We start from the raw sequence: 144,179 nt of genomic DNA on the forward strand, positions 1-144,179 counted from the left end.
TACAACACGATTGGCTTGCCAAGGTAAGACCTGAAAGATGCTTACCTCACGGTGCCTATGCATCCTCTATCCCAGCCTTACCTTCAATTCATATGGGAAGGTCAGAAATTGCAATTCTCAAGTCTACCATTTGGTCTCTCTTCAGCCTCCTGGTGCTTTACAAAGCAATTAAAACCAGTGGTCGCCATGCTCAGATCCCGAGGTGTTCATCTAATTATTTACCTAGAAGACATTCTCATCATGGCTCAGTCTCGGTCATTAATTCTACTCCATATTCAATGGACTCTATCTCTCCTGACGAACCTGGGTTTTCTTATAAATTACGAAAAATCTATTTTGAATCTCTCAAAAGAGATAGAATTTTTGGGTTTCCTGATCGACACTCAATCAACTATCCTAAGCCTTCCATCCAGGAAGTTGAAGATCATCAGGAGAGAAATCCGATCTCTACTCAACACAAAACTAGTATCTCTGCGAGCTATCGCTTGGGTAGTGGGCCTGTTGTCAGCTTCAATCCAAGCCATATTTCCTGCACCACTACACTACAGGACTCTTCAACGTCTGAAGACTCGCCACTTACAAGAAGGTTTAATGTTTTCGGACGAGATAACCTTAACCCCAGACACCAAGGAAGAACTCCTGTGGTGGTTACAACATATTCAGGCCTGGAATGGGAAGGCTATCTTCAATTCCATCCCGGACAGGATAATAGAGCCAGACGCCAGTCTCCAGGGCTGGGGGTCTCGTTGCGGCTCACTTTCCACAGGAGGGAAGTGGTCCGCAGAAGAGGCCTGTCTTCATATAAATTGTCTCGAACTTCTGGCCGGATCCTTTGCCCTCAAGAGTTTCATGAGGGACAAGTCACACTGTTGCATTCTCCTGAGGATGGACAACATCTCAGCAGTGCAATATGTCAATCGCCTTGGGGGCACCAGATCAGAGCACCTGGCCAACATTGCCAAGGAATTCTGGCACTTTTGCCTAGACAAGAACATCATTCTTAAGGCAGAATATATTCCGGGCCTTTCCAATTCTATTGCAGACTGGAATTCCTGCTTCCTGGTCGACAACAGCGACTGAAGACTGGATCCTCTCCTCTTCAAACATCTTGAATCTCTTTGGGGTCCTTCTCAGATGGACTTTTTTGCGTCCCGTCTGAATCGTCAACTCCCTCAATTCTTCAGCTGATGCCCAGATTCAGAAGCTCTAGGCACCGATGCTCTCCTCCAAATTTGGCCCTCGGGGACTCTGTATGCATTCCCTCCATTTGCCCTAATCCCACGAGTCATTCTTCTGACAAAAATGTAAAAGGCAACCCTGATGTTGATCACTCCTTTATGGCCGACCCAGACCTGGTTTCCCCAGATCTTGGAGATGGTGGTAGACTTTCCCCGCATCCTTCCATCTCATCCTTCCATTCTCATGGACCCCTTTGGGAATCCACACCCCCTGATTCTAGCAGAGACCTTGTCCCTTGTAGCCTGGCTTATCTCGGGCCAACAAACTCTGATTTTGAATTTTCCCACGTTACTCAGAGCATCCTCTCTGATGCCTGGGCTCCAAGTACCCAATCTTTTTATGGATCAGCCTGGAAAATTTGGTCTGATTGGTGCAATCAACGGGATCTGGATCCCGTGCATGCACCTCTAAACCAAATACCAAAACCTTCTTTTGAAGCAGGGAAAGCCTACCGAATGATTAACGTCTATCGATCGGCTATCTCTTTCTATCATTCTCCCATTCAATCTGTACCTGTGGGCAAACACTCCTTGGTCTGTAAACTGATGAAAGGAATTCGATTCCATAGACCTCTTTTTCCTAGATATCAATCTACATGGGATGTCAGTCTTGTGCTAAGTCTATTTAATTCCTGAGAGAATGATTTCAAATGTCATTCAAACTCGCTATGCCTTTATGTCTAATTTCTCTTAAGCGAGTTTCAGATGTTCGTGCCCTAGATATTGCTCACAGACAATACTTACCTCAGAGAGTAAAGTTCTATATCGTCCGTTGTACTAAGACCAATATTTCTTCAGTGTTCTACCCGATGTTTCCCCAACGAGAAAAATTGTGTGTAGTCTGCTGCTTACAATCCTACGAAGAGAGATCTCTTCCTCTTAGGAATCCTTCATGCTCACAACTCTTTATTTCCTACTGCAAGCCCCATGCTCTGGTTTCTGCTTCTACTTTATCCCGATGGATATCTCAGGCTATGTCCCTAGCTGGGATTGATACTTCCATCTTTAAAGCCCACTCCACCAGGGGCGCTATGTCCACTAAAGTCAGGCAAGCAGGAGGCTCTCTTGCTGATATTCTAAAAGCAGCCAACTGGGCTTCTGAATCTGTCTTCAGAACCTTTTATTTCCGCCCAGAGCCTCATGTGTCTATGGTGTTATTTGACTGATACTAGTCTTATGTTATCTTACTTAAACTGTTATTGTTGATTGCATATTTTAGAAGTATAAGCTTTAAACATGCATAATGGAGTCTACTGCCTTGAAATAAAATTGAAGATTTTCCTAGCTTTCAGTGAAGGAAAATATAGATTTTATGAAAGACAGGAGACAAACATTATCCCTCCCTAATAACCCACCCATGTATTGCGTATTCTCTTTCAGTCTAATCTACTTCCATATGTTTGGAGGAGTTTCCAATTTCATCTTCACGTTCTGAAAATTCATCTTCATTGAGTTTATTCCTTGGCTACCTTCAGTTCATTTTGGATCTACCTTATTTGTCTCCAGAAAAAAGGGAGTCACATGATTGCAGAGGCCATTTATCACCTGAGATACCTTGCTATTGGCAACTTTATGTAATTTTTTTTTTTCTGTAACACGTTTAACTATTCAGCTGCTGGGAGTAAAATAAAGATTTATTCGTCTCCTGTCTTTCATAAAATCTATATTTTCCTTCACTGAAAGCTAGGAAAATCTTAAATTATTTGTAAACCAACACCAACGCATTCATTTAGCACTTTACTTGGCTGGTCTTTTATGGATATGTATTATGGATCTATGTTGACCTGTAAAAGGGATTGGTATTATACTGTGAAAGACTTATACTAAGGCTTTGTTCCTTCATCAATTTTGGTGGAGTGTAAGGTATCCATATGACTAGCGGTTCAGTCATTCAGGATCTGCTCCATTTACGTTAGCACTTGAGGTATAGCCCTATTTCTTTTTTTCCTGTGTACATTTGCCACCAAGATGCTATTTTGAACACTTTTATATGTTATGCAATAAACAAATTATTTATTATATATTTTGCTGTGCGTTCTTATTTGGGGTTGTGATATAATTATTTGTGTTGTTTAGTGTATTTTCAAATATCTTCACTCACACTAAACTTCAAAGGGTCCCTACATTTTATGTTCCGAGTCTTTATTGTCCAGCTTTTAGAAGAGAGATACAGAAAATCCTATCGTCCGGTCTCTGCACTTACTGACACATCTCTGCATTAAAAGATTTTTTTGCAGGTCTTTCATCCTGTAGTGGCATTCTGTTTCATAATCCTCTAATGCTAGATCTTTTTCAGCAATTTGTAAAAGTTGTCAGCTACTTCTAAGTATTATCCATTTCCTGATATTAAACTTAAAACAAAAATATTAAAAATGTATTTTCCCATCTATTATGCTTTTCCATTTTTAGAACTTCAGGATATAAGATTGGAGATCTTTGAATGCTATGGTATTTTACTATTAAGTACTGCTAAGTTTACAGAAACTATGGTTTAGTATAAGAACTAGTGTTTATGGCGGTCATTTATTTAGACCGGCAGTGGATGCACCGAAGTTATGTAGAGGTCGGTGCCTCTACATAACTTCAGCAGATCCACCACTGGCACCGGCCTCTACATAACTTGTATATATGAGGGTGGCCATGCTTGTGCTCTCTTTCACTTTGGGGGCCCCGTTCTGGGGAAAGGTGTGGGTCCCACCTCTGGGACCCACTCCTATCTGACCTCAATTGCATATATAATTCAACATAAGCATTCTGACTGGTCCGCAGCTACACAGCTCTAATCATCATGTGTTCGACACTTTCTCTTATAGCCAAAATTAACTTTTTCAGCATTTCATAGTTCAGTAACTCTTCTGTGGGATTAGACTTGGTGGACTGGCTTTCACTCCCCCTGCACATCAATGAACCTTGGGCGCCCATGACCCTTTCGCTGGTTGACTGGTTGTCTTTTACTGGACAATTGTTGGTAGGTGCTGATCCCTGTATACCTGGAACACCCCACAAGATCTCCTGTTTTGAAGATGCTCTGACTAAATTGCCTAGCCATCAAATTTTGCGTTCTCAAAGTCGCTCAAATTCTCACGCAGATCGACTTAAAGAACTGACTATTCACTTGCTGCCTAATAAATACTTCCCATCCACAGGTGCCATTGTCACAAGATATTCCCTTTAGCTGTCAGCATATACAGGGTTTATACAGCTGTATATGATTTATATGAACATTTTTTTAAAAGTAGTTTTTTTTCAATGTCATTATCTATATTAACTAAACACCCCCAAATCTTGCAGTTTTCAAACTGATCACCAAGCCTCACGATAGACTGGCAATTCTTGTTCTGTAGAGATGCTATGTCTTAAAGTGCCTATAGGCCATATGTTATATGTGGCTAGGAAATTAATAGCTCTACACTGGATACAAGCTGATCCTTCCACAATTGGGAAGTTTAAGAGCAAGATCAATAACATGTTGGCGTATGAAAAAGCAGTCTTGCAGAAAAGGGGTTGACCCCTTAAGTGTGGGAAATTATGGGACTCTTGGCTGTCATATACAGTTGCAAGAAAAAGTATGTGAACCCTTTGGAATGATATGGATTTCTGCACAAATTAGTCATAAAATGTGATCTGATCTTCATTTAAGTCACAACAATAGACAATCATAGTCTGCTTAAACTAATAACACACAAATAATTAAATGTTACCATGTTTTTATTGAACACACCATGTAAACATTCACAGTGCAGGTGGAAAAAGTATGTGAACCCCTAGACTAATGACATCTCCAAGAACTAATTGGAGTGAGGTTACAGCCACTGGGGTACCAATCAATGAGATTGAGATTGGAGGTGATGGTTACAGCTGCCCTGCCCTATAAAAAACACCACACCAGTTCTGGGTTAGCTTTTACAAGAAGCCAATGACTGATGTGAATGGCTGCCCTAGCACCAAAGAGCTCTCCGAAGGACCTACAAATAAGCCAATAGTAGACTAGCATAAAGCTTGGCAAGGGTTATAAAAAGTATAGCCAAAAGCCTAGCAGTTCTTCAGTCCACGGTAAGGTCACATTGTCCTATAAATGGAGGGAAAGTTCAGCACAGCTGCTACTCTCCCTAGAAGATGGCCATCCAGTAAAGAGGACTGAAGAGTACAGAGCAGGACTGCTCAATGAGGTGAAGAAGAATCCTAGAGTGTCAGCTAAAGACTTACAACAGTCTCTGGCATATGCTAACATCACCTGTTAGTGAAATCTACGATACGTAAAACACTAAACAAGAATGGATTTCATGGGAGGATACCACAGAGGAAGCCACTGCTGTCCAAAAAAAACCCATTGCTGCACGTTTATAGTTTGCACAAGAGCACCTGGATGTTCCACAGCAGTGCTGGCAAAATATTATGTGGACAGATGAAACCAAAGTTGAGTTGTTTGGAAGAAACACACAACACTATGTGTGAGAAAAAGAGAGCACAGCACACCAACATCAAAACCTCATCCCAACTGTGAAGTATGGTGGTGGGGCATCATGGTTTGGGGCTGCTTTACTGCGTCAGGGCCTGGACAGATTGCTATCATCAAAGGAAAAATGAATTCCCAAGTTTATCAAGACATTTTGCAGAAGAACTTAAGGCCATCTGTCCACCAGCTGAAGCTCAACAGAAGATGGGTGTTGCAAACAGGACAACGACCCAAAGCATAGAAGTAAATCAATCAGAATGGCTTAAACAGAAGAAAATATGCCTTCTGGAGTGGCCCAGTCAGAGTCCTGACCTCAACCCGCTTGAGAAATGCTTGGCATGACCTCAAGAAAGCGATTCACACCAGACATCCCAAGAATATTGTTGAACTTAAACAGTTCTGTAAAGGAGGAATGGTCAAGAATTACTCCTGACCGTTGTGCACGTCTGATTCTGCAACTACAGGAAACGTTTGGTTGAAGTTATTGCTGCAAAAGGAAGTTCAACCAGTATTTAATCCTAAGGGTTCACATACTTTTTCCCACCTGCACTGTAAATGTTTACATGTGTGTGCTCAATAGAAACATGTAACATTTAATTCATTTGTGTGTTATTAGATTTTTAAGCAGACTGTGATTGTCTAATTGCTGTGACTTAGATGAACATCAAATCACATTTATATGAGCAATTTGTGCAGAAATCCATATCATTCCAAAGGGTTCACATACTTTTTCTTGCAACTGTAGGAGGACTGGCAATAGTTTGACGTGAGTGTACAGCTGATACCGGAATGGGGAGATGTGGGAAAAGGGAAGGGGGGTGTACATTATGTACACCAGTCTTATTGCTTATGTTAATACCTGATTCTTGCTGTAGCCTTAATGTAAGATGTTTATATTTTATTATATATATATATATATATTATATATATATACACACACTGCTCAAAAAAATAAAGGGAACACTTAAACAACACAATGTAACTCAAGTCATCACACTTCTGTGAAATCAAACTGTCCACTTAGGAAGCAAACAGAGTGGACAATCAATTTCACATGCTGTTGTGCAATTGGGATAGACAACAGGTGGAAATTATAGGCAATTAGAAAAGACACCCCCAATAAAGGAGTGGTTCTGCAGGTGGTGACCACAGACCACTTCTCATTTCCTATGCTTCCTGGCTGATGTTTTGGTCACTTTTGAATGCTGGCGGTGCTTTCATTCTAGTGGTAGCATGAAACGGAGTCTACAACCCACACAAGTGTCTCAGGTAGTGCAGCTTATCCAGGATGGCACATCCATAGCGAGCTGTGTGCAAGAAGGTTTGCTGTGTCTGTCAGTGTAGTGTCCAGAGCATGGAGGCGCTACCAGGAGACAGGCCAGTACATCAGGAGACGTGGAGGAGGCCGTAGGAGGCAACAACCCAGCAGCAGGACCGCTACCTCCGCCTTTGTGCAAGGAGGAACAGGAGCACTGCAAAATGACCTCCAGCAGGCCACAAATGTGCATGTGTCTGCTCAAACGGTCAGAAACAGAACTCCATGAGGGCCCGACGTCCACAGGTGGGGGTTGTGCTTACAGCCCAACACCGTGCAGGACGTTTGGCATTTGCCAGAGAACACCAAGATGGCAAATTCGCCAGTGGCGCCCTGTGCTCTTCACAGATGAAAAGCAGGTTCACACTGAGCACATGTGACAGGCGTGACAGAGTCTGGAGACGCCGTGGAGAACGTTCTGCTGCCTGCAACATCCTCCAGCATGACGGTTTGGCATTGGGTCGAGTATGGTGTGGGGTGGCATTTCTTTGGAGGGCCGCACAGCCCTCTATGTGCTCGCCAGAGGTAGCCTGACTGCCATTAGGTACCGAGATGAGATCCAGACCCCTTGTGAGACCATATGCTGGTGCGGTTGGCCCTGGGTTCCTCCTAATGCCAGACAATGCTAGACCTCATGTGGCTGGAGTGTGTCAGCAGTTCCTGCAAGACGAAGGCATTGATGCTATGGACTGGCCCGCCCGTTCCCCAGACCTGAATCCAATTGAGCACATCTGGGACAATGATGTCTCGCCTCTATCCACCGTCGTCACGTTGCAACCACAGACTGTCCAGGAGTTGGCAGATGCTTTAGGTCCAGGTCTGGGAGGAGATCCCTCAGGAGACCGTCCCGCCACCTCATCAGGAGCATGCACAGGCGTTGTAGGGAGGTCATACAGGCACGTGAGGCCACACACACTACTGAGCCTCATTTTGACTTGTTTGAGGACATTACATCAAAGTTGGATCAGCCTGTAGTGTGTTTTACCACTTTAAATTTTGAGTGTGACTCCAAATCCAGAACTCCATGGGTTGAAATATTGATTTCATTTTTAATTTTTGTGTGATTTGTTGTCAGCACAATTCAACAATGTAAAGAACAAAGCATTTCAGAAGAATATTTAATTAACTCAGATCTAGATGTGTATTTTTGTGTTCCATTTATTTTTTTGAGCAGTGTGTATATATATATATATATATATATATATATATATATATATATATAAATATATAGTACAGACCAAAAGTTTGGACACACCTTCTCATTCAAAGAGTTTTCTTTATTTTCATGACTATGAAGGCATCAAAACAATGAATTAACACGTGGAATTATATACATAACAAACAAGTGTGAAACAACTGAAAATATGTCATATTCTAGGTTCTTCAAAGTAGCCACCTTTTGCTTTGATTACTGCTTTGCACACTCTTGGCATTCTCTTGATGAGCTTCAAGAGGTAGTCCCCTGAATGGTCTTCCAACAGTCCTTGAAGGAGTTTCCCAGAGATGCTTAGCACTTGTTGGCCCTTTTGTCTTCACTCTGCGGTCCAGCTCACCCCAAACCATCTCGATTGGGTTCAGGTCCGTGACTGTGATGCCAGGATCATCTGGCGCAGCACCCCATCACTATCCTTCATGGTCAAATAGCCCTTACTTTCAAAGTTTCCTATTTTTTGGCTGACTGACTGACCTTAATTTCTTAAAGTAATGATGGCCACTCGTTTTTCTTTACTTAGCTGCTTTTTTCTTGCCATAATACAAATTCTAACAGTCTATTCAGTAGACTATCAGCTGTGTATCCACCTGACTTCTCCTCAACGCAACTGATGGTCCCAACCCCCATTTATAAGGCAAGAAATCCCACTTATTAAACCTGACAGGGCCACACCTGTGAAGTGAAAACCATTTCAGGGGACTACCTCTTGAAGCTCATCAAGAGAATGCCAAGAGTGTGGCAAAGCATGTTAATCAAAGCAAAAGGTGGCTACTTTGAAGAACCTAGAATATGACATTTTCAGTTTCACACTTGTTTTTATGTATATAATTCCACATGTGTTAATTATAGTTTGATGCCTTCAGTGTGAATCTACAATTTCATAGTCATGAAAATAAAGAAAACTCTTTGAATGAGAAGGTGTGTCCAAACTTTTGGTCTGTACTGTACACATCTACTCTAATAAAAATGATTAAAAAACGCTACATGGAGGTGTTATCATTGATTTAAAGCATTTCTCCGTGTACGTTTTTATACAGAGCTGTTATTCACTGATAACTGTACATAGGGGAGGTTTATAGGTGATTGATAGCATTGTGTGTAAACAGAGAGAACTGTCAGTCACTGAAAAGAAGCATCCCATGTACAACTGGGCTCAGAAAAGAGTGGAGACATAACTATATAAATTATAAGTTTGTGGAATCTTTTCCCAAAAACAGTAGATCACAATCTGCTCAGCTTCTTTTGCTCTTAACAACATGCTGCCTGCAGAGTGCATTGTATTTTATAGAGGACAATTTCCCTTTAACTTAGTTAAAAAATAAGTGATAAATTACCTTTAAATTATGAGACTTACTTAAAGCAAAATAAGCAAATTATAACGTAAATAAAATTCCCGATATAATACAGTTTAGGAACCATCACTGCATCTATAGAAAATAGGAGACTGTTCGTAATGAGCACAAACCTTGTGAACCATGCAGAACAGGCTAATTAACATGACATAGGAAACCATGATGTAGTTATATTAAAATCAACATGACCTTTTTAGTTAAAAACTGTGTACCGGAAAAAGGATTAACAAAAAAAAAAAAAAGTATAAAACGAATATAATTCTGTAATGTCAAATGAGAACTAAATGTCATCCTAATAACTAAATGAATTGATGCTAAGTACTTTATTACAGTATTTTCTAATTCTTCTTTACAGTCATCATGGGGTTCACTTTAATTATTCTTGTAATCAGAGCTCAAATATGAAGAAAATTCAAGTGTATGGTTAATTTGCAAGTCAAAATAGTCATTAAGTATACGTTATATGTTATAGCATTCTGCTGCTCCAATCCCACCTAGGCTGTACTGATGATATCACAGGCCTCGGCGGTTATATGTGCATGAACAGCACATGACAACTGAGGTCAGTGATTGGCTGCATCAATCAGGGGAATGATGATGGGAATGATGATTGGCATGTAAGCACTGCAGACCAAGCGAGGATCAGAGTATTGGGGACCAGAGCAGCAGGATATTTTAAAAGGTGAGTAAAGTTTCTTTTTTTTTATTCTACACTGTCACCTTCTCCTTGCCAAATTTTACAAATTCTCGGAGAAGATAGTGGCATGGAACAGGAGTGAGGTACAGTATTTTTTTTTTTTTTTGCATTTTTATTTTCCAAAAGGTAGAAATCCACAATCTTCCAATTTGCTATTGCAAAGCAGTATAATAGTACATCATCTCATCTTATACTGAATTTCCCTCTTATTTTTAACCCTCCCTTCCTCCAACCCCCTTTTTTCCGCGGAGCGACCGTCATTGCACCCAGTGTCATCATTTCCATTTACCCCATATCCGCAACCAGGCTGCCTTTTTCCCCGCTGTTTGGGCGAGAATGTATTCATATTGCTTAACCCTGTTCATCCACTCCATCCATTCCTGAAAATTAGGATATTTCGTGGAGCCCCAGTGTTTAACAATTGTTATTTTGGCCATGGCGATGCCCCGGAGCCAAAATAATCTGCTCAGTTTTGTTTTTTATCTGTCTCTGGGAGAGTACCCAGGATCACAAAATCAATACATGCTTCGTATTTCATGGGGGGAACTGTCCTGCAGTTTCCAAAATATTTTGATCCAGTAATCTTTTATCCCCGGGCATTCCCCACAGCAAATGTTTATAGTCTCCTCTATTTTGGTTACATTTATAACAGTTCTGTTTTCTATCTTTGTAAATGGTATGCAATAATGCTGGTGTGTAGTAGAGACGGTGTATGATTTTCAGAAGAATCCATGTATGGGCGGGGGAGACCGACGATCTTTTAATATTTCTGTAAACAATATTCCACAAAATGGGTTCCCCATTTTGCAGATCTTTTTCCCATTTTGCCTCACCTCTAAATGTGATCATTTTTGTGTATTCATATTTTAACTTTGCATAGATGTGAGATATAGAAGTGTTAAATGTCATGTCTTGACAAGAATCTAAAAAAGTGTTCCGTACAATATTTAGATAATTTTTGTTTTCCGTATAGTGTATAGCGTGTCGTAGTTGTTCATATCGGAATTTATCAATAAATCCTAATGTGGTGTCGGGTAAGATTTCGTTTAAGGGCTTAATCTGTCCTCCATGAAACACCTGTGCAATTAAGTGTATCCCATATTTTTCCCAGTATTCAACATCACCCAGTTGCATAACTTGTGGTAAGTGTGCATTCCCCCACAATGGGGTATACTGAACTGCTTGGGATACTCCAACCATATGTCTAACTTGTTGCCAAATATACCCAAGCATTCTGCTAAATGGATTTAATATTGTTTTCTTCTAAAAAAAAAACGGATTCGAGAATGTGGAAAAGATTCTCCCAGGGTCTACAGTACTCCCCAAAAATAGGCCGAATACATTTGTTCCTTCGATTCCTCACACACCATCTCACTTGTGCAGCTACATAATATCCTTTTAGAAAAGGGACGGAGATTCCGCCCTCTTCTTTATACAAATATTGTATCTTAATTCTAACTCGTTTGCGCCCCCATATTAGTTCATTAAAGAGGGTCTCTAGATTATTAAAAAACTTATCTTCTATCGTTATTGGGCTAGCATTAAGTACATATAGTAACATTGGTAATAACGTCATTTTTATAAGAGCTATGCGGTTGATTTGTGACAGGGGAAGTTTTAGCCATGTTCTGATTTTCCCCTTAACTTTATCTATTATTGGGAGTATATTTAATTTCGTGTAGTGTTCCAGTTTGGTCCCAATCTGGATGCCCAGATATGTTAAGGAGTCTGCTGGGGTCAGTATGCTAACCCGAAAATTATGACCGGGCGGAACCGGACGTCTTAATGGGAGAAATTTCGATTTTTCCCAATTTATCTCATATCCAGATAGGCGTCCAAATTCGTCCAAGCTTTCCATAATGCTGGGCAAATTCTTATACCCTCTCCCCAAAAAAAAGTAACGTATCGTCCGCATAGAGACTTATTTTTTTCAGCTTCTCCCTGACACCCAAAACTCGGTATTTCCCCATCTGCTCTGATTTTGCATGCCATTGGCTCCAAAAACAGAGAAGAGCAGGGGGGAGAGGGGGCATCCTTGACGCGTTCCCCTGGTCAAGGGGAAAGGAACAGAATATTCACCATTGACTCGGACCCTGGATACCGGGTTTTGATATAGAATGCGAACCCATCTGGAGAAGTATTCGCCTATTTTCACCCGTGACATCACTCTCCAGAGGAAAGGCCACTCCACCCTGTCGAAGGCCTTAGCCGCGTCCAGGGACAGGATGGAGCAGTCCTCCCCATCCCCCATCTGGACGTTCAGGAAGGCCCTCCTTACGTTGTCCTGTATATTCCTTTTGGGGATAAACCCGGTTTGGTCCGCATGAACAACTTTGTGAATAACTGATTTTAATCTGTTGGCTAACAGTTTGGCAAGGATTTTATAATCTGTGTTCAACAGAGAGATGGGACGATAAGATGTAACTGACAACGGGTCTTTCCCTTTTTTGGGGATTAATGTGATGGTTGCTTCCATCCATGAGGGGGGTAGGGAGCCCATTATCCATGATTCGTTTAATACCTCCAACATTTGGGGAAGGATGATTCCTTCATGTTTTCGGTATACTTCAAATGGAAAACCGTCCAACCCTGGGGACGTATTACCCCTAATGGATTGCAACGTAGTTTGTAGCTCGGTCAGTTGGATAGGTCTATTCAACCAATCAATATCTTGTTGGTCAAATTCAGGAATCTTAATGTTGTCTAGGTATTGATCTATTTTTCCTCCCAGATTTTTAGACCCGGCTTGGTATAGCATCGAGAAATATTGGGTAAATTCCCTTAGGATATCGTCAGGGTCTCGTAAAATGTTTCCTGACTCTGTCCTAATTCCCGTAATGTTGTTGCTTCCCCTTTGATTTTTTACTATTATGGATAACAGTCTACTTGGTTTGCCGGACTCGCTGAAGGTTCTCAACCCCGAAAAAAACATTTTATTCTGTGCTTTTTTATATAGATATTGTTTATATTCATCTTGCACTTTTTTTAATTGGAGTTGTTTTTCTAGGGTGTTTACATGGGTAATCTCGTTCATTAACTGATCGAGCGTACCTTCTAGTTCTTTTTGACTTTGGGCGAAGACGTTTTTCTGTTTCCTAATTTGGTGTGAATATATACCCCGGAGGTATGCCTTCAGCGAGTCCCAAACCATGTGAATGTGTGTTGAATTAACGTTATCACTCCAAAAGAGCTTTATTTCTTCGTCAATCTTATCCACATCCCTTATTAATGTCATCAGTGGGGGGTTGAGTTTAAAAATTCTGTTTTTGTTTAACTTATTATGGCTATCCAATGTTACCATAACCGGGCAATGGTCAGGGACACCGTGACGTTCATAATTAATTTTTTTAACCCTATTAATGAGCCCGGGGCTGGCGAGGGCCAGATCAACTCGCGACATGGACCTATATGTCTTGCTAAAGCAGGAGAATACTTGCTTATTTCCATAGAGAGATCGCCATATATCTACCAATGCCATTTCTTTACACATTCTGAATAGTAGAGTGCTTGAGCCAGGATTTGGTTCATAATTGGTTATAGTAGATATCCTATCTATTTTAATGTCCATGACCGAGTTGAAGTCGCCCACCACCAGCACCGGGCACTCCTCTCGTGCTGAAATATAATCCATCAGTTTACATAACACAGTTGTTGTAAAAGGGGGTGGAATGTATATAAAGGCAATAATTCTCCTCTGCCCCTGCCAATGACAATGAAGAAAAATATACCGGCCCTCTTGATCAATTAGTTGTTCTATTGGGACATAATCTACCTGTCTGTGAACATAAACGCTAATTCCATGGGAATATGTGGAGTAGCAAGAGTGATATTCGTGAGAGGCCCATCTCCTTCCGCCGAGCGCTGTCACTTTTTCAGCTGTAAGGTGTGTTTCTAACAAGGCCACTATTGCTGGTAAATGTCTAGAGACTAAATCAAACACTGCACATCTCTTAAATTTTATCCACAAAGCCGCAAATGTTCCATGTAAGTATTCTTGACATTTTTATTTTAGTCCCCCCTATCTTTAGGACAGCACTGGGCAGAAGGGCAGGGGCACCCCCAACGATGCTCCCTCAATACCTTGACGGTTACCCGCGGAAAAAAGTCCCCCCTCCCCCCCCCAAACCCCGCTTCCATGCTGACCTGCGGGTCGCAAAGTGTGACTCATAGGTCTCTGACTATAGGCTATCCCCCCCCTTCCCTCCGCCGTCAACCTCCCCAGCTCCCCCCCCCCCCCACGACACCACAAGCAAATTATTTTATGCCCTTAGAGTCCATCCAATCAACTGCATCCCTTGGGTTGGAGAAGAATTGAACTGTTTCTTTGTAGATAACCCGTAATTTCGCGGGATACATCATGGAGTATTTTAGTTGAGCTTGTATCAATCTCTTTTTAACATCCTTGTATTCTCTTCTTTTATCTTGCGTAACTTTGGAAAAGTCTGGGTATATTTCTATATTAGCATCATTGTATTTCGCCGTTTGTATCTCTCTTTTCCACCGAAGGATATAGTCCCGATCTCTTGAGGAAGCCATTTTAATTAACAATGGCCTTGGTGCTGACCCTGGTGGGGGTTTTCTTATTGGGATGTGATGTGCTCTCTCCACTATAAGTGTTACAGCTGCTTCTGTGGCTGTTACATGGTCTAACAACCATTTTTGAATGAAACCTGTGGGGTCGTCTCTCTCTGCTCCTTCCGGGAAACCCACTAGTTTGAGATTATCTCTCCGAGATCTGTCCTCCAAATCCGCCATTTTTTCTTTCAGTGCCTTATTATTGTTTTCTACTGTTTCTATCCTTTTTTTTATCTGACTGGATTCTTTTTGCAGTTCTGTAGTCAACGTTTCGTACTCTTTTATACGTTGCCTCATTTTGTTTAAGTCGTCTCGGATTACTGAGATGTCACTCTGCACTGCTGCCATCGTCGTTGTCAGGGTACTTAATGATTGATTAGTTGTTTTGACTGCCTCCAGTATACCCGCTAATTTAAGATCAATATTGCTCATCTGGCTATCTGCTTCTAATGTCCTGTTTTCTCCTGCCCTGTTTAGTGGATTTTCATTCTCTTCATGATCCTCCATCTGCAGTGTTTGTTTCTGATTACTCCTTGTCTTAGTTAATGCGGGTGGGAATTTGAGATATTTGTCTAACTGCGTCCTTACTGCGCCCCCTTTTGGTGAGGATGTTCCCGTGGACTTTCTGTTAGGTAGTTTAGGAGCCATTTTGTTATTTTAAATTTTTTTTTTTTTTAACCTCCCCCCTTCCTCCTCTTGCACGATTGCTTTCAGGGTTTAGATTACGCAAATCTCTGTATTTCTAAACAAACAGTCATGAATGTCTTATGGCACAGGGAAATAAAACAGAGGGTCTTACGTATCCTTGACCTCCCTGTTTCTTGATTTCCTAGTTTCCTGGATCATGGATGACTTCTGAGTCAGATTCTCCAGGTGTCTTCGGCGCGGTCCGCCTACGTTACTCAGCGGCCTTCACTTACTCACTACATGTTAGACCGACATGGCCACCTGGAGCTCGTAGATTCAGGGGTCATAGAGGTAACAAAGCAGTATCAAAGCATGACAGTATGGTGTCCAGCAATAAAACAGAGGCTGCGCTGGTACGGCACCCAGGGCAGAACCCCACAACTGTACGACCCCCACAACTTTTCAGGGTGACTAGATGTTAGACCGACATGGCCACCTGGAGCTCGTAGATTCAGGGGTTCAGAGGGGTGACAGAGCAATATCAGAACATGACAGTATGGTGTCCGGCAATAAAACAGAGGCTGCGCTGGTACTGGAACGGCACCCAGGGCAGAACCCCACAACTGTACCCCCAACTTTTCAGGGTGACTCCACTGGTGGATCAAATAGAACAACTAGCAGATGAAGCAGCGTGGGGTGAAACAGCAGGCAAATAGAACAGCAGCAACAGTGGGGGAAGGAAGCGACCTTTCCAGATCAAACAGCCCCCTGCATCTTCAGAACAGCTCAGCAGACAAGGCAGGTGAGACAGATAGGGCGGTGAACAGACACCCGTTCTCGGTATACATCTCAGTATACAGCTCAAAGCCGACAGGGCTCTCAAGAATAGAGGGATGGAAAGGACGTCCACTCACAGTACGATTTTTATACTCTGAACGAGCGGGACCTCAAGAGACTGCTCAACATAGAGTGACAAGCCAGCAGGGGCAGCCGTTCTCAATACAACCTGGATCAGCCTGGAGCAGATGTGAACCACGGACTTCCGACGCCAACTCGGCGAACAAGGCGGCAGCGTCCAGCACGGCAAGGAGTCGGTCCGGCAAGCCCGGCAAGTGCGTCGGTGTCTCAGCAGGGGGTTGGGCAGCTCAGCAGCAGCATTGCCCGTGCTGCATCAGGGGCCGGAGCCGGCGTTGGAGGCGGGGGGGGGGGACCGCTGCACGCCCGTTTGCTTACGTCATGCCGCAGCGCCTCCCCATCAGTGAGGTACAGTATTTGATTTGTTTTTCCTTTGCCACTTTAGGGGAGCATATTAAAAGAGAAAAATGTGGCATTATTGCTTCTGGGGGGCACTATGGTGGGCTTTATTACTACTGAGGGACCCAATTGTGGGTTTCTTACTACTGAAGTCATAATAGTAGGCTTTACTACCACTGGGGGGAATTATTATTACTGTGGGTACTATAGGGGGGAATTATTACTGAGGGAGGAATATAGGGGGGCATAATATTGGTGGGAGCTTTGGAAGCACTATTACTATGGGGAATATCCTTGGCACAATTATTTTTTTGGGGGACACTATGTTCGTGGCACTGTTACTGTTAGGATCATTATTTGCTGGGCACAATTATAGTCACAAAATGGGATGTCATACCACAAGGTACACCTGACCACATAAAAAATACACAATACGTGAATTACAAAGTGTAAACGAAATAATACATGCAATATAGGATAAATACATGGAGAATCAAAGATAAAATAGATAAATAAACGGCCAAGAGTCCATTGTATTAAGACAGGCTCCAACATCCAAAAATAAGGAATCTATATATGAACTCCAATGCTGCTCAAAATCTCTAAGTAGGGATATCCCCAAATTAAATCAGAATGAAGTTCCAAAGGCACAGACAAAGTCCTCACAAGAGCTGGTCTTAAAGGTGAAGTCAGGGAACAAAGCTTCAACCAGCTTAATAGTTATAAGGGAGCAAACGTTAAAAAGATAGAATACAAGTTAGTTAGTCAAGTAAATGCAGGGTATGATGCCATGGTCTAAATATGCAAAAAAAAAATAAATTGTGGTGAAAAAAGATGAACCATGCTATGCATTCAATGTTCCCTGGGAGTGTTTGAGACATGTATAAATCGGAAACTAGGTGGGGCATCATAATAAGTTTTGCTGTAAAGCTGTACGAGATCTAGGTACACCCTTGGTGGAGCTTAACCCGTAGAAAACTGGGACAGAAATCCCAGCGCCGTACAGCAACGGCGCTCTGATCGGGCGGGCGCAGGAGCTGCGCCTGCCCAATCAGCTGCAGGGGTCCGGCAGTCACTGAAAGCCGGACCCCTGCTGTATGCAGCCCCCTGGATCTCACAGGCAGGAAGCTGTAAATGTATTACAGTGAGTAATACACTTACAGCCAATGCATTACAATACAGAAGTATTGTAATGCATTGTAAAGGGGATCAGCCCCCCAAAAGTTGAAGTCCTGGAGTGGGACAAAAAATAAAGTGAAAAAAGAAGTAAAAAAAAAAGTTTTACAAAAAAATTAAAAGTTTCAAGTAACAAAAAAGCATTCTTTTCTCAAAATAAAAGTAAGAATTTTTTTTTTGCAAAAAATAGGGAAAAAAATGAAAACCTATTAGGTATTGCCGCATCCGTATCGACCCACTCTATAAAAATATCACATGATCCACCCAGTCAGGTGAACGCCGTAAAATAAAAAAAAAGTGTCAAAACAGCCATTTTTTTTTTCAGTTTGCCTCACAAAAAGTGTAATACCAAGTGATCAAAAAGTCTTATGTACCCCAAAATAGTACCAGTCATCTCATCCCGCAAAAAATGAGCCCCTTCCTAAGGCAATCGCCCAAAAAATAAAAAAAATAGGGCTCTCAGAAAATGGCAGCACAAAAACAAGATTTTATTCTGTTCAAAAATGATGAAAAAATTTAAAACTTAACAAAAATAAAAATGATAAACATATAAGGTATCGCCGCATCCATAACAACCTGCTCTATAATAATATCACATTATATGCCCCCTCAGGTGAATGCTGTAAAAAAAAATTTTTTAACTATGCCAAGAGCCATTTTTTTTCACCTTGCCTCACAAAAAGTTTAATACCAAGCGATCAAAAAGTTTTATGTACCCCAAAATGGTACCAGTCACCTCATCCCGCAAAAAATTTGCCCCCACATACAATCTACCATCAAATAAACCTATCCATCAAAATCTGCGCTGCAAAAGCCATATGGCGCTTCTTCTGTTCTGAGCCCTGCCATGTGCCCCCACAGCAGTTTACCACCACATATGGGGTGTTGCCATATTCAGGAGAAAATGGCTAACAGATTATGGGGTAATTTTTCTCCTGTTACCCCTTGTGAAAATAAAAAAAATTTGGGGCTAAAGCAATATTTTATTGGAAGAAACAAAACTTTTCATTTTTACAGACAAGGGGGTCAAAGCGTAAAACGCTTAGGGGGTCAAAGTTCTCAGTACCCCCCTTAATATATTCTTTAAGGGGTGTAATTTCCAAAATGGAGTCACTTTTTGACGGTTTCCACTGTAGGGATACGTCAGGGTCTCTTCAAATACAAAATTGTGCCTAAACAAACACCATTCTAGCAAAATCTGCCTCCAAATTCTATATGGCGGTCCTTTCTTTCTGACCACTGCCACATGCCCATAGAGCAGTTTACAGCCACATATGGGGTATTTTTGTAAACTGCAGAATCAGAGTAATATATATTGAGTTTTATTTTGCTGTTAACACAGCAAGTGTTGCAAGAAAAAAATTGATTAACATAACAAAATCTACCAAATTTCACCTCCATTTTCTTTTAATTCTTGTGGAACACCTCAAGGGTTAAAAACGTTTGTAACATCAGTTTGGAAAAATTTGAGGGTTGTAGTTTCTAAAATAGGGTCATTTATGGGTGGTTTACATTACGTAAGCCCCACAAAATCACTTTATAACTGAATTGGTGCTTAAAAAAATGGTTTTGGAAATTTTGTTGAAAATTTGAAAAAAAAAGCTTCTAAACTTCTAAGCCTTCTAACATCCTAAAAAAATAAAATGACATTTACAAAATTATGCCAACATAAAGCAGACATATGGGGAATGTTGATTGATAACCATTTTATAAGGTATTACTATCTGTCTTAGGCCTCTTGCACACGAACGTGTGCGCCCGGTTTCCGTATTGCGGACCCGCAATACACGGGTGCCATTCCGTTGGCATCCCACATCACGGATGCGGACCTATTCACTTCAATGGGTCCGGAGATGCGGAACGGAACCCTACGTCAGCACTACGGAGTGCTTCCGTGGGGTTTCGTCCCGTACTTCCGTTCCGCAAAAAGATAGAACATGTCCTATCTTTTTGCGGAACGGCCGGATCACGGACCCATTAAAGTGAATGGGTCCGCGATCCACTGTGGCTGCCCCACGGACTGTGCTCGTGCATTGTGGCCCGCATTTTGCACGACCACGTGTGCAAGAGGCCTTAAAAGTAGAGAAATTCAAATTTAGAAAATTATGAATTTTTCCAAATTCTTGGTAAATTTGGGATTATTTTATAAATAAAGGTGAAGTAGATCGACTCAAATTTACGACTGTCATGAAGTACCATGTGTCACGAGAAAATAATCTCAAATGGCTTGGATAAGTAAAAGCGTTCCAAAGTTATTACCACATAAAGTGACATGTCAGATTTGCAAAAATCGGCCTGGGATTTAAAAGGGTATTCCCATCTTACACAATGGGGGCATATCGCTAGGATATGCCCCCATTGTCTGATAGGTGCGGGTCCCACCGCTGCGACCCGCACCTATATCGAGAACGGAGCATGGAGCGCTGTGGCTGGAGGACCCCAGATTTCCCGGGGTCCGTCCACCACCAAGTGCTAATCCCCGCCTCTCCCATAGAAGTGAATGGAAGCGTGCTGCGCATGCGTGGCCCATGCTCCCATTCATTTCTATAGGGCAGATGGCAATAGCCGAGCCAGCGCTCGGCTATTTTCAGCGGCCCCATAGAAATGAATAGAGGGTGGCTGCGCATGTGCTCTCCTTTACTTTCGGGGCTCCGTTCTCAATATAGGTGTGGGTCCCAGCGGTGGGACCCGCACCTATAAGACAATGAGGGCATATCCTAGCGATATACCCCCATTGTCTGAGATGAGAAAACCCCTTTAAGTTGAAAAGTGGCCCGGTACAGAAAGGGTTAATGAAATGGGTTTTTGTGGTTCAGTGATTGAACACAAGATCACTGTGCGCAATGTGAGCAGTGCAAACATGTTCTGCAAAAACACTTGCCTAATATAGCGTAGGTCCGCTTCATGCTGCCAAAACAGCTCTGACCAATCGAGACATGGACTCCACAAATTATTTAAAGTTGTTCTGTGGTATCTGGCACCAAGAGGTCAGCAAATCCTTTGAATCCTGTAAAATATGAGTTGGGACCTCCATGGATTGGTTTTGTTTTTCCAGCACATGTATGTTCCAGAGATGTTCGATTTTAATTAAGGTGGGGAATTCAGAGGCCAAGTCAACACCTTGAACTCTTCACCATAATAACATAGTTTGTAAGGCTCAAAAAATACATACGTCCAATCCAGTTCAGCCTACTATCCTGCAAAGTCCATCCAGAGGAATAAAAAACCTCTATGATGTAGAGGCCAATTTTCCTTATGTTAGGGGGGGGGGGGGGGGGAGAACTTCCTTCCTGATGAGAATAACTCTGGATCAAAAACATTTCTCTAAAAATCTAATAACTATTACAGTCAAGAAATGCAACCAGGTCCCTCTTGACCTCTTTCAGGGAGTTCACCATCACAATCTTCTTTAGCTGAGAGTTGCATAGTCTCACTACAACCCCTTTCTATGTTCCTCTAGATGTAGAGGATGTCCCCTTGTCATGGTCACCGTTCTGGGTAAAACTAGATCATGGGAGAGATCTTTTTAATGGCGTTAACATATTCATACACAGTTATTAGGTCATCCCTCAGCCATGCTTTTTCGAAACTAGATAATTATATATATTTTTTTATAATAATTGCACAATATGGCACACTGCATGGGTGCAACATAATTTGCAACTTTTTGAGCTTCTCTGCACCTCAGAAGTGCAGAGAAAACGGCTTAGCAGAAGGGGTGTGGCATTACACCACATTTACGATATCATTCGCCAGAAAGTGGCGGAAGTTATAGCTGAAGTCTACAAATAGTGAATAGCTGGCATAGACCAGTTTCTGGCACACGTCAGGGCAGAGATGCGCCTGATTTAAGAGGCTTCTGCCTCTTGATCTCACGCCAAACCAGGGAGATCAAGAGTGGCAGATGGATCTATAGGTAGGTAGGTTGTCTATATGTATGTTGCGCCTCTCAAAGTAATATCCACATAAATTCCAGGACCCCAGATTTCCCAGCAGAACATTGATCAGAGCATCTTACTGTCTGTGCAAGATTGCCTTTTTCTTACACCACTTGGGGGACTTCTGGAGGAGGACCTGTGGGTTGAACAAGAGATGGTTTAGTGGGGGTTAAAGACATCTTTGGCAGTGATGGCCAGTTTGCAGTGTTCGCCAACGAACACAGGCGTGCTGCCATCTTAACTCCCAAGTCCGACGATGCACAGGTAAGCCCTTACCTGTGCCGCGAGCCGGTCTGAAACAAATGCGGTCACCGGGAGCAGGCAGTTCCGAGAACAGGCCGATGAAGGCCCCCGGCGGCTGCTCTCAGAACTGCCTGCTCCCGGTGACCACATTTGTTTCAGACCGGCTCGCGGCGCAGGCACAGGTAAGGGCTTACCTGTGCGTTGCCGGACTTGTGAGTTAAGATGGCAGCCCGCATGTGTTCGTTGGCGAACACTGCGAACTGGCCATCACTGATCTTTGACTCTAGTAACTCTACTGTGTGCCTGTACAGTATGTTGTCTCTGTGTTCAGTTGGAGCAGTCAATTACTGGTTAGGCTGGTAGTGTTGTTACATCATAAGAAATACATATCTATTTCCTATTGTCCTAATTATACAATAATACAGTTGTTTTGGAATTACACTTTTAGTTTAAGGGTTTCCACAAATGTGACGTAATAGTATGTCACATGTCGGGTCTTTAAAGATGGCGTCTGTGCCAGTGTGGGCACCAGGTGCGGAAATGCTGATCGCAGACGTTTAACCCCTCAGATGCCATGGTCAAATGTGAACACTGCATCTGAAGGGATAAAATGCCAGATCCGTGCACTTTCTTGCTTGTAGTAGCCTCCCCTCGCTGAGATCGGCGAAGCTGTTACGCTGTAGTAATAGGGCAGAGCCCGCTTCAGGCTCCAATGCCGATGACTGGTATATCTCAGTACAGGTCTGCAGGTGGCAGCACTGCATTGGAATATATTGAAATCTGCCTTCTGTAATGAATGCAAATTTATTGCAGAAGACAAATCGCATTCCACTGATTGCATGCTAAAAATAGTGACTTAAAAAAGGGTAAAAAAAAAAGTTTTAAAAAAATAGAAAAATATCATCCCCTTTCCCTGAAATGAAAACAAAAACAAACAAAAAAAAAAATCACTGTCTGAAAATTCCCATAACATGAAAATATTTATCCCCATACACTGAGCAGCATAGTGGAAAAAATAAAAATAAATGATCAATTCATCACTTCACATTTGCAAAAAAAAAATGTAATAATAAGTGATCAAAAAGTCAAACACACACAAAAATAGTAGCACTGAAAAGTACTGATCGCCCCAGAAAAATGAGCCCTCATACAGTGGTGTAGACAGAGCCATAAGAAAAAAAGTTACGGGCGCCCATTGGTGCCAGTGACATCACTGGGCTCACTGCTGGGTGGCAGCCTCCGGCTTGCTTTCACCATGGACAGCCCAGTATGTCACCGGATCTCAAAAGGATGCCTTTGCCCTGCGCGGTTCAGAGCATCAGAGATGCTCATGTCAGGGGGGCTGCCTGGGTGAAAATAATTCCAAAAAATGGCTGTCGCCAGCCAAAATGTGCACCGCACGGCCACAAATTCACAAACTCCTATAGATGCACAGCACGCCAGCGGTGATGTTCATACAAAAATATTTTATTAAACATATATGCAAAAAAATACAATACACAATTTAAAACCCAGAAGGGAAATACAGACAAGTGTGGATGAAAATTACCCCCTATGGCCGGTTTATATATCAATGCATGATCGTAACAAGTTGTACAGAGCCAAACGGTCGTCGGGTTGCTCCCCCTAGCCAGGTTGGTTACTGCATTGTTATGTACTTCACATGCCTCTAATGCTGCTTGTGTGATCGCCGGTGCCTTAACTCTGCTGCACACTATTTATACTCCAGGGTCCCCTCAGTTTCCCAGATTGGCAGTTCTTACCTGGGATGAGATAATGTCTCCACTGAGGTGACCCAATTTGGATTTTTTTTTTTTTTTACATAGATATGTTCACCGACATATTCACTGATACATTAATCATCATTTTTTGATTTGTTTGATTACAATCTGCAGTATGTTTGTTACGGTTTCCGGTGCACCACACGGGCAGTGCAACTTGTTACAATCATGCATTGATATATAAACCGGCCATAGGGGGTAATTTTCATCCACACTTGTCTGTATTTCCCTTCTGGGTTTTAAATTGTGTATTGTATTTTTATGAATATATGTTTAATAAAATATTTTTGTATGAACATCACCGCTGGCGTGCTGTGCATCTATAGGAGTTTTTTGGGTGAAAATAGTAACAAAAAATAAGTAAAAAAAAAAAAAATGAAATATTTCTTTATCATGGCTCTACGGGTTTAGATTCTTTCATAGAAATCAACGTAAGTAGCTTAATTTTATTTATTTTTTATCAGTTTTACGCCTGTCTAAGCACTGCACTCAGGTCTAAGTTTTGGCAAAGTCCATATCAGGAAGTTTTAGCACTAAAAGTTCCAATTTGTAACTAATAAACTCATTTATTTAGAGCTCTGTCCTGACTAGTTTCTGTTAACTATTTAAATCAACTGAGCCAAGTTGAGTCAATATTTGTCAAATACCAGTTTAAAAAAAAAAAAAAAAAAGTTATAGGGGTCATGATACGGCGATAAAAAGAAAAAGTAATTTTTTCCAGTTTTTTTTCAGTATTAAAACACAAGAAAAACTATACATATGTGGTATAGTTGTAATCATATTTACATTTTTATCACATAGTGAATGCCATGAAAACAAAACCCATAAAACTGTGGTAGAATATTTTTTCCCCCCTAAGGCTAGTTGCAGACTAGCGTCACAGATACAGCAGAGAACAACCTTCCGTACCTCTGCGCACTCTGGCATTGCTGGAGGTTTGTAAGGCTCCGTCCGGCCTCATTCAGTATAACAGGGATCGGCAGAGATCCGGCTGCATTTCAGTGAATATGCCAAGAATTGGCCGGAAAAACACTGCTGCATGCAACAGTATTCTACTTTGAGCTTTTTGCGTTTTCATTCTTTTCTCCCTGCCTTCTTTGAGCCATGGCTTTTTTAATTTTCCGTTCACATGGCCGCATGAGGGCTTGTTTTTTCCGAGAAAAGTTGTACTTTCTAATGACGCCATTTAATATTGCATATGATATCGTGGGAAGATGAAAAAAAATTCAAATGGGGTGGTATTAGGCTAGTTGCACACTACCAGAGATCCGTCAGGGAACAACCTGCCAGACCTCTGCGTACACCGGCCCCGTTCAGTATAATAGGGTTCAGCGGAGATCCAGCCTCATTCTGGCAAATATGCCTAGAATCGGCCGGAAGAAAGGGTTATTATCAACATAGGTTTTAAAAATCTGTAATTCCCTCCTTTATGTTTGGCAGTTCTTTTTGAGTTAGTCTCACTCTCTCCATATTTGTATGGATGTACTGTCAGGTCCATAAATATTGGGACATAGACACAATTCTAACATTTTTGGCTCTATACACCACCACAATGGATTTGAAATTAAACAAACATGATGTGCTTTAACTGCAGACTGTCCGCTTTAATTTGAGGGTATTTACATCCAAATCAGGTGAACGGTGTAGGAATTACAACAGTTTGCATATGTGCCTCCCACTTGTTAAGGGACCAAAAGTAATGGGACAGAATCATCATCATAAATCAAACTTTCACTTTTTAATACTTGGTTGCAAATCCTTTGCAGTCAATTACAGCCTGAAGTCTGGAACGCATAGACATCACCAGACGCTGGGTTTCATCCCTGGTGATGCTCTGCCAGGCCTCTACTGCAACTGTCTTCAGTTCCTGCTTGTTCTTGGGGCATTTTCCCTTCAGTTTTGTCTTCAGCAAGTCAAATGCATGCTCAATCGGATTCAGGTCAGGTGATTGACTTGGCCATTGCATAACATTCCACTTCTTTTCCTTAAAAACACTCTTTGGTTGCTTTTGCAGTATGCTTTGGGTCATTGTCCATCTGCACTGTGAAGCGCCGTCCAATGAGTTCTGAAGCATTTGGCTGAATATGAGCAGATAATATTGCCCGAAACACTTCAGAATTCATCCTGCTGCTTTTGTCAGCAGTAACATCAATAAATACAAGAGAACCAGTTCCATTGGCAGCCATACATGCCCACGCCATGACACTACCACCACCATGCTTCACTGATGAGGTGGTATGCTTAGGATCATGAGCAGTTCCTTTCCTTCTCCATACTCTTCTCTTCCCATCACTCTGGTACAAGTTGATCTTGGTCTCATCTGTCCATAGGATGTTGTTCCAGAACTGTGAAGGCTTTTTTAGATGTCGTTTGGCAAACTCTAATCTGGCCTTCCTGTTTTTGAGGCTCACCCAATGGTTTACATCTTGTGGTGAACCCTCTGTATTCACTCTGGTTAAGTCTTCTCTTGATTGTTGACTGACACACATACACCTACCTCCTGGAGTGTGTTCTTGATCTGGCCAACTGTTGTGAAGGGTGTTTTCTTCACCAGGGAAAGAATTCTTCGGTCATCCACCACAGTTGTTTTCCGTAGTCTTTCGGGTCTGTGTTCTGAGCTCACCAGTGCGTTCCTTCTTTTTAAGAATGTTCCAAACAGTTGTTTTGGCCACGCCTAATGTTTTTGATAGCTCTCTGATGGGTTTTTTGTGTTTTTTCAGCCCAATGATGGCTTGCTTCACTGATGGTGACAGCTCTTTGGATCTCATCTTGAGAGTGACAGCAACAGATTCCAAATACAAATAGCACACTTGAAATGAACTCTGGACTTTTTATCTGCTCATTGTAATTGGGATAATGAGGGAATAACACACACCTGGCCATGGAACAGCTGAGAAGCTAATTGTCCCATTACTTTTGATACCTTATCAAGTGGGAGGCACATATGCAAACTGTTCTAATTCCTACACCGTTCACCTGATTTGGATGTAAATACCCTCAAATTAAAGCTGACAGTCTGCAGTTAAAGCACATCTTGTTTGTTTCATTTCAAATCCATTGTGGTGGTGTATAGAGCCAAAAATATTAGAATTGTGTCGATGTCCCAATATTTATGGACCTGACTGTATGTTCTTATATAACATCTCTGCAGGAGGTTTACCCTGAGAGACATTATAGTTGGACTTATACATGACTCAAAAAAAATCATAATCCTACTGAGCTGACAAGCAAGGATGACTGGTGGCTTTTCTCTATTATATCCTGACATCCAGAGTACCACTGGCCACTGGATCATCTCAGTGATGCACAAGAGATGCCTGCCGTCTGGCACCCTGTTGGATATTTTACATGCTGATACAATTGACTGGGACTAATCACAACAGTAGAATGCGAGTACTTTTCTTTCTAAAACCCGATTTGCCCAGCATCTATACAGTATTACCCTATGTGGTGCTTTGGTCTTGATCAGCAGGTGACAATTTGAAGTTTGTCTTCAAATTTGTCAGTTTGTGTGAATGGTCTGTGCACCAAATTTATGAAAGTGGCACACAACAGGTCAGGAGAGGGGGCAGATGAGACATTTATTTTAGACTTTATGATAAATAAGGACAAATACAAACGTGCTCCATAGGAACGCTCACAGCTGGATTTCTGAAGCTGACTTAGCAGGAGCAAAAAATAACTTTGGCTTGTTGCAGACTATTGAGAAATGCTTTTTACTATGAAAGAAAAAGAAAAGTTGCATTTTCCTCCAAAATTAGGAAAGACAGTTTGATAAATCAGGGCCTTTGTATTTTCCTTCTGAATCTAAATGATTGTTTTGGCTGGAATAAAATGACTCACTTCACTGAGGTGGAGGTCTATGGGATAAACTCAAGACACCCAAATAGACACTACCTCCCACGCCAGGATTGCTCGTGCTAGTGTGACAGGAAAGAACACGGCAGTATCCAAGATGTACTTCAGGTGGTTCCTTTAATAGAATCTCCGGTGGGCTCAATGCGTTTCGGTGGCTTCAAAGTGCCCTCTTCTTCAGGAGTCAAGTGTAAAATAGCATAACAAAAATGCTAACTCCTGAAGGGGGCACTTTGAAGCACCCGAAACGGGTTGAGCCCACCTGAGATTCTATTAAAGGAAACCACCTTTAGTACATCTTGGATACTGCAGTGTTCTTTCCTGTCACACTACGAGCGATTCTGGTGGGGGAGGTAGTATCTATTTGGGTGTCTTGAGTTTATCCCATAGACCTCCTCCTCAGTGAAGTGAGTAATTTTATTCTACTTGGTTTTATTGCATTAATCCTCATTTATTTTAACTGATCTGACTACGACGTCTGAAATATTACCCTACGAGCAACCCAGGCAGGTGAGGTTGCGTCTATTGGGTGTCTTTACCTATCCCTTTGACCTCCTCCTCAGTAAAGTGGTTCATAGGTTCTGTTTTTTAATCCATCTTTTATATTCTATTGTATTGAGATAATTGTTCCCACTAAGACACACTCTACAATAGATTCCCTTTACCATCACCATTACTCTTTTTCGATTGGATTAAATTTCAAGCACCTATTAATTTGTAAGGGATTTTGGCTCCGTTTTTGTATGCAAGAAATATTTCAAACATCGCAGTGGGGAAAAAAATAATCTTCATGAAGTAATGGAAAAACATTTTTTCCAGTCAATGTAAAATACTGACGGAAGAAACCTCCACTGGCATTTTTGTAAAGATGTTTACAAGGTACTACACTTACTTTTTTACTTGGTTCTATGACCTTTATCTTTCTACCCTGTTTAAATGAAGATTAAATATGTCATTGAGGGTATACAAGGGGTGTCTTTACTTTCCACATAACGGAACACTGAGAAGTACAAACTACTGCTTTTCATGACTACATTCTGCGTCTGGTGAACAGCATTTATTACTACGACGCACAAGTCATCTACCTGCACAGACCGTCTGCTCCATTTAGACACTAAGAATGTTCTCTTAGAATTTCAATAATTAATGTAAAAATGTCCCATAACCCAACAAGATTGGAATGATTATCTTAAAAGCATGATGTTCCTTTACTGTACTTTAATTCAGTTCAGACTGTAGAGCATGAAAAGTCATTCTCATTGAATGTGTATACAGCTTTTTTTCTTTTTTTTTTTTAAACAAACCTGCTTTTATTTCAATGTTTCTCACCCCCACATTTCCTTTCTCCACACACTGATAGTAAAACATAAATTACTGAACTACAGGAATACGATAAGACATAAAATACCTGAAACGGTCAATTGGAGGAACTGGAAAATCGTATTAGCGAGCGGACTAAAATGCAGTTTGTTACCAAAAAAATAAATTCTTTGAAAAGCAGGATCTTTGACATTCTTTAAGAAGCAAAGTTCAGCATTACATATAAAAGAAGATTAATCAAACTATTCATATATAACGGATTAGGACCTTCCACAGGCATGAAACATGCATACACCAATAGTTCACATCAACCCCTTAATGGCTGTAGTTTATCCAGCAGTTTCATGTGCTGATCCAAAAAAATCCATTTTCATGCTTAAAGTAACAATGGAAAGTTTGCAAATTGTCTTTAATTGCACAGTAGCGAGAGGTCATCTCGTAACTGATCTGAATCAGGACGTTCCTTGGCGTTTCTGTTGCTGGCTTCTGATAACATCCAACTGTTTCTTGCATTGCTGATAATACGTTGAAAGGCTTTTGTTTTCATCTAAAAGCTTTTTGTGCTCCTGTACCAGACGAGATGTATTTTGTTGGTCTTTTTCATCCTGGTCAAGTTCTGCTACTACTTCTTGACTACAAACATGAAGGCAAGAATAAATATATTTTGCACAGTAAACCAAAAATGCAATATATGCAAAACTAAAAACCCTGGCACTAAGTTGGCAAGCACATTTATCCTCTTGCCGACTGATTTCTCATCAATGACCTGGATGACATGCCTGGATGCAGAACGAGGAAAAAAAGAATAAACTCACTAAATAAAACTTTCTAGTAATCTAAGAAATGTCCCTAACTGTGGTGGGGGTTAATATTTTATTCCATAGTATTCAGAGCTGCGGTGTGGTCAAACCAGTGGTCCACAGTGTTTTGGGAGGGTTAATATATGGTGGTGGTCTAGTGTGAACGAGTGGTTTATACATGAGGATCTAGGAGGGTATATTAAAGGGATTAACATTATCTGGTGGTCTAGTGTAAATAGGGGATATATTCTTGGTGATACATGGAGTCCTTTGGAGGCCATCACTATGTTTACTAGGGTGCTGGAGGACAACATAGCGTTGACGGTCTGAAAAAAAAGCAAGACAACCGTCTAAGACATGCAGAAATAAAAGCTTCTAGCTAACATTGTGGTGTAAGTGGAGAATTCCCTGCTGTCATCTGCCTGAATTAATGGACAGGCCCCAACATATTACTGTCAAGTTAGGTGGTGCCTTACATTTTCCCCTGCCATCACCTATGACCTATTTATTGAGCTGAGAATCATCAGGATGTACAGGAGATAGTAGTGGCATCTTGTTAATTTGCACTGTTTTGGTATGCGCCTCTACTGCATTCTCTGGGACCTTTTAGTAAGATTCTTTGGTTGCATAAAAGTGCACTCGATAGTCCAAAAAATATGGCAATTATAGTTAATGTCCCATCAACAAGGAGAGGTTCTGGTTCTATATACACTGTAAATAAAGCCTAACCAATATATAATGGGAAAATATACAACTTCCTGATCGATTTTGTTTTAAATCCTCATTAGATAAAAGTTTTTTTTGCTGTCAGTGAACGAAAACATTCTCCTTTACATTTAACTGCCAGCAAAGCAGAACCTGCCTAGTTTAGCTGAGAAGTCAACATAGTTGATTCTAGTCTAGCCTGAGATTTGAGCAGCTGCGGATGATGTAATAAAGGGGTATTCCGACCAAATAAAAAGGTTGCAGCTGTTTTCAGATGGTGCAAATTTTAAAAAAAAAAAATAATAATAATAATAATAATAACAACAACAGAGCTTACGCTCACCCTACCGCTGCTAATCCATGCTCGGGTCCCCACTGTTCTCCACTTCCCGCTAAGGTTCCGACACGGGACAGGAGCAAAAAGTGGAATGAAGCAGAGACCCGGGGACTGTCAGAATGGCAAAAGATAAGTGAAGTGGGTATAAGCCCCTTTTTTTTTTTCTAACACCACTTCTATCCAACTGGAAACCTTTTATTATTTGGCTGAAATACCCTCTAAGCTCAGAGTATTGCTTATACTGAATATAATAGTAATTACTTCAGCTGAGAGTTGGGGGACTTGTTTTCTGCCCATGAATGAAAACATTCATTTATATTCTTGAAAATGGTGAGGAATTAAAACCCAAAGTATGGTATAAAGTTTGAGAACTTTTCATTTATACAGTGATGATAAAGTTTTATATAAACCCCTTTTGAGGTTACTGATAGTGGTGGGCATAATATCCTAAATTTACACATCATCTAATATAAACGTACAATAACTTACACCGCCATAGACTAGTGGCACAAGCACTTACTTTCGTTGAAGTAATAATGCAATTTCTGTCTGAACTTTCATGTATTCCTGTGCCATTTTGCAGTGATGTTCAAACACAGCCATAGATTCTTTGGAGTTTGGACATGGAGCTAGAGGCTGAAAATCAAAATCAAAGATTACATCAACTACTCACAAGTGGCACGTCACATGTCAAATGAGAAAACTATAAAAAAGCAAAAGCATTAACAGTTTGCTTATAAAGACTAATGAAGATTAAATCCTTATACTAACTTGTAGCTGATGATCCAGAGTAAGGTAAGCCATTGGGATTGAGTTATCTGACCCATTGGTATCTGTAACATAAATGTGGATAAATGGCTTATGTCTATGTAAAAAGGACACAATACACCTCAATACAAACATCTTAACAAAAGTGACCCAAGTGTGACTGACCACACAATTCTATACTGTACATACACTGCATTTTCCAAAGGATAAAGCATGTGATTTTTACAATTACAGAGGAGAAGCAGCCATTCTAAGGCTAGGTTCATATGTATCAGTTGTTCCTGGCCACTTGTTTTATGCTGGAGCCGGACTCAAATGATACATGTACACTGCACAGATCAGCGTCTAACCACTGATGGTGCTGGACAGAACTGAGCATGCAGCTTTTTCTGTCCGGCGATGTTTGGCATCTGGCATCACAACTGATGCTCTGGATGTATGTGCTGGATCCCATACAAAACTATGGGATCAGTTCTGGCACAATTCACCTTAGACATTTTCTGCCTAACAACGGAGGAAAACTCAGCCAGATAGCTGGATATCTGTGTAGGGGCCTAACTGTAACCAGGCAGAAATAATTTTATATCATTATGCACTTTAAAGGGCTTTTCCAAAAGTTGAATATGGATGACCTATTCTTAGGATAGTTCATCAATATCAGATCGGCAAGAGTCGGAGTCCTGGTACCCAGGCCCATCAGCTGTTTTAGGGGCTGCTGCAGCGGGACATCACAGCTCCATAGTGTAGCGACCATGTCTAGTTCAGTGCTGCTGCCGTTCACTTTTACACACATAAGTGACAATAACTGCAAAACACAGGAAGCAAAAATCCTGAAGAAATTCTATTCTTTCTGAGAGGTAGACCATAGTACCGGGCACCAGAAATGTACAGATGTAGCAGCGCTAGCGATCATAGTGGAATCGCATAAGCGCAGAGCGATATCCTGTTTCATCTGTTTGGCTACCAAGCACGTAAAAAAGAATAGTAAAAAAATTCAGTATGCAATTTGGTTTTGTAACCAGCAGATGGCGCATAGACTAATGAAGTGATGAATGAATGACACCTTGCGACTGTCATTTAAAGCTACAGGTATTGCGATCCTGAAAGAAAACACCAATACTCCAGACTCTTTTTTTATAATTATTCTATTAGTATACTTTTTTATAGTTATTATTTTATCTATTAATGAACATTTTTATAGTTATTATTTTACCTATCATTTATAATATTTTTTTTATAGATGCTATATTATTTTTAAAATAAATCATTATCTATGACATACAATAGACAACATAGAACAGATAATCACACAAAGGCTGTATGCTAAAAGCCAGGTATGTGCAAGCCAACAACCGATCCAGGAGAAAGGTGCTGTCAGCATACCTTACAATGGCAGTCGTGTGTGCAATGAGACATTCAAGCCCATCTCTCATCTGACTGAGAGCTGGTAAGCCTCAAAGTTGCTTAAATCCTGTTGGATGGCTTGGGGAACCAGCGCACTTAGATCATTATCATTAAGGTGACAAAAATTGTAAATTATTTTTTTGGCTGCCAGATAACTTCTCTCGCTACTTAGGAGGGCTGCATAAAAATTTGCAGTTTTTTAATTGTTTTAACATTAATTTAATAAACTTTCTATACAGTTTTGTCATGTAAACCCATTTGCATAAACATGGGCGTATGGGAAAGAAATACAAAATTAGTAGTTAGCAGAATCTGCCTTGTTTTTCAGCTGAAACACCATTTGCATGTATTTCCCATATGCCCATGTTTATGCAAATGAGTTTACATGACAAAACAGTATGGAAAGGTTATTGAATACAAATGTTAGGACAATTAGAAAACGGAAAATTTTTATGCAGCCCTAGCGATATGCCCCCATTGTCTGAGATGGGAAAACCCCTTTAATAGGTAAAATAATAAAAAAAAAAAAGGTTATGGATGACAGATAGCATAATAAGGATAAGAATAAAATACGATCTTCATGAATTCTCAAAGTGCCACGCTCAACACAATTGATCAACATAAAAATGAAAAATAGAAATATATAAAAAGGAGCCATGAAAATTAAAAAAATAAGAAAATAGTAACAATATGGCATTATTCCGTGGCAATAAATAAAATATCTAACAGCTACAGTATAACATATCTATACTAAACAGATCGCCAGTCCCAGGCCAGCAATCACTCTGATTGGCTAGTCTGTAAAGACTAGCCAATCACAGGATCCTAATGCCGGCTGAAAGGTTCTAATCTCCACAGTCATTGACTGTGGGGGATCAGAACCTTCTAAAATGTTTACAGTATATATAATATACCCCCTCCCTGTAGGCTCTTGCTCTCATTGTGCCCCCCTAATTTCAAGATGGATGGCCACAGCGCTGCTGATTGCCCTTCCGCCCGATCTGTTTCAGCATGGCTGAGTGTTTGAAATGGCCAACATCGGTCAGCCGTTTAACCCCTTGCACGCATGTATGGGAAGGGTTAACAGGAAGGGAGCTCCCTCCCTCTCCCATCCGACTGCTACTGTGCAGTTGCAGCGACCCCCATGCTTGACCAGTTCACAGAGAAAGGGGGCTCCCTCCCCCATTGGGCTACTGCCATGCTGTGGCAGCGTCCCAGTGGTTACCATGGTAAACGGAAAAAATATGGCTTTCAGAAAATGGAGACACAAAAACATGTTTTGTTTTTTCTAAATTGCTTTTATTGTGTTAAAGTAAAATAAATAAAAGTAGACATATTGGGTATTGTGTCCGTAACAACCAGCTCTATAAAAATATCACATGACATAACCCCTCAGATGAACACCATAAAAAATGAACTCAAAAAAGCCATTTTTTTGTCGTCACCTTACATTGCAAGAAGTAGAATACCAAGCGATCACAAAGTCATATGTACTCCAAAATAGTACCAATAAGTCACCTCATCTCGCAAAAATGAGCTCCTACCTAAGACAATCGCCCAAAAAATAAAAAAAACTATGGCTCTCAGACTATGGAGACACTAAAACATGATTTTTTTTGTTTCTAAAATGCTGTTATTGTGTAAAACTTAAATAAATAAAAAAGTATACATATTCAGTATCGCCACATCCGTAAGGACCTGCTGTATAAAAATATCAGACGACCTAACCCCTCAGGTGAACACCATAAAAAAAAAGTGTGTGTCAAAAAGCCATTTTTTGTCACCTTACATCACAAAATATAGAGCAACCAAAAATCATATGTACCCTAAAATAGTACCAACAAAACTGCCACCTTATCCCGTAGTTTCCAAAATGGGGTCAAAAAATTACTTCAGACCTTAACTAGTCCTTAAACGTCGTCCTAACGTCAGAAAAAAATAAAATATAATTTTCAAAATGATCCAATCATGAAGTAGACATATGGGAAATGTAAAGTAATAAACTATTTTAGGAGGTATTACCATCTCAGAATGGCCTGGATAAGTAAAAGCGTTTTAAAGTTATTACCACAAAGTGACATGTCAGATTTGCTAAAAATGGCCTGGTCCTTAAGGTGAAAAATGGCAGGGTCCTGAATTTCAAGATGGCCGAGCGGTAGCGCGATCCCCCGCCCCCACTTCCTTCCCCTATTTTCAGGATGGCCTGCTTCATAGATCTTTCAATTTGATACGGTGTATCTTACCAGCACTCGGAAGTCTTCATATGGTATGACCAATGATGATTTATACATACGTGGTCTTCCCTCTCCAAAGTAGTCTGCACACAACATATATCGCTACTAGTTATACCAGTCTACACAACACATAATGTCGCCACTAGAAATATGAGTCTGTACATAACATAACAGTAATATAAATAAATACAACATATCTGTATCCACTAATCTATTATATATCTGTATACAACGCTCTATTTTATATCTGTATATACCGCTTCATTATACACTGCCATTTCTGTCCACATGCCCTCTACCATGTGTGTGTAATAGGCTTGTTAATTCGCTCATTAACAACCCAATACACCTTTCAGCAACATGTTACAGTACCTACATAAAGAGCAGCAGGAACATGAGAAGTGAGCAGAAAGGAGAGGATCGCTGCCTCATTAACTACATTATATTCATGCTCTATTAGCTATATTCTTCTTGCCACCTGTAGCCTGAAAAATAGTTTACTCCATGACGGATATTAAACTGATGTGCACAAAGGTTTTTAAAAAAAAAGGCACATTCCAAAAGAAAATGTATTATGGAGGTATTCACCCCTTGAAGCATTACTTCTAGTCAATAATGGGGGCGCACAATGAGCCCTGATATAGGACAGTAGAGGCTCCATGTGCTGAGTGTGCCATGTTCAAGATCACACTGGCATGACAGCACAGTATCATTGCCTCGCTAGTCAGCTTTGCCATGGAGGACTCTAAAAACCAGTTGCAAGGAACATTTTCACCAACTTATTAGAAGAGGACAACTCAAGGACTTCTGCATAACATTTTGGGTATTTGCACCCAGTCTAACAGGAATTCAGCATCCAATGACAGGATCTGCGGGATTACTCCTGCAGGATTAGCGCAGAAGTACTGTAAAAGTGGATACCACTAAAATACAATGTAGCCATGCGCTGCTTTTCTGCTTCATTAAGTATATTTATGCTCGGTTAGCTATATTATTCTTGCCACCTGTAGCCTGCAAAATAGTCTCAAAGTTGTGTTTTATTATGTCAAAGGGAATGGCACATGTAAAGAACAGGTCATCTTGTGTCCTGACTTTGTTCCCTAGAGTGAGGTTATTCATATCTTGCGGCTTTCTTTGGTTATATTTGTTTTGGGGACCACTAATAGGACCATTACAGCTCCCATAAAGAGCCTTAGAGATCCATACAGTGCTGGCGTTAGCACCCGGCATACCCGGGCCCACTGGGGAGGAAGGGGGGCTGGGCCCACTGCGCTGCTATGAGCGCTTCTATCAATACAGATGGAAGCGCTCATCCCTGGAGCGCTGGGAGCTTAGTCACAGGAAAGCCTTTTTTCGGCAGAATGCAGAGTCTGACTGCCGCTGTCCCCCTTACAAGCTACTGTGCTTTGGAGCTTCAGACATGCCCGCTCTTCACTGCAGCAGAGCAGCACCTTACCAGCTTCAGACACGCCCGCTCTTCACTCCAGCAGAGCAGCACCTTACCTTACGCCAGTGCTTCTCAAATAGTGGGGCGCGCCCCCCAGGGGTGGCGCCAGGCTCCGTAAAGGGGCGCCATAGCAACAGGGGCGCCGGGCGGCCGACAGCTCGCAGTGTAATATGCGGCAGGGAGATGAGCGCTTCCATTGTGGAAGCGCTCATCTTCCGTCTGATCAGAGGCCAGCGCAGGCGCTGGACGCGTCGTAAGAAGCGGGGGCCGGGGGAGGGACTGGGAGGAGGAGCTGGGGGCCGGCAATAGCAGTGGGGCGGTGCGGTCACTGTACTATAGCCCAGCCCCACTGCTCCCTCCGGTATACTAATATAAAATGTATTCTTGAATTAAAAGTTATTAAACATGCCCCCCCTCACTCCTAATAGTACCGTATATCCGAATTTCTTCTGTATAATGCCGGCAGGCAGGCCGGGCGGCCAGCGCGTCCCTCAGTGATGTCACGTGCCTGCGCCGCCTGCTTTATGAATGAAGCAGGCGGCGCAGACAAGTGACGTCACTGAGGGACGCGCCGGCCGCCCGGCCCCGCCTGCCGGCATTATACAGAAGAAATTCGGATATACGGTACTATTAGGAGTGAGGGGGGCATGTTTAATAACTTTAAACGGCGGCGGGCACACGGAATCTGTGGATGGCACAGTTTAGGGGTGGGGGTCTGTGGATGGCACTGTTATGGGCTGGGGGGGGGGGGGGGCACTGTGGATGGCACTGTTATGGGGAGGGGGGTCTGTGGATGGCACATATATAACAGTGCCAGCCACAGATCCCCCCCATAAGTGTCCGTCATCCACAGATCCCCCCATAAGTGTGTGTCCGATCCACATTTTTCTTTTTTTATTCTCTTATACGTTAATAAGGATACAGTGTTATGCAGAGGTGTACTTATAAAAATGTTATAGACAAATGATACTATTTACAGTCGCGCGGGGGGCGCGAAATGTTTTCTTCTTCCTAGGGGGGGCATGACAGAAAATAATTGAGAAGCACTGCCTTACGCGGTTCCGACGTGCCCGCTCTACACAGGAAGTGCTGGCTGAGGAGGAGAGATACCCCAGCAGAGCAGAACTGTGAAGAGGAGCAGACAGTCTGAGTGAGTGTGCCCCCCATAGCCTGTCCTTCTCTCATCTCACTCCTCATGTGGCCCCTTCTGTCTCCTTTCCTCCCTCATGTATCCAGAGCTCCTGTTCCACCCTCCTATCTCCTATTGCTCCCGTGCACAGACCTCCTGCCACTACTTGTATAAATCCTCCTCAGAGCCCTTTCCACCTACTTGCTGTGTCCACCTCTCCTGTCCACACAGTGTCCCGGTCACCTGTCTCAGTCCTCTGACTCTCATTATGGCGGTGTCTAAACTGCATGCACTATAAGGACCTTCTAACGTCACAGGGTCATGTGACCGTGCCGCCCACCCCGTACTGTGCCTCTTTTTACCCTGTATTGTACACTCTTACCATACCATGTACAGTGCCCCTTGTCATTCTATGTACTGTGCCCTCCTATACCCTTTTATCCGGTCACTGTATGGTGGTGCTATCCAATAACTGTATGGAAATAACTGTATCCCCTTGCCTGCCCACACCACCTTTTTTAGACCTGGCATGAGTAGGGAGAAGTTGCAGATTGCGGATTGCAGAGCGAGTACATGGCAGCCACCCCTCTCTGTTCCGCTGTGTACAGTCGTGGCCAACAGTTTTGAGAATGACACAAATATTAGTTTTCACAAAGTTTGCTGCTAAACTGCTTTTAGATCTTTGTTTCAGTTGTTTCTGTGATGTAGTGAAATATAATTACACCAGGGCTGTGGAGTCGGAGTCGAGGGCAATTTTGGGTACCTGGAGTCGGAGTCGGCAAACAATGCACCGACTCCGACTCCTACTAAATTTAGATTGGAATAAAAAAAAAAAAAGCAAGTTTAAATGTCCCAATTCACAAAAAGTTATAATTAATGACTTCTCTACTGTAAGAATAAAGACCAATGCATGCAGTGCCTCACGTAACCGCAAAACGAACACGTTAAGTGACCGTGAAGAAGCATGCTTTTCATGTGCTTCACTATATGGCACGCAACGCACAATTAGGAGCTGCAATACTTATACTTTCCATAGTGTTGTGTTCCGCCTTTACAGGGAACACAGCGTCCATGTGTAACCTCGCCTCTCACTGATAAGGGATTAAATAAATATGTTTTTTGCAGGACTAGAGAATGAGACACTTGTATAAGTGAAGGGAATGGAGGGCCAATAGTTCAAGACTGAAGCTGTAAACCATTGGAAAAACTGCTGTCATTTAGCTAAGGCTATAAAAACTTGTAAACTCTGATTGTTAGCTTAAACTTTAAACATGACTATGGGATTCTCCTAGGAAAATCATGTTTTAGAATAAATGCCCCTTCCTGGATCCTCCCACTGCCCTATCTTCAGCAGCAGATAAGCACAAAGGAGAAATGCCTGCTGCTACTATCCAGCCACTTGATTGATTAATAAAAAAAAAAATTAATAAAACTTTGTTTTCATTGTGTTTGTCTTTTGCTTAAACTGTGCAATACAGTAGACTGTTGGCTTCCCAGCCAGTAGTCCTGTGGTAGGTTTCGTTTCTTTCCCTCAAGGAATGTATAAAATACATTTGCATATTAATACAGAGGAGTCGGAGAGTCGGAAGTACATAAAACTGAGGAGTCGGAACATTTATCTACCGACTCCACAGCCCTGAATTACACGCACTTCATATGTTTCAAAGGCTTTTATCGACAATTACATGACACTTAGGCCTATTGCACACGACCGTATGGCTTTTTCAGTGTTTTGCGGTCCGTTTTTCATGGATCCGTTGTTCCGTTTTTTGTTTCCGTTTCTGTTCCGTTTTTCCGTCTTCTTTGCTGCCCTTCTTGACACCAGGCCATCTTCCAAAAGTCTTCGCCTCACTGTGCGTGCAGATGCGCTCACACCTGCCTGCTGCCATTCCTGAGCAAGCTCTGCACTGGTGGCACTCCGATCCCGCAGCTGAATCCTCTTTAGCAGACGATCCTGGCGCTTGCTGGACTTTCTTGGACGCCCTGAAGCCTTCTTAACAAGAATTGAACCTCTTTCCTTGAAGATCCTATAAATTGTTGATTGAGGTGCAATCTTAGTAGCCACAATATCCTTGCCTGTGAAGCCATTTTTATGCAACGCAATGATGGCTGCATGCGTTTCTTTGCAGGTCACCATGGTTAACAATGGAAGAACAATGATTTCAAGCATCACCCTCCTTTTAACATGTCAAGTCTGCCATTTTAACCCAATCAGCCTGACATAATGATCTCCAGCCTTGTGCTCGTCAACATTCTCACCTGAGTTAACAAGACGATTACTGAAATGATCTCAGCAGGTCCTTTAATGACAGCAATGAAATGCAGTGGAAAGTTTTTTTGGGGATTAAGTTAATTTTCATGGCAAAGAAGGACTATGCAATTCATCTGATCACTCTTCATAACATTCTGGAGTATATGCAAATTGCTATTATAAAAACTTAAGCAGCAACTTTTCCAATATTTATGTAATTCTCAAAACATTTGGCCACGACTGTACTATTGCTTATTCTGACTCTATGGCCTCTTTCACACGAGTGTCGCTGGTGAGGCCCGGGTGCATTGCGGGAAACCTACGTGAGTGCGCATGCAATTTCAGTCAGTTTTGTCTGCGATTGCGTTGTTCAGTTTTTTTTCCATGAGAGTGCAAAGCGTTTTACTGTGTTTTGCACGCGTGTGATAAAAAAAACTGAATGTGGTACCCAGACACGAACCCGGACTTCTTCACTGAAGTTCGGGTTTGGGTTAGATGTTCTGTTGATTTTATTATTTTCCCTTCTAACATGGTTATAAGGAAAAGTAATAGCAATCTTAATACCAAATGCTAACCAAAATGTCCATTGAGGGGAAAAAATATATAAACTCACCTCATCCACTTGATCGCGCAGCCGGTATAGCCTTCTTTCTGCTTCCTGCGCTGACGTCATCGCGCTCACCACGTGTTGAACGCGATGACTTCAGGGCAGGTCCTTCAAGAAGAAGAAAGAAGACGGCTGCGTGACCAAGTGGATGAGGTAAGTAATTATTTTAACCCTTAATGGACATTTTACTTAGCATTCTGTATTAAAGAATGCTATTATTTTCCATTATAACCACGTACAAAAATTTGCTGTGGGGCCCAGTCAGCTCTAGCTAGTGGGGGCCCCTTACACAGTTTAATGAGCCCCATACAGTATGACACCTAGTGCCCCCCTCATACAGGGGCCACTGGGTGCTATTATTCTGAATGGGGGGTGACTGGGGGTGATTATTCTGAATGGAGGGCCACTGCGGGGTCATTATACTGTGTGGGGGGCCCACTGAGATTTATCGCCCCAGGGTTCATATGAACCTGGAGACAACCCGGGATCTATATTGTATGTGACCCTAATAAAGTGCTTTTAGACACAGGCACAAAATATACCTCTCTATGACGGATATTAAACAGAGGTGCACAAAGGTTTCAAAAAATGAGCTAATTAACAAGCCTATTGTAATATAACCAAAGAAAGCTGCAAGATATGAATATAAACACTCTAGGGAACAAAAAGAGCCAGGACACAAGATAACATGTTCTTTATATGTGCCATTCCCTTTGACATAATAAAACACAATTTTATGAGACTATTTTTCAGGCTACAGGTGGCAAGAAGAATATAGCTAATAGAGCATGAATATAATGTAGTTAATGAGGCAGCGATCCTCTCCTTTCTGCTCACTTCTCATGTTCCTGCTGCTCTTTATGTAGGTACTGTAACATGTTGCTGAAAGATGAGCGAATTAACCACTTAAGGACCACAGGTTTATACCCCCCTAAAGACCAGGCCCTTTTTTACAAATCGGCACTCCACAACTTTAGCGGTTTATTGCTCGGTCATGCAACTTACCACCCAAATGAATTTTACCTCCTTTTCTTCTCACTAATAGAGCTTTCATTTGGTGGTATTTCATTGCTGCTGACATTTTTACTTTTTTTGTTATTAATCGAAATTTAACGATTTTTTGGCAAAAAAATGACATTTTTCACTTTCAGTTGTAAAATTTTGCAAAAAAAACGAGATCCATATATAAATTTTGCTCTAAATTTATTGTTCTACATGTCTTTGATAAAAAAAATATGTTTGGGTAAAAAAAAAATGGTTTGGGTAAAAGTTATAGCGTTTACAAACTATGGTACAAAAATGTGAATTTCCGCTTTTTGAAGCAGCTCTGACTTTGTGAGCACCTGTCATGTTTCCTGAGGTTCTACAATGGCCAGACAGTACAAACACCCCACAAATGACCCCATTTTGGAAAGAAGAGACCCCAAGGTATTCGCTGATGGGCATAGTGAGTTCATGGAAGTTTTTATTTTTTGTCACAAGTTAGTGGAATATGAGACTTTGTATGGAAAAAAAAATAATAAAAAAAAAATCATAATTTTCCACTAACTTGACAAAAAATAAAAAATTCTAGGAACTCGCCATGCCCCTCACGGAATACCTTGGGGTGTCTTCTTTCCAAAATGGGGTCACTTGTGGGGTAGTTATACTGCCCTGGCATTTTCCAGGGGCCCTAATGTGTGGTAAGTAGGTAAATGACCTGTGAAATCCGAAAGGTGCTTTTTGGAATATGGGCCCCTTTGCCCACCTAGGCTGCAAAAAAGTGTCACACATCTGGTATCTCCGTACTCAGGAGAAGTTGGGGAATGTGTTTTGGGGTGTCATTTTACATATACCCATGCTGGGTGAGAGAAATATCTTGGCAAAAGACAACTTTTCCCATTTTTTTATACAAAGTTGGCATTTGACCAAGATATTTATCTCACCCAGCATGGGTATATGTAAAAAGACACCCCAAAACACATTCCTCAACTTCTCCTGAATACAGAGATACCAGATGTGTGACACTTTTTTGCAGCCTAGATGCGCAAAGGTGCCCAAATTCCTTTTAGGAGGGCATTTTTAGACATTTGGATACCAGACTACTCAAAAAATAAAATCTCACATGAACTCACCATACCCCTCACGGAATCCAAATGCGTAAATTTTTTTAGACATTTATATTCCAGACTTCTTCTCACGCTTTGGGGCCCCTAGAATGCCAGGGCAGTATAAATACCCCACATGTGACCCCATTTTGGAAAGAAGACACCCCAAGGTATTCAATGAGGGGCATGGCGAGTTCATAGAAATTTTGTTTTTTGGCACAAGTTTTGTATTTTTTATTTTTTTCTCACAAAGTCTCCCTTTCCGCTAACTTGGGACAAAAATTTCAATCTTTCATGGACTCAATATGCCCCTCACGGAATACCTGGGGGTGTCTTTCCGAAATGGGGTCACATGTGGGGTATTTATACTGCCCTGGCATTCTAGGGGCCCTAAAGCGTGAGAAGAAGTCTGGAATATAAATGTCTAAAAAAATTTACGCATTTGGATTCCGTGAGGGGTATGGTGAGTTCATGTGAGATTTTATTTTTTGACACAAGTTAGTGGAATATGAGACTTTGTAAGAAAAAAAAAAATAATAATTCCGCTAACTAGGGCCAAAAAAATGTCTGAATGGAGCCTTACAGGGGGGTGATCAATGACAGGGGGGTAATCAGGGAGTCTATATGGGGTGATCACCCCCCTGTCATTGATCACCCCCCTATAAGGCTCTATTTAGATGTCCGTATGTGTTTTGCGGATCCGATCCATGTATCCGTGGATCCGTAAAAATCATACAGACATCTGAATGCAGCCTGACAGGGGGGGTGATCAATGACAGGGGGGTGATCAGGGAGTCTATATGGGGTGATCACCCCCCCTGGAAGGCTCCAGGGAGACGCCTGTATGTGTTTTGCGGATCCATCTATCAGTGGATCCGTAAAAATCATGCGGACGTCTGAATGGAGCTTTACAGGGGGGTGATCAATGACAGGGGTGTAATCAATGACAGGGGGTGATCAGGGAGTCTATATGGGGTGATCACCACAGTCATTGATCACGCCCCTGTAAGGCTCCATTCAGACGTCCGTGTGCGTTTTGCGGATCCGATCCATCTATCAGTGGATCCGTAAAAATCATGCGGACATCTGAATGGAGCTTTACAGGGGTGTGATCAATGACAGGGGGGTAATCAATGACAGGGGAGTGATCAGGGAGTCTATATGGGGTGATCAGGGGCTAATAAGGGGTTAATAAGTGACGGGGGGGGGGGGGGGGGTGTAGTGTAGTGTAGTGGTGCTACTTTACTGAGCTACCTGTGTCATCTGGTGGTCGATCCAAACAAAGGGGACCACCAGAGGACCAGGTAGCAGGTATATTAGACGCTGTTATCAAAACAGCGTCTAATATACCTGTTAGGGGTTAAAAAAAAATCACATCTCCAGCCTGCCAGCGAACGATCGCCGCTGGCAGGCTGGAGATCAACTCTTACCTTCCGTTCCTGTGAGCGCGCGCGCCTGTGTGCGCGCGTTCACAGGAAATCTCGGCTCACGCGAGATGACGCCAATCGGCGTTAGTGTGACCTGGGAGCGCCGCAGAAATGACGCCTTTCGGCGTTAGCGTGACGGTAAGTGGTTAACAAGCCTATTACACACATGGTAGAGGGCATGTGGACAGAAATGGCAGGAATACTGTATACTGAAGAATTTATTTAGCTCTTTCAGGGTTTAGAGGGGGAAAAAGCTTTTATTTATTATTTTATAATAAGAAACATACAAAATAAAACAGAAAAATTATAAAAAGTAACCAAAGGAAAGTAAAATAAGACTGTCTGAAACTAAATCCAATGAAAAAAAAAAAGAGTAATGTATTTAAATCTGTGTACTATGTAGAAAGTGTCGAAAACACAGATATACACAAATATATAATGGAGCGGTGTATACAGATACATAACAGCAGTGGATACAGATATAAACAGAGAGCGGTATTCAGATATATAATGAAGCGGTGTATACAGATATAAAATAGAGCGTTGTATACAGATATATAATAGATTGGTGGATACAGATATATTGTATTTATTTATATTACTGTTATGTTATGTACAGACTCATATTCCTAGTGGCGACATTACAGGTTCTTTTAAAAAAATTAGCATATTGTGATAAAGTTCATTATTTTCTGTAATGTACTGATAAACATTAGACTTTCATATATTTTAGATTCATTACACACAACTGAAGTAGTTCAAGCCTTTTCTTGTTTTAATATTGATGATTTTGGCATACAGCTCATGAAAACCCAAAGTTCCTATCTCAAAAAAGTTGCATATCATGAAAAGGTACTCTAAACGAGCTATTAACCTAATCATCTGAATCAACTAATTAACTCTAAACACCTGCAAAAGATTCCTGAGGCTTTTAAAAACTCCCAGCCTGGTTCATTACTCAAAACCGTAATCATGGGTAAGACTGCCGACCTGACTGCTGTCCAGAAGGCCATCATTGACACCCTCAAGCAAGAGGGTAAGACACAGAAAGAAATTTCTGAACGAATAGGCTGTTCCCAGAGTGCTGTATCAAGGCACCTCAGTGGGAAGTCTGTGGGAAGGAAAAAGTGTGGCAGAAAACGCTGCACAACGAGAAGAGGTGACCGGACCCTGAGGAAGATTGTGGAGAAGGACCGATTCCAGACCTTGGGGGACCTGCGGAAGCAGTGGACTGAGTCTGGAGTACAAACATCCAGAGGCACCGTGTACAGGCGTGTGCAGGAAATGGGCTACAGGTGCCGCATTCCCCAGGTCAAGCCACTTTTGAACCAGAAACAGCGGCAGAAGCGCCTGACCTGGGCTACAGAGAAGCAGCACTGGACTGTTGCTCAGTGGTCCAAAGTACTTTTTCCGGATGAAAGCTAATTTTGCATGTCATTCGGAAATCAAGGTGCCAGAGTCTGGAGGAAGACTGGGGAGAGGGAAATGCCAAAATGCCTGAAGTCCAGTGTCAAGTACCCACAGTCAGTGATGGTCTGGGGTGCCATGTCAGCTGCTGGTGTTGGTCCACTGTGTTTTATCAAGGGCAGGGTCAATGCAGCTAGCCATCAGGAGATTTTGGAGCACTGCATGCTTCCATCTGCTGAAAAGCTTTATGGAGATGAAGATTTCATTTTTCAGCACGACCTGGCACCTGCTCACAGTGCCAAAACCACTGGTAAATGGTTTACTGACCATGGTATTACTGTGCTCAATTGGCCTGCCAACTCTCCTGACCTGAACCCCATAGAGAATCTGTGGGATATTGGGAAGAGAAAGTTGAGAGACGCAAGACCCAACACTCTGGATGAGCTTAAGGCCGCTATCGAAGCATCCTGGGCCTCAGCAGTGCCACAGGCTGATTGCCTCCATGCCACGCCGCATTGAAGCAGTCATTTCTGCAAAAGGATTCCCGACCAAGTATTAAGTGCATAACTACCTTTTTTTTTTGTATTAAAAACACTTTTCTTTTATTGGTAGGATGAAATATGCTAATTTTTTGAGATAGGAATTTTGGGTTTTCATGAGCTGTATGCCAAAATCATCAATATTAAAACAAGAAAAGGCTTGAACTACTTCAGTTGTGTGTAATGAATCTAAAATATATGAAAGTCTAATGTTTATCAGTACATTACAAAAAATAATGAACTTTATCACAATATGCTAATTTTTTTTAAAAGAACCTGTATATGTTATGTGTAGACTGGTATAACTAGTAGCGATATGTGTTATGTGCAGACTACTTTGGAGAGGGAAGACCACGTATGTATAAATCATCATTGGTATATATACACACACACACACACACACACACACACACATTTAACCCTTTCAGGACCCTGCCACTTTTTCACCTTAAGGACCAGGCCATTTTTAGCAAATCTGACGTGTCACTTTATGTGGTAATAACTTTAAAATGCTTTTACTTATCTGGGCCATTCTGAGATTGTTTACTCGTCACATATTGTACTTCACGACAGTGGTAAAATAGAATCAAAATATTTCAATTTTTATTTATAAAAAAAAAATACCAAATTTACAAAAAATTTGGAAAAAAATTAGGAAATTTCAATTTCTCTACTTTTATAATAGAAAGTAATACCTCCAAAAATAGTTATTACTTTACATTTCCCATGTCTACTTCATGACTGGATCATTTTGAAAGTGACAAATCCACTTTTTAAGGACCAGTTAAGGTCTGAAGTCACTTTGTGAAACTTGACCTCATTTTGGAAACTATGGGATAAGGTGGCAGTTTTATTGGTACATATGATTTTTGGTTGCTCTATATCTTGTGATGTAAGGTGAAAAAAAAAAATGGCTTTTTTGACACTTTTTTTACGGTGTACAGTAGGTTCTTACGGACACGGTGATACCTAATATGCATACTTTTTTTTTATTTAAGTTTTACACAATAACAGTATTTTTGAAACAAAAAAAAAAAAAAAAAAATCATGTTTTAGTGTCGCCATAGTCTGAGACCCATTGTTTGTTTTTTGTTCTTTTTTGGCCGATTGTCTTGGGTAGGGGCAAATTTTTTTCGGGATGAGGTGATTGGTACTATTTTGGAGTACATATGACTTTGATTGCTTGGTATTACACAGTTTTTATTTTATTTTTTATGGTGTTCACCTGAGGGGTTAGGTCATACGATATTTTTTATAGAGCTGGTTGTTACGGACGCGGCAATACCTAATATGTATACTATTTAAAATTTATTTCACTTTAACACAATAAAAGCATTTAAAAAAAAAAACATGTTTGTGTCTCCATTTTCTGAAAGCCATATTTTTTTTTTCCATTTTTTGGGCGATTGTCTCATGTAGGGGCTCATTTTTAATACCTTTTTGGGGAAGTGAGGTGGGCAAAATTTCAATTCCATCATAGTTTTTTTTTTTTTATGGCGTTCACCGTGTGGGGAAAGTAACATGACCCTTTTATAGATCAGGTCGTTACGGATGCGGTAATATCAAACATGTGTAGTGTATTTTCTTTTTTTAATCAATTATAAATGTGCGGCTATAAGAAGAAATTTGATTATTTTTTTTTTTTACCCAGACCCACTTTGTTCTTGAAGATCCAGTGGGTCTGATGCCTCTATAATACACTGCAGTACACTATACAGTGTACTGCAGTGTATTGTGAGTACACTAAGCAGGTTTAGCTATACCATGGCAAGCAGGAAGCCTGTGAAGGCATCTGGTTGCCATGGTAACCATTGGGACGCTGCCACAGCATGGCAGTGGCCCAATGGGGGAGGGAACCCCCTCCCTCCCTCTGTGAGCTGGTCAAGCATTGGGTGGGGGGGCACTGCAAATGTACAGCAGCAGCCGGATGGGAGAGGGAGCTCCCTTCCTGTTAACTCTTTACATACAGCGGTCACTATTGATCGCCGCATGGAAGGGGTTAAACAGCTGACATTGGTGCCAGCACCGATGTTGGCCGTTTAAAACAGAGTGTTAGCTTTATGCCGACACTCTGCTAACCGCTCGGCCATCCTGAAACAGATCGGGGTGTAAGGGGGATCGACGGCTGCCGCCGGCCACCTTGAAATTAGGGGGGCACAATGAGAGCAAGAGTCTACAGTGAGGTGGGATATATACTATAAACGTTTTAGAATGTTCTGATCCCCACAGTCAATTAGGATCCTGTGATTGGCTAGTCTGTACAGACTAGCCAATCAGAGCGATTGCTGGCCTGGGACTGGCGATCTGTTTAGTATAGATATGTTATACTGTAGCTGTTGCCACGGAATAACAGCATATATTTACATATTTACTATTTAAATTTTCATGGCTCCTTTTAGATTTCCATTTTTCATTTTTTTTTTATCAATCGTGTTGAGCATGAATATTCTGAATGAAATTTTTTATTGTGACTATCGGCACTTCAAAAATTCGTGAAGATCTTTTTTTATTTTTATTCTCATTATGCCATCTGTCATGCATAACCTTTTTTCATAGTTATTATTTTACCTATCATTTATAATTTCTTTTGATAGATGCTATATTATTTTTAAAATAAATTATCTATAAAACACAATAGACAACATAGAACAGATAATCACACAAAGGCTGTATGCAAAAAGCCAGGTATGTGCAAGCCAACAACCTATCCAGTAGGCATACATTACAATGGCAGCCTTGTGTGCAATGAGACATTCAAGCCCATCTCTCATTTGACTAAGAGCAGGTAAACCTCAAAAGTTGCTTGAATCCTGTTGGATTGCTTGGGGGACCTGCGCACCTAGATCATTATCATTAGGGTGACAAATTGTAAATTTTTTTGGGATGCCAATTCAGTGTTTTAATTGTCGTAACATTAATTTAATAACCTTTCTATACTGTTTTGTCATGTAAATTCGTTTGCATAAACATGGGCATATGGGAAAGACATGCAAATAGTGTTTCAGCTGAAAACCAAGGCAGATTCTGCTAATTGCTAATTTGCATTTCTTTCCCATACGCCCATGTTTATGCAAATGAGTTTACATGACAAAACAATATAGAAAGGTTATTAATGTTAGGACAATTAAAAAATGTAACATTTTTATGCAGCCCTCCTAATCAGTGAGAGAAGAGTTAACTGGCATAATAAAAAAGTTAAAATTTTTGTCACCCTAATCATAATGATCTAGGTGCGCAGGTCCCCCAAGCCATCCAACAGGATTCAAGCAACTTTGAAGCTTACCAGCTCTTAGTCAAATTAGAGATAGGCTTGAAAAGGCTGCCATTGTAAGATATGCTGACTGTACCTGTCTCATGGATAGGTTGTTGGCTTGCACATAACCGGCTTTTGGCATATATATTTTGTGTGATTATATGTCGTCTATTGTAGGTAATAGATAATGATTTATTTTAAAAATATAGCATCCATAAAAACAACATTAATGATAGGTAAAAAAAAATTTATAATGAAAATGTTTTAATGATAAATTAAGAAAAAAAAAATTATAAATGGTAGATTGCATAATAAGGTTATAAAAACATTATGGATGATAGGTAGTACAGTAATAAGAAAAAAGTTTAAAATGTTCCAGATAGATATTTTATTTATTGCTATAGAATAAAGTTATATTTTTTAATTTGCATTTGTGTATACTAGTCATGGAGCAAAGGAAGATAGAGTGTAGTGTCGTTAGGTACTTTAGGCTAACACTGCCATCTACTGGCCTAGGTGTCTATTGCTGTTACAGTTCGGAGGGAAGGAGGAAAAGTCGCTATTGGTTAGTAACGCTATGCGAAAACTGTGATCGCTAGCGATACTACATCTGTAAAGCTCCAAAGGAATTGCATATATAACAAATTCCTAAACATATTATTGCAGGAATCATGTCACTTAGAAATGGACATTACCCAAAATACTGCTGCAGAGCTGCTGGCAATAAGAATCTGGCCCTGGTCACCTCAATGAATTATTAGGAAATGACTATGCATGCAGTTCTGTAATATCATTTTGCCTTCATTACTGCAGAAATCAGCAATGGGTGTTCTCACTTTACTTGGACCACAGACGTAGTTACTATGAACGGCAAAATGTGAAATCTGTATGCTACCTGAATCATCAGGAACCCAAGGAATACCACGTGCCGGCTTGTCAGGGGTTGGTCCTGAGGTAGTAATCATCCTTACACTAGGACTTGAGGATCTGCTGCTACTTCTGCTCTCCTGAACAATACAGGAAGCACAAGAACAAAGTCAAGAAATGATTTTGTCAAGCATAAGAGGCAAGAACCGTTATCAAGCCTTAGTTATCAATCTACTTTTGGTGTAAAGTGATGTCCCCTTTTTTAGAACTTTTTTTATTTAGGTGCAAAATATGTTGGATTATAAAATATATATATATTTACACACACACACACACACAAATATACAGTGGATATAAAAAGTCTACATACCCCTGTTAAAATGTCAGGTTTCTGTGATTTAAAAAAAATGAGAAAAATTATTTCAGAACTTTTTCCACCTTTAATGTAACCTATAAACTGTACAAATCAATTGAAAAACAAACTGAAATCTTTTAGGTAGAGGAAAGAATTAAAAAATAAAATAAAATGGTTGCATAAGTGTGCACACCCTTAAACCTAATACTTTGCTGAAGCACCTTTTGATTTTATTACAGCACTCAGTCTTTTTGGGTATGAGTCTATCAGCATGGCACATTTTGCCCACTCTTTGCAAAAACACTCCAAATCTGTCAGATTGCGAGGGCATCTCCTATGCACAGCCCTCTTCAGATCACCCCACAGATTTTCAATCAGATTTAGGTCTGGGCTCTGGCTGGGCCATTCCAAAACTTTATTCTTCTAGTGAAGCCATTCCTTTGTTGATTTGGATGTATGCTTTGGGTCGTTGTCATGCTGAAAGATGAAGTTCCTCTTCATGTTCAGCTTTCTAGCAGAAGCCTGAATGTTTTGTGCCAATATTGACTGGTATTTGGAACTGTTCATAATTCCCTCTAGCTTAACTAAGGCCCCAGTTCCAGCTGAAGAAAAAACAGCCCCAAAGCATGATGCTGCCACCACCATGTTTTACTGTGGGTATGGTGTTGATGTGCAGTGTTGTTTTTGCGCCAAACATATAATTTGGAATTATGGCCAAAAAGTTCAACCTTTGTTTCATCAGACCATAACACCTTTTCCCACATGCTTTTGGGAGACTTCAGATGTGTTTTTTGAAAAATGTAGCCTGGCTTGGATGTTTTTCTTCGTAAGAAAAGGCTTTCTTCTCGCCACTCTACCCCATAGCCCAGACATATGAAGAATACAGGAGATTGTTGGCACATGTACCACACAGCCAATACTTGCCAGATATTTCTGCAGCTCCTTCAATGTTGCTGTAGGCCTCTTGGTAGCCTCCCAGATGAGTTTTCTTCTCGTCTTTTCAATTTTGGAGGGATGTCCAGTTCTTGGTAATGTCACTGTTATGCCATATTTTCTCCACTTGATGACAACTGTCTTCACTGTGTTCCATGGTATATCTAATGCCTTGGAAATTCTTTTGTACCTTTCTCCTGACTGATACCTTTTAGAAATGAGATCCCTCAGATGCTTTGGAAGCTCTCTGTGGACCATGGCTTTTGCTGTGGGATGCGACTAAGAAAATTTCAGGAAAGACCAACTAGAGCAGCTGAACTTTATTTGGGGTTAATCAGAGGCACTTTAAATGATGGCAGGTGTATGCTGACTCCTATTTAACATGATTTTAAATGTTATTGCTTAATTCTGAACACAGCTACATCCCCAGTAATAAGAGGGTGTGTACACTTATGCAACCACATTATTTTTGTTTTTTTGTTTTCTTCCCTCCACCTAAAAGATTTCAGTTTTTCAATAGAGTGGTACAGTTTATAGGTCACATTAAAGGTGGAAAACATTCTGAATTGATTTATCTTTGTCTCATTTTTTTACATCACAGAAACCTGACATTTTAACAGGGTTGTGTAGACTTTTTATATCCACTGTATATACACCGTATTTTTCGCCCTATAAGACGCACCTACGTCAGGTCAGACCACCAATCAGACCCACCATGTTAATAAGACCCCAATAAGACCTCAGCTCAGACCCCAATGTGAATGACCCCCAATCAGACCTCCGATAAGAGCCCCAATCTAAATAACAGCCCCATTCAGACCTCAGATCAGCCCCCATGCCACGGCACGTACACAGGAGCAGGCATGTGTGGCAGGAAAGCCTGCTCCGCCCCTCATCTGTCTGCTCGCACGCTCCTATCAACTTCCCCCTGCAAATCCCTGCCAACCTCCACCAGACGGGGCCAGACGTTCTCTATTACACTGCACTAGCCACACCACCTGACCCTACCACCCAGCGACCATCCCGATAAACAAGCACGTGCTGCGGCCGCCGGGCTCTCCCTTATCCAGGTACACGGATGTCTGGTCCATTGCAGGCTGCTGTTTCTATACAGCGCAGCCTGCGATGTACCTCGCAACGCGCCGCACATTTTATTTTTTTTGCCATGTTTTCCCCCCATTTTAGGGGGGAAAAGTGCGTCTTATGGGGCGAAAAATACGGTATATATTTTTTTTCTCTTCATCTGGATTTGAGCTTCAGATCCTCTGCTTCCTTTCATAAAGCGTTAAATTATAAAATACTATCCGATTGCATAGATTTATTATTGACGTTAATGGGAGATAAATCTGCATGCAGTAAGGTCCCCGTGGCAGTGGCCGCAGGCAGACATAAATCTTATAACTGAATGGTTGAGTGAGACATATTTTTCATAAAGGGGTTGTCTCACATTATATATATATATATATATATATATAATATTAACCCCCTTAAGGACCCTACCATTGTTCACCATAAGGACCAGGCCATTTTTTGCAAATCTGACATGTGTCACTTTATGTGGTAATAACTTTAAAATGCTTTTACTTATCCAAGCCATTTTGAGATGGTTTTCTTGTCACATATTGTACTTCATGACAGTGATAAATGAGTTGAGTCAAAATATTAAATTTTTAATTTATACAAAATACCAAATTTACCAAAAATGTGGAAAAATTTGCAATTTTCAAAATTTCAATTTCTCTGCTTTTAAAACAGATAGTGATACCTCCTAACATAGTTATTACCTTAGGAACGCCATATGTTTTTTGGAGGGCAGATTTCACTGGGATAATTTTAAGTTGCCATGTCACATTTGAAGACCCCCTGATGCACCCCTAGAGTAGAAACTCCAGAAAAAAGACCCCATTTTGGAAACTATGGGATAGGGTGGCAGTTTTGTTGGTACTATTTTAGGGTACATATGATTCTTGGTTGCTCTATATTACACTTTTTGTGAGGCAAGATAACAAGAAAATAGCTGTTTTGGCACAGTTTTTATTTTTTTGCTATTTACAATGTTCATCTGACAGGTTAGATCATGTGGTATTTTTATAGAGCAGGTTGTTATGGACGCGACAATACCAAATATGACTGCTTTTTTGGTTGTTTGTTTCAGTTTTAAAGGGATTCTGTCATGGGATTTTAGCCCTATAACCTAAACATATGCCCATGTCCGTACTAATAACATGAATCCTAAACTGCCCTTATTAAACCTGCCTGTGGCTCTATTAGCCCAAAAAACAGTTTTTTATAACCTGTCAATCACATACCTAAGGTGCCCAAGGGGACGTCCGTTAATACAGGGTGCCCGGCCGCACCCATCGCCGCCTGGTGCCCAGCGCCGCCCTCCCAGTCTTAATAGCCGCCCTCCCTGTCTACAGTGCCGCCTTCCTCACCTCAGCGATCCTCCCGTCCCTCTGCCAGATCCCACGCGTGCGCACTAGGCTCAACCTGATGTGCCCGTGCGGACTCCTGGCTGCGGTTCCATTGAGTGAAGTGCGCATGCCCCGGCCTGATGCCGGGCACCCTGCATTAACGGAACGTCCCCTTGGGCACCTTAGGTATGTGATTGACAGGTTATAAAAAACTGTTTTTTGGGCTAATAGAGCCACAGTAAGGTTTAAAAAGGCCAGTTTAGGATTCATGTTATTAGTACGTCTCCATATTCTGAAAGCCATATATTTTTTTTTTTTTTGGGGGACTGTCTTATGTAGAGGCCAATTTTTTCGCTATGAGATGACTGATTGGTAGTATTTTAGGGTGCATATGACTTTCTGATCGCTTGAAATTACACTTTTTGTGATGTAGAGTGACAAAAAAAATGTCTTTTTTGACACTATTTTACGGTGTTCACCTGAAGGTTTAGGTCATGTGATATTTTTATACAGCAGGTTCTTATGGACGTGGCAATACCGAATATGTATACTTTATTTATTTAAGTTTTACACAATAATATTTTTGAAACAAAAAAAATATAATAATCACGTTTTACTGTCACCATAGTCTGAGAGACATAGTTTTTATTATTGTTTGGGCGACTGTTTTAGGCAGGGGCTCATTTATTTGCAGGATGAGGTGATGGTTAGATTGGTACTATTTTGGGGGGCATATGCCTTTTTAATCGTTTGGTGTTGCACTTTTAGAAATTTAAGGTGACAAAAAAAAAAAAAAAAAGTTTTTTTAGCACAGTTTTTATTTTATTTTTTTGACGGTGCTCATCTGAGGGGTTAGGTCATGTGATTTTTTAGAGCCGGTAGATACGGATGCGGCGATACCCAATATGTCTACTTTTCTTCATTTTTTTTTTTACTTTGTTTTGGGAAAAGGACGCTGTTTTTTGTAAAACTACTGTATTTTTTTTTTCACTTAATTTTTTGTCCCACTCTGGGACTTTAACTTTTGGGGGTCTGTTCCCCTTTACAATGCATTACAATACTTCTGTATTGTAATGCATTGGCTGTAAGTGTATTACACACTGTAATACACTTCAGCCTGCTTGCCTGTGAGATCCAGGGGGCTGGATCTCACAGGTTGTCACGGAAGGCAGCCACGATGCCTAAGGAAGGCATCGGGTTGCGTTCCCTGCCATCGGGTCCCCGTTACAGCAGCGCGGGGACCCGATGGCCACCCCGCAATATCCCGCACGTGCCATGGTCAGCGCTGACCGCTGCAGTTCGAGGGTTAATGTGCCTACAGCAGGGGTCCGGCTATCAGTGACCCCTGCCGCTGATCGGGCGGGCGCAGCTCCTGCACCCGCCCGATCAGCTCGCCGTACATGTACGGCGCTGGTCCTTAAGGGGTTGTCTCACTTCAGAAAATGGCATTTATCATGTAGAGGAATTTAATACAAAGCACTTACTAATGTATTGTTATTATCCATATTGCTTCCTTTGCTGGCTGGATAAATTTTTCCATCACCTTATGCACGGCTCGTTTCCATGGTTTACGACTAGAGATGAACGAATTTCCGCTTATGAAATTCGTTCACACTTCATTTGGTGGTAAAAAGTGAATTGCTTTATGGATTCCGTTAGCACGGACTATAACGCAATTCTATGACGGAATGCCTTTTAGAGGCATTTCGTTATTTATTCCGTCATAATCGAAGTCTATGGGCTGCAAAACAGATCCGTCCCATTTCCGTTATGCAGGGGAGTCCTCCCCGGGACGGATTCGTTTAGCAGCCCATAGACTTCTATTATGACGGAATGAATAACGGAATGCCTCTAAAGGCATTCAGTCATAGAATTGCGTTATGGTCCGTGGTAACAGAATCCATAAAGCAATTCACCCTTTACCATCAAACGGAGTGTGAACGAATTTCAAAATACTAAATTTGCTCATCTCTAGTTATGACCACCCAGCAATCCATAAGTGGTGGTCGTGATTGAACTCAACAGGTAAAAAAAAACCCTGGCCTCTCTGGTAACCTGGACTGTGGGAGCGAACATAGGCTGGTGCTTTTTCCTATAGTGTGCAAGCATGGACACTGCTGCTGGATTGCAGGGTGGTCGTAACCATGGAAACAAGCAATGTATAAAGTGATGGAAAAATAAATCCAGCCAGCAAAGGAGGCAATATGGACAATCACAACACATTAGTAAGTTGGCTGTATTAGCATTTATTATTAAGTTTAGGGGTGCACCGAAATTCCGGCGGCCGAAAATATCGGCCGTAAAAGGGCCTAATCCATTTCGGCCGATATTGGTACATATCGGCAGAAAATATGGGGTTTGGGATTTGTGCGGGCGGGCGGTTTATTTTAAGTCACTGCATCTTTATTTTACCTTACAATCGTGACGCTCCAGTAACAACTCTGCAGGCAGAGCGGAGGGCGGCGTAACGTCACTTACTCACGTGACGCGCCTGCTCCGCCTCCTTCATTCATAAAGTAGGCGGAGCAGGTGCGTCACGTGAGTAAGTGACGTTACGCCGCCCTCCGCTCTGCCTGCAGAGTTGTTACTGGAGCGTCACGATTGTAAGGTAAAATAAAGATGCAGTGAGTGATTAGTCTGCTGTGAGCAGCAGGGCCGGGGCTGTTATGGGTAGGGGGATCGGTCTATGGCACTGCTATGGGGAGGGGGGATCTGTGCACTGTTATGCCCATAACAGTGCACATATCCCCCCCTCCATAACAGCGCCACCCACAGATCCCCCTCTCCATAACAGAGCCACCCACAGATCCCCCTCTCCATAACAGAGCCACCCACAGATCCCCCTCTCCATAACAGAGCCACCCACAGATCCCCCTCTCCATAACAGAGCCACCCACAGATCCCCCTCTCCATAACAGAGCCACCCACAGATCCCCCTCTCCATAACAGAGCCACCCACAGATCCCCCTCCATAACAGAGCCACCCACAGATCCCCCTCTCCATAACAGAGCCACCCACAGATCCCCCTCTCCATACAGATCCCCCTCTCCCAGCAAAAATTTGTTCTTGACCTGAGGCTACGTCTGTTTACAGTTTGAGGTTGGTTTTTCAACTGTTTCTTGCACTGTTGTTTTGTACAATCACTTGTACATGATGTTTTGTACAATCACTTGTGTATGAGGAAGCACCATGTTATATAATATGATTTATTAAATTCATGAAAAAGAATTATTAATAAAATCATTAAAAAAAAAAGTATTTTAAAAGTATTTGGGCAAAAAGGCAGTTTCGGTTTTCGGTCAAGGGCATCCTGAATTTTCGGTTTCGGACCAGAATTTTCATTTCGGTGCACCCCTAATTAAGTTATTTGCTGAAGTGAGACAACTCCTTTAAGTAGAACGCTATAATATAGAACTTTAAATATACTTCTTTATACAGTATTGCCTCCTCTCCTTGCAAAGGGCCATTGTGAGGGGTTATGGCCACTGCTGCAATCTAGCAGCGGTGGCTGCGTCTGCTCAGTTGGTAGTAAAGCACCGGCCTCTGTGGTGGCCGGGATCGCAGGAGCGAGTTTAACTACCCACAATATTTTTTCCAATAAATATTTGTCGTTTTTACAAAGACGCAAACATCAAAAACAGGTTCAGTGCAGTAGAAGTCATGTTCCCTAGCAGCGATATTCAACCATGCACAGTCCAAGACACACATTCTCCTGACAAGGGCTCCTTACCTGATTGGATTCTGTCCCGATAATAGTGAGGTCCTGAACAGATCTGCGCCTTGGCTGCCCGTTGCCTGCTGAAGATCAGACAAGAGTGAATTTACCAAACTCTGCTCCCATGTATAACTGAAGGGATACAACTGTGGACGCCTGGTATTTGTGTAAGTCCATAGGCAGAAAGGATGAAATCCGCACAGGGAATGAGAGACAGCTGCAATATTTTAACTCGAGAAGCACTGGCCAGCAGAAAGTGTATACCAAGACAATGACCACTCCTGTCACACAAATAGCACTTCTATCCTCCACCATCTTCTGCCCTGTGTTTTAATGGGTAGAATGTTTGCCGTCCAGGGCTGATGACGGCATCTATTTTCAGGGCCTTACATGATACTGCTTTACAGCATGGACGCTGACCTAATCCATCAGCAACTCTGTTCTGCTTTACAATGCCCACCTTAGTGGGTACTCGACAAACACATGTCTCACTTCTTGAGATATCCAGAATAAAACCCAGGCACTTATTCAGCGGTAAAAAAATTACTTTTAATCCTATGTTCTCCGCTCCCACCCTTAATTCCACATACTCCCTCTAGCTAGCAATATAATACAGAGAACGTCGTAATTATTCTCCCGTCTGACAATTTCTATCTATGGCCGTACAAAAGAAATGGTCCAGAACAAGAACATGTTTACAGGGTCACTTGCAAGTACATCTTAAATGAGGATGCGTAATGCTTGTATTGTGCCTTAACACAAGAGATCAGTTGACCAGAAGGAAACCCTGAGATTGCCCGGAGCGACAGCTGAGAAAATGCTTGACATTCCCAGTTCATCATACTGACTTACATAACATCTCATAGTGGCAATTCATTACCGAGGGCGCACAAACAGTTGCTGGAAGGTCTAACCCACTGTACTAATGCAGCTCGTAAACAGCCACACTTGTCTCGTCTAGATGTAGGCTTGCTAATAAACAGGGAATCCATTAAACCAAACCTGAGAGGCTACATACACGTCATGAACAGCATACACATTTAGTAGAACCAGACGTGCTGGCACTCATTTCTACACCATCAAACACCAACATGTAGGGGCATCTTTATCAAACATGGGCCAACCATGAACTTGGTGCCTTGGTTTCAGACTGGAGTCTAAAACATAAAGCAATCGGCTTTAGCTTGGAAAGAAAATCTTCGAAATCCACCACCACAAGTGTCACAAAGCCCAGGTGTTCACGACCCACCACCCATCATGCTGCATTATAAATTTAAGGATAAATATAGTACAAATAGTTAATCATTAGGATTTTTGCCTCTGCGCTATGAAACGTCCGAATTATTGGTTAAAAACGGATTGTTATGCCCAGTTCACATCACAAGTGTCCATTTTTATAAGGATGCTTTGGATTTGGACATGGACAATCTGCAGCTTATTAAAATGCCGCCTACGTAGGTAAGACTTTCCACATGGAAATTGACTAGTGGTGTGGATTTAAACATTCGTAGCATGGATTTTATCCACGGTTTTAACTCCCTTTAATGTACAGTGGTGAAATCTGCAGCAAATTCCATGTTATACAAGCGGCTTTTTGCCGTGAAATCCTCAGTCAGATTTGCAATGGCATAAAACTGGTCCTGGGTTCAGCTAGCCTTAAAGGGGTATTCCCACCCAGGATATTTATTTGTGGCCTATTGCAAGGATATGGCATAAATATCTGATAGGAGTGGATCTCAGCGGTGGGACCTCCACCTGTCTCCAGAACAGGGCCCTGAAATGAAGGGAGGGCAAGCCGCGCATTTGTGGCCATCCTCTATAGCAGTGAATGGAGAGGAAACTGTCCATCTATTCGCTTTGAGGCCCAGTTGGGAGGTGGGACCCATACCTATCAGATATTTATGCCATTTCCTAAAATGTCCCAGATGAGACAACCAGTTTAAAAATATTTTTTGTCACCCTGGTATCAACTGTCAAGTAAATAAGTAATTAATTGTGGCAGGCAACATTTTTGTGTCCCGTTATGATGTGAACTGGGCCTTAATATTACTGGGATTTCCTGGAATGCCGAGTGACAAAGTGCACGAATTTGACACTAGACTGATTTAACTTCCACCTGCACATTTCATTGGGATTCTAACTAATCGCAGCAATTAACACATCATGGCAACTACTTGTTTAGCAAATGTATCTCATTCAGCCACAAGATTAGCAAGAATTAATATGTGGTGGCAGAAAGATTTATCATTCTTGGTTCGATACAGCAGCACTTGTGCACATGCTGGAAAGGCATGAGAAATGGAGTCATAATTATTGGGGAGGGAGCAAAGTGAAAACAAGAGACAACACGAAGAGCGGACCATGAAGAGAAGGCGAGGGCCATTAATTAGCATGGTTAGTGGAGGCCGTTTATTTTAGAAGAGGCATGCGGGTTATTTTAAACACTCCTAAATTCCACTAATAGTAGAAGCTTAAAGAATCAACATCAAATGCTTGTCGCTCCAATTAGGTTTCCGTCATAGGAGTAATAACCTGGAGTCATAGCCATAAACACATTACTTCATTTCAAGGTTATTCAACTACTGAACATTTGACTCAAATTTCTGAGAAGACTATACAAAGTCATCCAAATGGAATGGACCTTGCTGTGTGGTCGTACAAAAACACATACAAGGCACATGTATGTGCAAGTGGTTTGTCATAGTGACCTATGATGGCACTAAGCTACTACTGTAGTATGTCAAGGAGATGGATCTTCTGAATATTCACCAATTTGTTGGTTATGAGGAGGAGACACTGGATAGGTTTCACCTGCATATTATTAACATGTCGGTGCTTTATTCTGCTTTGTCTTGACAGTGTAATAATTTAAAGTATTTGCAGGAAATAAAAATAATAGAGTAACAAACCAACCATCACGGGGACCACAAAAATCCCCCCCCCCCCCCGAAGATTTTGCAAAAAAAAAAAATCTGCGAAATAAAATGGGCCAAAAAGTGGAGTTAAAAAAAAAAAAATAACCCTCATTGTGTATATACAATGACACACAAGCTCTGTAGACAAACTAATCGGAGCAAGAAGCATTTGTTTGAATTTCCTTCATTAATCTTTGCCTCACAAGGTTATTACCATCCTGTAGTACCTGTTATGATGATCTCAGGGACATCCAGAATATTGCCAAATGAAGCAGTTTTACGGTGGCCTCGCTTAGGCTTGGTATAGGCTGCAAAAACACATACACAATACACATGCAAACGACTACAAGTGGTACAGGGCACAATTCACAAAAGCATGGAAGTGTACAGCACAATGTTACACAATGGAAGGGCATGCAGAAAAACAACCATGCAAATGAGAAGGGAAGCATGAATGAACATGCAGAAAAAAAAAAAAAGACCATGACATAAGAACTTACAGAAGAGTAACAAAGTTTTTTTGAACCACTGTCTACTTGAAAGGGGTTAATTGGTTACTCACTACATGCTAGTTACTGAAAAAGTATTGAACTCTGTAGGGTTACAACTGGATTGTCTCGAATTACTACAACAATCCTTATAAAGAAAATATGGTAGGAAAACATTTTTTGGTGTGGAAGTTGATTATAAAGTTCCATAAATGCCTGTTGAGACTCATGATGGAGGATGATATATCTACCAGTTTTTAATGACCCAGTATTAACTGAGAAGTTAGGAATGAAGAATGGACACGTGAAAAAGACCAGGCAACTCCACCATGTCTGTTCTAGTAAATACTCCCATTAATTATCAATTTTGGGGCAACTTTCTTAGTCCCCTATCAGATGGATGATGGGAAACTTGTCTGCGCTCCAAAGCGCACATGGTGGACACCAATGGGTAGTCCATTTTTCTCACAGACTCACTCAGTGAATGAGTCATGCAGAAAAATTGTATTGGGATGGTGCATGCTGCTCTCTTCTCGGCACAGACAGACCAATGGTCAGTGCAGAAAACGGCTCATGTGAGGATACCCAATTCCAAATTTAGACAGACACATCATCTGTCTGATAGGGGCCTAAAAACTGAGCATTGTGCTGTTATTTCTTAAAAAATAAAATAAAAATTAAAAAAAAACATTCAAAAACAGACCTGATAGGAGTACTGACAGGTTTACATTTACTTAAAGAGGACCTTTCACTAGTTTAAAAACTAAAAACTAACTATATCAGTGGGCAGAGCGGCGCCCAGTAGTCCCACTGCACTTACTAGTATGTCTGGGCGCCGCTCCGTTCGCCCGGTATAGGCTCCGGTGTCTGCAGCTCCCTCTGTTGTACTGGGCGGAGTTTTTATATTAGGATTGTCCCTTGATGGGACTCCCAGGCTATGAGCTGTGCGCTACGATTGGCTAATGCTGCAGCAAGGGACACGCCTCATACAAAAACTGTGCCCAGTACAACAAAGGGAGCTGCACACACCGGAGCCTATACCGGGCGAATGGAGCGGCGCCCAGACATACTAGTAAGTGCAGAGGGACCCCTGGGCGCCGCTCTGCCCACTGATATAGTTAGTTTTTAAACTAGTGAAAGGTCCTCTTTAAAGGAGTTGTCCCATGACAACTTATCCCATATCCACAGGAGATAAGTGATTGATCATCATCCCAGGGGTCCTACAGCTAGAGGCCCCACCATGGAGCAACGACAGGCATGCATGTCTGCCGCTCAATTCAAATCTATGGGACTGCCGGAGATAGATTACAAGTACACTGCTATATATGGCAGTCCTATATAGCTGAATGGAGTGGTGAACACGCATAGACGTGTCTATAGCTCCAAACAGGTGAATATGGGCCACCCCAGCGGGCTAATCCCCACTGACCAGACACTCATCACCTAACCTGTGGATAGTGAAGTTGTTCTCATGAGACAACCACTTTAAAGGCTATGACACCTCTGCATATATATATTTTTTAAATTACTGAATGACACACAATCCAAAAACATTTTTCTAATTGGGCTTGATTAAAAATGTTGCTTTGTTTGGATTCTACAGCTGCCATGTATATATACACTACACAACTAGCTACAGAAAACTACCATACGGAAAATCCATCAGACTGACTGCCTGACAGCATGGGCCTCCAGCACCTCTATAAACTCCTGCGAACAATCGAAGAAACTCTTTTTACACATAGGCCCACAACTACTATGGTGGCTGTGCCTCAATGTTTGGCATAGCTTGGGCCAGAATCTGGCACATTTGCAGGGTAATTTCCCACCTCTCTCCGACTCTCTGAGGCTACATGCACACGAATGTATTTTGTTTCCGTGTCCGTTCTGTTTTTTTTTTTTTGCGGATAGGATGCGGACCCATTCATTTCAATGGATCCGCCAAAAATGTGTGCTGTCCGCATCAGTATGTCCGTTTCGTAGCCCGGCAAAAAAATAGAACATGTCCTATTCTTGTCCGTTTTGCAGACAAGGATAGGCATTGTTACAATGGATCCGCAAAAAAAAAAAAAAAAACACGGATGACATATGGACGTCAGTTTTTTTTTGGCGGACCGCAAAACACATACGGTCGTGTGCATGTAGCCTTATATAAAAGGGAGCATGGCTTAGGTTGCAACATGTTGCCTCAAAGTAAGCTAACCACTAGGTGGTGCAAAGTTAGACAGCAGATTCTAATCATGCATAAAAATCATCATCCAGCCTGTTATTGGGTGGCATTTCCCATAGACTACTGTATAGAACAAAAATCCTCTTAAAAACAAACTCATATCAAAATGTGTGACCAAAAAAGCCACCAAAAGAAAGCTTGTAAAAAAAACAGAATTTTTTTTTTTTTACTTTGACTTGGTTTGAACTTAGCGTAAGGATGGTTTCACACGCACCTTTTTCTGGCAGTTTCTAAGGAAAAGCCAAATGTGCATCCAGCAGGAAGGAAGGAGAAGTCCTTCCGTTATATTTTGCATTCCCTTCCCACCCACTTTTGACTTTGGCTGCTGGAAAGGGTGCGACACCATCATAATAGATCATTCACTAGAATTCAGAGAGGATCTGAAGACACCAGCCATCGGGCCAGTTTCACAGATTTTGTACTAAAAACGGCTTTCTGTACTAGGCTTTGTAGTCTATACACAGTAGATGCCAGCTGTAGAAGCCAAAACAAAGCAACAATTTTCAACAAAAGTTAATTACAAAAATGTTTTCAATAAAAACATACAATATTCTAATAATAAAAAGGGTGTCCATAGGCTTTAAAGGGTTTCTGTCACCCTACAAAACTCATTATTATTTTTTTTGGATAGTTATATTCCTTATAGCGCGATATAGGAGAATATAATAGTCTTACTTACTTTCATGCGGCCGATTCTTTAGAAAACGAAGTTTTATAATATGCAAATCAGGGCTCTACCAGCAAGTAGGGCGTCTACTTGCTGGTAGCCGCAGCAGAAATCCGCCCCCTCCTCTTGTTGATTGACAGGGCCAGCCGTGATCTCCTCCTCCGCCGGCCCTGTCAGTATTTCAAAAATCGCGCGCCTCTGGTCATTCGGCGCAGGCGCTCTGAGATGAGGAGGCTCGTCTCCTCAGCACTCCCTCAGTGCGCCTGCGCCGATGACATCACCGAAAGAGAAGACGTCATCGGCACAGGCGCACTGAGCCTCCTCATCTCAGAGCGCCTGCGCCGAATGACCAGAGGCGCGCGATTTTTGAAATACTGACAGGGCCGGCCGGAGGAGGAGATCACGGCTGGCCCTGTCAATCAACAAGAGGAGGGGGCGGATTTCTGCTGCGGCTACCAGCAAGTAGACGCCCTACTTGCTGGTAGAGCCCTGATTTGCATATTATAAAACTTCGTTTTCTAAAGAATCGGCCGCATGAAAGTAAGTGATAAGATTATATTCTCCTATATCGCGCTATAAGGAATATAACTATCCAAAAAAAAAAAAAGGAGTTTTGTGGGGTGACAGAAACCCTTTAAAGGGAGTCTATCAAGAGTACTTTGTATTGGCTAGGGAGAGCAGTACAAACATACTTTCTGCTGAGCTTTTATTAGGAGTAGTGAGAATATGAACTTTTATTCTGCTCCACTGTGAACTGCTCTCTGCAATGAGCTTCTTCACAGGCCATCCCCTCTGAGTGACAGCTGTAGTGTCTCCTGGTTAGATGACACAGCTGTCAGTTAGTGTAGAGGGTACTTCACAGTAAAATCCACTTGCAAAAAATAGCGTCTGGCAGAATACAAATTCATAGTCACACTACTCCTGATGAGAGAAGCTGAAGAAAAGGTATGTTTGTACTGCTCTTCCTACCTATCTGGTGCTGTCAGCAGTTTAGCATTGTCAAAACTGCTGACAGACCCCCTTTAACTGCAGTGCAAGTGTGTCACACAAATCTGAACAGCAGGGTCTTGTGTCAAAATAGATTCAGTCAATGTAAAACGTATTTCGCACCCACCAGGAGTGCATATACATAATTTCACTATTTCTGTACAGATTACCCAAACAGTATTAGATTCTTGGGTAGAAATATAAGAACTAATCATTTATATATAGCACAATGCTGCAAAATGCTTTAAAAGCATCAAATGTAATAAAATGCTTGTAAAAATAATACAATGGATCCTCTTTAAATAGACTGGGGAGCAACATTTCTTTTGAAGGGTGAATAAAGTGCGCCACGTACTATACTCTAGAAAACACTGTCAGCTGCTTCCTATTTTAAGCATTACACTGTTGCCTTTTTCACCTTTCATTGAACTTTGCAAAATTTATATGATAATATCATGCTGCTATTACGCTCAATGCTTCTCTCTGTGGGTTTCTCTTTTATGGCAAATTAATGGCACTAAAGTGGTAGTTGGTTGCCATAACAGCTCTTCTGGGTTTTAGACATGCGTTTTGTATTCTTCTGTTATGGGATCTATATGTTTTTTTTCATTAGATGTGTGCGCGCTACACTTTATTTAGTTCTACCCCACCCTCCTGCCTCGAATGCAGACAGTGCCAATGGGTACATAACACTTAAATGTCCTTGGCATGTGAAGCAAATCGTGAATGATAAAAATTAATAGCTCGGTAAAGTTAACTACCAGTAATAAAATAACAGGCATTAAAGGGGAACCAAACTTCACCAGCTTAAAACCTCTTGAGCAAAAAAAAACGTATTTTGAGAATATCGTAATCTTAATTTTACTTATCGACCATGGATATAAATGCATCCCCAATAATGGTGCAAGCAAAGTCATCACCTGTTTGAACATTTGCTTGGACCTGTACAATTATTTGGATGTTTTGTCCCCTTTACCTGTACTTGCGGAAATCCTTGCCTCCAGTTCAGACATGTCTGCACTCATTCGTTTGTTCTCAGATGTGCCCAGTATTGAAGAGGGCTTCCCTCGTGTATCCGACAGGCTTTCTACGCTGCTACCTCGAGAAGGTGGCAAACTCAAACGGCCTGCTTCGCCCTGCACGAAAAGAGGAGATAAAATAGACTGCAGTGCAACCAATTTAATACGACCTCAAGGGGAGGAAGACAGACCTGGGAGGGTTAATGATTCGAATTGTAAAATATGTTATAGGGGTGTAACACCAAGAAAGACCCAGCTGGTACACCCCTATAGGACTGCATTAGACAAGGCTTAAAGGGATTCTGTCAGCAGGTTTCACCCCTGTCAGCTAAACATATGCTGATGTTCAGGGCCTTATCAGGATTCCTAATGTGGACTTCTAAATGTGATCCGTAGCCTTATTTTGCTAAAAAACTGGTTTTACTAACCTGTCACTCAAAGAAATAAGGTGCCCAAGGGGATGTCAAGGGATGCAAGGTGCCCGCCACAACCACCGCCGTTCGTGCCCAGCGCCGCCTTCCCAGACTTCTGCACCGCCTCCTAATCCTCTGTGCCGCCTCTCGCTCTCCCTCCTTCTGCTGCTGTAAGATCTTGCGCGTGCGCACAGGGCTCTGCCTGATGCGCCCGTGCGGACTTCTCGATTTGGCTTCTTGAAGCGAAGTGCGCATGCGCCGGCACTTCGCTCAACCCAGGTATGACCTGCACTCTGGCGCCAGCCTCTCAGAGCCCTGTGCGCACGCGCGATATCTTACAGCAGCAGGAGGAGGAGGGAGAGCGAGAGGCGGCACAGAGGATTAGGATTTTAGATCCATACAAACTTTAATTTTGCTTTTTGGGAAGCAGGGTTTCTGCCATCGTTTTTTTGGGTACACCATGTAGGAAAAACATGTTAACTTTATTCTGCTGGTCAATAATATTACAAAGATACCAATTTATTATTTTTTTTAGTCTTGCTACTTTTACACAAAAGCATTTTTGATAACAAAAATAAAAAGTTTTTGTGTCACCATTTTACTATTCTGGCGATGGCCTTGTTTTTTGCAGGAAGAGTTGACGTTTTCATTGCTACCATTTTGTGGTACATAAAACAGTTTTTGGTAAGTCGATGTGACCAAAAACTGCTGTTTTGGCATAGTTTAAAATTTTTTATGGTGATATTTTTATAAAGCCTGTAGATACAGAAGTGGGAATAGCAATTACATTAGTTCTTTAAAATGTTTCTAATAAATTTTGGAAAAAAGTATCTCAATTTGCCGAGACATTTTTATTTACTTTTTATGGCAATGGTCTTAGGTGGGGACTCTTTTTGGGAAGAGGTGACGTTTTCATTGGTATCATTTTAACTTTTTGATCGCTTGATATGTTTTTTTGAGAAGCAAGGCTGTTCTGGTATGGTTTTTATTTTTACAGCGCTCACCTGACATGGTGGATCATGTGATATTTTTATAGGACCAGTTGTTACAGATATACCAAATACATATAATTGTTTTTGCAATAATAAATGGCATGATGAGTGGAAAGAGGCTTTTAATACACTTGAAACTTTTTTTTTCCTCTTACACTTAGGGGCATACAAGACCTCCTGTAATCAGGGATGACAGTCACAGGATGAATACAGCCCTCAGACAGGTTGTACAACCTCTCTGCAGAGCTGATCTGGGCCTAAGACCCAGAAGCTTGCGCAGACTCCTGGCCGGCGGCCTTTTGCTTCTTCATCACCATACACAATGCTTCTTGAGAGAAAGCGAAGGCACAGAAGAAATATGAAAAACCATCCCTGCGATCACGGACCGTGGGCTCCCCGCTCCAGCAGCTTCACAATTAGCTTTTTGCTTTGATCTCTGCCAGGACACCTATGTCACGAAACACGCAGTCTATGGGCAGTTGGGAACTGGTTAAATGGCCAATAGTTTATATAATAGGATAGGCGCACAATTAGACTTCCTACCAGTATGTGTTCATTAGCCAAAATCCACCAACATTCTGCATCCAATGCAAGTGAACAAGGTATTTTATACCCCTTTCCCTTGAGATGGAGAACACATGCACACATTATTGTCCGCGCCCTGGGAAAAAAAGTCATCTGCAAAAAGAATGAACCTAGTATAGAATAACTGGAGGATGCATTACATCTACTTACTCCCTGCTTGGGCTGATTTTTCAAATGTGCCAATTTGGACTCTATTCGTTTAATGGTATCATCTGCACTGGCCTGGATCTCATCACTCTTATTGCTGGTATTTGTAGAAGTAATGTCAATGCAAGATCCTGCAGGACAAAACACACAGAGGGCATGCTTTAATTTGCTTTGTATAACAGTTCATTTCTATCACCGTACAGTAGCTAATCTTTACTTTGTGGGATCAGCATATAAAATGGCTCCTATGAGCACTTTACAACCCTGGGTTGCATGGGGTGAGCTGCATAGCTCTCTAAACGCTCTACATTGCCCACAAGGTGGGGGGATGCACTGGCTACTCTATCTTGCAAAAGTCAACAGGGAATCCACAGCTTATGCTGCTGGTACATTTAAAGTTCAATGTACTTTATTATATTAGAAGGAGCTGAGGCTAGTACCATAGCGGCATTCCAGTAAAAGGGAATTGCGGTACCAGGCACAGCTGGCTGGCAGAGGCCCCACGGGTTGAAGCCTATAAATCACATACTGATGGTCTACCTCAGGATAGGCCATGAATGCAAAAGGTGCTTTAAAACTCTGATATTAAAATCTGAATTCTCTATTCTAATCGACGCTCTGGTAATTCTAAATAGAAAAAACATTCATATATATGAATTACAGGGCAACATAAGTTTGTCATCAACCAGGTATATTAAAAATGATATCAGAATCTTTTTATGATTTCTAAAAAACACAAGGTCAAGTGCTTCTACAGTTTATGGAACTCAAGGGAAAGAATACCGCTATACAATAACACAATATTACTGCCTAGTATAGCGAAGCTGATATTTCCAAAATGAACATCTCTTATAAAGTATCACATCATTACGAATTAAACATAACATAGAAATGATAACCGTATATTGAATCAGAGCCTATTGTGTTTTCACATTAGAGCAACCAGTTGCTAGGTCTCTTCATTTATTCCTTTACTCCCCCCATCAAACTCGACAAACTCAACCCCTAGGGCCCTTTCACACAGGCGTGTCCCTGGCGGGCTTATTTGTGGGGGACAATGTGTATTTTTAATGGCACCATTTAATTTACTATATCTTTTAGCTGAAAACGGGGGGGGGAAACCTTCGTGGCGTGAAATCGAAAAATTCTGCCAAGGTTTTTGGGGTTTTTCATATTACAGCGTCCACTGTGCACAAAAAAAATTACATGATGTGCTTATTCTGATAATTATGACGACACAAAATTTGTATAGTTTTAGTTTTCCTACTTTTAAAAACCTTTGAAAAAGTTATTTTCTTACCCCTCCCCTCCTCTTGTCTTCTCTTCTGTCATTGGCGGCAGCAGCAGCACAGGGGGAGGAGACACTGCTTCCTTTTTCCCCTGTGCTGCGGAGGGAACACAGAACGCGCTGAGAGCAGCGCGTTCTGTGTTCCCCATACGTTATCGGTATATCGGCAAAATAGATGCCGATAACGTTCAAAATCCTCAATATCGGCCGATAATATCGGCCAAACCGATAATCGGTCGATCCCTAATTTAAATTAAGTTAATGCGTCTTCCAGTTTTGTAATTTGTTCTGTATATGACCAATCAGGGGATAAATATTAAGTGACAAGGCCCGAGAGTGGATTTTTTTGTGATGTTTACCCCAAGATATTTGAAAGTGTCCACGACCTTCAATCTCTCTACATGAGAAGGGCCTGACCAATTTGCTCTGCCCAGGGGCATATACACTGATTTCCCCCAATTGATTCTGAGGCCTGAGAACTCCCCAAATTCATCCATCAATTCTATTGCTCCTCAGAGATGTATTAGGTGATGAAAGCTATAAAATCATGTAATCTGCGTATAGTCCTATGCGAGCTTCTAGGCAATAGAGGGCTTTCTCGTCTTGTGCCTCTATGTAGATGGAAGGTTTCTGATAATTCCCAGTTTATTAAATAACCTGTTTCTCGGATTGCTGTATGAAAGAGTAATCCATCTGAGAAACAGTGGACCGAAGCTCTACCTCTTCAGGCATTGAAGCAAATAGGCCCATTTTATGGAATCAAATGCCTTGGCTGCATCTAACGAAGCCAAGGCCCAATCTACATTCAGGGAATACCCCAGTTGTGTGACCACCTGAACCCTTCCGATGTTTTCAGTAGTGGACTTTCGAGGCATAAATCCTGTTTGGTCTGGGTGAACCAATGACAGAATCACCCGGTTCAAACGTGAAGCTAAGACCCTAGTCAGGATTTTGTAGTCTACGTTCAACAATGCGATGGGTCTATAAGAGCCACATTTTAGGGGGTCTTTATCAGGTTTGAGTAATAGTATGATTGTGGCTTCCGTAAAAGACACTGGCAAGCATCCTGTTTCCAGGGCTGCATTAAGGGTGGTTAATATATGTTGGGTTAATTCCTCTGCGTATTTGGTATAGAAGTCTTTAGGAAGCCCATCCGGGGAGCTGAGATCTGATATGGCCTGTTATTTCTTCCAAACTAATTGGTTGTTCTAATTGGACGCTTTGTGATGTAGGAAGTGTGGGAATGGATATATTCCCTAGGTACGTGGCAATCTCTGATTCTGATTTGGCTATACTATATCTATATAAAACTCTTGGTAGAATTGTGTAAAGGTCTGAAGGATGGTTTCTTGGGTGCGGGATTCCCGACCGGAAGGGTTCCGGACTGCTAATATTGCTGAAGAGGGTGAATTATGACGGATTAATTGAGCCAGTAATTTAGCTGATTGATTTAGAAAAAGTATTTCCTGCCCGCTTGGAGCCAAGCATTTCTATTAGAGTCTGGCGGGTGATAAATATATGTTCCAGTGTATCACTGAAAGATTCTATCTCCAAGCGGTTGGTATCCTTTTTAATGTATGAAATGCTAGAATGTAAGGACCCACGGAGGAAAGCTTTTAAAGCATCCCATACCAAAAGCTTTATTGGGCTCATTCACATGTATTTCCAGGAACTCTTAACTGGTAAGGTGTCCTGTCTACTGAGCCCAACAGATTCAGCCAAATCGGATGTATATTCATCCGGTACATTACTGAAGACGTGCCACGTAACAGAATGCCTAGCATTGGTGAGTGGTCTGATATCCCCCTAGATAAGTACCTTATGGAGCGAAGGTTTAACAAAGTCAATTCAGGTTAGGGAGTTGTGACCCCGCTATGGCAGGAGTACACCCCATCACTAGGATGTTTGGCCCTCCAAAGGTCAGCACATCTAAACTCAGACAGAAACTGATTGAGCCTCCATTGACTCCCTGCACTTATTGGGTCTGCTATGTCCATAAATCGATCTAGCGAGGAGGGCAACGTCATATTTAGATCTACCATGCAGATTAGTCTAGAATGTGGGTAAGTGGCTGCATAGGTGGCTGCTAGGTGTAGTACTTGCATAGAACCTGGGGGAGGGTTATATATACCTAATAGTGTGTACTGTACATTGTCAATGAGAGCTTGAACAAAGATATATCTGCCTTCCGAATCAATGGCCAAGTCTTTTACCTCCCAGCGTAATTGTTTATGGATTAATAGGTATGGTAAGAATGTGCAGCCCACTGAACCCAGGGTTTCCTTAAGACCTTGGAGGTAGTACCAGTGAGATGTGTCTCTTGGAGAGACAAAATTTGTGGACCAGAGTTCCTAATAAAGGCAAGTACCATAGATCTTTTCTGCGGTGTACCCAATACCCTGACATTCCAAGAAAATATTTTTTAACTCGGCCATGGATTCCAAGGAAGGCATGTGTGGAGCTTAGTGCAATAAGTGTGATTATATGCAACAGTAATAATTGCATTTAGCCAATGAAACATTGTAATTTTAACACTAGAAAACAATCTGGAAAGATGAACGTTATACTTTCCTCAAATATAGTTATTGCTCTGAAGTGATGCCTCACTCCAGATTATAGGCCAGTAATACTGGGATGCCTCTGCCTACAATACCTGTTTGGCAGAAGCATGCAGGCTGCGGCTACAATAATGGTATATACACTTAGCTATTTATGTGTAAATATTATAGCCCTATATCATTTGCTTAGGATGCAACTAAATATAGTCATTGGAACATATCAGATAAATCAAACCAATTCGATGTCTTCAGCCGTCGGCCAGTCCCCAGATATGGCTAGAGTCTCAGCGTCTTGGTGATCTTCCCTGTAGGGCCAGCCATTCCTGAACTTCTGCAGGGGAGGTGAAGATGATTGCTCTGTCTCCGTCCGCCACTCTGAGTCTTGCAGGATAACCCATAGAATATGGGATGCTTGCTTCTCTCAGGCGCCTCTTTACATCCATGAATGTGGCACGTTCTACTGCGTAGGTTGAGGAGAATTCTGCCTCTGGGAAAAGTTATTTTATCCATTTTTCGATGAACTCGTCTTGCTTACGTCCTTCTGCTTTTTAGGCAGGCCAATAATTCTAATGTTATTTCTACGAAGCCTGTTTTCTAGGTCATCTGCTTTTTTGCTTCCATGTTTCTGCTTTAGTATTTAGGTCAGATATGGACCTTGGGACAGTGGCTGTAACATCTTCTATGCGTGAAATAAGTTCTTCAGCGTGTTGGACTCTTTCCCGGAGGTTTTGCATATCTTGACTTAACAGCCCTAAGTCAATTTTGACTTTGTCTGTTTCCCCGTGATGGAGGTTTTACATGCAGTTATGGCTTCTAGGACTTGCGCAGAAACTTGTTTGAGCATGAGCTCTTGTTGGTCTTCCTCAGATGTGGCTGTAGGCGCTGATAAATCTGACGCTGTACTTGCCCTTGAGTGAACATTCCGTTGCGGCAATGGTGGCCTTGTTCTTTCATCTGGTTGTCTGGCAAATTCACGCAGCTTTTCGGCAGTGTTGTGTGCTTTTTGCAGTCCCTTTGTTAGATCAGGATATATATCAGTCCTCTTTGAGATAGCTATTATCTGGGGCTTTATGAGATACAATATATTCCCTTAGATAAGTCTGCTGGATAGCAAGGGGTTATTTCTTCCCCCTCCCCCCTTGACTTAGCTTGTACCACACTATGCCATGCTGTGATCTTTTCTGGTACCTAGCCGTCCGCCGCTTTCTCTTAGCTGGTTTGGGCAGAGGTTGTTTCAGCTATTGAGGGATTTGTTATGCTCCTATCTGGTCCAGGAGCTTATCGCTGTGTGTATTTCTTCCTTTCTCGCCGCGCTGTGGAAGTGCGGTCAAGATGGCTGACTGGTGGGAAAATGAAGAAGCCTACGCGATGCGCCGCTTCCTGCTCCCTCGTCCTCCCTCTTCCCCTGCTGTCTGTCCGTCCTCCCTTTTGCCTCTCACCGGCTCCGGAACACTTTTGAACCTCTCCGGTCCCCTGCACAGGTGAATCGCGCGGCTCTCTTGCTGAGCTCCCGATGCGGCTTGCAACACTGCTGCCTCGTGCGCACCACAGAACGGGAGACATTGCGGTGAGTCTGTTCCTTGTCAGGGCTCTTTGAGAAGTTGTTTCTTTCTTAAATGGTGTTGTGAGAGCCAGGATTTTTCCTAGAATGTAGCCTTTGGCCACTGAGCTCTTACTATCTGCGTCCAGCCATCTTGGCTGCTGGCCACGTCCTCCAGGTATGAACATTTTTGCCAAATTGACATCATCCACGAATACATAAAATGTATATTTGCAGAGAATTGCTTTTGCAAAACCTCTCCAAAAGATCAGTCAAGCAAAGCACTGCCTTTCAAGGAGGCGGAATTACTAACCTGTACTTGTGGCAGAATTGCTTTGTCCCCCATCAGAGTACTGGCATGGATATTGTAAAGATTCATCAGCTCCAGGAAAATACTGCAGAAAAATGTCAAATGATGAAATGCAAAGCTCAAACACACAAATGATAGAGCAAGAAAAGAGTCTACTGATAAGAGATTTAAGGGAAATCTGCCACCAGGTCTATGCTGCAGCATACCGTAGTGACAGAGCGTCCAATGCAATCAGTGTATAACTTACTGCTATTCTTACTGTAGTTTTCATGCAATCACACTTTGTGTACGTGCAGTGGATTCAAACTCATAATTTGCTGGCATCCGCTGCCTACCCTCCCCTGATTGGCAGCTTTCTCCCTAAGAAGAAAGCTTCAAATCAGCAGCAGTACCAGGACTCAGGGTGGGCCTCTGGCTGCGGGTGATGACAGATTGCTTTTAAGGGGAGGTCCACTGCATTACTAGCACAAAAATATTGAACAGTTTTGATAACGGCAAACAAAATGCATATACCGATAAGCGTTAGGTCGGCACTACTCTATAGGAATTAGTACAGGATTGTGCGCGGGTTCACGGGTGATCCACGTATCCAGGAGGTTCTCTGTATTACTGCTATGAACCACTATGTCCAGAGATAAGAGATACAAGTCTGGCATTATTTCTTCCAGTCAGATATTCCAAATCCTTTACTTGTGGATACATAGCAGTGCAAAACAGGTACGAGACAAACTGTGCAGCACACGGCCAATGGTCGTTTTGCGTCCTTTTGACGCTTTCTCAAGGCTATGAGAAACTGTTGGGAGGATGCAAAATTGCCATTGACCGTGTGCTGCAGTTTTTCGTACCCGTTTTGCACTGCTATCTGACTGGATTTGTATCTCTTACCTTTGGACCAATAGCTAACAAAGAATACAGAGGGCTCAGTCATCAGTCCGCTATATTCACGAGGGGTCAGTTGCTGCTTGTCGTGGAGACTGAACGGATGCCGTGTATTTGCGAGTTACTGGTGTCTTCCCACACAGTTTCACTTATGCCCATTAGGCCCCATTCACACGACCTTGGAACCTCCATGCCGATGTTGTGGACCACAGCTGGAAACACACAGAAGTCCTTCTGGGTCAGTGCCTACACGCCGCAAATGATAGAACATGTATTTTGCCGCATCTTGCGGATCATGGACCCATTGAAGTGAATGGGTTTGCACCGCAATATGAAGTGTGCAGGCGAAACACGGGCACAGCAGCCCAGCGGTTGTGTGAATAGGCTCGTAGACTTCAGCAGGCGGCAATTTCAGACGTTGGTTTCAGAGGATGCTTTTGATTTGCCACTGCCTTGTCAGATCTCTGGTAATGGATGCATCCATGTCATTCTGTCATAGCAGATCAATGTCACTCAAATAAATAATAAAGGAAACTATAATAATACCAGCTATGAACTGTGTTTAACCGACATTAAGTCAAATCAACAGCTATTCATATAGGACACCACAAACACATTAGAGAATACTATAATAAAAATTAAAAAAAACCTTGCCTGCATAAGATGTGTCATTATCTTGACAATCTCTTCCATTGAAGGTCGTTGAGACGGATCTTTTGACCAGCAGCGAGTCATTAAGCTTTCAATAGGCTTAGGTAAATTTTTAATTAGAGGTGGCCGAGTACCTGGGAATTCATAAGAGTAGGCAATTATGTAAACGGATTAAACAACTGGTGAACACAATGGTATTTTTTTTAAAAAGCAGAAAAAGCAACTTATACAAAACTGTAAAAAAATGAAAATATCAAGCCCATAGGGAGCTTAATATAGAAGGGGACCTTTACAGTCATTAGTTTTTATGAAACTATTTACTAATTAAATCTGAAAGAGGTAATTGGTTATCAACATTACGTGGACCTTTACAACCGAACAGGATGGAAACTATAAAAATGGAGTTAAAATCAGCCCACAAAATCCTTCATATAGCTTTAGGTTTAAAGATGTCTGGATCTAGATTACTTATATAAAAATGAAGGAATTAGTGATGTAGTCATATACTGTTAAAGGGGTTGACCAAGACAACACTAAACTTTTGCCATGCCAATGAATGCTTTCAAATAAAACTCATCATATACTCTCCTGTTTCTGTGGCGCCACTCAGTGCCGCCAGACCTCTTCCTGCTGGCTGTATACAAAGCTGCTGCGGTGTACTGCTGAGGTCAGTGAAACTGCAGCGGTTACATACCGAATACCTCTATGTCCCCTCAGCAGCCTTGCATTTAAAAGTAGAGAAGGTGGATCGGATGTGCTGAGAACCAGGCAGCAGACACAGGCGAGTATGATGATTTTTTTTTTTTTTTTTAAAGCTATCTGTAGTATGGGGAAACTTAGATTACATTTAAAGCAAATGTAATATTCATATTTGTTAGTCATCACCTGCCATACAGCATTTGAACGTTTCAAACCAAGCAACTTTAGTCACTTTTCAAATTGAGTCTTTGAATGAACATTTACTGCGATATCCCAACACATCCACTAAATGGACTTATAGGTCCCCACTACAGCACCAGACAACAAAACAATGCTCTTCTGCCCTCGTCTGTTTGCATCTGGCAAGGTTTTTAAATTTTCAGAACAGAGCTGCAGAGTCTGCAATTCTGCAGGGGCATATATATATACACAGATAGATAGATAGATAGATATATATATATCTATCTATCTATCTATCATGGGACAGCACTGAAGATATGATGCTCTGATACAATGTAAAGTAGTCAGTGTACAGCTTGTATAACAGTGTACATTTAGTGTGCCCTCAAAATAACTCAACACACAGCCATTAATGTCTAAACCACTGGCAACAAAACGGAGTACACCCCTAAGTGTCAATATTTTGTGTGGCCACCTTATTTTCCAGCACTGCCTTAAAGAGGACCTTTCATGGGTCCAGACATTATGAAATGACTAGCAGGTTATGTAGGGCATAGTGCAGGTATGTAATATTGCTTACTCGTTTGTCTAGGCGCTGCTCCGTTCGCACGCTGTGCCCCCCCGTTCACATTTCCCACCTGGTATGCTAATTATTAGCATCAGTACAGGGAGGAGGAGACTGCCCTGTTTCTCAATGGGCGTCTCCTTCTCCCTGACTGTGAGCTGTCCAATCACAGTGGAGAGCATCAGAAGGGAGAAGGTGAGTTTTTTTCTCTCTGGCTGTGACGCTCTTCACTGCGAGTGGACAGCGCTACAGCCAGGCAGAAGGAGACATCCATTGAGAAACAGGGCAGTCTCCTCCCTATACTGATGTTATTCATTAGCATACCAGGTGGGAAAAGTGAACGAGGGGCACAGCGGGCGAACGGAGCGGCGCCCAGACAAACTAGTAAGCAATATTACATCCCTGCACTATGCCCTACATAATCTGCTAGTTATTTCATAATGTCTGGACCCATAAAAAGGTCCTCTTTAACTCTCTTGGGCATGGAGTTCACTAGAGCTTCACAGGTTGCCACTGGAATCCTCTTCCAGTCCTCCATGAAGACATCAAGGAGCTGGTGGATGTTAGACCTTGCACCTCCCCACCTTCCGTTTGAGGATACCCCACAGATGCTCAATAGGAATTAGGTATGGAGGCATGCTTGGCCAGTCCAGCACCTTTACCCTCAGTTTCTTTAGCAAGGCAGTGGTAGTTTGGAGTCGTTATGTTGGAATACTGCCCTGCGGCCCAGTTTCTGAAGGGAGGGGATCATGCTCTGCTTCAGTATGTTGGCATTCACGGTTCCCTCAATGACCTGTAGCTTCCCACAGCCGGCAGCACTCATGCAGCCCCAAACCATGACACTCCCACCACCATGCTTGACTGTAGGCAAGACACACATCTAAACCAAGTTTATTTTGGTCTCATAAAACCACAGGACATGGTTCCAGTAATCCGTGTCCTAAGTCTGCTTGTCTTCAGTAAACTGTTTGCGGCCTTTATTGTGCATCATCTTTAGAAGAGGCCTCCTTCTGGGACGACAGCCATGCAGACCAATTAGATGCTGTGTGCGCAGTATGGTGTGAGCACTGACAGGCTGACCCTCCCCACCCCTTTAACCTCTGCAGCAATACAACCTATGGAAATGATGCTGAGCACGTGCACTCAACTTCTCTAGTCGACCATGGCGAGGCCTGTTCTGAGTGGACCCTGTCCTGTTAAACCTCTGTATGGCTTTGGCTACCGTGCTGCAGCTCACTTTCAGGGTGTTGGCAATCTTGTTATAGCCCAGGCCATCTTTATGAAGAGGAAGACCCCCAGGCGAAGGGACGACGAAACGCGCGTTGGGGTAGTGCCATCCTGGGTGACATAGCACACGGTCTTTTTTTCTTCAGGTGAGTCTCTGTTCTTTTACCTACACAGCATTTGATCCAGGTGATACATTATACCTGGTCTTACTGTGTTTTTTTTACTCGTTACATTGCACTTGCAATATAAACCCTGTTTTTTTTGCCGTGCAGGTTTAGTCTTGACTGTTGACTCACCTGTGTACTAAGGTCATTACACTGTTTTTTGGTCATTGGTTGGTCATTGTACCACGTATTTTTCATCAATCCATACCAACATGCTTTACAATTGACCCTTGTGCTATCCCAGGGTGGCGCTCTTTCTGCTCCTATTCACTTTTTAATGGCATATCATTTACTTGTATATATATATATATATATATATATATATATATATATATATATATATATATATATATATATATATATATACACACACATACATATATACATACACACACACATATATATATATATATACACACACATATATATATACACACACACACACACACATACACATTTTATATATATATATATAAAAAAATTTAATATGTTATAATAAAGTATATTTTTACTTTTGTTACTATGAGCTCCGTTCTCTTGTTTTTTCGCCATCTTTATGAAGAGCAACAATTATTTTTTTTCACATCCTAAAAGAGAGAGTTCTTTGCCATGAGGTGCCATGTTGAACTTCCAGTGACCAGTATGAGAGACTGGGAGAGCGATAACACCAAATTTACCTGAGACCTTGTAACACTAATGAGTTATAAGACACCGGAGAGGGAAAATAGCTAATTGGGCACAATTTGGCCATTTTCACTTAGGGGTGTACACACTTTTGTTGCCAGCAGTTTAGACATTAATGGCTGTGTGTTGAGTTAGGCTCCATTCACACATCCGCAATTCCATTCCGCATTTTGCGGAACGGAATTGCGGACCCATCCATTTCTTATAGAATGCCTTGGTGCAGGTAGTGGTTGTTAAAAGGAATCTGTCAGCGCCCCCTAAGCTGTGTAAGCAGCGTATAGTGTAAGTGACGCCGAGTCCAGTTAAGCCATTTCAGGGTGGATTTGAATTAAATCAAACTGATTTAAATCACTAGTCAGTAAGGCTTGTTATAACATTTTTGCTGTGAAGAAGAGGCATGTGATCTCTGCTGAGTCCAATTCAGTTTTGAGAACTGCAAAAGTAAACCAAGCATCTGTGATAATATCTTGTAGGCAGAGAAACTGCCCAATCTTACAAAAACCTCTGGAAGAGCATGACATTGTGAATGGATTAATGGAATTTATTTACCAAAATTTTTTAACATATACAGCCTTATTCTACATAATTTAAAAACTAATCTTTATTTCATGATGGAATAACCTTTGGGTGGTAATACACTGCTCAAAAAAATTAAGGGAACACTTAAACAACACAATGTAACTCCAAGTCAATCACACTTCTGTGAAATCAAACTGTCCACTTAGAAAGCAACACTGAGTGACAATCAATTTCACATGCTGTTGTGCAAATTGGATAGACAACAGGTGGAAATTATAGGCAATTAGCAAGACACCCCCAATAAAGGAGTGGTTCTGCAGGTGGTGACCACAGACCAATTCTCAGTTCCTATGCTTCCTGGCTGATGTTTTGGTCACTTTTGAATGCTGGCGGTGCGTTCACTCTAGTGGTAGCATGAGACGGAGTCTACAACCCACACAAGTGGCTCAGGTACTGCAGCTTATCCAGGATGGCACATCAATGCGAGCTGTGGCAAGAAGGTTTGCTGTGTGTCAGCTTAGTGTCCAGAGCATGGAGGCGCTACCAGGAGACAGGCCAGTACGTCAGGAGACGTGGAGGCTGTAGGAGGGCAACAACCCAGCAGCAGGACCGCTACCTCCGCCTTTGTGCAAGGAGGAACAGGAGGAGCACTGCCAGAGCCCTGCAAAATTACCTTCAGCAGGCCACAAATGTGCATGTGTCTGCTCAAATGGTCAGAAACAGACTCCATGAGGGTGATATGAGGGCCCGACGTCCACAGGTGGGGGTTGTGCTTACAGCCCAACACCGTGCAGGACAATTCGCCACTGGCGCCCTGTGCTCTTCACAGATGAAAGCAGGTTCACACTGAGCACATGTGACAGAGTCTTGAGACGCCATGGAGAGCGTTCTGCTGCCTGCAACATCCTCCAGCATGACCGGTTTGGCATTGGGTCAGTAATGGTGAGGGGTGGCATTTCTTTGGAGGGCCGCACAGCCCTCCATGTGCTCGCCAGAGGTAGCCTGACTGCCATTAGGTACCGAGATGAGATCCTCAGACCCCTTGTGAGACCATATGCTGGTGCGGTTGGCCCTGGGTTCCTCCTAATGCAAAACAATGCTAGACCTCATGTGGCTGGAGTGTGTCAGCAGTTCCTGCAAGACGAAGGCATTGATGCTATGGACTGGCCCGCCCGTTCCCCAGACCTGAATCCAATTGAGCACATCTGGGACATCATGTCTCGCTCTATCCACCGTCGTCACGTTGCACCACAGACTGTCCAGGAGTTGGCAGATGCTTTAGTCCAGGTCTGGGAGGAGATCCCTCAGGAGACCGTCCGCCACCTCATCAGGAGCATGCACAGGTGTTGTAGGGAGGTCATACAGGCACGTGGAGGCCACACACACTACTGAGACTCATTTTGACTTGTTTTAAGGACATTACATCAAAGTTGGATCAGCCTGTAGTGTGTTTTTCCACTTTAATTTTGAGTGTGACTCCAAATCCAGACCTCCATGGGTTGAAAAATTTGATTTCCATTTTAAAATTTTTGTGTGATTTTGTTGTCAGCACATTCAACTATGTAAAGAACAAAGTATTTCAGAAGAATATTTAATCAATTCAGATCTAGGATGTGTTATTTTTGTGTTCCCTTTATTTTTTTGAGCAGTGCAAAAAAATCTGATTTAAATTAAATAAAAATCAGATTATTATTTTTTTTTTTTAAATCATTAATTTTTATCCACCCTGTGTCATTATCTTCATATTCATTTGCACCCAGATAAAAATGCCTGATTGCTGCAAAGCACAGCACTTAGTAATGTCTCCAGCAGATATGTCAATGATAATAGATGTGTTCTGATTGGAAACTGGCTCTTAGCACAACTGGGTGTACAAGTGCCTTCCCTGCAGCTCTATAAAAAGGCTCTCAGAAGCTACTTTTGGGTAGTGTACCTCTTGGTGAGAGATGATTGACTGCTACACATGCCTCTACACCATACTCAGACATTTTGCCCGGTTGGCAAACTGAAAGGGGGCGCATCATTAGCCTGAAAGAACCATGGTATTCGCCATCTATGCTATTCTGACTTACAGTAGCTGTTAGGTGGTGCTAGGAGCAGTGGCTAGGTGAGGGCATGCAAACATGACAAACCAGCTCCAGACAGCCTACCGATTGTTTGACAAGCACAAGCAGCATCCACATTTTTGTTGTCGACCATCCAGACACAGGTGGCACCTTCATTATACACATCTGTCTCTATCTGGACCAGTTCTCTGCATTTAGCAGAATTAAATTTGGTGACATTTTGCCCATTACGTGTCCTGCCATTGACGGCCATCCACCGGTACCTTTGTTTGGACTGCTATGGTCTGGAACAATATTTTTAGCAACTAATCCAGGTTCTCTCTGGGAGCCGAATGATGGTCAGGTTAGAGAATGGAAACATAATGGTGAATGCTTCATTTCTGTCTTTGCTGTGGAGTGACCCACTGCGCCAACTGCTGGTGTAATGATCTGGGGAGCCATCGCATATGACAATCGGTTACGATATGAGGTACACTAAGAGCTCAGCGATATGTGCAGGACATCCTGAGGCAACATATGTTACCTCTCAAGGCAGGGCTCCCAGCAAACCATGAGAGGCACACAGCAAGGGTTTCCCAGGAATGTCTCATCCAGGTTGCAAGACTTTCTTGGCTTGCCTGGTCACCAGATTTAATCGCCAATCAAGCATTTATAGGACCAGCTGGGATGCCAGCTTCGGTAACCTATGAGTGTGCAAGGTCTATAGGCACAGCTGCAATGTCTATTATGTATGTGAGCAACTTTGTGGAGCAGCACAGTAAGGCCTCATGCACACGACCGTAGTTCTGGTCCGCATCCGAGCCGCAATTTTTGCGGCTCGGGTGCGGACCCATTCACTTCAATGGGCCCGCAAAAGATGCGGACATTCTTGTCCGTTTTGCGGACAAGAATAGGTATGTCTACAATGGGCCGCCCGTTCCGTTAATTGCGGAAGGCACACGGGTGGCTTCCGTTTTTTGCAAAAAACTGCACGGTTGTGTGCATATAGCCTAAGTGATACATCCATGGAATCAGTGTCACTAGTTTATAGTTTATCCTGCTCTCAGAAAGGCCAGCGTTAACCTCGTGACAGATTCCATCGGAGATATGCACGGGGGGTAATAGGCATGCACGCACAATAAAATGGGAAATTACAAAATTGCTCACCATTATGGACAGCCCACATTATCCGAAAAGCAGGACCTCCAATTTCATCAAATGGCTTCCGCCTGGTAATAACTTCCCAAAGAATGATGCCCCAGCTGAACACGTCACATTTTTCACTGTAGTTGCTCCCTGAGTGCCAAAAGAAAATCATATACGGTAAATATTTTGTAAAATGGAACCAAAAATATAATTTAATATGAAATTGCATAACCAGTATACAAGAGCGGACAATCCACGCATTTTATGAGCATAATGAGACATTTATATTGTTAGGGTCTATTCACACGTCCGCACTTTGGGTCCGGATCCATTCCGCAATTATGCGGAACGGTGCGGACCAATTCATTTTCAATGGGGAATGGAAAAGATGTGGACAGCAAACAGTGTGCTGTCCGAATCCGCATTTCCGGTCCTCAGCTCCAAAAAAAAAATAAAACATGTCATATTCTTGTCCGCAGCTGCAGACAAGAATAGGCATTTCTATTGGGTGCCAGTCCGGTGTTTTGCGGATCAGCAAAACACTGCGGACGTGTGAATGGGCCCTTATTCCGATAATGCTATATTTTTTAATGAAAGGACTCGGACCAACAGTAGTCACTTTGGCAAACTTAAGAGAATGGCTGAAGGAAAAGTAGACGCTAACACTAGCCAGACCTCGAGTACTACGAATATTGCTCATAGATGTTTTTGAAAGCAAAGTGTCAATGCAGTCTAGGGTTGTCTCGGGTATCGAATTATGGATACCCAATCGATACTTTTGTCCCGGTATTGCTACTGCGCAGCATAGTATTAGAGAACATGGAGCACGCTGCTCTCAGCGAGCGCCATGTTCCCTCAGCAGCACAGGGGAGAAGGAAACAGTCCCTCTCTCCCCCTGTGCCACTGCCACCAATGAGAGGAGAGAGGGGAAGGGGCTGTGGCCACTGCGCCACCAATGAAGTTAACTCATTCATTAATTCAAATACAGGAGGCGGGTACTGGCTGCGGAATCATAGCTGACACCCGACCTCTGAGAGGTAGCTGCGATCTGCGGCAGTTAAACCCTCAGGTGCGGCACCTGAGGGGTTAACTGCCACGGATCGCAGCTACCTCTTATAGGAGGTCAGGTGCCGGCTATATGATTCCGCAGCCACGTCCGAAAAGTCCAAACTATCAAAATATTAAAAGAAATATCTCCTATGCGGTGAACATCGTAAAAGAAAAAAAACAAAACATTTTTTAGTCACCTTGTTCCCGCAAAAAATAGGATAGGACTGTTCTATTATGGGCCGGACGTTCCATAAAATGCGGAATGCACGTGGCTTTTTTTGGTGTATTTTTTTTTTTTTGTTTTGGGTGGAAACCGAATCAAAATTTTGGTGTCAATACAACCCTAATGCAGTCCTAGCCTAAAATATACAAGCATGAAACAATGATTTCTATGACATGTTTTAAACATTACAGGGCCTCTGTCAGCAAATTTGTACCTATAAAATGGCTGACCTGTTGCATGTGCGCTTGGCAGCGGAAGGCATCTGTGTTGGTCGGTGTTCACCTGCAAAGAAACCCAACTCTCCCACAGATCCCCAAATCCTACTGCAGGATGTATGTGTATTCTTCAGTCTGCTTAACAGCAGAATTTCATGCGCTAAATCTGCCACATTTAAAATATAAGCACAGTGGGTGAGATTTTTTTTGCGAAAAAACTGCATTTCATTTGCAACGCAAAGATTGAAAGCAGTGGAAGACCCGCTACGATGTTGGTGGTTTTGCAGGGACGGTTTTCCTCTTGATCTGCTGTGGAAAATACGGAGTCGACTTGCCATGTGAGAATGCACCCTTAAAATGGATTACCTTCAAAAACTTCAGGAGCCATCCAAGCAGCACTCCCTTTGTTGTTTGTCATGTGAGTCTGAATATCACAGGCTGTACCAAAGTCGCATATCTTCAGAACAGTGCCTCCAGCGACCAGAAGCAAGCTGCAAATCAAAAGAATTGCACAACTTATAGGATAAATGACACTTCTTTTCCAAATGAGACACTTTGTATAGTACAGTGTATGGCATGTGATGTGAACATGGTTGAAAGCACGGTTCTCTCTACATCAAACATGGTAAATCCATTACTTATATTGTGAATAATACAGCTGATCACACTACAACAAGGCAGCAGGATATTTTAAGTAATTAAAGGGTAACTGTCATTTTTTTTTTTAAAGTAATTGGCTTGGTCTCACCAACTACACCTTAGCAGTGGGCAGTCCTGAATGCTGCGTGCGCGCTCCCATTCGACCGCTGAAGTGACTTGCTTCTAGAGCGATGTAATTCCCGCTCTAGGGACTAATAAAGCGCCAAGCGCTCTCAGGAGGAAAAGGGCGTGTTTAACTGTGGGGAAAGCCGATTGGTTGGGGTGAGGCTGTGCGTTCCCGAGATGATCCTAAGTAATTCTGGGCAGTTAGGGAGGGCGGTCTTAGCCTCAGGGTAAGGGCATCGACAGCCATCTTTAGAAGATTATCAGAAAGAAGTCTTGTTGTTGCCATGGACAGAAGCATATTAAACAAGTGGTATGTGAACACAATAATTAGGGATTATGGTATATCACCACAGCAGCAACATAGTAAAATAGAATTTTGAGTGAAAATATAAGTTACCCTTTAAATTTTCTTCTATACATCACTTAATCAAATCAGTCCTACTTTTAAAACAGAACCTGTTACTAGAAAAACGTGGGTGTTATAGAGCAGGAGCAGCTGAGCAGATTGATGTATAGTTTTGTGTCAATAGGGTCAATATAACGTGTAACTTATTGATTTAATCTCTGCTTATTCTGACCTAAAGAGTCCAGTGGGTGGTCCTACTCAGTAATTGATAGTTTTCCCTGTGTGAACAAGTATAAAGATAACTGTCAATCACTGGGAATAGGACCGCCCACTGGACTCTGGGCCAGAATCGGAGATTAAAAGATAAAATGTCACCTCTCCTGATGTGTTTTAGTAACTACTTAGATCCCCCCGTGATATAACATCTGTGGAGCAGCTTCTCATATGACTTTCTGCTGTGCCATTCCAGTATTATTCCTAAGTGTCACCAGTTGGGGGGTGAGTCACCGCACAGTGACAGAAGCTTCAGACTCTGCAGGGACACACCCTCAACTGGTAACCCTCTGCAGTACCTTTATACAACATACAGTTATAAAAGATGCTCCAGAAATCTCATTTCACGTGGAATACAATTATTTGCCACAACTGCTTTGTTTTCGGAATCTTTCCCTACAAGACTATTTATCAGTCACTATTTACTCCGCTGCTCCAGCTCCATATTTCTTGCACATCAGGCTGCTTGTTCAGTGTGACTGAATGGAGACTAGTGCAGGGAAGACCAAGAACCTCCCTGTGGCTGTTATGCCAATTGGTCAATGCAGAGAGAACAATGAAAGCAGCACATCCACCTCTGTCCCCTGACCAAATACACTGCTCAAAAAAATAGGGAACACAAAAATAACACATCCTAGATCTGATTTAATTAAATATTCTTCTGAAATACTTTGTTCTTTACATAGTTGAATGTGCTGAAAACAAAAATCACACAAAAATAAAAAAAATGGAAATCAAATTTTTCAACCCATGGAGGTCTGGATTTGGAGTCACACTCAAAATTAAAAGTGGAAAAACACACTACAGGCTGATCCAACTTTGATGTAATGTCCTTAAAACAAGTCAAAATGAGGCTCAGTAGTGTGTGTGGCCTCCACGTGCCTGTATAACCTCCCTACAACGCCTGTGCATGCTCCTGATGAGGTGGCGGACGGTCTCCTGAGGGATCTCCTCCCAGACCTGGACTAAAGCATCTGCCAACTCCTGGACAGTCTGTGGTGCAACGTGACGTTGGTGGATAGAGCGAGACATGATGTCCCAGATGTGCTCAATTGGATTCAGGTCTGGGGAACGGGCGGGCCAGTCCATAGCATCAATGCCTTAGTCTTGCAGGAACTGCTGACACACTCCAGCCACATGAGGTCTAGCATTGTCTTGCATTAGGAGGAACCAAGGGCCAACCGCACCAGCATATGGTCTCACAAGGGGTCTGAGGATCTCATCTCGGTACCTAATGGCAGTCAGGCTACCTCTGGCGAGCACATGGAGGGCTGTGCGGCCCTCCAAAGAAATGCCACCCCACACCATTACTGACCCAATGCCAAACCGGTCATGCTGGAGGATGTTGCAGGCAGCAGAATGTTCTCCACGGCGTCTCCAGACTCTGTCACGTCTGTCACATGTGCTCAGTGTGAACCTGCTTTCATCTGTGAAGAGCACAGGGCGCCACTGGCGAATTTGCCAATCTTGGTGTTCTCTGGCAAATGCCAAACGTCCTGCACGGTGTTGGGCTGTAAGCACAACCCCCACCTGTGGACGTCGGGCCCTCATATCACCCTCATGGAGTCTGTTTCTGACCGTTTGAGCAGACAAATGCACATTTGTGGCCTGCTGGAGATCATTTTGCAGGGCTCTGGCAGTGCTCCTCCTGTTCCTCCTTGCACCAAGGGGGAGGTAGCGGTCCTGCTGCTGGGTTGTTGCCCTCCTACAGCCTCCTCCACGTCTCCTGATGTACTGGCCTGTCTGTTGGTAGCGCCTCCATGCTCTGGACACTACGCTGACAGACACAGCAAACCTTCTTGCCACAGCTCGCATTGATGTGCCATCCTGGATAAGCTGCACTACCTGAGCCACTTGTGTGGGTTGTAGACTCCGTCTCATGCTACCACTAGAGTGAAAGCACCGCCAGCATTCAAAAGTGACCAAAACATCAGCCAGGAAGCATAGGAACTGAGAAGTGGTCCGTGGTCACCACCTGCAGAACCACTCCTTTATTGGGGGTGTCTTGCTAATTGCCTATAATTTCCACCTGTTGTCTATCCCATTTGCAAAACAGCATGTGAAATTGATTGTCACTCAGTGTTGCTTCCTAAGTGGACAGTTTGATTTCACAGAAGTGTGATTGACTTGGAGTTACATTGTGTTGTTTCCCTTTATTTTTTTGAGCAGTGTACAAGTCCCATAAACACTAGCAGTATTTAGCTGACAAGGCCCTGCACACCAGTCACCTGCAGTTGGATTTCCAGCATTTGCTTTTATGTTAAGAATTGGCAATTATATATAGGAAGGAAGGACAAATATGTGTTATAATGGAAAGAACATATAACCAAAGACAAACCTCCACTTTAAAGGGGTTGGCCACTTTGTGGTTATTGTTGATCAATGCATTTGTGAGATGATTATTTGGCGCTTACTAATTAATATAGCAGTTGTTGAGATTCTGCTCCATTTTCTACAGTTCATAAGAAATGCCCCTTATTGGTCAAGTAATTTGAGTTGTCCACACAGGGGTCCTGTCCATAAAATGGCCACTGAAGCAGAGTCGTGGGACGAGGAAAATCACTCAGTCTCCTCCATTCAAACACACTGCACATGCAATAATACTCTCAACATTGCAAGTGCAGATGGTGTATTTGAGTGGAGAAGGCTGAGAGATGTGTCTGGAGTTATTGTTGCTTGGTCACTTGACCCTCCATCAGCGGCCATCTTATAGATAGGTCTTCTGTGTGGACAGCACAAAAGATTTGCCCAACAAGGGGACATGAAATATAGCAAACTGCACAAAAAAAAAAAAATCTAAAACTGCTAAATTAGTGTCATGTAGTCATCTTACCTACACATTGGTCAAGAGTAGAAAGTGGCCAATCCCTTTAACTGTATCATTGCCTACAGACTATTCAGCAATGCATTCTAGTTGGCACGTACATGCAACATAATGTATCTCTGTGGACAAGTCCTTGTCTAGCCCCAGCTTAAAGCTCCGGCTACATGGTGACGTTGGCTAGGACACCGGTCGCACGACCAAAGATGCGACTAACAAACTGCTGCAAGCCCAGAATAGCTGCTACAAAGCAAACTTTGGCATGACCGGTGTCCCAGCCAAGATCACCGTGTGGCCCCAGCCTAAAACACATTCCTAATTTCCATTAAATAGTGTTACTTCAAGCCAACAAGCAAGCAAGATCAACCTACTTTGGTGGTTTAAGGTCCCTGTGAATAAGAGCCTTTGGTTTCATGCTGTGTAAATATGCTACCCCTTGGGCACATTGTAAACACCAACTCATGGCATGAGCAGCTGTGTAGTAAGGCAGGGGCTCGGCACCGTGCAGCACTGAAAGATAAAAAGGCACAGGTTTACAGAAAAGAAATGGAAGAAAACCTCTGCTTTTCAGAATGAAGATATAATGGTCGTCAGCTCCCAGGAATCCCATCATTCAAAATGCTGCTCTAAATTCGTAGCACTAATCAGAGCTCAGCTTTAATTTTTTTCAGAGCCCTGTCGGAGCTCTAAGACATATTTACTATTAGGCAGTTTGATTTGGAGATATTGGAGGCGGCCTACTTTTTTGTGAGACACCCTGTATTTATGATCTCCATTCTTGTTTGCTAAGGGTCTGTTCACATTTCATTTTCCTTGTATGCTTGGTGCTGAGTATAAAGGCCTAACGTATACCGATCACTCATAGGCCCTATGTTTATATAAAAAAATAAATAAAAAAAAAGTGCGCCGACACATACAAGCCTATCGCAGGCCCCCGCTGGACCTTCGGCCACTTTCTGCATATGTGTAAGAAGCTTTCTTGGTGCACATGTTGTATAGATAAAGCAAAAAACATGAAGGCTGCCTTGGTTCACGTCATTTTTTGGTCAGTGATTACTAACAGTGATCGTGAGTCAAACACAGAAACTGTCGTCGAAAAATTTATTTCAGTAATTCAATTAAAAAATTGAAACTTTTTATATAGATTCATTACACACAGAGCGATCTATTTCAAAAATGTTATTTTTTTAATGATGATTATGGATTATAGATAATAAAAACAAAAAAGTCAGGATCTCAAAGATGTAATATTGTGAAAAAGTCATGGTGTCACGCTCTAATCAACACAAAACATTTGCAAAGTCCTCAGTCTGATTCAGTAGGCTGCGCAATCATGGGGAAGTCAGCTGACTTGACAGTTGTCCAGAAGACAGTCATTGACACCCTCAACAAGGAGGGTAATCCACAAAAGGTAATTGCTAAAGAAGCTGGCTGTTCAGACTGCTGTATCCAGGTATATTTATGGAAAGTTAAGTGGAAGGAAAAAAAGTGTGGTAGAAATAGGTGCCCAAGCAACAGGGATAACCGCAGCCTTGAAAGGATTGTCAAGACAAGGCCATTCAAGAATTTGGGGGAGATCACTTAGACACAAATTATACACTGAAAAGATTCAGTAAGACTTGGATTTTATTCATTTCTCCTATCCTGGGCTTAGGACTCCAGTGGGAGTCATGTAAGTTAGCTCAGTATAAAACAGAGCTTTAACCCCCTTAACAACCAAAGATGGTGCTAGTTCCGGCATCATGAGGAATATATCCATCCTGGTGAGCACTGCCTAATGTCACCACAAGACTGTGATCCCAGTAGTTTAACCTCTTAGAAGCTGTGTTCAATAGCAACCAAAGATATGGGGTTGAGAGAGGGATCCATATGTCTGGCCATCAGCACCCCATAACAAGAACATGGCAATCGGGGTCCTAACAAAGACCCCCTGACCTGTCATCAGCAGCTGGTTACCAGTTAGCATAATACTGACTAGCTATAATGCTTTTAAGTATTCCTGCTGCAAGGGACCAAAAAAAAAGTTGTTCAATTCAGTAAAGTGTAATTAAAAGAAAAGCAACCCCCTCAAAGTAAACACCTCTTCATTAAAATTGATTTTTTTTCAAACAGCTAACCATAAAAATATGAAATTTTGGTACAACCACAATTGGAACAACCCATAGGATATATAATTTGTTTATACTCTACAAAGCATTGGGTATATAAAAAAAAAAAAAAGTATCAGTACCATCCAGGCATATGCAGTGAAGATCTTAGAATGCTGAAGACAACTCGGATGATCACTGCATCTGCACGAGATTTCCAAGCAGTTAGGAAGTCTAGCTTTGTCAATCTCACTGGGAGGTGGAGTGGTGAAACGGTGCTCTGAATTTCACTGCATTAGTAATCCTGATGCAGGGGAGGGATGGACTTATTTTAGGCACCAAAAAGGTTCACAGCAGCATGTCCGGTGTGACTTTATTGGGAACCAAGAGTGCGGGTACAGTTTTTTTATGGTCACTAGCTCCATATTATACATTGACACTCATTGCTCCATCTATAGCCTCCTTTTTTCCCTTAAGTTGATGTCTATGGACAATTAGATTGTTATTTGCCCACCGTGAGGTATGTAGGGATATAGCAATTATTTATGTCTGAGCCTTGTTAAATAATCTATTCAACCTTCCATTTCATGATTAGATACGAGTGAGACAATTTTGGTTCCCATTTATGTACTAGGGGTGATATACAACAGATATTTATAAAGTGGATTTACTTCCTTTATGCCCAGGTGGATCTAGGACCTTTCGCCGGTCAGGTGACGATCACGTGGGTTCATGATGCGCCCTGCACGCGATTTGCCATACAAGCGTTAATTGGTTGTATGTGGCGTAACTATGGAGAGAGGTGTGGCCGCGCCGTTGATGTTTGTGACGGCGGCCCGCCCACATCTAAACGTGATGCCGTCACTGACATGCGCAATAGGTCTGTTGAGACGCCGACCTGGGAAAGCGATATGGCTGAGGCAGTTGGAAGATTTTCAATGGGTATCAGGTACACATGGTTTTTATTTATTAGCAGCCTGATTGGAGCGCAGGCCATTTTAATTGTTACACATGTGTTGATGAGATTGAGCTTTAGCTGATTGGCCTCACTATGTCACATGGGTGGCCACTTTGGTGTATATATGATTGTTCACTTTTTTGTATCTATATACTTGAGAAAGGCTACTGCGTAGCCGAAACGTCGTAACTTCTTGTGTGTGCACTCTTGGTTCCCAATAAAAAGTCACACCGGACATGCTGCTGTGAACCTTCTTGTTATCTACTACTGTTCGTGGGACTGCTGTGGATCGGTGGTCCTATCACGGCTGGTGCATTCCGGATTGGTCAGGAGGTCCATTTGTGCTGCTCTGCAACTGTCTTCTATCACTTATTTTAGGCACCATGATCAACCATACCAGGTTGATAGGTTTAATAGGGTTGATCGCTGTGACAGATGCTCTTTAATACTGCCATGTGCATACTGTAAGTTCTAACATGACTCTTATAATACTGTCCCTTTAAATAAAGACTACACTGAGGAATTTCTGCACAACCAGAAAAACTGCAATATCACATCAAATAATAGTATGACCTATAAATATGTTAATTCTACCATATAGAAAAAAATAAATAAAATCAAGCTCATTACCATTATACAAGGAGCCTCCTTCAGCATATTCCATAACTAGACATACCTAAAAAAATAAAATAAAGTGAAATTGTAAAGAAAATGAAAAATTGTGGTGTGTGTATACATGTATATTCTGTGAGACAAGGTGAATAAGGGTTCAGAAGATTAATAAGACAGGCTTATAGGTAGTATATAGTGAAGATCCAGCAGCTTGTTCCTGTAGATAGGTCGGCTGAGGGCAATGAACATCTGTAAGTGCGGTCAGAATATTTAGGTAATGAAACTGGGATGTTATGGAGCCTTATCTTCCCATGCAGTCTTCTTCCAGACAGGTTAAGTAATACTAGCCTTATTTCCCTGTCTTTGTGCTATACAGGAGTAGTTTTTGCTTTTCTGAGAAGTAATACTTGATGTTAAATTTAATATAGATCTTCAGGTTCATGGACCGATTATCTCTGATTATCCGGAAAAGTGTTTGTATAAACACTTGTTCCAGATCATCTGACAGTGTAAAAGGTGCGGCAATCACCCGATTTACAAGCAAACGCGGTGTCATTCAGTTACACAGAAAATCATCTTTCGTGGTGTATAAACCATCTGCTGCGCTGGAACGACTTTCTATGGGGACAAGCGATCGCTCTAATCGTTCACTTGCCCTCATACAGTGGAGCCGATTGCCGATGACCTGACAGTGAGTGGAAGCATTGGCTTCGTTCCTGGTAATCCGACAGATTATCAGTCAGTGAAAAAGGACCCAAAAGACAAGTAAATCTTACCGGATTTAGGCAGGCTCCATACAGCTTTACAATATTTGGGTGGTTCACACGTGACAACTGACGAAGCTGAAATAAAATAACAGTCGATTCAGATGGACCGAAAGAAAAATGTATATTACCAGCTTATGATCGGTTACCTACAAACCGGGGCATTAGGCTCCACTCACATCTCTTTCTGGCCCTACACTTGGATTATATGCTCTATGCACAAACTGAACGTATTCCTAGGCCCCTCAATGACCAATCATATGCCAAATGAACATCCTTTTGGTCTTTGCAGTATCAAACAGCATAGCAGACTACACTATTCAATACAAAGGAATATAGTCAAAGACAATGTACACCGCATAGTGTACGGTTTTCCTCAATGGCAGCCTGTTAGCGATGTATCCCTCTGTACACCTATACAAAGTGATAAGTTGCAGTCTTCAGAGGTAAATGTTGGAAGATCAGTCCAATGTAGATCTCCATGGTAAGGCTCTTATCAGACAGATATACAGTGCTATTAAAAAGGGAGTCTGTCACCACATTTGAGCATATTAGACTGATCAAATAGCGTTATATGTGCCACCCAGAACTTAAAAACGGTACCTTTGTTGTATCTAATGGAGTTTTCTTTCAGCCAAAAATGAACTTTTAAGATTCTGTAAATGCGCCCTCTCAAGTGCCCAGGGCGGCGTCTCAATCGTCCGAGCCCCAGGCAGCACCTCCTCAACGGCTCATAACCCCGCCCTTCCGTGTGCCTCTGCCCGCCCGTTTACTCTCCTCCTCTATCCTTTTCCACTACGCTACGAATTTGACCGCGCAGCCGCAGTGGAAAAGGAGAGCGGAGGAGAGTAAACGGGCAGGCAGAGGCACACGGAAGGGCGGGGTTATGAGCCGTTGAGGAGGTGCTGCCTGGGGCTCGGACGATTGAGACGCCGCCCTGGGCACTTGAGAGGGCGCATTTACAGAATCTTAAAAGTTCATTTTTGGCTGAAAGAAAACTCCATTAGATACAACAAAGGTACCGTTTTTAAGTTCTGGGTGGCACATATAACGCTATTTGATCAATCTAATATGCTCAAATGTGGTGACAGACTCCCTTTAAAGGGTTTCTACCACCAGAAATACTGTTATGTAGCTGACTGATATAGCAATTCGCTAATGTCAGCACTACATAACAGTATGTTTCTAACATTAGTCCCTGCAGCCGTTCTGATAAAATAAGCACTTTTAGTATATGCTAATGAGCCTCTAGGTGCTATGTGGGCGTAAAATCAGCACCTAGAGGCTCCATCCACTCACCCATTATCCCGACCAGGTCCTCTGTTCTGCCCGCCCCGATGCTCTTGATTGATGGCTCGGTGAGGAAGCCGGCATCAGGAGAGCGGCCTTCACTCACTGCGCCTGCGCCGAAGACAGAAGTGAACGGCGCAGGCGCGGGATTTAGTCAATGATGCGGTGGACCGTGGCATCAATCAAGAGGATCGGGGCGGGCAGAACAGGGGACCTGGGCGGGATAATGGGTGAGTGGACGGAGCTTCTAGGTGTTGATTTTACACCCACATAGCACCTAGAGGCTCATTAGCATATAATAAAAAGTGTTTTTTTTTTTTTTACAAAAACGGCTGCAGGGACTAATGTTAGAAGCATACTGTTATGTAGTGCTGATAGCACATCGCTAATGTCAGTCAGCTACATACCAGTATTTCTGGTGGTAGAAACCCTTTAAAGAGGACTTGTCACATTGAACATGGTGTCTGAGCTGCAGGCAGCATGGTATAGAGCAGGAGGAGTTGAGCAGACGGATTCATAATTTTATGGGAAAAATCAGTATAACTTGAATTTATTTGTATTCCTACCTATTCTGGGTTTTGAAGTCAAGGAGGCGGTCCTATCAGTGATTGACAGCATTCCCTCTATGACCGTGCATACACAGATAGCTGTCAATCACTGATAGGACCGCCTCCTTTACTTCAAAGACCAGAATAGGCAGGAATACAAATAAATTCAAGTTAGGGCTCATTCAGACGGCCGTATGCTGTCCGCAAAAATACTGAATGCTATCCTTTTTTTGCGGATCCGCAAAAAAACGGATGCGCAAAAAAAACGGATAGCATTCAGTATTTTTGCTGACCCATAGACTTCAATAGGGCCATCTCCTGATTTTCACGGACAAGTATAGGACATGTTTCATTTGTTTTGCGGAACCGTGGAATAGAAAAAGGCCCCATAGAAGTGAATGGGTCAGTATCTAATCCGCAAAAAAACGGATCCGCATTTTTGCGGATAGCATACGGCCGTCTGAATGAGCCCTTATACAGATTTTTCCCATAAGACTATATATCAATTTACTAAGCTCCCCTCAATCTGTAACATGCTGCCTGTAGCTTACATGGCATTTTTATGGTTACAAGTTCCCTTTAAGCAGGCTAATTTATGGGCATCACGGTGTAGCCAGCCTTACCGGCATGTTGACCATTTAATTCCTGAATGATGGCCATTGATAGGGAATTGCCTCCTTAACTATAATAAAAGCTTTCACTTGTCTTTGCAGATTTTACCACTAGATTAGGATTGTAGAGTTTCACAACCATTGTGCCACAAATGTATGGGTAAGATCAGGCCTGGTCTGATGTATAGGCCAGTTCTGCACCAGCCAAAATCATCCACACCAAACATCTTTTATTTTCAACGCATATCATCTGTTTGGTATGACAAACTTGTCATGATATACCCATCATATCAACCTGCTAAGTACATGGACACCATTCCTCATTAAGAATATGCACTATGCTGGTGTGACCTAGTGGCACCTTCAGGATGTCATGGCTGGCTCCTGAGCATGGATCTGTCCAGGTCAGCACTACAGAAGATTATTAAGCAACAGAGCAAGTATTCCGATCTCTCAAGTATGTCTTTAACTCTCACAGAATAAGGCCTCATGCACACGACCGTGGTGTGTTTTGCGGTCCGCAAATCACGGATCCGCAAAACACAGATGGCGTCCGTGCACGTTCCGCAATTTGCGGAACGGCACGGACAGCCTTTAATATAAATGCCTATTCTTGTCGGCAAAGCGCGGACAAGAATAGGACATGTTATATTTTTTTAGCGAGGCCACAGAATGGAGCAACGGATGCGGACAGCACATGAAGTGCTGTCCGCATCTTTTGCGGCCCCATTAAAGTGAATGGGTCCGCATCCGAGCCGCCAAAATGGCGGCTCGGATGCGGACCAAAACAACGGCTGCGTGCATGAGGCCAAAAGAGAATGTTTCATTTGCCCTTCTAGAAAGTCATTATGAGTTATACCTCAATGATAAAGGCCTTCCTCTCAGATTCACTCTCAATCTGCTTGATAGCCACATCTTTTCCCCGCCATTTTGCTTTGCAGACAACACCAAAGGTGCCTCTTCCCACTACCTGTTGAGAAAGACAACATATCCATGTGATTTATAGAACATAGAGCAATAAAAAAGAAAAATAGAATAATACAATGGTCCATATGCAAAAAATACTTAGATCTAAACTGTGGTGAGGAGTTCCACAAGACATATACAATTCTGCAAGTCTCCAATAAGATCACAGATACGTGGCTTGTGCGAAATGCATTGTTTGTAAGTGTGCCCTCACATGTGGCAGATTTTTTTTTCTGCCTTGTGTGAAGGAACCCTAATAGAGATCAGAACCATAGAGAGAACAATAACCCCCCCCCCCCCCCCCAAAAAAGACTTTGAGGTTCAGCAAATAACGAGATTTTTGTATAACTTACCAGTAAAATCTCTTTCTCGCTCTTTCCTTGGGGGACACAGAAGACCTTGGGTATAGCTCATCTCCCTAGGAGGCGTGACACTAAGTGAAGACTGTTAAGCCCCTCCTCCACAGCTATACCCTCAGCCTGGAGAGAGAGACTGCCAGTTGCGTGTCCAAGCAGTGAGAAAAGGCAAAGTCCAACAAGGAACCAACAAGCCAACTACCCAACGGGTAACACAAACTCGGAAACCGTGTAGAGAAAAACAACGAATGGGTGGGTGCTGTGTCCCCCAAGGAAAGAGCGAGAAAGAGATTTTACTGGTAAGTTATACAAAAATCTCGTTTTCTCGCCCAGTTTCCTTGGGGGACACAGAAGACCTTGGGACGTTCAAAAGCAGTCCAAAAGGGGAGGGACCACAGCTCCAAGGCGAAGCACCCGAAGGCATCAAGGAACCGCCGCCTGCAGACCCAGGCGGACCAAGGCAGCATACGCCGAAGCCAGAGTATGCACCCTGTAGAACTCTGTAAAGCGTGCAAGGAAGACCTGTGGCCGCCTTGCTCAAATGCATGGCCGAAGCCCAATGCCTCCGGCCCAGGAGGCACCGACCGCTCTGGTGAAATGAACGGTGACAGCAAAGGCAGAATCCTGCCCACGGTGCGGTAACCTCAGCAATAGCCAATCTGATAAAGCGGAGGAAAACCACCCTGGAGTCCGTCAACTCTAAGCGCGGACCTCCAGGAAACCCAAGAGACCGAACGTCGACAAGAGTCGGAGATCTCCAAGTAAAAACTGCAAGGCCCAAACAACGTCCAAATCGGTGAAGTGTTGAAGCGAAAGGCAAACACCACCTTCAGAAGGAAGGAACGGGATGTAGAACAGCCCTGTCCTGGGAAAAGACAGAAGGCTCAGAACAAAAAGGGGCCATTCAGGCACCCGTCAGAGACACGACTGATACGGAAACACAACCGTACAGGACAGGCGGGGTAGAGAGAACTTCTGTAACGGCTCCAAAGGACAAGATTGGAGCGCCGAGAACTCAGTATGTAGTTCCCAGGGCGGTACCGAAGGACAGTACAGAGGAACCAAAGAGCCATTTCGAGTAAGAAGGTCTTGACAGGCCCAGAGGGCCGGGGAACGCTGGAAGAGGAAGAACAGCGCTGACACTTGATACCTCAAGTAAAGGAATCCCAGTCCCAGGTCCAGGCCGGACTGGAAAAAAGACAGAACCATGGGGAGAGAAAAAGTCAGAGTGGGGAATGCACAGCTTCCCACAGAACCCCAGATAAAAAAATCATAAGTCTTACGACAGATCCTGGCCGAAATACAGCCAGGAGCGGACAGTAGCGAACCCGCTGGAGTCGCCTGGCAAGCGGGCTAAAAACCAAATGTGATCAGGCGCAGACCAGTAACACGGGCAGAAGTCGACAAAACTGGTCCCGTCGGCCCCCGAGCAACGTTGTCCCGTATCCACCCAAGTGGGGGAGCAGAAGGACAGACGGAAAGGAACCAAAGGGTCCGCCCAGCATCCGCCAGATGCCAGGACAAGACAGGCTAAAGTTCATGCTGATGTAGCCATGTTCTACAGTCCCGGTGTAGGAGATCAAAGGACAATCTGGACCGAAAGGTAGTCCTCCCCAAGTTACCGAGAAGGTAAGTCTACAGCAGGACCATTGTCTTAGAATGGACCACGCAATCTGCACTCAGCGGGAAGACAGAACGCGGTAGACTCGGTAAAAAGGCACAGCTAATACAGTCAGTGTGAACAAGGGAGACAGTACGAGGCCAAAAGGAACACCGGAACCATCCACATGAACAACCATGCTCTCCCCAGAGGGGAGGACAGTGAAGGAACAACCTCTGAAGTCTGGCGGGACAGAAGCCACATCGGAGTGATCTGTACCGAGCGGGAGCCAAACAGAGCCGGCGAGATAAGGTAGTCGAGACAGAGGCCGGCGTAACACCCTCCAACCGAACGGAGGAGTGGCAACAGGGAAGCCATAGGACAGCTCAAAAGCAGAACCCTGCTACACTGTGAGATGCCCGGTTCACCGCCTCGCAAAAGGCGAATACCCTGAAGAACCCAAGGCGGAGGTCCTCCGGACCTGGGTAATCGAGCACCCAAGAGAATTTGGGTGACCTTCCCGAGAAAGCGGCCCGCACCTGGTAGCAGATCAGACTGAAGCGTAGAGGCGCCAAGAGGAAGGACTCATACCACACTACATCCGAAGAGGAGGAAATTGCAGCAGGCAAGGGAACCGCAGTCCTGCCAGAGCCAACGAAGAATCCGAGGGGCGCTCCAGACAACCGCACTCTCGACCATGTGACCACTAGCGCAGGGAAGCAATACCGCGGAAGGACGAATGGGCACGCATCTAGGACCCATGAACACTCCCTGGGATGAAGGGCCAACTAAATGAATGAGTACCACACAGCTCCGTGCAGCAGAGAGCAAGTAGAGCCCGTCCGGGTCAGGTGGACAGAATGAACTCCTTAGAGACGAGTGCAAGGTTTGCGGCAAGCATCGTTTCCCAAGAAAACAAAAGTATGCCGCAGGAAGTAGATGAGGCATACGTACGAGCAGCCCGTAAGCAGTGAGAAGGCCAACCCACCTACAGGAGGAGAAGGCATACACGGCCCAAACAACGCACAAGAACGTCCGCTCACTGCAAAAAGGTTAATTCAGCGAAAAAGGGGGCTCGCCACAGAGTGCCACAGCATGTACGGAATTGCAAAGTGCAACCTGAAAGGGAGTTATGCACAAGCCTAGTATAGCATGCGATGGAACGCAAGCAGTCCGCCCCGAAAGGGGGGAATTGTATCAGGCAAACTGCAGTCGGCAAGAGTGCAAAGGCCGGTCCCAAAGGGGAGTGATGCTTAAAGCCGTACCTACTTCAGAGAAGCAGGACATACCCTATAATCCAGCAGGAACGCAGGAGGTCCACCTAGTGAAAGGGGAACATGCACAGGGTTATCCTAGCATTCAGTGAGTGTGCAATAATACACCCAACACTGAACTCAGCGAGAGTGCAACTACTCTGCCAATGAAGGGGGATATGTACAAGTCCAGCACAGCCATCAAGGACAGCTGTGAATCTCATGAGCGTGCCAAATTCTGCCCATGGAATGAGGGGTGGCCACGCCCAAGGCCAGCACCGTATCCAATGGGAGTGCAAGCGTTCCACCCATGTTAGAGGGCAATGCTCATGGCCAGCAAGGTATCCGGTGAGAGTGTAGCATGCCGCCCAGAAAAAAAGGGGGGTAATGCACATGGCCAGCATCTCATCCAGGGAGAGTGCGAGCACCCCGCCATGTATGGGAGTCATACACATGGCCAGCATCGTACTGGTGAGAGACAAACACAGTCAGTGAGAATGTGTGTATGTCACCTGAGGAAGGAAGGAAGGCATGCCCATGGCAGGCAGCGAATCCAGCGAGAGTGCGTACACAGCCCACGGAAGAGGGGTCATGCATATGGCCGACAGCGGATCCAGCGAGAGTGCAAGCACCCCGCCATGTATGGGGTACATGCACATGGCCAGCAACGTACCTGCGAAAAAACAACCACAGACGGAGGGATGTATGTATGTATGCTGCCTATGGCCGGCAGCGAAACCAGTGAGAGTGCAGCATAGCAACATAGTACATAAGTACATCATAGCACATCAGAGAGAGTGCAGCGTTCCGCCTATGGAAGGGGGTCGTGCACATAGCCAGTACCGTATCCGGTGAGAGTGCAGTATTCCGCCTAAAAAGGGGGGTCATGCACATGATCGGCAACAGATCCAGTGAGAGTGTAGCGTTCCGCCTAAGAAGGGGGTCACGCACATGGCCGAGAGCGAATCCAGTGAGAGCGCTGCGTTCCGCCCATGGAAGGGGGTCACGCACATGGCCGGCAGTGAAACCAGTGAGAGTGCAGCGTTCCGCCTAGAGAAGGGGGTCACGCACATGGCCGACAGCGAATCCAGTGAGAACGCTGCGTTCCGCCCATGGAAGGGGGTCACGCACATGGCCGGCAGTGAATCCAGTGAGAGTGCAGCGTTCCGCCTAGAGAAGGGGGTCACGCACATGGCCGGCAGCAAATCCATAGAGAGTGCAGCATTCCGCCTATGGAAGGGGGTCATGCACATGGCCAGCACCGTATCCGGTGAAGGTGCAGTATTCCGCCTAAAAGGGGGTCATGCACATGGCCAGCCGGCAGCCAGGGAGAGTGCAGTATCCCGCCTAGGAGGGGGGGGGGATGCACATGGCAGGCACCATAACTGGAGAGATGATGAATGCTGCCTACGGAAGGGCCGCATGCACTTGGCCAGCGCCATATCCTGGAAGAGGGCAGGAAAACCACCTAAAAGGGGAAATGCCTTAGCACCGACGCAGGTTGGGAGCGCAACACTATGCCACCTGTGGAAAGAGGGCATGCAGACATGCAGCACTACTGATGAGGCTGCAGCGTCCTGCGCAGTCCAATAGAAATCTGTTATTATTATTTCTCTTTTTTTTTTTTTATTAAAAACACAGCTTCTCTGAGGCTAAAGGGGGGCCACCTATAGGGGCACAGATAGTCAGGAAAAGTGGGGCCAGCCATACAGGCCCATTGGGAGCCGGCCTGTACCCAAAGGGTTAACATGGATCCGGCCTGGAGGGCGGCACTGCGATCCCCTGGGGGCGGAGGAACCTCCCGGCGGGAAGAATTCGCGCCTGGAGAAGTTCCCGCCCCCTCCACCAGAGGCCGGAATTTTGCAGCCTAGTAGGCCGTGAAGCCGGGGTCTAAATTTGCGGCGCCCGGTATGTACCGCCGGGACCTGAGGGGAGTGACGCATCAAAACCGGCCGCGGGTGCCCACCCCGCGGGCCGGTCGGAATTGCGGCCCAGCAGGCCGCGAAGCCTGGGCCAAAATTTGCGGAGCCCCACCGACCGGCACCAACGGTCGGCCGGGGCCTGCTGCATAGAAGTCAAGCCCAAAGCCGGCCGCGGGAGCCCACCCCGCCGGCCGGAAGAGTCAGGGGCTCGAATGGCGGCTTGCCGGCCGCGGGAGCCCACCCCGCCGGCCGGAAGAGTCAGGGGCTCGAATGGCGGCTTGCCGGCCGCGGGAGCCCACCCCGCGGCCGGAAGAGTCAGGGACCCGGAATGGCGGCCTAGCAGGCCGCGAAGCCTGGGCTAAGATTTTTGCGGCGCCCGGCCGCACCAGGATACCAATGTCGGCCGGAGGTGAGGCCTTACTCTACAGCCGTCAGGAGCCTCAGGCTTTGAGCAACACTCCGGTAGGAGATGGGGGGGGGGGGGACCCAGAGAAATAAACTATGTCGCCGCTTCTGTAGCTGGCTGTGGGGACAGCCACTGGCTGCATGTCTATGGGGGCCAGGCAGGGAGCAGAAGGAGATTGCCGCTCTGCGGCACCCCAGGGGCCAGCATAGATCCAGCAGGGGACTAGAGGCCCAGTATGGGGGTCAGGCACGCAGGAGACCAGGGTGGGGGGGTGTGGGACGTAGGGCTGGAGAAGCCTCTCTCTTACCACAGCCGTCTTCACCCTCGGTCCATTCCAGCAGGGTCGCCCCTTCAGCTACTGGCACCGTAGTGGCAGGACGCTGGGAGAGGGACTTGGCGTGCGGGCGACCCTTGCGCTGGCGGGATGTAGGGGAGCTGGGCTGCCCTGATCCACCTTGCCTTCTGTGGGGGAGGCAGCAGTGCGGGTGACCGGCACTGGCGCAGCTCAACCCCGGGAGAACAGAGAGGTCTAGTGCGACTCTGTTATCCCTGATGATCTGGAACAAAAAGAAAAAAGTAAAAATCTAAAATTGAAACAAGGAGAAACCAGCCCTGCAGAGCAGGGAGTGTCTTGCCTCCTTGGACACTAAGCAAAAAACTGGCAGTCTCTCTCTCCAGGCTGAGGGTATAGCTGTGGAGGAGGGGCTTAACAGTCTTCACTTAGTGTCACGCCTCCTAGGGAGATGAGCTATACCCAAGGTCTTCTGTGTCCCCCAAGGAAACTGGGCGAGAAAAATTATTTTTTGTAGAACAAAAAGTTCTAATGTTCTGACGTCGACTACTGAACCAGGCGGCACTTATGTACTAAAGTGGTAGAGATCTGTAAAACTTTAAAGATCTGGCAGAATCTGTCTGCGTCCCGTCACATCTGTTATCCACAATGTGCCCCAAAGTAAAATAAAACATGTACACTGGTGAGTAGAGAGTTCATATAGATCACTCGTTTTCCGGTAGTGCATCTAAAATGGGCAAAACTGCACTTGTCAATCTGTGTGATCAGTAGAACTTTACATGGAATATATTGTCATTTGTAGATTCTGAGGGCATACGACAAATCTGCGACATGGGACTTCACCCTAATAGTTTTCAGGGTCTCCAACTCCAACTGAGGACAGTAGGACACTGATCTGGAAAGCTTATTGTATAAGTCTAGGGCCTGAAAGTTTGTCCTGGTCAAGTGATGCTCAACCAGGTTCATCCCAGAACAGTTATAAGAGGTCTCTTAAAGGGATTTTGATACTGATGACCTATCCTCAGGATATCTGATCGGTGGGGGTCCGACACCTGGGACCCCTGCCGATCAGCTGCTTGAAAAGGCACCGGCAGTCGGAACTAAACAAAGAAGGTTCAGAACCAGCAGATATTTCTGTAATAAAAGCCCATTTCAAGTGAATGGGTCTGCGTCCGCAGACGGTGGGCACACGGTCAGGAAACGTGTATTGTGGACCGCAGCACATGGTTGTGTGCATGAGGCCTTAGGGTCACTTACTGGTTAAATTAATGTTTGTAGGATGCTTGTTCCCAATTACAGCCCCTTATATAAGGTCCGGCAATCAGCCGATAAACAAGCAAACGTTTGTCAGCAGCACATCACCGCATGTACAGAGGGAAAGTGCTGCAATCAGTAATGGAAATAAACACATGGTCCTTCACCCCCAACAATTGCCCAGGGTAAAAGCACTTTTCTACAAGCCCAGGCCGACTTGCTGTATTGTCAACTGTCTGCTCATGTAAAAGGATCCTTGAAGGGAACCTAACTAAGCGTGACACAAACTAGTGACACATGCCCTTAGGGCTCAGACGTCCATATGCTGTCCGCAAAAATGCGGATCCATTTTTTTGCGGACAGTTCAGCATGTCCGCAAAAAAAAAAAAAAATACGGATTGCATAATTATTTTTTTGCTGATTCATAGACTTCAATAGGGCCATGTTCTGATTTTCACTGATAAGTATAGGACATGTTTAATTTTTTTTGCTGAGCGGTGCAAAAGAAAGAATGGGTCTCATAGAAGCGAATGGGACAGCAGCTGTCACGCTGGACAGGATACAAGATACCACAGAACACCACAAACAAGTGTCTAGGCCAGAAGCTGGGGATAAAATTTCACCTCCTTACAAATCCCTACCAGCTCTCCCTAGACTACTGTGCCCATGTTCAGACCCTGAAGGTGGGAATAAACGTGCCCCCGTGCCTAAGGCCGAAGATACCCTAAAATCCCTAAGATGGTGACAGGGGAAAAGAGACAGCCTGCTTCCTCAGGACCTGAAGTAGGCAGGCGTCTCCTTAACAGCCTAGACAGAACACCCAAAATCAACTTATCTTGTCACAGAGCAGAAATGGCAAATCCTTCCTTCCTTCCACAGAGCAAGACTGAAGCTATAAACCGCACGGAACACTGGGAAGAGGCGTGATTTAAACTCCTACAAACGACCCCACCCAGAGCACCTGAAGGGAGGCGGATACAGCTCAACTCCAAAACAAAAACAAAAAACTACACACGTGCTGCTAACCTGGCAGACCTCCGCACATAATCTGAGCAGGGCATGACAGTACCCACCCTTCTACGGTTGACCTCCGGACACCCCGGCCCAACTTTATCCAGGTGGGATCTGTGAAAAGCCCTCACCAGTCAGCTGGCATTAACATCCACAGCCGGAACCCACATCCTGTCCTCAGGGCCGTATCCCCTCCAGTGTACCAGGTACTGAAGGAAACCCTGAAGAACACGTGAGTCGAGAACCCTAGAGATCTCGAACTCTAAATTTCCATCAATCAGAACAGGGGGACGAGACGGCAATGGCGATGGTTCCACCGGTTTCACATATTTCTTAAGTAAAGACCTGTGGAACACATCATGGATCCTCCAGATCTGCGGAAGATCCAGACGAAACGCTACTGGATTGATCACCACAGATATTTTGTAAGGTCCAATAAACCTTGGACCCAGTTTCCAAGATGGTACTTTCAGTTTAATATTTTTAGTAGATAACCACACCAGATCACCTACACACAGGTCCGGAGCAGTCATACGTCTCTTGTCAGCCATTCGCTTGTACCTCTCACCCATCCTCTCCAAATTCACTTGAATCTTCCACCAGATAGAAGACAAGGCAGAAGAAAATCTCTCCTCTGGCATCCCAGAGGAACTAGTCTCAGAAAAGGTACCAAACTGAGGATGAAAACCGTATGCGCCAAAAAAATGGCGACTTACCCGTGGACTCCTGCCTACGGTTATTCAAAGCAAATTCAGCTAGTGATAAGAATGAGGACCAGTCCTCCTGGTTCTCAGCCACAAAGCACCTCAAGTAGGTCTCCAGGTTTTGATTAGTACGCTCTGTCTGTCCATTCGACTGCGGATGAAAAGCCGAAGAGAACGAAAGTTGGATACCAAGACGAGAGCAGAACGCCCTCCAAAATCTGGAAACAAACTGCGTGTCCCTATCAGAAACCACATCCGAGGGAATGCCATGTAATTTCACGATGTTATCCACAAAAACTTGAGCAAGAGTCTTAGCATTGGGCAGACTAGCTAATGATACAAAGCGAGCCATTTTACTGAAACGGTCAACAACCACCAAAATCACAGTTTTCCCAGAGGAACTCGGCAGATCAGTTAAAAAAGTCCATAGACAAGTGCGTCCAAGGACAAGATGGAATAGACAAAGGAAGAAGTGAACCAGAAGGTCGAGTGTGAGCAACCTTTGCCCGTGCACAGGTCTCACAAGCTGCTACGTAATCCTCAACACTCTTACGTAACCCGGGCCACCAGAACCTCAGGGAAATCAGATCAAAGGTGGACTTGCCACCGGGATGTCCCGCAAGGACAGTATCGTGATGTTCCTTGAATACCTTGTATCGCAATTCAGCAGGAACAAACAACCTACCTGGAGGACAAGAATCCGGAGCCTCCTCCTGGGCTCCCAACACCTCCATCTCCAACTCTGGGTACAGAGCGGAAACAACCACGCCATCAGCCAAAATTGGAGCAGGATCCTCTGAATCACCTCCCCCAGGAAAACTACGAGACAATGCATCCGCCCTGACGTTCTTAACCCCCGGGCGAAAAGTAACCACAAAGTTGAACCTGGTAAAGAACAGTGACCATCTAGCCTGTCTAGGATTCAGACGCTTGGCAGATTGCAGGTAAGCAAAGTTCTTATGATCAGTATATACCGTAACAGGCCCTCCAACCAGTGACGCCATTCCTCAAAGGCCAATTTGATGGCCAGCAATTCCCTATCTCCTACATCATAATTCCTCTCGGCGACCGAGAGCTTCTGGGGGGAAAAAAAAAGCACACGGACGCCACTTGCCAGGAGATGAACCCTGCGACAACACTGCTCCAACCCCCACCTCTAATGCATCCACCTCCACCATGAATGGCTGAGACACATCGGGCTGCATCAGAATGGGAGCAGACGCAAAACATTCCTTAATAGCCGAAAAGGCCTGCAATGCCTCATCCGACCAGACAGAAGTCAGGGGTTTTAAAATGGTAGGATAGTTCAAGATACATTTTCTATAATAATTGGTAAACCCCAAAAACCGTATCAAAGCTTTCTGATTGTCCGGTCGGTCCCATTCCAGAACCGCCCGGACCTTTTCGGGGTCCATACGAAAACCAGAGTCAGAAAGCAGGTAACCCAGAAACGGAAGCTCCTGAACAGTAAACACACATTTCTCCAATTTGACATACAATTTATTCTCCCGAAGGATCAACAAAATCTGTCTCAGGTGATCCTGATGAGTCTTCAGATCAGGAGAGTAAATTAGAAGGTCATCCAAGTAAATTACAACGAACCTTCCCACAAAATGGTGGAAAATATCATTGACAAATCACTGAAACACTGCTGGCGCGTTAGTTAACCCAAAAGGCATAACCAGATTCTCGAAATGACCCTCGTGCGTGTTGAAGGCAGTTTTCCACTCATCCCCCTCCTTGGTTCTGATCAGATTGTAGGCCCCTCTTAAATCTAACTTGGAGAACACCTTGGCTCCAACAATCTGATCAAAAAGGTCAGAGATCAAAGGAAGGGGATACGGATCACGGACCGTAATGCGATTCAATTCCCGGAAATCCAAACAGGGTCTAAGCGATCCATCCTTTTTCTTAACAAAGAATACCCCAACTGCAACCGGAGATTTAGATGGCCTTATATGACCTTTTGCCAAACTCTCGGCAATATACTTCCGCATGACCTCTCTTTCGGGTTGAGAAAGATTGTATAGCCGAGACTTTGACAACTTAGCCCCTGGGATGAGATTAACCGGGCAATCATATTCACGATGAGGAGGCAATTCCTGAGCCCCACGCTCCGCAAATACATCCGCAAAATCTGAGAGATACTGGGGTAAAACCGTAGTAGTCACCCCAGAGAGAGAGGCACTAAGACAATTGTCCGAACAAAATTCACTCCAACCAATAATCTGCCTTGCCTGCCAATCTATAGTAGGGTTATGTTTTATCAACCACGGTAACCCTAAGACCATAGGAGCGGGAAAGTCCTTCATGACAAAACAAGAAATGATCTCAACATGTGAATCACCCACCCTTAACTGAATACCATGAGCAATATGAGTGAGACTCCTTTGAGAGAGAGGGGAAGAATCGATTGCGAACACCGGAATCTCTCTTTCTAAGGTGCAAGTACTTAGGCCCAGATTTTGAAGAAAAAGATAATCAATAAAGGTTTACCCCAGCACCACAATCAAGGAATACTTCAAAATTAAATTTTCTTGAGTCTAGCGCCACCATAGCTGGAAGGAGAAAATGAGTATTGCAGGGAGATTGCATACTTGCTTGCACCGGCAGCCCATTGACACTACCAAGAGTCAAGGATGGTTTTTTTTCCTCTAAGTAAATCTCTTTGTGGTTCTTTATCATCAACACGCGATTTAACAAAAAGGACAAGCATAAACAAAATGACCACTTTCTCCACAGTAATAACATAGCTTATGCAATCTCCTAAAGTTCCTATTACCAGAACGGAACAACACCTGACCTAGCTGCATGGGTTCCTCCCCTACCCCAGGATTATATGTCATAATACTCTGGGCAACTGGTGGGACGAAACCACTCACAGAAGGGATCCCTCGCGTGCGTGCGTGTGGGGATCTTACACCTCTCTCTAATGCGTCTATCTAACCGTACAGCCAAAGACATAGCATTCTCCAATGTATCCGTGTACTCATGAAAAGCGAGGGCATCTTTTAATCTCTCAGACAACCCCTGCCAAAACTGACTACGAAGCGCGGGGTCATTCCACCCAGACTCCGTAGCCCATCTCCTAAACTCAACACAATACACCTCTGCAGAATGTTCTCCTTGTGATAAAGTACGCAACTTAGATTCTGCCATCGAGACCCGATCTGGGTCATCATAAATTAATCCCAAGGCCTTATAAAATTCATCCACCGACCGGGGGGCCAGAGAACCGGTCGGCAGAGAAAAGGCCCAGGACTGCGCGTCCCCTTTAAGCAGGGAAATGATTATCCCTACTCTCTGACTCATCACCAGATGAAGACGGACGCAGCTGAAAATACAGCTTGCACGACTCTCTAAAGCGTATAAAATAATCCATACCCCCAGAAAACCGATCAGGGAGAGCAACCTTAGGTTCAAGGCTGGACTGACTCCCACCAGCAGAGCCATGAAGCAGAAAATTCTGACAAAGTGAAACTGCATTGCGGAGGTCAGCTACCTCCCAAGTTAATTCCTGCATGCGATCAACCAACGAATCAATTGACTCCATCTCAAAGCTGCTGAGAAATGGCAGTCTAGGTTTTGGCGGGTTATAATGTCACGCTGGACAGGATACAAGATACCACAAAACACCACAAACAAGTATCTAGGCCAGAAGCTGGGGATAAAATTTCACCTCCTTACAAATCCCTACCAGCTCTCCCTAGACTACTGTGCCCACGTTCAGACCCTGAAGGTGGGAATAAACGTGCCCCCGTGCCTAAGGCCGAAGATACCCTAAAATCCCTAAGATGGTGACAGGGGAAAAGAGACAGCCTGCTTCCTCAGGACCTAGACAGCCTAGACAGAACACCTAGACAGAACACCCAAAAGAAAACCAAAATCAGCTTATCTTGTCACAGAGCAGAAATGGATAGATGGTCCTTCATTCCTTCCTCAGAGCAAGACTGAAGCTATAACCCGCACGGAACACTGGGAAGAGGCGTGATTTAAACTCCTACAAACGACCCCACCCAGAGCACCTGAAGGGAGGCGGAAACAGCTCAACTCCAAAACAAAAACACTACACACGTGCTGCTAACCTGGCAGACCTCCGCACATAATCTGAGCCCTTAGAGAAATACGGGTCACTTTCTTTAACCCATTTGCTACCAGTGCCGTACATGTACGGCGCTGGAGCGATAGGTAAAAATGGCGCCAGCTCGCACGGCCTGCGGGTCGCAGATATTTCAAACAACAATTACCGTGACTCACAATAATGCCGATTGCGGTATTAAAGCCTTTAGATGCCGTGATCAAGTGAGATCACAGCATCTAAGGCTACTTTCACACTAGCGTTAATATTTTCCGGTATCGAGATCCATCATAGGGTCTCAATACCGTAAAAAAACGCTTCAATTTTGTCGCCATTCATTGTCAATGAGGACAAAACGTAACTAAACAGAACGGAATGCTCCAAAATGCATTCCGTTCTCATACCGGAGAGCAAACCGCAGCATGTTGCGGTTTGCTTTCCGCCCTGGGATGCGGAGAAAAACGGATCCGTCATGACCCACAATGCAAGTCAATGGGAACGGTTTTCTCTGACAATAGAAAACGGATCCGTCCCCCATTGATTTTCAATGGAGTTCATGACTGATCCGCCTTGGCTATGTTAAAGGGGTTCTGCACTTTGTTTAACCACTTAAGGACCACAGGTTTATATCCCCCTAAAGACCAGGCCCTTTTTTACAAATCGGCACTCCACAACTTTAGCGGTTTATTGCTTGGTCATGCAACTTACCACCCAAATTAATTTTACCTCCTTTTCTTCTCACTAATAGAGCTTTCATTTGGTGGTATTTCATTGCTGCTGACATTTTTACTTTTTTTGTTATTAATCGAAATTTAACGATTTTTTTGCAAAAAAATGACATTTTTCACTTTCAGTTGTAAAATTTTGCAAAAAAAAAACCACATCGATATATAAATTTTGCTCTAAATTTATTGTTCTACATATCTTTGATAAAAAAATGTTTGGGTAAAAAAAAAAAATGGTTTGGGTAAAAGTTATAGCGTTTACAAACTATGGTACAAAAATGTGAATTTCCGCTTTTTGAAGCAGCTCTGACTTTCTGAGCACCTGTCATGTTTCCTGAGGTTCTACAATGCCCAGACAGTACAAACACCCCACAAATGACCCCATTTCGGAAAGTAGACACCCTAAGGTATTCGCTGATAGGCATAGTGAGTTCATAGAACTTTTTCTTTTTTGTCACAAGTTAGTGGAAAATTAAGATTTTTTTGGGGATTTTTTTTTCTTACAAAGTCTCATATTCCACTAACTTGTGACAAAAAATAAAAACTTCTATGAACTCACTAAGCCCATCAGCGAATACCTTGGGGTGTCTTCTTTCCAAAATGGGGTCACTTGTGGGGTAGTTATACTGCCCTGGCATTCTAGGGGACCAAATGTGTGGTAAGTAGTTTGAAATAAAAATGTGTAAAAAATGACCGGTGAAATCCGAAAGGTGCTCTTTGGAATGTGGGCCCCTTTGCCCACCTAGGCTGCAAAAAAGTGCCACACATGTGGTATCACCGTACTCAGGAGAAGTTGGGGAATGTGTTTTGGGGTGTCATTTTACATATACCCATGCTGGGTGAGATAAATATCTTGGTCAAATGCCAACTTTGTATAAAAAAAAATGGGAAAAGTGGTCTTTTGCCAAGATATTTCTCTCACCCAGCATGGGTATATGTAAAATGACACCCCAAAACATATTCCCCAACTTCTCCTGAGTACGGCGATACCACATGTGTGACACTTTTTTGCAGCCTAGGTGGGCAAAGGGGCCCATATTCCAAAGAGCACCTTTCGGATTTCAAAACAGCGTCCAATATACCTGTTAGGGGTTAAAAAAATCACATCTCCAGCCTGCCAGCGAACGATCGCCGCTGGCAGGCTGGAGATCCACTCTCTTACCTTCCGTTCCTGTGAGCGCGCGTTCACAGGAAATCTCGGCTCACGCCAGTCGGCGTTAGCGTAGCCTGGGAGCGCCGCAGAGATGACGCCTTTCGGCGTTAGCGTAGCGGCAAGTGGTTAAACTGATGATCTATCCTCTGGATAGATCATCAGCATCTAATCGGCGGGGGGCCCCCGACACCCAGGACCCCCACTGATCAGCTGTTTGAGAAGGCAGCGGCGCTCCGTGGCCTTCTCACTGTTTACCGCAGGCCCAGTGACGTCACGACTAGTATCACTGGCCTGGGTGCGGCTAAGCTCCGTTCCCTTGAATGGAGCTTAGCCCTGCCCAGGCCAGTTGACACAAGTCGTGACATCACTGGGCCTGCGGTAAATAGTGAGAAGGCCGCGGAGCTGCTGCCTTCTCAAACAGCTGATTGGCGGGGGTCCCGGGCGTCAGACCCCCGCCGATCAGATGCTGATGATCTATCCTCTGGTTTAAACAAAGTGCAGAACCCCTATAAAGATAATACAACCGGATCCAGCAAAAACGCTAGTGTGAAAGTAGCCTAAAGGGTGAAAAACCTGGACGCTCACGCTTCGGGGCTCCTTACTGGCATCCTCTGCGGTCAGTGAGGATGCCGGTAATTGATTTCAATACACTCAGCCTCGCTGAAGAGGCTGAGGGCATTGAAGCTGCAATTCTTATTTTGGCCACCAGGTGGCAGGCCAACATAAATGAGCAATGGTCAGTAATAAATGGATTTTAAAAATCCATGATTGTTCAGAATTGAAAAATAAAAAATTTATTTTGTATGCTCAATTGAGAGCTTCAATAAGGTTGATCGCACACATTAAACATTCCAATGTGACCACGGCATCTGACAGGTGCAGACGCAACAGTCGCCTGACAAACTGAGCAAAACTTATGCTCAAAATAACGGATCCAGTTTTCTTTTATTTTTCTGTTCTTCTGACCGATCAGAAGAATGGAAAGTTCAATGCAGATGTGAACTCGCCCTAACCTGTATCTGATTTAGGAAAGATAAACCCCTCTCTTCCTACGGTGCGAAGCCGGTAAAAAGAAACATCTCAGGAAGACCTGGGACATGTAGTAATTTACTCCAAATCTTAACCATAAGATTCATTGTATGGATCAATTTAGAAGAACCAGCCCGCCCGAGCAATCCGTTCAGGATGCATCGGGATGTCTTCAGTTCAGTCTTTTTGACTTTTCAGGACGGAGAGAATACCACAGCATGTTACGGTTTTATCTCCGGCCAAAAAGACTGAACACTTGCAGGAATGCCAGATCCGGCATTCATTTCCATTGAAGTGTATTAGTGCCGGATCCGGCATTAAGTGTTCCGGCAAAACGGAACCAGCATTCCGGTCTGCGCATGCGCAGACCAATTTTTTTTTTTTATAACGGATCAGTTTTTCCGGATGACACCAGAGAGACAGATCCGGCATTTCAATGCATTTGTCAGAGGGATCCACATCCGAATCTGTCTGCATACGTTTTTCCGGAACTGCCTGCCGGAATCCTCTGCCGCAAGTGTAAAAGTACCTCAAGAAGATTACTGCACATGTCATATGCAATTATCTGTTTAGAGCAAGATGTAGCAACAAAAGTGAACTAAAGTTGATACTCGAAACAAAACAAAAAAAAAACAAAAAAAAAAACAAAACGCAACTTCTCTGTGAATTATGAGTTGCCCCCCCTAAGAGCCTGTAAATAACCACGGACAGATATGGGACACCCCAAAATAACTCATAGTGAAAGAGTCCTAATAAAATGACACTGTAAAATTAAACTGACGGATGATTATCTATTTTCAGGGCCAAAAATGTACATCATGTTTTCTTGCATGTTGTTCCACAGAGACCACACACACCACTAGATATCGCACAGGACAAGCTCCTACACCGCCAATAGCTATTTGTCCAAAGATCACAATTTGTCATCGACCTGATTGTTCTAGGCTTCGGTCCCTCGGCGCATAGTTTGCCGTCGCGGTGAACAGAAAATGTTCTGGAATTTAAATAACCCATATTTATTGCACCTCCCTAATGAACTGTTCTTGTAACCCTGTCAAAGGAGTCTGACATTTATCTGACGTGATCACCCCACAGGGAAACATGGATGCCTTGTTTTATGTAGATCACCGGTTACAAGATAATAGATGATTCCCTCCCAGTGCTGCATTTCCATTAGTCCATTACTAATACAGCAGTTGTAGACGGATTCAGAAAACAGTCATTTACCAAATCTGGGAAATAACAGCACAAGATCAGAAGCGTCTATTCTATATCGTCATTAGCAAGACAGAACTGGGCAGATACACTGCATCCACTGGTGACACAAACACCGCACAATTCTTTACACCGGGTTCAATTATGGGAAAAGATAACTTGTTGGAAAATCTCTTGGTGTCTTTCCTTGTAAAATCCATACGGTTATAATTCTGCAAGGGAGGAATGGGGTTAAAAGGTGGACACAGACCTGTATACAGTGAGAACCAGCTCTTTGGTTCCCCCCTGCAGGACCTCCTCTAAAAGCAACATACAAGGAGCGGGGGAGCAGTATACTTACCGTCCATGCGGCTCCCGGGGGCGCTCCAGAATGACGTCAGAGCGCCCCATGCGCATGGATGACGTGATCCATGCGATCACATGATCCATGCGCTTGGGGCGCCCTGACGTCACTCTGGAGCGCCCCCGGGAGCCGCATGGACGGTAAGTATACTGCTCCCCCGCTCCCCGCTACACTTTACCATGGCTGCCAGGACTTTAGCGTCCCGGCATCCATGGTAACCATTCAGAAAAAGCTAAATGTCGGGTCTGGCAATGCGCCGAAACGACGTTTAGCTTAAGGCCGGATCCGGATCAATGCCTTTCAATGGCCATTAATTCCGGATCCGGCCTTGCGGCAAGTGTTCCGGATTTTTGGCCGGAGCAAAAAGCGCAGCATGCTGCGGTATTTTCTCCGGCCAAAAAACGTTCCGTTCCGGAACTGAAGACATCCTGATGCATCCTGAACGGATTTCTCTCCATTCAGAATGCATTAGGATAAAACTGATCAGGATTCTTCCGGCATAGAGCCCCGACGACGGAACTCTATGCCGGAAGAAAAGAACGCAAGTGTGAAAGAGCCCTTAGCTCTGTTACAGGGGTTATCCCATGACTAATGTAAAAAATGAAAATCACACATTATAGTACACGAAGACCTCTTTCTAACAAAGCTAGAACCAGCCCTGTACCTCACATGGATCCAGAGATCTCCCCATTCATTGCTCTGCTGGATTTATATCAAGCTGGCAGCTCAAGGGAGTGTCTTTTCTGCTGCAGCTCAGGAGGCGTGTCCATGCTCTCCCTATCGCCGCAGCTCAGGAGGCGTGTCCATGCTCTCCCTATCGCCGCAGCTCAGGAGGCGTGTCCATGCTCTCCCTATCGCCGCAGCTCAGGAGGCGTGTCCATGCTCTCCCTATCGCCGCAGCTCAGGAGGCGTGTCCATGCTCTCCCTATCGCCGCGCTCAGGAGGCGTGTCCATGCTCTCCCTATCGCCGCAGCTCAGGAGGCGTGTCCATGCTCTCCCTATCGCCGCAGCTCAGGAGGCGTGTCCATGCTCTCCCTATCGCCGCAGCTCAGGAGGCGTGTCCATGCTCTCCCTATCGCCGCAGCTCAGGAGGCGTGTCCATGCTCTCCCTATCGCCGCAGCTCAGGAGGCGTGTCCATGCTCTCCCTATCGCCGCAGCTCAGGAGGCATTTGAAGGATGAAACTGAGCATGTGCAGGTGGTGCTATACAGATACATTTTATTGAATAACTCTGTGGCTATGCAAATTTTTTTATTAAATGCAATTACAAAAGTATTCAGATCCAGGGGCTGGTTTGAAAACCATAGAATATTTTTCGTGGGACAACCCCTTTAAATGAAGCCAAGTCACAAACGGGTCCGTGGCATCTAAAGTAAACAATTTTTTCTATACGTGGCGTGTGAATGGGCCCTAAGAATAAATCATAGAATCTAAAGAGCAGTTACCATTCTGGACAGTTTTTAATTTTTTTTTATTACTGCATGTGAATACTGTATGAAGTCCTCGCCTAATTTGTTACCAAACCCTCAACGTGTGAACTTTGTCTAGGGTGCACTAAGCAGCAGGAGTTTTCAGGGCCTCCATACACTACAGAGCAATTTATTAGAAAAGTAATCCCTGGCTTTGTCTAGGTGTAAATGTTGATACAGGTCCACCTTTCAAGAGGACCTTTCATCTGTTTAACCCTAGTCTAATTATGGTCTTACCTTATAGGGCGGCCCCCACTGATGTCATCACACTTTTTTCTTTCCCAAAGACTGAGCTCCTCCCTGGCTATGAGCGGTGCGCTCACAGCCAGGGAGAAGAGAACCACTCCAGCCTCCGCCTAGTATAACCAAGTCGGCTAATTAGAATATAAGGCGCCAAAATCAACGGGGGACAACAGCGGACGAACTTTGAAAAAAAAAAAAAAAAGTGTGATGACATCAGTGGAGGCCACCCTAGGTCCTCTTTAAACCTTCCCAGGGCTAGTGACAGACATGTCTGACAACAGGCAGAAATCTCACCAAGTCCCATTTTGGAGAAACCTGCAGATCACCAGCAAGCACGCCCAATACAGCTTTGAAGAATCAGCTGACTGACTTTGTGAACATCGGATCCAATTTGGTGCTGTGTCAGCTATTTATCATGACAGAAACAGCGCCTGTTGACTAGGCACACACTGATGGGCTGAACCTAGCCTATGGGCATCTTACAGAAAACTTGACTAATACTAGAACATCACTGCAGAAACTTTAGGTCTGGTTGCATTAGGAACAGTTTGTAGGATCTAGGGATACCTCTGGTAACACTACATCAGATTTTTATATGAAATCGCAATCCTTCTCGAACTGATAGTCCAAGCCAGCAATGCAATGGATGAGGCGGGCATCAGGAACTGGTAAAGCACTGGGGTTGCACTCCATAACAGTCCTCAGTGTCTTGGGGTCCCAGAGGTTCAAACCTCTTAGTTCATACTGGAAAGAGTTACAGCATTTTTCATTGCAATAGTTTATTGTACAGGGCAGATTCTTAATATTGATGAAGAAGAATACCACATTAGTGACATTCCCTCCGATACCAGCTAAAAACCATGTGCATTTCTTACATGCAGTGAACAGTTCTTGGAAAATCTCCTAGAAGGCTACGCTCACCAACGCTGAAGATGGCGTAGACTTAGACATGCTATCTAGACCTGCACAGGGGCTCAGGCTGGATGAGAAGTGTGGTGCATGGGGATAAATGGTGTTCTCCGACTATACCACCTACTGGTTGGCTTACTTTGAGACAGAGTTATACACCAGACTTGCAGGCCAAATTTGATGCAAAAGGGTGCATCTTAAGCCCCACCACATTTTCAATCAAGTCTGAAAAAAGTGTACGGGGGATACTATATCTCCTTATGGAGAGTGCATAATCAGAGTGAGGAGCCTTATAGGCCAGGCAACGCTCCTCTGGAATTCTGGGAACAAGGTATACAAATGAGCTCCTAGCAAGTTCTGCCTCTGCTGCTACCAGATGTAAGGCAGCTATCCTATAAGTCAATGTTCGTCTTTAAACAGGCCTTGGGGCGTGACTTGGACAATAACTAAGCCAGCACCTCATCTGCAGAAAGTAGTTTTGGGGTGATTGCCCCTCATCAGTGCAGAGCAGAGTGTACTGGCTGAACTGGGTGAGAGGCCTAGTTGAGGATCCGGGGGGGGGGTACCAGATCTCCTTATGGATAGAACCTAATCGGCGTGAGGAGTGAAAAAAGCGTACAAACCCTAGCTGCGCCACTTTTTCAGGCGCAGACACTAGTAAATCTGGGCCGATGAGTATGTCAGACACAAGGGTTATTGATACTCTATGATCACACTGTTGATGTCCTTGTCTTCAGCACAATGGGATTTTAGTTCTATGCACCAGTTGGTTTATGATGAGCCCTGAAATATTTGTATTTCCATTTCCAACTACTTAAAATGGAAAGATTTAGTGGCAGCTATGAAATGATGCTCATTACAGAAGATCCATTTCCCATAAAGTTGGTATGGAGCCAGTCCAGAATCATCCGTCTGGTTTACTTACAACCCAGGCACGTGGGTGTATTGCTTTGTGATGTGCTAGCCATAAATTTAGTGCCAAAACTAGGACTGGATCTTTTCCAGGGAGAAGTCCCATAGTCCTTGCCAATGAATGAGCTTGTTACTCTTGCTGGTAAATCTACCCTCAATATAGCGTTGGGAGCAGGACTATGGGTGCTGCGGCATTATGAGAATAATGATCCAACGCGCCACGTAGAGGGTATGCCTGACGTACTGCAGACATCTGGCATCACCCTTTACTAATGCCTTGTCCGGGCCTAAGCCTGGCATAAATCTTGGTAATCCATGACATACAGCTTACAGCGATCGGCTTAGCACTAAACAAATACAAACTGCCAAGCCACGACCAGGGTGATCGCAGCAGAACAAAGTCAGTACGGCTGATATCACGCCATCAATATACATATGGCGGTGCTAACTAATCGGACATGATGGAATATTTTCCTGTTATGGATATTCCATACAGCTGCTGTATACATGTGAATGCACCCTTAGGCCTCATGCACACAAACGTGTCCGTTCCGTTTTTTTTTTTTGCGGACGGTATATGGAACCATTCATTTCAATGGGTCAGCAAAAAAAAAAAAAAAAAAACGGAAGTTACTCTGTGTGCATTCCGTTTCCGTATGTCCATAAAAAAATAGAACATGTCCTATTATTGTCTGCATTACGGACAAGGGTAAGACTGTTCTATCAGGGGCTGGCTGGTCCGTTCCGAAAAATACGGAATGCACACGGACGTCATCCGTATTTTTCGTGGATCCGTTTTCTGCGAACCGCAAAATACATACGGTCGTGTGCATGAGGCCTTACAGTTTCTCTCTCGGGAGTTTTCCCAGAACCATATAAGTAAAAGCACTATATAAAAAGGTGGTAAGTTGCTGCTGGCGCACAGCTTCTAAAAGGGGACAAGACCCCAATTGTGGTAACATAAAAACTGATGCTATTCTTACCTTTCTCCAGCGCCATTCTCTGTGCTACCAGTCCGGACCTCTTGCTGCTGCAGCCAATCAGTGCCCTAAGCAGTCTACTACTGATAACGGTGATTGGCTGCAGCAGTCACATGTGCAGGTGTTCGGCACATGACCCTATAGCGACACGTCACCCCTGCAGTTTGCAAACAAGCAGCAGGTAAAGCACTGGACCAACACAGAGAATGGCGTCAGAGGAAAGCAGAACATCATTGTTTATTTTAAGATCAGGGTCTTGCTTAAGACTTTAACTATCTCAGATAACCCCTTTAAAGGGAACCTGTCATCAACTTTATGCCAACCTCACTGGGGGCAGCATAAAATAGTGACAGAAATGCTGATGTCAGCGGTGTGTCACTCGTGAGCTAAAAGTAAGTGGTCGCTGAGAACCAGCATCATAATCATTGCAGCCCAGCCTTGAAGAGAGTCAAATCTACTTGAGAAGAGTCCTGGTTATTCCTAATCTCCTGCTCGCTCACCCATCTGCTGATGATTGGCAGTTCTCTCCTAGACAGAAAGGGAGAAAACTAGGTAGAAGCCTGTCAGTCATCAGCAGGTGGGCAGGAGAGCAGGAGATCATGGATGACCAGGACTCTTTTCCAGGCCCAGTCTGCAATGATTGTGATGTTGGTTCTCGGCAACCACTTACTTGTAACTTATAAATGACAGACCGCTGAAATCAACTCACCTGTCTCTACTTTATGCTGCCGTTAGTATGGGCAGCATGAAGTTGATGACAGGTTCCCTTTAAGTTATTTATTGAAGGGGTTGCCCAGGGGAGTGGGGGTTTATATAATAAACCAATAAATGAAGCATAACAAATTGGTTTATTCCCACACCATTCCAGCACCCTGCGCTCCAGCTGTGACATCCCTCTATACCCAAAAGAATGCTGCAGTCAATCACTGAGACCAGTGGGCATGTCACCACTACAGCCAATGTAGACTGCTGAGAACACTGATTGGCTGCAGCGGGCACGTGCCATATCCAGGCATGTTAATACTGCCTTTTATACACCAACAGTGTCAGGAGTGTCGGAGGAACGCCACCGAGAACAGACATTTTTACTCTAAGACAATGTAGAGGCTGTCCAAGAATTTTAGCTTGCCATCATCCTGCATCTAGGGTATCCGGGCAGAGCCATATGTCGCTGGTTATACAGTCATTCTTCCGTCCGTCTGTCCCCTACGTCTTGACTACCTAATTGAAGCTTAGCAAAACCTATGGTACAGTTGGAAGAGAACATGACAATGGCTACCACAGCCTGCTCAGGCTCAGTACCATACGTACACAGAGATGCTAGATCAAACCAAAAGGGGAAAAATGGTGGCATGCTCCGCCACATATGGCTTTTCAGAGGTATTCTGCCCTACAAGGGACATGCAGTGGAGACAAGTCAAATGACCATGGTCTGTGCACTCTTTGCTGCAACGTGTTCACACGCAACGTGTGGGATTTTATATGGAAATTAGGTGTGGCACGTGCTCCGAGGGTAGTCTCAGTAAGCCCATCCAACACCTTGCCTTGATTGATAAGTCAAGCCTCTTCAGACACAAGCTGCCCATTCCAAGCACATGCGCAGTATGTTCTCTGCTGTGGGGAACGACTTCTAGGATGTCCTGAGCATGTGCCATCACTACACCTGGAACAGCCAGGATGCAAGGACACCCAAAGACGTTGGTGGCCAAGAGGAGGAGCTGGGAGGTCTTCGCAAGAGAGACCCGGAGCACTTGCTGGGATTAGGAACACCATCGGGGCGCTTGCACCTAATTTGCATAGAAAATAAAAGTTTTTTTCTCTCCACGATGAAGAGGTTAGGACAGGACAGAGGACACTTGTTGCTGGGAGCTCGAAATCTGCTGGATCTAGAAGAACCTTGTATTGGTGTGTGTATATAAGTAAACATAGCCTTCTACTAGATCCCCAGGGATCAACACAAGATAACCAAACCTCAAGGAGATCTACAGCAAGACCATACTGCAAAACGCGTTGCAGATCCTAAAGGGGTTGTCCAGCCTTTATCCTCAAGACTCATCAGCGATCAGTTAGAGATGACCAATCCTGATGATAAAGGGGTCCTGTAGCTGACAGGTAGGGACATTGCCTGCACCTGTGTAATCGGTCTCCTGCCCCCAACCGCAGACCTCCAGCATAGAAAAGGCCTGGAGCCCTGGACATGCACCTCTGCAGGTGACAGTGCCCCGTCCCCCAACTCACCTCTTCCACCTCGATCTCCTTGAAGTCGATCTCCTCAAAGTTCAGCACTGGAGGGGTTTCAATCATGTCAGCGGAAGAGGCAGACATGCCGTTCCCTCACCAAGCCAAACGGGACCTCGGCCGGATGCCGAGCACACAGGCAGTTACCGGACCCGGGATGAGCAGAAGGTCCGGGGCCACCATACACTCAGGCTTCACGGGCGGCCCCGGCCCTGCGATATCCAGGCGACCCCCAGTGGGCACCGCACTCGCGACCTGATAGACGGCAGAGACCGGGGGGCAAGCAGAAAGGGAGTTGCGCTGACACACTCCCGATCCGACCATACATGTAAACGTCGGAAGCTGCAAAGGCCGGGAGCACAGTAGCGGTGAAAGGGGCGGGGCGCCGCACGACGTCGTTCCCGTACGACACAGGAAGCAGGATTTTTTTTTTCTCTCTCCCCAGAAACTTTATTGAAAAGGCAACAAAAAGCAAATCTACAGTACAGGGGCTTAGGAGTACACGTCACGTGACTGATGAAACGTTCTGCAGAATACAAAAAGAAATGGACTTTGGTGTCATTTAGCCAGATTCTAATTCACTTTAAAAAAAAAAATGATGAAATGTTCTGCAGATAAGAAATGGATTGTAATTCACTTTGAAAAACTGTCATAAAGGGAAGACAAAAAAAAGCCATAATGATGTATAATATAACTGTTAATAATATACATAGGGTTGCCATCTTTCCCAACAGAAAATATGACCAAGTTAAGCCACACCCAAAGGGGGTGTGGTCATGGGCGTGACTTAACAAATCCTATTGTGGCCCCCAGTAATATTAATGCCCCCAGTAGTGCCCCCAGAATTAATAATGCTTACATTAGTGCCCCCAGTAATATTAATGCCACCATTAGTGCACCCCAGAATTAATGCCCCCATTAGTGCCGCACAGAATTAATAATGCCCCCATTAGTGCCCCCAGTAATAGTAATTCCCCCATTAGCTCCCCCCAGAATTAATACTGTTTACATTAGTGCCCCCAGTAATTTTAATGCCCCCATTAGTGCACCCCAGAATTAATGCCCCCCATTAGTGCCCCCCAGTAAGAGTAATGGCCCCGTTAGTGCCCCCTAGGATGAATAAAGCCCCCATTAGTGCCCCCCAGTTAGAATAATGCCCCCAATAGTGTCCCCCAGGAAGAATAATGCCTCCCTTTTGTGCCCCCCAAGAAGAATAATGCCACTTACAGGGAGTGCAGAATTATTAGGCAAATGAGTATTTTGACCACATCATCCTCTTTATGCATGTTGTCTTACTCCAAGCTGTATAGGCTCGAAAGCCTACTACCAATTAAGCATATTAGGTGATGTGCATCTCTGTAATGAGAAGGGGTGTGGTCTAATGACATCAACACCCTATACCAGGTGTGCATAATTATTAGGCAACTTCCTTTCCTTTGGCAAAATGGGTCAAAAGAAGGACTTGACAGGCTCAGAAAAGTCAAAAATAGTGAGATATCTTGCAGAGGGATGCAGCACTCTTAAAATTGCAAAGCTTCTGAAGCGTGATCATCGAACAATCAAGCGTTTCATTCAAAATAATCAACAGGGTCACAAGAAGCGTGTGGAAAAACCAAGGCGCAAAATAACTGCCCATGAACTGAGAAAAGTCAAGCGTGCAGCTGCCAAGATGCCACTTGCCACCAGTTTGGCCATATTTCAGAGCTGCAACATCACTGGAGTGCCCAAAAGCACAAGGTGTGCAATACTCAGAGACATGGCCAAGGTAAGAAAGGCTGAAAGACGACCACCACTGAACAAGACACACAAGCTGAAACGTCAAGACTGGGCCAAGAAATATCTCAAGACTGATTTTTCTAAGGTTTTATGGACTGATGAAATGAGAGTGAGTCTTGATGGGCCAGATGGATGGGCCCGTGGCTGGATTGGTAAAGGGCAGAGAGCTCCAGTCCGACTCAGACGCCAGCAAGGTGGAGGTGGAGTACTGGTTTGGGCTGGTATCATCAAAGATGAGCTTGTGGGGCCTTTTCGGGTTGAGGATGGAGTCAATCAAAACACTGACAGAATCCATGGATGGCAGGCTTTTGAGTGTCCTTGCAAAGAAAGGTGGCTATATTGGTCACTGATTTGTTTTTGTTTTGTTTTTGAATGTCAGAAATGTATATTTGTGAATGTTGAGATGTTATATTGGTTTCACTGGTAAAAATAAATAATTGAAATGGGTATATATTTGTTTTTTGTTAAGTTGCCTAATAATTATGCACAGTAATAGTCACCTGCACACACAGATATCCCCCTAAAATAGCTAAAACTAAAAACAAACTAAAAACTACTTCCAAAAATATTCAGCTTTGATATTAATGAGTTTTTTGGGTTCATTGAGAACATGGTTGTTGTTCAATAATAAAATTAATCCTCAAAAATACAACTTGCCTAATAATTCTGCACTCCCTGTATTAGTGCCTCCAGTTAGAATAATGCCACCCATTAGTGCCCCCCAGTTAGAATAATTCCCCCATTAGTGCCCCCAGTTAAAATAATGCCCCCATTAGTGCCCCCAGTCTGCTACTGCAAAAAATAAAACAATCACCTCCTCCATTTGCTCGTGCTGCGGTGAATGCCCCCTGCTGACTGGAAGCTCAGGACAGGACCTGTGCTCCAGCGTCATGACGTCTCACAGGTCCTGTCCTGCACATCCAGTCAGCAGCGAGAGCTAATGGAGGAGGTGAGTGTTTTTTTTGTCTTTTAAATTAACATGGTGGGGGGGGGGGGGGTAAAGGCTGCACTAATGAGCATTCCACAATGGAAACACTCATTAGTAGCAGTCCGCACTGGAAAATACCAGCAATTATCATTGACAGTAGAAAAACTGTAGGCAAACTCTGCAGAGAAGACTTGTGGCTCAAGAAGTCATCATGATGGTCTGAACCGGATGACAAGAAAAGAGAACAACTGCGTGGAAGACACCACTAAATGTAAATGTTTATTTTGTTGCTGACTGTGCCTGATGAGTGCTGTAGTTACCCTTGTGGTCCACAGCGTGATGATAGGTGGTAGCACTCTCTTCTGTGAAATGGGAATTCCCAGCATACCCTTACAACAGTTCAGGCCACACTGGAACTTGTAGTTTGACGTAGAACATGGTTGGACCAGCCTGACTATGCAAATGATATCTGTATTGAACTGTTTTTGATCTGGTACTGTATATACACCATATGTGAGTCTGACTAGTGTTGAGCGAAGTGCGCTTCGAATCCTAGATCGGACCTGTATCGTAAAGCATTCAAATGTATGGGCTTAGCGGATGTGAAATTCATTATGTCCGAAGTCTTGCGAGACTTCGTGGAATAACTTCGGACTTTGATTATCTACCTTGAAAACCATTTTAAAACTGGTACCTGGGTACCGGAGACGACTTTGGATCCCAGTTTTAAAATGGTTTTCAAGTTGAATATTCAAAGTCCGAAGTTATTCAATGAAGTCTCGCGAGACTTTGGACATAACAAATGTCACCTCCGCGGAGCCCATACATTGGAATACTGTACGATACAGGTGTCTGAACAGCATTCAAATGAAGTTTTGAACAAAGGGACTTTGGATCTATGATCTGAAGCGCACTTCGCTGAACACTAATTCTGCCATTGTATTTATGTATGAGCTTGGTTCTGGTGCTGTATATATGGACTCTCTTTATGCAATGAGTAGAGATGAGCGAATTTCATATTTTGAAATTCGTTCACGCTTCGTTTACTGATAAAAGGTGAATTGCGTTATGGATTCCGTTATGACGGACCATAATGCAATTCTATGACGGAATGCATAACGGAATGCCTTTAGAGGCATTCCGTTATTCCTTCCCTCATAATAGAAGTCTATGGGCTGCAAAACAAATCCGTCCCGTTTCCGTTATGCTGGAGAGAACTCCCCTGCATAATGGAAACCGGACAAATCCGTTATGCTGGCCATAGACTTCTATGATGACGGAATGAATAACGGAATGCCTCTAAAGACATTCCGTTATGCATTCCGTCATAGAATTGCTTTATGGTCCGTGGTAATGGAATCCGTGACGCAATTCACCTTTTACCCATAAACGAAGCGTGAACGAATTTCATAACCTGAAATTCGCTCATCTCTAGTAATGAGCTTGTATAGCACCACATCTATGGTACTATTGTATCTTAAATAGTAGATTAGTCATGCAGTATTATGTAAACCACGCCCCTCAAGAAGGCCACTCCCATTTGAGTATCATCCTGTGAAGGGCTCACCCAGCTTGACATCCTGCTGGCACGGAGGATGAAAGGACGCTGCCCGCGAGAACATAGGTTACCTTCACACAACAGTGAAAACAATGGTTGTTAAAACTGCCAAACAGTCATTTTTAATGGTAGTTTGTTCACAAATGCTTGTCTGAAAAATGGCCATTAAAAGTGTCCCCCTTAAATTGTATGGGGGCTGCCTGTCCATGAAAATGAACAAAATAGGAGTTCTCCTATTTTTTGATGGCCATTATTCACAGCTGTTAAAAAATGGCTGTGTGAATAGAACCATAGACTGCAATGGTTCTGAAAATGGCTGAGCAGCGACCATTACAAAAATGGCCGTCACGTGGCTGTTTTTCACTGGCGTGTGAATGTACCCTTACAGTCTACAAGGGAAGGCAGGAGAAGAAGACACCAGGTGAAGGTAGAAGCTGCTCATCTGACTTGTGGTAGCGGGGTAATTGTAGGATGTAGGCTTTCCTCAGGAAGTGCGTTTTCAGGTTGCTTCTGAAAGTTCGGACGTTGGGAGACAGTCTGCTGTGCTGCAGTAGTGATGATGCGTGTGGTGATGTATCGGGAATGTCAATCAGAAATAGAAGGAGGGGACAGGTTGTGGATGGACTTGTATATTATTTTTTGTATTTTGAACTGAATTTGCTGGGCAATGGGGAGCCAGTGAAGTGGGAAAAAGGTGATCCAGAAAAGGACTATGTCTCTGATGCCAAGGGACAAGAGAGTTTTTGACAGAGTTGACTGTCCTAGGTAGAGGACATGTCTAGAAGGAGAAACAGGGAGAAATGCAATGATGTGTTGTCCATGATGACATCACACCCGTTATAATATGACCTGAACATTATGAGGGTGGAACTAGAGCCAGCCTTTTTATAAACTAACAGGAGGACATTCTGTATTATACATCCCCTTAAAGCAAATCTGACACCACAAACTTGGACTATTATCTACAGTAATACACGAGTAGTGCTACAGATAAGGAGTCCAGATCACTATTGTTTATTTTCCTCCTGCCCTCTGTTTCCCCGCTCTTAGCCTGTAAAGCTATTCTGAATTACTTTGTCGGGACTGCTGTGCATGCGTATATGAGTCCTTGTCTGTACGTTAGCACAGCAGTCGGGACTATGTATTTCAGCATAGCTTTGAGCGCTGGCTATGGGTAGACGTGCATGCGTATATGAGCCCTCGCCTGTACGTTAGCACAGCAGTCGGGACTATGTATTTCAGCACAGCTTTGAGCGCTGACTATGGGTAGACGTGCATGCGTATATGAGTCCTCGCCTGTACATTAGCACAGCAGTCGGGACTATGTATTTCAGCATAGCTTTGAGCGCTGGCTATGGGTAGACGTGCATGCGTATATGAGTCCTCGCCTGTACGTTAGCACAGCAGTCGGGACTATGTATTTCAGCACAGCTTTGATCGCTGGCTATGGGTAGACGTGCATGCGTATATGAGTCCTCGCCTGTACGTTAGCACAGCAGTCGGGACTATGTATTTCAGCACAGCTTTGAGCGCTGACTATGGGTAGACGTGCATGTGTATATGAGCCCTCGCCTGTACGTTAGCACAGCAGTCGGGACTATGTATTTCAGCACAGCTTTGAGCGCTGACTATGGGTAGACGTGCATGCGTATATGAGTCCTTGTCTGTACGTTAGCACAGCAGTCGGGACTATGTATTTCAGCACAGCTTTGAGCGCTGACTATGGGTAGACGTGCATGCGTATATGAGTCCTCGCCTGTACGTTAGCACAGCAGTCGGGACTATGTATTTCAGCACAGCTTTGAGCGCTGACTATGGGTAGACGTGCATGCGTATATGAGTCCTTGTCTGTACGTTAGCACAGCAGTCGGGACTATGTATTTCAGCACAGCTTTGAGCGCTGACTATGGGTAGACGTGCATGCTTATATGAGTCCTCGCCTGTACGTTAGCACGGCAGTCAGGACTAGGAATTTCAGCACAGCTTTGAGCGCTGACTATGGGTAGACGTGCATGCTTATATGAGTCCTCGCCTGTACGTTAGCACAGCAGTCGGGACTATGTATTTCAGCACAGCTTTGAGCGCTGACTATGGGTAGACGTGCATGCGTATATGAGTCCTCGCCTGTACGTTAGCACAGCAGTCGGGACTATGTATTTCAGCACAGCTTTGAGCGCTGACTATGGGTAGACGTGCATGCGTATATGAGTCCTTGTCTGTACGTTAGCACAGCAGTCGGGACTATGTATTTCAGCATAGCTTTGAGCGCTGGATATGGGTAGACGTGCATGCGTATATGAGTCCTCGCCTGTACGTTAGCATAGCAGTCGGGACTATGTATTTCAGCACAGCTTTGGGCGCTGACTATGGGTAGACGGCCGGTTGAAAAATAAAAAATTACTATATGGACTCCTTATTTGTAGTACTGCTTATGTATTAATGCAGAATATACTGGTGACAGAATTCTTTTAAAGGTTTTTTCCAGTTTAACCCCTGCCTGACATGTGATGTAGTAGAATGTCACATGGGTCTTTAAAGATGGCTCCCGTTCCGGAATGTAGAAACCGGGCGCCTGCTGTTTTGTTGTGTAATGCAGATCGCGGACATTTAACCTCTCAGATGCCATGGTCAATTTTATCTGCTGAAACCGCCTTCCATTGGTTTCAGTGGGAGTCCACGCTGCCATTCGTACAGCTGTGGACTATTTCCATCCAGTTTCCCAGACCATGCAATGTCCTATCTTGCTGTGGTTTCCATGTGAACACCACTGGAAACCTCAACAAGTGTTTTCTTGTGGATAAACCCCATTAACTCTTAGAGGACCGGGCTATTTTCTGTTTTTGTGTTTTCTTTTTTCACTCCCCACCTTCCCAGATTTAAAACTTTTTTATTTTTAAGTTCACATAGCCTTATAAGGGCTTATTTTTTGAGGGAGAAGTTGTACTTTCTAATGGCACCATTTACGGTTGCATACAATGTAGTGGGTAGTAGAAAAAATTTCCAAATTGGGTGGAATTTGAAAACAAGCCACAATTCTGCCACAATTTTGTTTTTTTGCGGTGTTCACTATGTGGTAAAATTAATCTGTTACCTTCAGTCTTCAGCTCAGTAGGATTACAATGATACCATACTTGTGAAGTTTTTCTTGTGTTTTAATACTGAAAATAAAATAAAAACCTTGGAAAAAAAATTTCCATCACCATATTCTGACTCTTATAACTTTTTTGTAGTTATGCATATGGATCTGTGTGAGGGCTCCCCTTTTGTGGAGTGATCTGTAATTTTCAGTGATAAGTGCCCCCAGTTAGAATAATGCCCCCAATAGTGCCCCCCAGGAAGAATAATGCCTCCCATTTGTGCCCCCAGGAAGAATAATGCTCCTATTAGTGCCCCCCAAGAAGAATAATGCCACTTACAGGGAGTGCAGAATTATTAGGCAAATGAGTATTTTGACCACATCATCCTCTTTATGGATGTTGTCTTACTCCAAGCTGTATAGGCTCGAAAGCCTATTACCAATTAAGCATATTAGGTGATGTGCATCTTTGTAATGAGAAGGGGTGTGGTCTAATGACATCAACACCCTATATTAGGTGTGCATAATTATTAGGATACTTCCTTTCCTTTGGCAAAATGGGTCAAAAGAAGGACTTGACAGGCTCAGAAAAGTCAAAAATAGTGAGATATCTTGCAGATAGGGATGCAGCACTCTTAAAATTGCAAAGCTTCTGAAGCGTGATCATCGAACAATCAAGCGTTTCATTCAAAATAGTCAACAGGGTCGCAAGAAGCGTGTGGAAAAACCAAGGCGCAAAATAACTGCCCATGAACTGAGAAAAGTCAAGCGTGCAGCTGCCAAGATGCCACTTGCCACCAGTTTGGCCATATTTCAGAGCTGCAACATCACTGGAGTGCCCAAAAGCACAAGGTGTGCAATACTCAGAGACATGGCCAAGGTAAGAAAGGCTGAAAGACGACCACCACTGAACAAGACACACAAGCTGAAACGTCAAGACTGGGCCAAGAAATATCTCAAGACTGATTTTTCTAAGGTTTTATGGACTGATGAAATGAGAGTGAGTCTTGATGGGCCAGATGGATGGGCCCGTGGCTGGATTGGTAAAGGGCAGAGAGCTCCAGTCCGACTCAGACGCCAGCAAGGTGGAGGTGGAGTACTGGTTTGGGCTGGTATCATCAAAGATGAGCTTGTGGGGCCTTTTCGGGTTGAGGATGGAGTCAAGCTCAACTCCCAGTCCTACTGCCAGTTTCTGGAAGACACCTTCTTCAAGCAGTGGTACAGGAAGAAGTCTGCATCCTTCAAGAAAAACATGATTTTCATGCAGGACAATGCTCCATCACACGCGTCCAAGTACTCCACAGCGTGGCTGGCAAGAAAGGGTATAAAAGAAGAAAATCTAATGACATGGCCTCCTTGTTCACCTGATCTGAACCCCATTGAGAACCTGTGGTCCATCATCAAATGTGAGATTTACAAGGAGGGAAAACAGTACACCTCTCTGAACAGTGTCTGGGAGGCTGTGGTTGCTGCTGCACGCAATGTTGATGGTGAACAGATCAAAACACTGACAGAATCCATGGATGGCAGGCTTTTGAGTGTCCTTGCAAAGAAAGGTGGCTATATTGGTCACTGATTTGTTTTTGTTTTGTTTTTGAATGTCAGAAATGTATATTTGTGAATGTTAAATGATGTTATATTGGTTTCACTGGTAAAAATAAATAATTGAAATGGGTATATATTTGTTTTTTGTTAAGTTGCCTAATAATTATGCACAATAATAGTCACCTGCACACACAGATATCCCCCTAAAATAGCTAAAACTAAAAACAAACTAAAAACTACTTCCAAAAATATTCAGCTTTGATATTAATGAGTTTTTTGGGTTCATTGAGAACATGGTTGTTGTTCAATAATAAAATTAATCCTCAAAAATACAACTTGCCTAATAATTCTGCGCTCCCTGTATTAGTGCCTCCAGTTAGAATAATGCCACCCATTAGTGCCCCCCAGTTAGAATAATTCCCCCATTAGTGCCCCCAGTTAAAATAATGCCCCCATTAGTGCCCCCAGTCTGCTACTGCAAAAAATAAAACAATCACCTCCTCCATTTGCTCGTGCTGCGGTGAATGCCCCCTGCTGACTGGAAGCTCAGGACAGGACCTGTGCTCCAGCGTCATGACGTCTCACAGGTCCTGTCCTGCACATCCAGTCAGCAGCGAGAGCAAATGGAGGAGGTGAGTGTTTTTTTTGTCTTTTAAATTAACATGGTGGGGGGGGGGGGGGGGGTAAAGGCTGCACTAATGAGCATTCCACAATGGAAACACTCATTAGTAGCAGTCCGCACTGGAAAATACCAGCAATTAACATTGCCAGTAGAAAAACTGTAGGCAAACTCTGCAGAGAAGACTTGTGGCTCAAGAAGTCATCATGATGGTCTGAACCGGATGACAAGAAAAGAGAACAACTGCGTGGAAGACACCACTAAATGTAAATGTTTATTTTGTTGCTGACTGTGCCTGATGAGTGCTGTAGTTACCCTTGTGGTCCACAGCGTGATGATAGGTGGTAGCACTCTCTTCTGTGAAATGGGAATTCCCAGCATACCCTTACAACAGTTCAGGCCACACTGGAACTTGTAGTTTGACGTAGAACATGGTTGGACCAGCCTGACTATGCAAATGATATCTGTATTGAACTGTTTTTGATCTGGTACTGTATATACACCATATGTGAGTCTGACTAGTGTTGAGCGAAGTGCGCTTCGAATCCTAGATCCGACCTGTATCGTAAAGCATTCAAATGTATGGGCTTAGCGGATGTGAAATTCATTATGTCCGAAGTCTTGCGAGACTTCGTGGAATAACTTCGGACTTTGATTATCTACCTTGGAAACCATTTTAAAACTGGTACCTGGGTACCGGAGACGACTTTGGATCCCAGTTTTAAAATGGTTTTCAAGTTGAATATTCAAAGTCCGAAGTTATTCAATGAAGTCTCGCGAGACTTTGGACATAACAAATGTCACCTCCGCGGAGCCCATACATTGGAATACTGTACGATACAGGTGTCTGAACAGCATTCAAATGAAGTTTTGAACAAAGGGACTGTGGATCTATGATCTGAAGCGCACTTCGCTGAACACTAATTCTGCCATTGTATTTATGTATGAGCTTGGTTCTGGTGCTGTATATATGGACTCTCCTTATGCAATGAGTAGAGATGAGCGAATTTCATATTTTGAAATTCGTTCACGCTTCGTTTACTGATAAAAGGTGAATTGCGTTATGGATTCCGTTATGACGGACCATAATGCAATTCTATGACGGAATGCATAACGGAATGCCTTTAGAGGCATTCCGTTATTCCTTCCCTCATAATAGAAGTCTATGGGCTGCAAAACAAATCCGTCCCGTTTCCGTTATGCTGGAGAGAACTCCCCTGCATAATGGAAACCGGACAAATCCGTTATGCTGGCCATAGACTTCTATGATGACGGAATGAATAACGGAATGCCTCTAAAGACATTCCGTTATGCATTCCGTCATAGAATTGCTTTATGGTCCGTGGTAATGGAATCCGTGACGCAATTCACCTTTTACCCATAAACGAAGCGTGAACGAATTTCATAACCTGAAATTCGCTCATCTCTAGTAATGAGCTTGTATAGCACCACATCTATGGTACTATTGTATCTTAAATAGTAGATTAGTCATGCAGTATTATGTAAACCACGCCCCTCAAGAAGGCCACTCCCGTTTGAGTATCATCCTGTGAAGGGCTCACCCAGCTTGACATCCTGCTGGCACGGAGGATGAAAGGACCCTGCCCGCGAGAACATAGGTTACCTTCACACAACAGTGAAAACAATGGTTGTTAAAACTGCCAAACAGTCATTTTTAATGGTAGTTTGTTCACAAATGCTTGTCTGAAAAATGATGGCCATTATTCACAGCTGTTAAAAAATGGCTGTGTGAATAGAACCATAGACTGCAATGGTTCTGAAAATGTAAGTAGAAAGACTGAGCACTCTCCAGCTGGACCAAGTGAAGACCAAGAACAAATATATATAATATAAGAACAATTTATTAGTGGAAAATTGATAAATAGCCCTGAACTTATAGCAATAAAATATCAAATACAATGCTAATATAAAATGATGTAGTACCCAAATAGCGAATTAGAATGTAATAATAACACCTGCATAAATACAATAATATAACATAGACAATGCTAAAAAGAGATAAAAAAGGGCAACTATGGTAATATAAATGGTATAAAAGACAATATAAAATGTAGAAGTAGTTTATATATTCGATATGTATTCAGTATATATTCGATGAACCACTACACAGTCCAGTGAAGAAATATGCCAGGTATAATGTCCGATGATAAAAGCGGATAAATGTCCCTGTATTTAAAGAGATAGATTCGCTTGTATAGGAACAAATCAACGTACAGTCTAGTAATAGGAATGCACCTGTTATATGCCGTCTGTTGTGAGTATAACCGTGGCGTCCCACGAGGCTCACTGAATCAGATTAGGCAATACCTGGGTCTAGTCGCTTGCTCAAGGTGGTCATGTAGCTCTCAGCATGAGAGATCTCTTGGTAGCTTTTCACCGATCTTGCAAGCCTGGACCTAGTTGGTAATTATCAAGGCGTCTTACTTTGTTCGTATTTGCACGGTGTCACTGTTCCGGCAAAGTTAGGATCCAATTGTCGGGATGTTAGGGTCTCATAAATGTTCATCAGCTGATGTCCAAAGTGTACAGAAACCAAACGCGTTTCGGGGTCCTTTCCTGGCCCCTTCCTCAGTGGTGGTCTGTAAGAGGGGTTTAATCCTCCTTTTATACCCAACATCCCTTAAAGTAAGGTGGAGCGAAAATATGGTAGTGGATCTGGTCATACATAAATCCTGGCATGGATCAGTCCAGATAATTGTTCTTTTTATACAGAGAAGTGTTGTTTTTGCCATCATTCTAAGTAATCATGTTGTCTGGCATAACTCAACTATAGTCATCACATTGTCTGGCATATTTCGATTTTCAACTCTAGTTTCAGCAAATCATGTTATCTAGCATTTCTCAAGTTTATTATACAATATTTTCATGTGCGTTAGCAATGCGGTTTCTTGCGGTTTTTCCCAGTGCATATGCGTTTTGTTGTCCTTTATATATAGGAGTATAAATTATATTATTTTTCGTTTGTTTTACATCATAGCATACTATTTGGCTAAAAATAAAAAATAAAAAGAATATACAATTATAATATACATTTTTATAAAAGATATAAGATATAAAATTTAAAATATAAAATATGTGTTAAAATGTGTATATCATTATCCATGAACTATACATATGTGAAGGCACAGACATACATATTAAATATAATATCACAAACACTTTATTATATTATAAGAAAAAATTTATATAAAATATGACAATATGACAATATTTAAAAAGTATTTGAAAAGATTAATACGGACTATCTTAAAACGGTGTTGAAAGCTGTATTTCATGATCCCTATTTATAGCCAATTTGTAACTTGATTGTAGAGTCTTGAATGCCGAATCTGAACTGTTCGGCTTTCTATAACACATTCCCGTGGGGGTGGTGGCCCCCCTCCCGATGTGGCCCAGAGGTGGAATCAATACCCACTCTGGTCCGCCTCTGGTGGGCGGCCACCATTCTTTTACTCTCCTCTCCGATGACTCTACAATCAAGTTACAAATTGGCTATAAATAGGGATCATGAAATACAGCTTTCAACACCGTTTTAAGATAGTCCGTATTAATCTTTTCAAATACTTTTTAAATATTGTCATATTTTATATAAATTTTTTCTTATAATATAATAAAGTGTTTGTGATATTATATTTAAAATGTATGTCTGTGCCTTCACATATGTATAGTTCATGGATAATGATATACACATTTTAACACATATTTTATATTTTAAATTTTATATCTTATATCTTTTATAAAAATGTATATTATAATTGTATATTCTTTTTATTTTTTATTTTTAGCCAAATAGTATGCTATGATGTAAAACAAACGAAAAATAATATAATTTATACTCCTATATATAAAGGACAACAAAACGCATATGCACTGGGAAAAACCGCATCTGCGTTTTGTAAAGCAAGAAACCGCATTGCTAACGCACATGAAAATATTGTATAATAAACTTGAGAAATGCTAGATAACATGATTTGCTGAAACTAGAGTTGAAAATCGAAATATGCCAGACAATGTGATGACTATAGTTGAGTTATGCCAGACAACATGATTACTTAGAATGATGGCAAAAACAACACTTCTCTGTATAAAAAGAACAATTATCTGGACTGATCCATGCCAGGATTTATGTATGACCAGATCCACTACCATATTTTCGCTCCACCTTACTTTAAGGGATGTTGGGTATAAAAGGAGGATTAAACCCCTCTTACAGACCACCACTGAGGAAGGGGCCAGGAAAGGACCCCGAAACGCGTTTGGTTTCTGTACACTTTGGACATCAGCTGATGAACATTTATGAGACCCTAACATCCCGACAATTGGATCCTAACTTTGCCGGAACAGTGACACCGTGCAAATACGAACAAAGTAAGACGCCTTGATAATTACCAACTAGGTCCAGGCTTGCAAGATCGGTGAAAAGCTACCAAGAGATCTCTCATGCTGAGAGCTACATGACCACCTTGAGCAAGCGACTAGACCCAGGTATTGCCTAATCTGATTCAGTGAGCCTCGTGGGACGCCACGGTTATACTCACAACAGACGGCATATAACAGGTGCATTCCTATTACTAGACTGTACGTTGATTTGTTCCTATACAAGCGAATCTATCTCTTTAAATACAGGGACATTTATCCGCTTTTATCATCGGACATTATACCTGGCATATTTCTTCACTGGACTGTGTAGTGGTTCATCGAATATATACTGAATACATATCGAATATATAAACCACTTCTACATTTTATATTGTCTTTTATACCATTTATATTACCATAGTTGCCCTTTTTTATCTCTTTTTAGCATTGTCTATGTTATATTATTGTATTTATGCAGGTGTTATTATTACATTCTAATTCGCTATTTGGGTACTACATCATTTTATATTAGCATTGTATTTGATATTTTATTGCTATAAGTTCAGGGCTATTTATCAATTTTCCACTAATAAATTGTTCTTATATTATATATATTTGTTCTTGGTCTTCACTTGGTCCAGCTGGAGAGTGCTCAGTCTTTCTACTTACATATACCTTAAATCCCCTTTATGACTGGGTGAGTCATAGCAGACTTAGCAGCACCCACTTCCACAGCTGTGTACAGAGTGAGCCACCATACCTTAATTGCATGGTTCTGAAAATGGCTGTGCAGCGACCATTACAAAAATGGCCGTCACGTGGCTGTTTTTCACTGGCATGTGAATGTGCCCTTACAGTCTACAAGTGAAGGCAGGAGAAGAAGACACCAGGTGAAGGTAGAAGCTGCTCATCTGACTTGTGGTAGCGGGGTAATTGTAGGATGTAGGCTTTCCTCAGGAAGTGCGTTTTCAGGTTGCTTCTGAAAGTTCGGACGTTGGGAGACAGTCTGCTGTGCTGCAGTAGTGATGATGCGTGTGGTGATGTATCGGGAATGTCAATCAGAAATAGAAGGAGGGGACAGGTTGTGGATGGACTTGTATATTATTTTTTGTATTTTGAACTGAATTTGCTGGGCAATGGGGAGCCAGTGAAGTGGGAAAAAGGTGATCCAGAAAAGGACTATGTCTCTGATGCCAAGGGACAAGAGAGTTTTTGACAGAGTTGACTGTCCTAGGTAGAGGACATGTCTAGAAGGAGAAGCAGGGAGAAAGGGAGAAGCAGGGAGAAATGCAATGATGTGTTGTCCATGATGACATCACACCCGTTATAATATGACCTGAACATTATGAGGGTGGAACTAGAGCCAGCCTTTTTATAAAATAACAGGAGGACATTCTGTATTATACATCCCCTGTATTATACATCCCCCATTCTGTATTATACATCCCCTTAAAGCAAATCTGACACCACAAACTTGGACTATTATCTACAGTAATACACGAGTAGTGCTACAGATAAGGAGTCCAGATCACTATTGTTTATTTTCCTCCTGCCCTCTGTTTCCCCGCTCTTAGCCTGTAAAGCTATTCTGAATTACTTTGTCGGGACTGCTGTGCATGCGTATATGAGTCCTCGCCTGTACGTTAGCACAGCAGTCGGGACTATGTATTTCAGCACAGCTTTGAGCGCTGACTATGGGTAGACGTGCATGCGTATACGAGTCCTCGCCTGTACGTTAGCACAGCAGTCGGGACTATGTATTTCAGCACAGCTTTGAGCGCTGACTATGGGTAGACGTGCATGCGTATATGAGTCCTCGCCTGTACATTAGCACAGCAGTCGGGACTATGTATTTCAGCATAGCTTTGAGCGCTGGCTATGGGTAGACTTGCATGCGAATATGAGTCCTCGCCTGTACGTTAGCACAGCAGTCGGGACTATGTATTTCAGCACAGCTTTGAGCGCTGACTATGGGTAGATGTGCATGCGTATATGAGTCATTGTTTGTACGTTAGCACAGCAGTCGGGACTATGTATTTCAGCATAGCTTTGAGCGCTGGCAATGGGTAGACGTGCAAGCGTATATGTGTCCTCGCCTGTACGTTAGCACAGCAGTCGGGACTATGTATATTAGCACAGCTTTGAGCGCTGACTATGGGTAGACGTGCATGTGTATATGAGCCATCGCCTGTACGTTAGCACAGCAGTCGGGACTATGTATTTCAGCACAGCTTTGAGCGCTATCTATGGGTAGACGTGCATGCGTATATGAGTCCTCGCCTGTACGTTAGCACAGCAGTCGGGACTATGTATTTCAGCACAGCTTTGAGCGCTGACTATGGGTAGACAAGCATGCGTTTATGAGTCCTCGCCTGTACATTAGCACAGCAGTCGGGACTATGTATTTCAGCATAGCTTTGAGCGCTGGCTATGGGTAGACGTGCATGCGTATATGAGTCCTCGCCTGTACGTTAGCACAGCAGTCGGGACTATGTATTTCAGCACAGCTTTGAGCGCTGACTATGGGTAGATGTGCATGCGTATATGAGTCCTTGTCTGTACGTTAGCACAGCAGTCGGGACTATGTATTTCAGCATAGCTTTGAGCGCTGGCTATGGGTAGACGTGCATGCGTATATGAGTCCTCGCCTGTACGTTAGCACAGCAGTCGGGACTATGTATTTCAGCACAGCTTTGAGCGCTGACTATGGGTAGACGTGCATGCGTATATGAGCCCTCGTCTGTACGTTAGCACAGCAGTCGGGACTATGTATTTAAGCACAGCTTTGAGCGCTGACTATGGGTAGACGTGCATGCGTATATGAGTCCTTGTCTGTACGTTAGCACAGCAGTCGGGACTATGTATTTCAGCACAGCTTTGAGCGCTGACTATGGGTAGACGTGCATGCGTATATGAGTCCTCTCCTGTACGTTAGCACAGCAGTCGGGACTATGTATTTCAGCACAGCTTTGAGCGCTGACTATGGGTAGACGTGCATGCGTATATGAGTCCTTGTCTGTACGTTAGCACAGCAGTCGGGACTATGTATTTCAGCACAGCTTTGAGTGCTGACTATGGGTAGATGTGCATGCTTATATGAGTCCTCGCCTGTACGTTAGCACGGCAGTCGGGACTATGTATTTCAGCACAGCTTTGAGCGCTGACTATGGGTAGACGTGCATGCGTATATGAGTCCTTGTCTGTACGTTAGCACAGCAGTCGGGACTATGTATTTCAGCACAGCTTTGAGCGCTGACTATGGGTAGACGTGCATGCTTATATGAGTCCTCGCCTGTACGTTAGCACGGCAGTCGGGACTATGTATTTCAGCACAGCTTTGAGCGCTGACTATGGGTAGACGTGCATGCGTATATGAGTCCTCACCTGTACGTTAGCACGGCAGTCGGGACTATGTATTTCAGCACAGTTTTGAGCGCTGACTATGGGTAGACGTGCATGCGTATATGAGTCCTTGTCTGTACGTTAACACAGCAGTCGGGACTATGTATTTCAGCACAGCTTTGAGCGCTGACTATGGGTAGACGTGCATGCGTATATGAGTCCTCGCCTGTACGTTAGCATAGCAGTCGGGACTATGTATTTCAGCACAGCTTTGAGCGCTGACTATGGGTAGAGGTGCATGCGTATATGAGTCCTCGCCTGTACGTTAGCACAGCAGTCGGGACTATGTATTTCAGCACAGCTTTGAGCGCTGACTATGGGTAGACGTGCATGCGTATATGAGTCCTCGCCTGTACATTAGCACAGCAGTCGGGACTATGTATTTCAGCACAGCTTTGAGCGCTCACTATGGGTAGACGTGCATGCGTATATGAGTCCTTGTCTGTACGTTAGCACAGCAGTCGGGACTATGTATTTCAGCACAGCTTTGAGCGCTGACTATGGGTAGACGTGCATGCTTATATGAGTCCTCGCCTGTACGTTAGCACGGCAGTCGGGACTATGTATTTCAGCACAGCTTTGAGCGCTGACTATAGGTAGACGTGCATGCTTATATGAGTCCTCGCCTGTACGTTAGCACAGCAGTCAGGACTATGTATTTCAGAACAGCTTTGAGCGCTGACTATGGGTAGACGTGCATGCGTATATGAGTCCTCGCCTGTACGTTAGGACAGCAGTCGGGACTATGTATTTCAGCACAGCTTTGAGCGCTGACTATGGGTAGACGTGCATGCGTATATGAGTCCTTGTCTGTACGTTAGCAATGCAGTCGGGACTATGAATTTCAGCACATCTTTGAGCGCTGACTGTGGGTAGACGTGCATGCTTATATGAGTCCTCGCCTGTACGTTAGCACAGCAGTCGGGACTATGTATTTCAGCACAGCTTTGAGCGCTGACTATGGGTAGACGTGCATGCGTATATGAGTCCTCGCCTGTACGTTAGCACAGCAGTCGGGGCTATGTATTTCAGCACAGCTTTGAGCGCTGACTATGGGTAGACGTGCATGCGTATATGAGTCCTCACCTGTACGTTAGCACGGCAGTCAGGACTATGTATTTCAGCACAGCTTTGAACGCTGACTATGGGTAGACGTGCATGCGTATATGAGTCCTTGTCTGTACGTTAGCACAGCAGTCGGGACTATGTATTTCAGCACAGCTTTGAGCGCTGACTATGGGTAGACGTGCATGCGTATATGAGTCCTCGCCTGTACGTTAGCACAGCAGTCGGGACTATGTATTTCAGCACAGCTTTGAGCGCTGACTATGGGTAGACGTGCATGCGTATATGAGTCCTTGTCTGTACGTTAGCACAGCAGTCGGGACTATGTATTTCAGCACAGCTTTGAGCACTGACTATGGGTAGACGTGCATGCGTATATGAGTCCTCGCCTGTACGTTAGCACAGCAGTCGGGACTATGTATTTCAGCACAGCTTTGAGCGCTGACTATGGGTAGACGTGCATGCGTATATGAGTCCTCGCCTGTACGTTAGCACAGCAGTCGGGACTATGTATTTCAGCACAGCTTTGAGCGCTGACTATGGGTAGATGTGCATGCGTATATGAGTCCTCGCCTGTACGTTAGCACAGCAGTCGGGACTATGTATTTCAGCATAGCTTTGAACGCTGGATATGGGTAGACGTGCATGCGTATATGAGTCCTCGCCTGTACGTTAGCACAGCAGTCGGGACTATGTATTTCAGCATAGCTTTGAGCGCTGGCTATGGGTAGACGTGCATGCGTATATGAGTCCTCGCCTGTACGTTAGCACAGCAGTCGGGACTATGTATTTCAGCACAGCTTTGAGCGCTGACTATGGGTAGACGTGCATGCGTATATGAGTCCTCTCCTGTACGTTAGCACAGCAGTCGGGACTATGTATTTCAGCATAGCTTTGAGCGCTGGATATGGGTAGACGTGCATGCGTATATGAGTCCTCGCCTGTACGTTAGCACAGCAGTCGGGACTATGTATTTCAGCACAGCTTTGGGCGCTGACTATGGGTAGACGGCCGGTTGAAAAATAAAAAATTACTATATGGACTCCTTATTTGTAGTACTGCTTATGTATTAATGCAGAATATACTGGTGACAGATTCCTTTTAAAGGTTTTTTCCAGTTTAACCCCTGCCTGACATGTGATGTAGTAGAATGTCACATGGGTCTTTAAAGATGGCTCCCGTTCCGGAATGTAGAAACCGGGCGCCTGCTGTTTTGTTGTGTAATGCAGATCGCGGACATTTAACCTCTCAGATGCCATGGTCAATTTTATCTGCTGAAACCGCCTTCCATTGGTTTCAGTGGGAGTCCACGCTGCCATTCGTACAGCTGTGGACTATTTCCATCCAGTTTCCCAGACCATGCAATGTCCTATCTTGCTGTGGTTTCCATGTGAACACCACTGGAAACCTCAACAAGTGTTTTCTTGTGGATAAACCCCATTAACTCTTAGAGGACCGGGCTATTTTCTGTTTTTGTGTTTTCTTTTTTCACTCCCCACCTTCCCAGATTTAAAACTTTTTTATTTTTAAGTTCACATAGCCTTATAAGGGCTTATTTTTTGAGGGAGAAGTTGTACTTTCTAATGGCACCATTTACGGTTGCATACAATGTAGTGGGTAGTAGAAAAAATTTCCAAATTGGGTGGAATTTGAAAACAAGCCACAATTCTGCCACAATTTTTATTTTTTTTTGCGGTGTTCACTATGCGGTAAAATTAATCTGTTACCTTCAGTCTTCAGCTCAGTAGGATTACAATGATACCATACTTGTGAAGTTTTTCTTGTGTTTTAATACTGAAAATAAAATAAAAACCTTTGAATTTTTTTTTCCATCACCATATTCTGACTCTTATAACTTTTTTGTAGTTATGCATATGGATCTGTTTGAGGGCTCCCCTTTTGTGGAGTGATCTGTAATTTTCAGTGATAAGTGTGTGTGACTTTTTGATCCCTTTTTATAAAAATTTTTTGGAGGGTTGAAGTGACAAAAAATGGTGAATTGGAAGTTTTTATTTTTTTTTCATTACACCATTTACCGTATGGGATAAATATTGGTATATTTTACAGGCCTTTTTGCACGTGGAGATACCCATGATGTGTATTTTGATTTTCGGGAAAGGGGAGTGATTTGAACTTATATATTTTTTTATATCTTAAAAAGCCCCTTTTTTAAAAAAACCTTTTTAAGTCACTATAACTGGCATTCATTAGATTGCCCATTGTGTTATGTGATGGCTATATAGCCATCAATTAACACATTATTTTTACTATAAAAATACAGTGCTGCCACCTAGTGGCCTGTATTGGTACATTTTACTAACAGCTACCGAAGCCTGCTTGAGGCTTTGGTCTATTAGTATAGCGTAACAGGTTCCCTCTTCCGGACCATTCAGATGGCGTGGTCACATTTGACCATGGTGTCTGAGGGGTTTGACCACAGCATCTGAGGGGCATCTAATGGCATACATTTGCCGCAGGTTTCTGCTGTTTGAAGCAGCAGAAACCTGACGCCTATGGTTCCCAGTGCACATGCATGTTTAAAGACGTGACTTCCGCCGTACATATATGGCGGCAGTCACAAAGGGGTTAAATGGGGCTAAAATCATGAGTGGATCCGCCGCATTCAAAGTGCAAGACAGCTGAAAACAGAATAGTAAATGTACCAGTAAAAATAATAAAAAAAATAACTCTACCAACTGGAGCTTACAATGGAGAAAAATGACACAGTAGAAAAAGAATGTACCGTACTTTCTTGACCCCTACATACTATACAATACTACAGCTTTAGAAAGTTTTTCAGCCAGTTTTGATATAAATGCACTGCTGTGGGAGAGAATTTAGAGAATAGAAGGGTAAACAGGTTAAAAAATTCTACTTGCTGTGGCCCTAACTGCAGGGCAATTATGAGACCCCATCACTAAATAGATGTGCTTAAATCTGGTCACACACATGAGATAAAAGTTGGCCAATATCCTCGACTAATGATTTTATGTGCATGGGCCTTCCAAACCATCCCCCATGCCATTTTATATTGTGACGCAGGTAGCGAGGTGAAGCCACTGCATTGTGCCACCTGTTCCGGGACCCAGGAAATGAGAAGATGTTTTCCGGCGCTTGTCACGGAAATGGGGAAAGGTAAGTTTCATAAAAAAATTTTTAGTGGTGCACAATAAATGTGTGAGACTGATGTTACTATGTGGGGCTCTAAAATGGGACATTATTACTTTTTGAGATGGCATTAAGAGGGGCATGGTTACTAAGCAGGCATTATAAAAGCACTATTACTGTTTGAAGGGCACCAAGAAGAGGACTGTTACCAAGTGGGGCTGAAAGGAAGCACTATTACTGTTTGGTGGGATTAAGAGGACCCCTTTTACTGTGTGGGACCTAAAGGGGTCACTATTACTGTTTGGTGGGCACTCAGAGGAGCCATGTTACTGTATAGGGCCTAAAGGAGGCACTGTTATTGTTAGGGGGCAGTAATAGGAGCACTATTACTGTTTGGGGCATACATGGGGTACTATTACTGTTAGAGGCACCAAGAAGATCATACAGTATATACTGTTTCTGGGCACTAATAGAAGCACAGTTGTTGCTTGGGAGCTCAAAGGGGCACAAAAATGGTAATTAATGTATAGAGCAGAAAATGGGGCATTATTGCCATGTGGGGCACTATTACTGTCTGGGCACTATGGATGTGGAGTTTGTAAGAGGGTGCAGGAAAAGTGAGGATCCAAAGATGGATGTATTGCTGAAAGATATTGGGTCTGGGAGAAGTCTCAGTGTAATGTTTGTGCAGTGTGGATAGCACACAGACAGAAAGTAGTGCTGCCTGAATCAAGCCTTAAACCGAACCAGGTGGTTGTCTGACCCATCTGAACACAGCATATGACAGAGAGAAAGAGAAGCTGTGCTCTGTGATATGTAGGTTTGTATGATTTGGAGCTAAAGCAGAGTGAAAAGAGTAAAAAAGAGAGTAAATACTAGCAGGATTCCTAGTGATTGACCACTGTCTGTGTACACAGATTTATACAGGTAAAGCTGTCAATCATCCTGTGTGGGTGGAGTAAAGAGGACTCTCACTGTCTCTCCTAGGAGTCCTGTCAGGGTTTACTCTGCTTTTTATTAAGTAATCCTACTCCAAATCCTATAGACCTACAGTACAGACCAAAAGTTTGGACACACCTTCTCATTCAAAGAGTTTTCTTTATTTTCATGACTATGAAGGCATCAAAACTATGAATTAACACATGTGGAATTATATACATAACAAACAAGTGTGAAACAACTGGAAATATGTCATATTCTAGGTTCTTCAAAGTAGCCACCTTTTGCCTTGATTACTGCTTTGCACACTCTTGGCATTCTCTTGATGAGCTTCAAGAGGTAGTCCCCTGAAATGGTCTTCCAACAGTCTTGAAGGAGTTCCCATAGATGCTTAGCACTTGTTGGCCCTTTTGCCTTCACTCTGCAGTCCAGCTCACCCCAAACCATCTCGATTGGGTTCAGGTCCGTTGACTGTGGAGGCCAGGTCATCTGGCGCAGCACCCCATCACTCTCCTTCATGGTCAAATAGACCTTACTTTCAAAGTTTTCCCAATTTTTCGGCTGACTGACTGACCTTCATTTCTTAAAGTAATGATGGCCACTCGTTTTTCTTTACTTAGGTGCTTTTTTCTTGCCATATTACCAATTCTAACATTCTATTCAGTAGGACTATCAGCTGTGTATCCACCTGACTTCTCCTCGACGCAACTGATGGTCCCAACCCCATTTATAAGGCAAGAAATCCCACTTATTAAACCTGACAGGGCACACCTGTGAAGTGAAAACCATTTCAGGGGACTACCTCTTGAAGCTCATCAAGAGAATGCCAAGAGTGTGCAAAGCAGTAATCAAAGCAAAAGGTGACTACTTTGAAGAACCTAGAATATGACATATTTTCAGTTGTTTCACACTTGTTTGTTATGTATATAATTCCACATGTGTTAATTGTCACTACCAGAGCTTTGGGACGTTCTCACAGCTCTGTTTCTCCACCCCTGTGATGATGTCACTACTAGAGCTGGGAGGAGTTCTCACTACTCTGTTTACTTTTGGTTTCTTTCACCACAGCTGTCCTTCATGTGTTTGATTTTCCTCTCTTTATATCACCCCTCCTCCTATGATAGGATGTGGATTATAGTTCTCACTTCAGTTGTAGCTCTGGCTTTAGTTTCTTCTCTTGTAGCTATCAGTTCACTGGACCTGTGTTCTGCTGCAGCTAGCACTCTGGATATTGCCAGCCTGTCCTTGGATCCGTCTTCTCTGCGGCTGCAACACCTCCAGCTAAGTGTGCAGACATTGTTGTGTTCCTGTTTATTTTCTGACTGGATCTGAGGTGGCCACGGTTCCCTCCATATACTGAGTAGGGCACTGGTGGCCGTGCCCCTTCCACTATTGTAGGGGTTACAGTGGTCATTAGTCTTAGGCACGTGGGCATGCCTCTTTCCGCCATTTGGATCCGGGCATGTGCTTTAGCAGAATAGGGAGAGCGTTGAGGGTCGGACAGGGGTCACCCGTTATCCTCCCTAGTTCTGGGTCCAGTCAGT

At 43.4% G+C, this 144,179-nt stretch overlaps 1 protein-coding gene across 3 annotated transcripts; it reads right to left on the reverse strand.

Annotated features, from left to right (window-relative positions):
• Positions 1–28,907: 28,907 nt before the first annotated feature.
• On the reverse strand, positions 28,908–120,643 carry MAP3K7 (mitogen-activated protein kinase kinase kinase 7). Of its 3 annotated transcripts, XM_040428771.1 has the most exons (17): positions 120,240–120,643; positions 96,041–96,151; positions 92,745–92,810; positions 91,987–92,032; positions 88,683–88,821; positions 84,473–84,597; positions 82,640–82,768; positions 75,393–75,523; positions 73,863–73,944; positions 68,167–68,294; positions 65,984–66,143; positions 60,863–60,943; positions 57,736–57,803; positions 50,331–50,442; positions 31,654–31,715; positions 31,403–31,518; positions 28,908–29,673 (listed from the first exon to the last, which is right to left on the reverse strand). In XM_040428771.1, the coding sequence occupies exons 1-17, from the start codon at positions 120,324–120,326 to the stop codon at positions 29,493–29,495; spliced, it is 1,824 nt and encodes a 607-aa protein (XP_040284705.1). In that variant the 5' UTR covers positions 120,327–120,643; the 3' UTR covers positions 28,908–29,492. The 3 variants fall into 3 exon arrangements, 2 of the variants coding, with proteins under 2 accessions (XP_040284705.1, XP_040284706.1); XM_040428772.1 differs by lacking the exon at positions 60,863–60,943; XR_005778313.1 differs by lacking the exon at positions 50,331–50,442 and having other exon boundaries at positions 29,650–29,673.
• Between the last annotated feature and the right edge of the window lie 23,536 nt (positions 120,644–144,179).

This window comes from Bufo bufo, chromosome 4 (genome assembly GCF_905171765.1).
Source record: "Bufo bufo chromosome 4, aBufBuf1.1, whole genome shotgun sequence".
Classification (NCBI taxonomy): Eukaryota; Metazoa; Chordata; class Amphibia; order Anura; family Bufonidae; genus Bufo; species Bufo bufo.

Coding starts and splice junctions, on each gene's coding strand:
- MAP3K7 (XM_040428771.1), bottom strand. CDS start 120,326: ATGTCTGCCTCTTCCGCTGACATGATTGAAACCCCTCCAGTGCTGAAC. Junction 88,822..91,986: donor AGGAGGCTCCTTGTATAATG/GTAATGAGCTTG, acceptor TTTATCTTTCAG/TGCTGCACGGTGCCGAGCCC. Junction 84,598..88,682: donor AGGGACCTTAAACCACCAAA/GTAGGTTGATCT, acceptor TTTGATTTGCAG/CTTGCTTCTGGTCGCTGGAG.